The sequence below is a fragment of the Pteropus medius genome, unplaced genomic scaffold, assembly GCF_902729225.1.
Source record: "Pteropus medius unplaced genomic scaffold, Ma_sr-lr_union100, whole genome shotgun sequence".
Taxonomy (NCBI): domain Eukaryota; kingdom Metazoa; phylum Chordata; class Mammalia; order Chiroptera; family Pteropodidae; genus Pteropus; species Pteropus medius.
Window position 1 is genome coordinate 7996026 of NW_024342644.1, and position 138140 is coordinate 8134165.

Genomic DNA, 138140 nt, shown 5'->3' on the forward strand with positions numbered 1-138140 from the left:
ATATCCCACATATAAGTGATATCATGTGATTTTCAACTTTTTCTATCTGGCTTATTTCACTTAGCATGATTATCTTGAGGTCCATCCATATTGTCACAAATGGCAGTATTTCATCTCTTCTTATGGCTGAGTAATATTCCATTGTATATATGTACCACAGCTTCTTTATCCAATCATCTATCATAGGACACTTCAGTTGCTTCCATGTCCTGGCCACTGTGAATAATGCTGCTATGAACATTGGTGTGCAAATATCTTTTTGGATATGAGTTTTCAAGTCTTTGGGGTTAATATTCAGTAGAAGGATTGCTGGATCATATTGTAGATCCATTCTTAGTATTTTGAAATTTTTATATGCAGCATTTGGTTTTAATTTTTAGTTCTACGTATTTTAAATTTATCATTATGATTTGTCTTTGACCTGTGAATTATTTAGAAGTTTATATTTAAATTGCTAGCATCTAGGATTTTCATAGTCATCATGTAAATTGATTTGAATTTTAACTGCCTTGTGGTCAGAAATTGTGCTTCCAGTTCTTTAAAATGTATTGTGACCTGAATTGAGGACTATTAAGTAGTCAAATTCCATTAGGTTCTGTGTGGCATGAAAAGAATGTGCACCTACAACTCTTTTATGGGGTTTTATTTGTGTTCACTAGATTGAGCTTGCCAATTGTCTTATTCAAAATTTATTTATCTTTACTGATATTTTCATCTACTTGATCTATTCATTACTGGGTAAGAGAGCTAAAATCTCCCACTATAATGAGGGATTTATCTATTTCTTTTTGTAGTTGTATCAATTTTTGATTCATATATTTTGAAGCTATATTATTAAGTGCATTCAAATTTAGAATTATAAATATCCTTCTGGTTAATGTGTGTGATATTATATATACATATGCACATATACATACATGTAGTATAAATACACATACACACATACATATATATGCTTGTGGTACCAGCTTCCAAAATAGCCTTTATGAACCCTACCTTCTGGTATTCACACCTTTGTGCAATCCCCTCCCACACTGTGCCAGGGTTGGTCTGTGCGACCAGTAGAATTCAGCAGAAGTAATGGTATATAGTAGAAGTCACTTTTGAAATTACTATAAAAGAATATGATTTTTATCTGGGGTGCCTACTCACTCTCTCTCTCTCTCTCTCTCTCTCTCTCTCTCCATGCCCTGGAGGGAGCCATGTGTTAGCAGCCCTATGCAGAGGCCCATGTGGTGGGAAACTAAAGCCTCTGGTCAACAGTGGGCAAGGAACTGAGACCTGCCAGCAACCTTGAAAGTGAGCTTGGGAGGTGATTCTCCAGCCTTGAGATGACTGCAACATTATGAGACCCTGATGTAGAACCACCCAACTAAGCCACTCCTCAATTCCTAATCTTGTCTTTAATGAAACGGGGAAATAGTACAATTCCAACAACAACCGTGATATATACTCGCCAAACACTTTTGAAGTTAAACAGAAATAATGATGAACCTGAGAGCTTTGGACCTAAGGTATATGTATTTCTGAGAATAGGTGAGAATTCCAAAGAGTATTTGATTAAATCACCAAGATCAAGGGAACATGGGGAAACCATGGGAGAAGCAGAAGGTGTTCTGAAGGAGACATAAATTATTCAATGTAAAGTGGTAGAGGATGGAAGAGGAGGGGCAGATAACTGAAGGAAAGGCCATGATCACAATAATTTGTATTGTCTATAATCTGGTCTGGTAGCTGAGAGAGGGCATTTAAGGTATTTTCTAGAGGTGATTTAAGACATTTTACCGTACACCACACTCACCTCCTGATTACCAAATAGGAACAGTATACGAACCTTTAGGAAAGAGGAAATAGTAGTTATGGGGATGTGAAGACGGCCCAACTTTGCTCCTCACTTCTTCTCCTCATTAATCTCCCCCTGTTGACATCAAAAATAAACCAGCCCCAGGCCCTCTATATTTGTACTAAGGGAAGAAAGAAAAGAAAAAGTAAAGGAATGTAACCAAGCTTCAGATAGAGAATATGTACAAAAGGAATTATCCAAGGAAATGGAGGAAGGGTTCAAAAAACAATATGGGTAAAAGGCCAACAGAACCCAGGCAAAAAATAGTTTAATAGGAATATAAAAACATTACCAAAACAATACTACATGAGAAATGAAAATTGAAAAACCACAATTAAAACCATAGTAAAGGACATAAATGACAGGCTTTTTTAAAGCCCCAGAAAGAGATGGAAAAGGGCAATGATAAAAAATGTATTAGAGAAGCTGATAGATACAGAAGTCAAAAGAGATCTAACAGACCCATAATTGATATTCCTTAAGAATCAAACAGATTTTAAAATGTTTCCCCCAAAATAATAGAAGAAAACTATTCCAAAATAAATATTTGAATCTTCAAGACAAAAAGCCATAATATTACCCCAAAAAACCAAGGTAGAATGCCCCAAATCAAGACATATCTTAATGAAGGAAAACGGGCCAGTCCAGACAGAGAAAAGCAAAAGGTAAACACAAAGCAAAAAGGAAAAAGTTACACACAAGAGAGAAAAATCTGGTGGCCTTCAGATTTTGCCACAAAAATCATCTATTCCAGAAGACAGTAGAACAGAGAATTCTATAAGAAAGTGCAACCTAAGAATTTATATTCAGCAAATTTGCTCTTCATATATAAAGGCAAACAACAGATACTCTCCAGCATGAGAGAACTCAAAACAGCACCTATGAGCTTTTTGAAAAACAAAACAAAACTCTTTGATGATAAAATCCAGTCATCTAAGGGTGGGGAGAATCAAAACAGGATTCAGAAATGAAGGGGCCCTGCTAAAAATGACTGGTGAGTAGACTCTGGTAACAGGCTACCTGGGCTCGAAGTCACATCTACAAGGTTTCATCTCTCTGTAACCTTAGACAAGTCATTTAAGCTCTCTGTACCTGTTTCCTCATTATAAAATGGGGGAAATAGTTGAACTTAAGTCTTAAGATTTTCTGAGGTTTCATTTGGCTCACATATGTAATGCACTTCAGTGTCTGGTACAGAAAAAGAGCTATGAGCTATATATGTGTAAGCTAATACTTCATTTTAGAAATAAAATGAACAACAGTGAGGGCTGAACAACTATTATAGCAACAACTATAAATCAGAATATTGGGTACCTCACAGAATTGCTGGAAAGGTTAAATAGACAACTTTGAAGTCTTCATAGCCAAGAACATCCAAAATACTGCCAGAAGATTAGTGAGGACAGCCTATCGCCACGGCGAAGCACTAGAAGCTGCAGCTTATGACCCCAACAGCCGTGGCACTGGACACTGTTGGCCACCACTAGCACTGCTGCCCCCTGGTGCTCCTGAAAGTTGATCTTGCTGCAATGCACAAGAGAGTGCACCCGATGGGGCCTAGATCGCATGTCCACGCTGAAGGTGTCAGGGAAACTGTGAAGTGAATATCATATCTTTCAACTTTGTCAGGGCAAGTAGGCTCTGTCTCCTACCCAGATTCACGTGGAGAATTTCCCAAGCATAGTAATAGGACTCAGATGCTGGGCAACCTGAAAGAATGACATATCTCTTCTCCAGTAAAATAAAGCAATATAACAGAGAAATTAAGACCATGGACCCTATACACAGCCTAGGTGCTAATGCTCTGCAACTGTGACCAAGTTAATTAAGCTTTAGGAGCCTCAGTTTCATCAGTAAATGGAGATAATAATAGTACTACTCTCATAGTGCTGTTGTGAGGATTACATGAGTTACTTCATGAAACGAGTTAATTCAAGTGCTCGCTAAAGGTTAGATAGTAAAGTTATTCTTTTTACATTCCACTCCTTTACCGCTTTCTTCACCTACTTATAATCCCCAAAGTGCTCTCACCTAACAAAATTAAATTATCCTATGCAAACAAAAATAGACTCACCTCTTCTTTAAAGTCTCAAAACTTAAACACTTACTACATCCAGCTTTAAGTCCAGATATCTGAGAGATATCTGTTTTTCTTTTGTTCTATCACAGCTCTTACTGATAGGCTGTAAAATGTAGACTAATATTTAAAGTTAATATGCCCTATATATAACTGTGAGGGGAGGGGAGAAGAAAGAAGAGGAAAATTAGAGTACACTGCATATCCATGATGTAGCAGAGAAAAAAAACACATGTTGCTAAAATTGTTCTTATTTCTGCAATGTTGTATAAATACCATATTTGGTATTTATGATTTATTCTACCATCACCTTTTTCACGTTTGCTTGGCTTTCCACTAGCATCTCAGCTGGTTGGGACATTTTACTTAATTTCTGCAGGATCTGAGCCTTTTGTGATCAGGTTTCTGTCAAGTTACTGTAGTATTCCACTTACTCTTTTCTTTGGCAGTGTCTGTGGAAGTGGAAGAAGCAGTGCAGAGGTTCCCTTGAGTCTCATCCAAATTCCTTCTCACCTTCACTGTGAACCATGTTACCAGCTGAGTTCTCCGGAAGCAGATTCTGAGATGGAGTGTGGGGTGCAAGGTGTTTATAAGGACCATCACCTGTGGTGGAAGGGAGCAGAAGCAGAATTGAGCAGAAGAACTGAACTGTGTGCAAGCCTGGCAAGGCCTCAGCCAGCCTGGTGGAAACCTCTGGAGGGAGCATTGCCCCTACTGGTGTCCTGTATCCCTCAAATCACTGGCTATCCCAGGAAGGGGGTGGCTGGGGGCTGGCAACTCTCTGCAGTTGAGAAGGACCTAATAGCTGGAGGCAGGCAGTCTGCTGATCAAACTTCCCTTAGCTGAGTGGCAAGTCTTTCCTTCAGTGGGATCTGGATGGCTCATCTCCGCGTTTTCCACAAGCAGCAATCACATTTCCCATTAAGAGCTAGGCACAATCACCCCATTTACATAGTAAACTTCCCTTTCTTTGTTCACTCAGTGGCATATGGAAACCTCACCTTCCAATCTATAGAATCAGAGATGTGTCCCCTGGTTGAAGCATTCTTCTCCTGGGAGTGAAGCAAAGCACAGAACTTTGAAGATGGGCAATGAAAATTTTGCAAGTGGGTCACTGAGTATGATGGTCAGAGGTGCCTCTTCCACCCCCTTTGTCATTTGGAGCATACAGCTCAAAAGACAATACTGTAGTTTTAGGAAAACAGATTGATGTATTTATGATATAGATGTGCTCCTAAAAAAGAACCGTATGTAAGTCGAATTGTGGCAAATTAAATTGTATTTTAAATGCATTTGGGGAGCTCATAATATAAAGAAAATTGTTCTGAAAAAAGAAAATTATTTTTATTAATCAAATAGTCACTTTTTCACCCTCTAACTTACTTTTCCCACAGCTCTCCTCCTCCAGCAAAATTAATATGTTTTATTCATTAACTGGGTTGACATTGAGTTTTAAAAGTAATACACACCTGTACTGTTAAACACAATTTAATATCCCATGTTTCCCAGAAATAATTGTTTCTTATTTCTAATAAGATAACCAGGGTTTATGAAATTATCCCAACAAGGGGCAATAGAAATGTGAACATATAACCTTTCTGTTAATGAATGAGAAAAGTTAAACAATGTCCCTATGAGAGGGCCCCAAGCACTTAGTCTCATTAAGAAAAATTCACAATAGCCTAAAGAGTTAAGTGGAGATGTATGTATGACTACTATTCAGTACCGTGGAATATGGAATGTTTTAAAGTTTCTAGGAGTAAAGTGAATAAGTGTTTTTAAATCACTGTGATTGGATTTTAATTTGATTGTACTGTGGTTCTTAACAGACTCTTTAAATTCCTCTTAATTTTACCAAGACCTTGAAACTTTTGCTTTTGCAACATTCTATAGTATTGTTCATGAATTCAACATTTTCTGTGTCTCGGACAAAGGGGTTATAAAACACTGCCCTTTCCCCGAGGAGCTCACAGCCTCATAGGCATATAGAAAAGTAAATCAAAAATGATAGTGGTGCCCTAACAGAGCTATTCACAAGATTGCCTGAAAGAGAGCCACCAAAAGAGACAGGAAAAGTAGTACATGGACCTGTCATTCAAGCCAAGATGTCAGGCATTGTAGGAATTAGCTGAGAACAAGCTTTTATTGCTCCTTCTTGATCTTCCAGTTGTAAAATCAAGCTGAACGGTCCTTCGCCTTGCCCTGTGGGAAGATACTTAGCCTTCTTTCACCCCTACCACATGCACTGCCCTTCTCATTCTGCCTGCCGCTCCCCTGAGAGACTCATATCTTAATTTTGGTTAGATCAACTTCAATATTTACATTACCGTTACCATGTAAATGCTATTCTAGTTGAGCCATGTGGCATGTCATGACAGCTTTTCCTTTTTTTCTTTTTACTTATCTTTTTCTCTTCACTTGTTGGATTTTCAGCCACAAATTCTCTGTTTAAGGCTCTAAATCACCACTCCAAATTTTTGATATATCAAGTTTTGCAATTGCTTTTATCTTCTTTATCTGTCCTAGAGTCCTGTGACCTGCTCCGAATCCAGATTGGTTTCCCTCCACGCTGGACTGCAGCCTCAGCCTGGACTGCAGCTGGCCGCAGGCTGGGGTTTCCATTCTCTCTCCTGCTGAGGGTTACCTTTTCTCCCTCCTGGGTTTACTATCCTGTTTTCTTCTCTCTTAATTTACTCTCTTATGTTGGGAGGCACATCTCCTGATACCTCGAGAAAGTAAAATTTCTGAGACCTCTCATGTTTGGAGATGGAGTGGAGAGAGAAAAAGTAGATTACAAAGGAGCATGAGGACACTTGGGGGTGAAATGGATGAATTCATAATCTTAATCGTAATTGTATACATATGGCAAAACGTATCAAAATGTGTGCAGTACATCGTATGTCAATTTTATCTCAAGCTGCAAGGAAAAAAGATGTACGTATAAAATTTAAAAGTTTATTAACTTATATTGTTAGCAAGTCTGTGGGGAAATGGTACAACCTCTATAGAGAGGAATTTGACAATATCTAGTGAAATTACAAATGTATTTAACCTTTGGCCCAGCAATTTCACGTCTAAGAATCTGTATCAAACATGCATCAGCAGAAATACCAAATGATGTCTGCATAAAACTCTTTATTGATGCACTATTTGTAATAGCAAAAGACTGGAATCAATCTAAATGTCCATCAGCAGAATATTGATAAATGATGGTATAGCTATATAATGAAGCACTACTCAGTTAAAAAGAAATACAGAAGGTCTCAGTATAGTGCTACGGAGTGATCTTCAGGATGTATTAAGTGAAGATATCAAATTATGAAACATTAAGGATATTTGCACTTTTTGTTCTTGACAATGGTCTATATCTTGATCTGGGTTCTAGCTACATGGGGTGTATAAAAATGTAAAACTTCATTGAGCTATATATTTAAGGTCAGGGCACATTACCATATGTATGCTGAATCTCAATTTAAAATTAAAAACAAAAAGATGGGAGCAGATTGAGTAAAGAGTGGGAGAAGAGGAAATGGAAACAGTGAGACTTTTAGCCATGAAGAGGAAGCACTGGAATAGCTGGAATAGAATGTAATGTCAAGGGAGAGTTGTCCTCTCCCTGCTTTCTTCTTTCCTTCCTTTTCATAATGAGGAAAGCTTAAGCGTATGTAAAAGCTGCTGGCTGATAGAAAGACCAGTTGAAAAGTAAGATGGACTCCATATAAGAAAAAAGAAAGTGTAATCAATAGTGTAAGTTCCTTGGAAAATTCACTGGGAAGTGGGGCGGGGGCATGGGAATCAAAATACAAGTAGAGAAGGATCATCCTTTGATAGAAGAGAAACACTTCACCATCCCAACGGGGAAAAGGAGGCTAGAATTAGAGGAGCAGTAGGAAGGTTGAAGGGTTGGCAACATCAGGCAAACTATACTCTGTAAAGGAGCTAGATGAACAGGGCACGCAGGGGGAGTGGAGAGAGGTGGATGTAGAATCCAAAAAGTAGAAAGGGTTTGAAATTGTACTACAGGGAGTAGGAGAGTCAAAGTGAGCTAAATGGAAAATGTCACCTATTAAGGAATGTCAGATATTAAGGGCCTATTTGAAGTTAAGGATCACATGGCTTTCTCCAGCGGGGCTCGAAGGAAGCAGAAAAGCTGGATCCATCCACAGCTGGGTTTTGCCAGATGGGAAGAACGAAGAGATAAGGGGGTTTAGATTATTGGCCACACAGTTCACTAAAATGATGAATCATTCGGTCTAAGGGGGATAAGCAGAGGAGTAAAGGAAGCAGAGGGCTAAATGATTACAAGTAAACAGAAGGCTCGAAGGACTGGAGTTTCATTGAGGTTGGGATGTGGTTGGAACGGGACTGGTTGAAACCTGAGAGTCAGTGTTTCTTAAAGTGTGTTCTAAAGAATATTACCAGATAAATGGCTCATGCACTAATAATGCATCATTAAGATTCTGAGGCATTTTGCAACACAGAAACCTGTACTGTGTTTAATCAAGCACTCCCTGAATCCTTAAATTACCAAGCCTTTTTCAGTGTAACTTCTATTAACATTCTTCTAAACTAGTGTTCTTCCAAACATCCTTCAGCAACTCTTCTTTGTATGTCACACGCTGAAACTCTTACATTAATGGGGTGAAATGAATAATTATCACAGCATGTGATCATTATTTTTATCTCTGCTTTAATGTATTTCAATGTGAAAAGATTATTTTCCTATTAAAAGTATGTATAAGAGTACGACATATTTTTAAAAGGTTAAAGGGGATTTGGCTCATGAGGATAATACTGTTAGGTTTACTTTATTCTGCTATGAAGGTAAATAAAAGACAACACTATTGTGTTGGATAATTAGAGTCTGGATTTAACCACTAAGGTTATTATCTTCATCTGCATTAATAAGCCTCACTTTGACCATTGAACAGCCTTCTGTTAAAGCTAATTACATCTCAGTTGTAGAAAAGACATTGAATATAATAAAGGTCCTGATGTAATCACATCAAACATGTATTTCTATTCTTTAAACCTCATAATAAGATTTCTACCGTATATACTAAAAGGAATAAAGAATAGCCATTAAATGTTGATAAACAGAAAAAGTCTCCATTTCCTTTTACTCATTTCTCAGACATTTAAGAACAATAAAAAAGTAGGTATCTAGTGTAAACTGACTGCATGTTTTCATTGCCCAATCCTGAAGGAGGATTATACTTGCCTACTTCCTTGACGTTAGTTTTGGCCAATGAAGGTGAATGGAAGTGACAAGAGTTACAAGTAGAAGCTATAAAAACCAGTGTGTGGTTCACCATGACCTGTTTCCTTCTGCCACAAGACTAGCAATGTTCTGGATAGAGGCCACTCTGTCAGCCTGATTCCCTAGATAAAGGTGACGCAGAGCAGAGCTTCAGGACACGTGGCATGAGCAAGAAATATCGAGAGTAGGGGATTATTTGTTACCACAGCATAACCCAATTTATGCTGACTAATATAGAAATCACTTTTCCCTCTATTCGTTTCCTCAAACTGGCAACTGTTATGAACAGAAATAAAAGTAATCACCAGAAGCATAAAACTTCTTCTATGGAATGTTTGAAACATTGGTGGCAAATTGGCTTCATCTCTCATGCCAGCTCTAATGGACTCATAACAACAGTTTGAATCAACACTGTGGTGAAGGAATTTGAAGCCATGTCCTCGCCCAGAAGAAAAGAATGCTGTATTTATTAGCATGTCTTCCAGAAGACAGAGGTGTAATAAACCGTCTATCCCTGGCCTGTAAGGCACAAACTATGCTCACTATCATTTCTGTTTTTTCTCATTTGAGCAGGAGGCATTGCTTTTTTAATGAACCCAGAAATAAACAGAAGATAGTTCAGTAAACTATTTAGATCAATAAATAATTTCATTTTATTTGCTGATGAAAGGAAAAAACAAAATGTTTCTATCAGAGTTGATCACAGAATTCCTCTTCAGGCAGAGACTGTCTTTTTAGAAACATCTTAAATGAAATTTTTAGTTAGACAGGAAAATAGTCAAACCGGTTTGCATCAGAAATTTACAGTAATTGTTGGAGTTGTCTCTGAATGAACTAGGAAGAAGCAGGGAGAGGACCAAGAAGAGGGTCAAAGGGTCCAGCAACATGACAGGAGGCCGGGGAAAGAGGTGACCCCAAGAAGTTCCCCAGAGGACAGAATGGCTGAGGGATTTTGAAAACAGATTGTTAAATACTCAGTTGCAAATGTTTTACTTTTCTGTCCTTCAGTGTAACATCACTAGCCCCTCCAACACACACACACACACACACACACACACACACACACACACACACACACACTCCATTGCCCAAATTTTCAGTAAAGTCTGCAGCACATACACAGCCCTGAATTGCAGCACTCTGTGACTGATGGTTTGTAAGGAGTCCAGTAAGTAGATACTATATGCAAAATAAACAGGGTATGTAGGAGGCAGAACCCAGAGTGGAGACCATGAAAGCAGTAGCAGCAGAGCCTAGCAGCAGAAGAATCACGGGCTCCTTCCTTATGCCTCACCAGCAAGAATTCTCAGAGTTATTGGGAACATATCTGGCCTATCTCTAAAAAATGAAGATTTGAGACACTTTTTGCTAAATCATAAAGGACCAGATGAGCTCAGCAAGCTGGGAAAGTTAGAAATATTTAATGGCTGACATCTGGCCCACACGACTAATGATGGCGAGTGAGTGTCTCCGGCTTATACTGTCAATGAGTGGTATATAAGTCAGGAGCGGTTAAAAAGAAATGTCTCACTGCAGCAACCCTAAAAAAAGCAATCCCCACAACAGTCCAGGCTGCTCTGTCCTTGGCCTAATGCTCATTATCCTCTCACAGCGATAATGAGTTTGCTGCTTCGTGGGCTTTAAAGGTAAGGGGAGAGATGAGCTTGTTTTAATGCCTGCTGACTCATAAGACACAGGGGCCCTGGCCTGCCTCTGATGCGATGTGTGCATTTGAGTCAGGAACGATTCCCATTTCCTCTCCAGCAAAGAAAGGTTGCTAAGAAAGGCCAGCTAAGCATCCAGAGATGGAAACCTAAGAACTTTGTCTCTGTCATCAGGGAGGGGGTGGGAAGAAGGAAGGAGAAGGTACATTGCCTCATAGCCCTCGCCTTTTAGCTCATCTTGCAAGCAGGCTATTGCTACAAAGCATTGGAGCTGCTGCTGATCCCTATTAGGGATGAATTACTCTAAGCATAACTAGTGTTTGTAAAAGGCTGCCACGTTAGGCATTAACTGGACGCAAAAGTGAATCAACAGCCTTCTACTTCTTCAATCCAGAAGGGAGTATAAATGATGAAATATAGTATAAGGTTAAATGAAATACAGGCCAAATGGGCTAAAGTGACATGATACAGGTATTCAGAAGAAAAACTTGCATTAGCTATTTCTTGGGAGATCAAAGAGAGTAGAAGCCTGCATCTGAAGGCTAGAAAGAATTTCCAGGGACAGAAAATCTATAAATGATATTTCCAGCTAAGGGAACTGTAGGAGCATTGATAACTTAGTATTTTTTCAGAGCCTGAAAGTGTAGTTTCGAAACTGACGATGAAGAGGTTTTATATTTTTTTGTTGTTGCTGTTGCTTTTTAAATTTTAATTTTATGCTCTGGAATTTCTACTTTATTCTAAACACAGTGGGGAAAGCAAGGCAGATTTAGCAAGGTAATCTGTGTTCTAGAAATGTATCTGCAATTTACAGACTCGATCACTAATTAACACCATTGTTGCATGTCTAGCACTCTGCCAGGCACCATAGGACCAAGGGGAAGACCACAGTTCTTACTCTAAGAGGCTAAAATCAATTAAAGGGATAATGCACAGATCTCAAATCAGAAAGAAAGCTGGGGGAAAGCTTTGATAATGGGCTAGAGGAATTCAGAAAAAGAAAGTCAATCAGAAGAGACTTAATGGAGGAAATGAGCTGGGGCTGAGCCATGAACAGAGTTTAGGGCTAATTGAAGAAAGACGGGAGAATTACGTTCTGGGATTGCACATGAGGAAGGTAAGGCAAAAGCAGCATTAACGAAGGCTGGTTAGGGCTGTGGGTTTGAGGTCCTAAGGATACTCGCCAGAGGCAGAAACCAGAAGGTATGAACCAAGGCCCTAACCTCATGAGTTTTGCAGACAGGATAACACACCCACAATAGGTATCAAAGCTATTTCCTTTCCCCAAACCACTGTAAAGACCAAGGCTACGTAAGAGGACTCTTTGTATTCACTCTTTCCAATACCAACCAAACCAAGAGATGCAACCAGGAAACTGCAAACTGCAATCTGATGCCAAAACGCACTTTGTTTCTTTGGGAAAAAGCACAAGTTCATCAGCCTGCAAAGTCCTCAAACGTTCTTGAAGCTGATGTCTGGGAAATTCTAGGTCAGTGCCTGGGCTCTAGGAGGGACCAGAGAAGAAATGTCCGTATAGAATAGGGGCACGAAGTCAAAAATCAGCATGCATCAGGCAAATCCTGCACTTATGCAAAAATAAAAACAAAAATAAAACCAACAAAAAACAAAAACATCAGAATTAGTAGCACTGACAAAAAATAATCTCCTATGTATAAGGTGGTGTGATATCTGGGAAAGTCCCAGAGTTGAATCCTGCCATATGACCTAATTGTTTTGAGCTTCAATTTTCTCATCTGTAATATGAAGATAACAGCACTTGCCTCACAGTTCTAGCATGAAGATGGAATGAGATAATATATGCAAAGCACCTCATATGATAACTGGCATTGACTAAGCCTTGGGTAAACACTGGTTCCTCTTCTTTTCCTCCTATTAGTCTCATATTATAAAGCCAGATCAAGAGGGTTGGTGTGATTTTTGAGAAACTAACCAAAAGAATATGATGCTAAGGAGGCTTGAAGCCTCTGACCACATTAAAGGTCTCCCGGGCTTTGGCAACATCCTACTTCTGACATGGCTCTAAGATTTGCATCTGTACTAGATGTCACAGCTTGATCGATGGTGCCTTTATGTAACACTTAGCATCAAATGTTAAGATAGGATCTATAATAGGATGCTAGAGTGAGGCCAGCACAGAAGCCCTGAAACACTGACTCCTGTCTCCAGCTCAGGCAGGAAAGGAACCAAGAAGTAACTGAGGGTACTGAAACGGTTTCCAAGGGTTTAGCTCACATAGAAGGAACAGGGGCAGAGAAGGCAAAAGAGACACTCCTAAGATTAGTAAAGTCCTCAACGTAGAGCTTGGCTTGGCTGCCAAAAATCCAGAACGAGTTAATAATTCAACTTGATAGGCAGCCAGACTTAAGGTAGCTCATTTCAAGTGTGGATGTTATACAGCCCAGAAGACAAAGACACATAAAACAGTAACAGGTAAAATGTGAGTCGAGCTACTTAGCAAGTCAGACTGAGAATCTATCGATTGCCAAGTCTCAGATTCTTACAAGATACTTTTCCTCTGTCCCCTCTTTTCATTCCCATTGCCCTTGCCCTAACTCCGGCACATATTACCTCCTGCCAGCTCAGGGACACCTTACTTTTCTAAATATACAATTCTCATCGAGTTCTTCATGGCTCATCAAATAAAATCTCGATTTCCTAACCTGACTTTCAAAGCCCTCCATAATATGACCCCTGTGTTAAACAGCCTGTTCTCTTTCAGGACCCTTATGCTTCAGCCAAAACAAAAAAGATACATTTAAACCTCGGTATTTTTCCATTTCAATGTCTTTGCCTGAGGTCTTGTTTCCCAGTGATTCTCACATACCCTTTGTACATGTTTCCCAGGACTGCCATAACAAATTAGCACAACTTGGGTGGCTTAAAACAACAGGGATTTATCCTTTCACAGTCCTGGAACCCACAAGTCCAAAATCCAGGTATTAGCAGTGTTGGTTTTTTTAGGAGGCTCTCAAGGAGAATTTGTTCCACCCCTCTCTCTTAGCTTCTGATGCCTGCAAATAATCCTTGTCATTCCTTGGTTTAGGTCTGCGAATCTCTGCCTGCGTCTTCACATGCCTTTTTCTCTCTGTGCTTCTGTATCTCAAGTCTCCCTCTGCCTTTCTCTTAGAAGGACACCTCTCATTGGATTTAGGGCCCACCATAAACCCAAAATGATCTCATCTCGAGAGCCTTACCTTAATTACATCTACAAAGACCCTTTTTCCAAATAAGGTCACATGCACAGGTTCTAGGTAGATAAGCCTTTGGAGGAAGCTATAATTCAACCTCCTACATTCTTCAAGACTTTGCTGTACTGCTGCCTCCTCTGTGAAGTATGCCTGATGTCTATCCACCGAAAGTAATCTTTCCCACCTATAAACTACCAAGACGTTTAGCGGAATTCTACTTGGTGTTACTGTGTGTTTGTATACAGGACTTATATTTGAGTGAATTACCTAACTTCCACTGGCGTCGGTTTTCTCATCTTTGAAACTGAGATGATAATTACATCTATTTATAGCATTGTTTTGATAAAAATCAGTTTTAAGGGACTTAAAACAGTGCCTGGACATAGTAAGTCATTAGCGAGTGATATTATTATCATTCTTTATTATTGTTGTTGTTACTACTTTCCCTGCTATTTTGCAAGTTTCTTATTGACAGGCATCTCTGAATCCTCTGTGATATCTAAGGAGTATCTGAACAATCATGGATGAGTGAGCATGTGAGGGAGAAAATGACATGAATTTTCTTGAAATAAAATAGTCAACACAGAGACATGTTGAGAAGTGTTGTAAAGAGAGTGAGCCCTCTATCCAACTCTCTCAGTGAAGTGCACAGGTTTTCCCCAAAGATAGAGAATGTCTTCTTAGTCATTCCTGATATTTCTTTAAAAAAAAAAAAAAATTCTCCCAGCAGTTAATCTCTTTGACTCACAAGAAGCACAACTTGGAGATTTGCCACTCTGTAGTCCTTCTGAGTAGGTATAGCATATCCAAAGGAGAATTCATTTTCATAAAGAACATCATTTGTGGATTTGTCATCATGTTAATTATATCCCATTATTCTCTTTGTACCTCTTAGCACCAACTTGACTCTGAAATAGAAAGGAAAAAAGGGGTAGAGGAGAGGGCTGACTCCTGGTTTAAGGGAAGAGTGACTCAGTGGCCCTGGGGAGCCTCTCTCAGGAACTGGGTAGGTGTGCTGACTCACCCTGGCCTCCGCCCAAAAGTTGCTCCCTCAAGGGCCTCTCAGGAATCATAGAAGATTTTAGTGGTACTTCTGGTTCTTCTCTATACATGCCATAATCTCCCCTTATAGGATCCCATGGGATATTTTATAAAGTTGTCTTCTAAAGGGCCACATCTCTTGATGGATAGTTCTATCCTTTGTTTTAGAATACTCTGAAATTTTCTAAAAAGATTTTCACTGTTAGAAATGAGAGCTGGTAGTCATTCCCACTTGGCTGCAGATAATATTCCTAGCAAACCTGCCTCCACTAACAGGACTCTCACTATGTGCCAGGCTCTGTATTAAGTGCTCTACTGATTATCTTATGTGACTCTTATCACAGCTGTAGGAGAGATCTATAATTAGTTCCATTTCACAAGGGAGAGAGTTAAGGCTTACAGATATGAAATTGCTTGCCTAAAATCACAATCCTTTTGCACGATTAAGCAAATATTCAAACTGAAATCCAACTCCCACACTCAGGCTCGTAACCACTGTACCACTGCCTCCTATATGCATCCACACAGTGGGAAAAGCAGATCTTTTCTCTCCACACTACAAAAATGAGGTGCACTTGATATCGAAGTAGTGAATAAAAATAATAGTCTTCTTCCTACATTTCCCAGGTTAGAAATATTGAGGCAGACCCTTCACAGATGGGTAAACTGCTAGTTTACGTAATTTTGCATAATAAATACAAAGGTGTTTCAAGTCTCCAGAGACTGTTCATCAGAATTAAATTTTTAAATGTAAATTCTTGGGGAGGAACAATGGTGTTGGAGAGTCATTCCCAATTTAACTCTACACAGCATGCAAGTGCAGGCATGTACAAAGATTCATATTTTAGCAAGGCGTGTACTAAGTGGAGTTCAGTGAGGAGACAGAAGCTGAAATTCTTATATGTACTTTCACAAGCAAATATTATAAGCTTTAATCTGCTGTGTGTGGCAGGGCACAGGTATCTGTCACGGGGATCAGACTTCCCAGGGTGTTCAGTTTGGATGATAGCAAAGCAACTCTCTCCTGCACAGAATCGGTGCTGATTGATTTGGTTCTGTTTCCATGTAACAATGCCAAAACTATGCTCATAAATAATGCTTCCTATTTGTAATATGCTTTAAAAATAATGTATTCTTTATTATAGAAACTCTCTGATGGTAGATGTCCATACAGGAAGAAAATAATAGAGATTTAGTCAAAAAGACAAAGAACTTGTGAAATTTTCACTCTTGTCTTTAATTTTACATGAAATTGAGCCATTTTCCCAGGAAAATTAAAATACAGCAAGTCTTCTTTACATCCAGCATACAGTACCACTTGAGAAGGAAAGAGGTAACATTATCGGGGAGGCACTGTGATGCCATGACCATTCAAGATTTCCAACAGACTGGGATTGTTGAGCCAAGGCTATGGCAACTAAGAAGGTTATTTTCAACATGGCTTCTGTGCCTCCTCGATTAAGCCATTACATGGGCTCCTTCCCAGAGGCTGACGTTTATGCTCCATAACCACTGAAAAGGAGAAGGATGAGTTATTGTGGGTTATTTTTATTTCAAACGATTACTGAAAGGACAAGAATTCATCAAATTTTTATCTAGACGAAACCTTCAAGCAAATCCACCTCCATATTCTTGCATGTGAAATCCCCGTCAGGAAACTGACAGCTCAATGTAGAGATTAATCACAATGAATGTCCATGTCTCCTAAGAGAAGGAGAAGGCTGAATCTAGAAAAATTGCCATCAGATTTAAAAATATCCTCTCCTAATGTGGCCTCAAGAAACCTAATCACATTTACGCATATTCTTGTTTTTCAGCTTTTTCCTAGGCAACAAAATTGACCCCCACATAAAGTACCAATCAAGGTAGTATAAATGTGGATTACTCCACGAGCACTTTTGACTGGTTTAGCCACCATAATTTGAATATCCTTGTATAATTATGTCCAAATATATTTGCTTTGATTGGTACAGTGATTAATCCTATTTATTTGTGGAAGAAGCCCCTCATCTTCTGCCACAGAGAAATAGTCACTTTTTATTTTAACATCTAAGGGATGCATGGACTACTTTGTACTCTGGCTCTAAAAGTTGTTTGCTCCCTAAACCAGAAGATATTCCCTTCAGGAAGGGTAGAGAGCGCCCCCTAGTGAAATAATATTTCACAACATTGTTCAACTCGGAAGCTCCATATCAGCTTTTCTTGCCAGAGAATTTCTGGCCCCAATATTGGGATGATTGCATTTTAGAGGCTGAGGCCCACTGCCTAGGGCTTACGAGTTTTTCAAGGGCCAATGATGTTTGAAAGCTGAAAAAAATCTACTGGCTCCAAAATATTTTTTAATTCCCAAACTGAAATTAGTAATTTGATCAAATGTCTACAAAATTTGACATACCAACTAGTCATAAGCAATCCAACTCTTAGTTATATATAAATTATATTTAATGTGGGCTGAGGTTAATTTTAATATTTTCTATGATGAGAGCCAGAGCCTCTTAAAATAGGAGTAAGGGTCTATTTTCCATAGAGCTGACCTCTCTTAAAAACTGTCCATGACCATTGACATGGTCCATCTACATCTTGACATTGCTTTATTAAAGACATTAAAAACAACACTTTATATGTACAAAGTACTTGGTAAAAGTTTACATGTACTCCCATCCAATTCATTTCATCTTTACAATAATAAATTAAGAAAGAATGAATGAATTTTTTTTGGCCAAAGTACAAAGTATTACAAATTCTGAAGGAAAAAAAATCAGAATCAAAACAGGTTAACGAGCACAGTTAAAATAAAAACAAACTTCTAATTTGAAATGGCTTATGTATACTTTGATGGGGGACAACACGTGGCATGTGGCTCCAGAGTCAGATACTCTGATTAGGAGCTGCGTGACCTGGGACAAGTTACTTAACTTCTTTGTGCCGCAGTATTCTCAAGCGTAAAATGGGGATAAAAGGATATTTACCTCACAAGGTTGTGTGATGTTTAAATGAGTTCATACATACGAAACACTCAGAATAATGCTTGGCACATAGTAAGAGTTCAATGAATGCTAGCAATTAATTATTATTCAATCAAACCATATCAATCTTCGATTTTCAGAAATAGAACAATTGAAGATTTTAGATAAATTAACTCTCATCAGTTCAACTGAAAACATCTGCAAAAACAGTCATTCGTCTTTTTTTTTGAAACTTTTTACTTGGAAAATTTCAAACTCAGAAAATTTACAAAAATCAAAATAGTACAAGGAATGCTTGCGGATCCTTTACCCAAATTTGCTTATTGTTAACATATTATCCATTTGCTTTATCACTTGCACCACAAATCACTGCAAATCCATATCTCCACTTTTTATTCATAATTTATGATATATTTCTTTTCTATTTCTGAGTAACAAATTATCACAAATTTGGTGCTTAAAAACAACACCTATTTAGAAGCTCATAGTTGTATATATCAGAAGTTTGGGCACAGCTGACTGAGTTCTCTGCTCAGGATTTACAAGGCTGAAATGAAGATATTAGCCAGGCTAAGCTTCTTTCTGAGACTTCTTTCTTGGAGATCGGTTTCTTTGCTGGTTGTCAAATGTGGGCCACTCTCAGCTCCTGCAGGCCACCCACTTTCCTTGAAACATGGCTCCATCTGCCTCCAAAGCCAGAAATGCAAAATTTCCCTCATGGTCAATCCTTCTCAAGTTTTGAATCTTCCTCCTAAGTGCCCAGTTCCTTTTAAGGGCTCACCTGATTAGGCCTGGCTCACCCAGGATAATCTATCTCTCTTTCTTAATGTCAACTGATTTGGAACCTTAATTTCTGCAAAATCCCTTTACAGCAGCACCTAGATTCGTGTATGAATAACTAGGAGAAGGTGTATATGCATCAGGGGGCAGGAATTTGGGGGACCATCTCAGAATTCCACCTACCACATATGATGAGATACTTCATTAGTCTATGTCTTAGCTTTCTAGGAATGCCATAGCAAAATGCCACAGACTAAATGGCTTAAACAATAGAAATTTATTTTCTCACAGTTCTGGAGGCTAGAAGTCCAAGTTCCTTTTCCTCTGTGTATACCCATCCATGGTCTTTTGCTTTCTCTCTCTCTCTCTTTCTCTAATAAGGACACCAGTCATATTGGATTAGGGCTTCAGTGTATAAATTTGGGGAGGTGCACATAATTCAGTCTATAACAGTCTAATAACAAAACTAAGAGCTAATATTTGAGCTAGTAGGTAGGTACAATGCTAAACATTTTTTGTAGGCTATCTCATTAACATAAATCATTAAATTATATAACATTATAAAAATAATATAAAATTCCAGCTTTATCAAAATATTTCCTATTCTTGATTAGAAATTCTATAAGATTTTTATTGTGATCTCATTCTTAGAGTAATCGGTCTCCACTATCACATGCTTCCCATTCCCCATTCTGAGGACAGTTTCATTCTCTAATCAAGTTTAATCGATCATCTATGAGCTTGGTACAGAGACACGAAGATAAGTCATCAAAATTCCTGCTCTCAGACAATATAGGCTAGTAGAAAAGGTATATTTTATGTGTGTTTTCATGTACATCTTGAAATACCTTACATTAAAATATCAATTATCTTTAAAGAACCATTCCGCACTTTTAAGTTCTTATGAAAGCTGAGACTCTGAAAATTAAAACAGTGATTTCAAAAACAAAGACATTCCTGTGAATATTTGGTTTTCTTGAGCTGCCTCAACCCTAACTGTACAGCAACACATTCTTTTCTATGTGGCTTTACACTAAAGTCTCTGTGATTGGAGAAAAATCACCCTAATTTGAAGGTGAGAAGTAATCATAGCATAAAAGTACTACATCTGATTAGGTGCCTCCCATTCCACTCGCTCTGCTCAAAAGTAAAAGAAAAAGAAAAGAAGAAAGTAAGAGAAAAATCCTTCATTTTCTCACTGTCCAACCCATCCACTTTTCACGCTACGAACACCGAGATCTCTTCTCCAGGAGGCAAGGACAGCATCTGAGGGTAGAGAAGGAAATCTCCAGATATGCAAGCGGAGTTTCTTCTCAGCTGTGGGCAGAGTGCAGTGATGGCACCCGGGAGAGGAGCCTCTTCATCTCCAGCCACCCCACCCCCCACCACTCCCATTCCTCCTTCTCTTCCTAGTGACCTGTTCTGCAACCCCCTCCCTGGCTCATTAATTCACCCGCGGGCGGTCTGCAGGAACTTGGACTGGGAGGAAGCTGAGTTGGCCCCCCCATCCACGCGGGGCCTTTCACCTCACCCCAGACCCCCGGGCCCCGCCTCGCCGCGGCGGCCTCAGGGCTGATAAATGGCCCGAGCGCCTCCGACGCCTAGTCGGACTCTGCTGCAGTTCGGCTCGCCGGGGCGCTTTTCCCACCCCTCATCCATTCCCCCATCCCCCAAGACTGAGACCTCCGGCGCATGGAGGAAGAAGAGACATACCTGGAGCTCTACCTGGACCAGTGCGCCGCCCAGGTGAGCTGGGAGGTTGTCGCACTGTCCCCGAGTCAGGGCTTGCGTCCCTGCTTTATTGCTGAGCGCCAAGTCGTGCGCTGCAAGGGCTTTGCCTTTATCTCATAAAACTCCTAGCGACCCTAAGAAGTGAGCTTGTTTACCCCCATCTTTCGGTTGAAAAGTAGAAGCTGAGAGAGAGACAAAATAATTTGCCCAAGGTTGCCAACCAGAACTCCAACCTGGCTAGTGTGAATTCAAAACGCGAATTGGAGGCACCTGTGGCTTCTTTCAGTCTGTGATTCTTAAGTTTCGAGTTGTTTTGTTTAATTTTAAAAAAATTTTAGAGGCAGGTATTTTAGAAAAGAGGACGGAGTCTTCAAAAAAGAAAAGCGAAAGAGCGATTTAAGGGGGGGGTGGAGGCGGGGTTAAATAGTAGTAACGCGGAGGTAGAAATAGTGAAGTCCTGCAACGTTTAACATCGTAGAGCCCACACAACTAAGGTCTGGGGGAAGATGAGTTATGGTTCTACAAAAACCGTTTAACAAAAACCTTCAGATTTAAGGTCCAGGATGCAGTGAATGCACTAGAAGTACATCCTCTGAGGTGTGTTCCTACAGGTAAACTAGAAAGGAGGCTGTCAAGGTTCCATTGCCACAAAACATCCATCTTCAATATCTTGTTGCCATAGCATTAAATTCCTTGTTGAAGTTTAGTTTCATTGTGTGAGAGCTTTGCCCTCTGCTAATGCCAAAATGGGATTAAGGAGGAGAAGACAATGACTGTTGCAGATTTTGGTGCTTTACTGTAAATTGGCTGAGGAGGGTCTTTCCAGCTAGGACAGGAGAGGCCAAGGAAACAATGGAGAGGAATCAGGGCTATTGTCCTCACCTTACTTTTATTAGGATCAATCTGTGGGTGGAGGTAAGGGAAGATGGGAGCTAATTACATAATTCAAAATGAAATAAGGTCAAAAATCTTATTTAAAGAGTATGACTGCATTCTTCTCAGTGTTTTCTTTGAACATTTAGTCATCCCTGCCATCTGCTGGACTTGTAGTACAAGAGCAATTTAATACGACCTAGCCAGACATTTTATTTAAGATAGCTTTGTAACAGAGAAGTTACAAAGATACTAAGAGGCATTTGTGACTATTCAGTTGTCAGAATAAGATCTTCTAAGGGATGAAGTTATCCTACAAGCAGTGCTCCAAATTTAGAATCTGAGTACAACTGAGTGAAGCAGGTGGTAATACGTGTACCAAGGTAATCGATTTTTTCTGTAAGAAAGACCATGAATTTTACATCAGCTGCTTTCCTCAGTTACACACCTCATTCCCTCAGTTGATGGTAATGGAAGTTGAGCAGCCTTCCCTGGGCTGGAAATACAATACATTGATTTAAACCATTCTTGTCATTTAAATTTCAATAACTTTTCCTATTGTAAATTCACGAAACTAGCACATTTTCTTATCTCTTCTTTGATGGAAAGAATAACAATTTGAGTCCTTAGTGGAGTCTTGATTAGTGCTCCAGCTGTATCTTAAACTGCCTTTGCTTACTGTTCTTTTATTTAAAATGTGAATTTAAAGCTCTAAAAACTTTAAATCAGTTTATAATCAATTTAAGGAGTACAGTAAACCTGTCCTCTTCAAAGTAACACAGTTTAGATCATGATTGCTCAATTGCATCTGTTACAAAATTGGATTTACAGTGGCAACTGAGTACAGATCTAACTTGTCGGACAAACATTTTGTGAAAAATCCTTTCTCTGCATGTTAAAATATACTTTCCTGTTTCTGTTAAGTGTGCTGTAACATGTAACACTATACGAGAATTTCAGTGATACTTAGTGGACATCAGCTGTCTTGAATTGCCTCTCATCCTGAACACATTGCCTGTTGGCCATGGTAGTATCGCTTTGATATAAAATGCTGTTGTGTTTGTTGTGTTTTGTTTCTTTGTTTTGGAAATGGCCCAGGATGACATCACCCCACCTGAGATGCCCCTGCTCAGCCCAGTTGTACCTGATGATGTGTACATATCTAATTCATCCAAACCAGAGACTGCGTTTAATTCACATCTTGAAGTAGTCAAAGAAACATCTGGTGATTTCTCATCTGTGGATCTTAGCTTCCTACCAGACGAACTTACCCAAGAAAGTAAAGACCTGACTGTCAGAAGCAAGCATGAAATTGAAGAAAATTGTAAAACTCAAAATCAGCAAAGTAAGCTGCTGTTATCCAGCCAACAAGATGTTAGCCTACGTTTAAACAGTAGCTCTTCATCAAATTCCCATTCACATCTTTACCCTGGTGATGCTAACTCAGTCCAGCCCTCTCCTGAAAAACCAAACTCCTTGCCTCTGGCATCCATAACTCCCATGACACCAATGACCCCTGTTTCAGAATGTTCTGGAATCATGCCTCAACTACAGTGAGTTGTTCTTTTGGTTTTTGTTTGTCTTCAATGGATGATGCTTCTGGGTACACATTTCATATTCCTGAATGTGATGACAGCTAATTTCAGGATAATAGTGTAGGGAAGAGAATTTCAGATTTTACTTTTGTTTATCAGTTCTTAACAGATTGTGGCGTTAGACAGTTTGGTTATCTGTAAAAGGAAGCACTAATTCTTGATCTCTTAAGTAGAGTTTAAGAGTATATACATTCTTGAAAGATTGTATTGTTTATACTAAAGCACTGGAGTTGCTTCAAATTGTGGCTGGAGTTGGATAAAACCAAAGAATATAAAGATGTAAAATTGAATTTGATTTGCAAATTGATTTGGAATTATGCTATTTTAAGGCATAGTTTTCTTTTCCTTTCTTTCTTTTTTTTTAAATTATTTAAGGCATAGTTTTGAAAAAGATTTAGAACTTAATTTTAGTCAGCTTTTCCTAAAATTTCATGACCACCTATTTTAGTACTTCACTTTGGGATTTTTATATTTTATTAGGGACCATGTTTTATGTATTTCACATTTAGAATAATTATCACCCTAGGAAGTCACATATACAACCTAGGAAATGAGGAAGTTAGTGTTTTAATTCTTTACCTTTTATATCTGGTGTAATTTTCTGAGTTGACTTATGTCTTTAGAAATATAGTTTCCACTGCAAACCTGGCCTGTAAATTGGATCTAAAGAAAATAGCTTTGCATGCAAAAAATGCGGAATATAATCCAAAGGTAAGATTTCTCAGTATTTCAACAATTAGCTTCTATTTCAATTAACTTTCCTTCATATGATCATGATATTGATTCATTCCTTTTTTTTATTTTTAAAAAAGAAGCAATATGTGAAAAGCATTTGGCAACTCAAAAGGTTAATTGCCCCATTCTCTGTTTTGAAGTTCTAAAAAATAATCTCATTCTCTATGTTGAATAAAGCAGTGATTGAGCAGTTCCTAAAAGTTAAGACCCTTCTCTTTTCATTCAAAAATTTTTTTCAGTATGACTTTTCAGCCTGACTATGGGGATGCTCACTTTCTTAAAATGCCATTATATTTCTGGAAATAATTTTTTCTAAATGTCCCACCTAGCCAGCACTTGTGTATTTTTCCAGTTACAAGTTCTCTTTTTTGAGAAAGCTAAATCATTTAAAGTGTGAAGTTCAAGCTTCTGCTTACTAATGTAAGATTCATGGATTTTTTTTTTTTCCTGTCAAAGTTTAATAAAATCTTTCTTGTGTCCTGCCAAAGCCAGGCATCCCATTTCAGTGGCCTATTTACCTCGGAAGTGGATTTGTTAATTCAATCAACAGTCAGTGATTTGGCAGGCCCTGCAGTTAGGACTACAAAGATGAGTAAGACCTAGTCTCTACTGGGAGAAAGTTCCCTGTCTTGGGTGGTGGAGGATTTATGGAGTTAGATGCAAAAGACCATATTAGTAGGAACCCAGAGGATCTTGCCAATATCAACTATTTATGGATTAAGTATTTATTTTTGCTGTTGTGGTAGTGTTGTTGCTGACGTCTAAATTCAAATGTTACCCGAATGTTAGGCAAATACAACATAGCTTTCCTTTTTATATTTCGTATAGCAGTCTATGATGATGGAAACAATGAGATTCTCTGGCTGCTGCAATGATTGACCACAGTACAGAGCAATCGGTATTTTAAGCGTATTTTATTCTGCACCATCCTCAGCTCTTCCTTCATTTTATTTCAGTGCATGTGACCTGTCTGAACTTGGACTTGACAGCCAAGGAAATCCTGTCTTGGCACTTAAGCTGCCGAGAGAGTTTGACAAAATGAATACCGCATGAGAGAACCTTTTAGTAAACACCTGGCAATCAGTAGTAGGACTTGATCAACTCTAGTTCTGAGTCAGGGTCCTTTCACTATCTGCCAGCACTTCAAATCTGAAATTGTTAGTCCCACCTTTGTCCTGTTGAGTAGCTCTGACACATAGAGCTTATAGTCTTGAATAGTGTTTCCTTCCCAGCTTAAGGGCTGGTGGTGCACTAATTGGGGATAATAATGGACTTACCTGAGTCCTGTCATGAGGATAAATTAGATAAAACCCACAAAGCTCTTAGAATAGGGCCTGAAACATAAGAGGCACTCAAATTTTAGCTTTACTGTTGTTGTTCTTACCTGTCTTTTCTAAGTACATTGTAGAATCACAACCATTTTTGTTAGTTAATCTTAATGTGAGAACAGACCCAGACATTTTTTAGTTTTCCCATCAAATCTCAGTTTATTCAAGTCTGTTTTCATGTTCAGCTCAGCTTTTCAAATGGAATAGTGTTAACTCTAGCAGAGGCTAATTGTCCTTTTGGTTTCTATGTATAGAGGTTTGCTGCTGTCATAATGAGGATCCGAGAGCCCAGGACAACAGCCCTCATATTTAGTTCTGGGAAAATGGTCTGCACAGGAGCCAAAAGGTATGAAGAACGACCCTTACCCCCCCAACCCCTACCAGACAAAGAATTAAGTATACAAAACAGGGAAGGGGATAGCATTAATGTTCTAAAACACATAGTAGATGCAAAATACTTTGCTGAAGAGTTAAAGTCACGAAGTGCCAATTTTGGATTAAAAACATTTGGCCTCATACTACTGAATTATATCCCACTTTACAGCCCTCCCCCCCTACCTCCTGTTAAACCAAAGGGGCTTCACTAGGCTGTTACCACTTATTTTTAAGGTGCATTAAAAAGAAAATAAGAAGCACTAGTGATAAAGCCTGTTATAAACCCTGGGAAGGAGTTCTTGTGTATTTCCCTCATTGCTGATAAATGGATAGAACTTTTTTAAGGAGGGAAATTAGATATTTCTTGGCCATTAGCTTGAGCATTAGCTCAGAAAGCATCTCTTAAAAGGCTCCTCTTTCCTGGATCTCATGCAGCGGAAGCCCTGTGCTGTACTGATGTAGATCCTTTCAGCATAAAACTAGTGGAGGAGCTGCTCTTCTAAGTGTTAAAAATGAGTAGCAAATTGTTCTTCTGAAAGGCTGTGCCAATTTTCCCTTGTTCTAGAGAGGTATTGAGTGTCCGTTTTCTCCAATGAACATTAGGTGTTAATATTTTTTGTACTTGTCAAATTGATTTGGCAAAAAGGTTATCTTGTTTTCACATTTCTTTGATTTACTAGTGAGACTAATTTTTCATAAGCATATAAACTGCCTGTTGTGTCTTTTGCCCAATAGTCTATGAAGATGTTTCTTTTTTGGTATTTAAGTATTTTCATTATTTTATACTGTAAATACTTTTTCCCAGATTAATGTTAATGGTTTTTTATCACGTGGAGGTTTTTTTACACAATTTAAATTTTTTTGTGTATAGTCACTCTATTCGATTTTTTAAAAAAATAGTTTCAGTGTTAGGTTTCATGCTTAGGATGGCATTCCTCATGCACAACATTATGTAAATATAGACCTCCATATATTTTTCTAGCCTTTTTCAGGTCTGCTTTGATTCCTCTAGAGCTTTCTCTAGATGATGGAAATGTTCTATATCTATTTTGTCCAATAGCACCTAGTCACATATAGCTTTTGAACAGTTAAAATATAGCTAATACAATAAAGGAATTGAATTTTTTAATTTAATTTTAATTAATATGAATTTAAATAGCCATGTGTGGCCAGTGGCCACCATATTGGGCAGAACCAGTCTTAGAATTTTATTTAAATGTGAAATAATTTTTTTAAAATGTCCAGTCAGTGCTCCAATACATTTGTTGAATCCATTCTTACTGAAATTTCTCCCCACTTGATTTTACAAGTTAAGTTTTTTACATTTGTGTAAGTTTTGGGGCCTCTCTTCTGTTGATTCACATGTGTATCCCTTGACTTAGAAATCTCCATCATTATGTCGTTATTGAACAACTCTGCGAGATATCTTCAAGGACATTCATTTCAGCGTTGTTTAAAACGAGAGCAACGAATTAATAATCTAGTAATAGAGTTTTGATTAGATCATAAAATTGTATTTAGCCATTCAAATACATACATGTATATTGAGTTGGAAGGATGGTCATATCGTGTTAAGTTGGAGAGGGAGCAGGCAACTAAATGGTAAGTTTATTATCCAACGTTTACTTTAAAATATGCTCATATTACACACACACTGATGAGTATCTTTCCCTCTCTGAATTCATTTGGTTCCTAACCAAAAGATAGTGAAAGCTTGGGTAGTGAGTTCAGGGAATGAGATACTGTTACCCAAATCTATCTGGTTCTTGAGTTTCGAATAGAGAGTTGTGAACGTTTGGTTAGTGTAAGATACCAGAATTATCTCCACAAATTTATCCAAACCTGTTCTCTTTAGTTGTTAAAACCAGACTTTACAGAGTGAGAAACACCTGTGTTTGTGTAGGAAAAGTTCAGAAGGGTCAAATTTATCAGTGTTTTTTACCACTGGTGATGACATTTCAAGGTTCTTAATTTATTTTCTAATGTTTGTACAAGAACATGTATCTAGACTTCTAACTGCAGTTGTTTGGGAATTTCTATGTGATGTTCGCAGCTAACCTCCCAAGAACCTACAAGGCTATGCAAACTCTTGAAATTTAACCTTATAAACATATGGGAGATATAATGTGTCAATTAAGCTAATATAGTTTTTTAAAATGAAAGCAGTTTATTTCTCTGCTAACTTGGGGACATGGCCTTGCTAGGGACATTTCAGGAATTAGAAGTGGGTGGGAAGAATCCAAGTGAAGTGAGGTGAAGTGTGTGAAGCAATTAATATAGTTATGAGGGGCCAGTGCTGAGAAGGATCCAGACAGGCAAGAGAATGGAATACTTCCTTTGGTCCAGCAAACAAGTTCCATCTGGCTTTTCTTTCAGGTGCTTCTGATTGTCAGCTTCACCCACCAGGTGTTGCCCCTGTTTGGCAACCCCTACTCCTTAGTGTTTTGTTTGGGCAGTCACCATTGAAGAGTACCTAATGAAAAATAAAGCCTCAAATCTCAGGAGTTCACATAGGGTTGGAGTAGAACAAACACTTAGAGGAACACAGTCACAAAGTTAGATGAATTTATTTCTTTGTCATATTGGGTATGAGTTGAATGACAATTGTGTAAGAAAGCCTGAGCAAAATTGAGCAGGTTTTGAGGTATTCATGTTTTTTAACATAAATTTGTCCCATAAAGGCCCAAGTCCTGACATCATGTCTGTGCTATTCGATTGGCTCATAACTTCAATATGCAATGTGTCCTTATTTTTTGTTGCCATTGTTCCCATCTAAATGGCACATACCTATAGACCAGATGGATGGTTCTAAAACTTTAGTGAGCATCACAATCACTGGAGGGTTTGTTAAAACACAGATTGCTGGGCCTCATCTTCAGAGTGTCTGCTTATCTGAGGTGGAGGCTGATCTCTGCATTTCTAACGTTCTCAGGTGGTGATGCTGCTGCTGTCTGAGGACACACTTTAATAACCAGTGGAGTAGTTAATTTTATCTAATAGCACTTAAAACAAGTAAAAGAAAAAGGTGTTTTATATGCAGTAGATGATAAATTAAGACAAAAATCTGTTTATGATCCAGTTCAACAACTGTTCATTGTACCATACCTTTTTACTAGGAGCTAGAGACAAAAGTAGGGGAGGTAGGTCCTCCTCCAAGTCTACTGGTTGGTAGTATATATTGAAAGATAAACATGGTACAAATGGTAGAAATACAGTCAAACATGTGAATACAGCCCAACTCATATGGAGGGCATGGTGATTAGACATCTTTAAACACATTTGCCCCTCCCCAGCGAAGAGCAGTCTCGACTCGCAGCGAGAAAGTACGCTCGTGTGGTGCAGAAGCTTGGGTTCCCTGCCAGATTCCTCGATTTTAAAATTCAGAACATGGTTGGAAGCTGTGATGTGAGATTTTCCATCAGGCTGGAAGGTTTGGTGCTAACCCATCAGCAGTTTAGTAGGTATGGTTGTTATATAACTTTGAGTTTACCGAGATGTTAAAGTTGTATGTATTATGGGCTGCTTAGATAATGTATCTTTTAGAGAAAGTGTAATTTTTTGGTAAAGGCACAATAGCTGATGGGGTTAAGATGCTACACCTAAGTCCTCATTGGTTACTATATATGTCCAATCTTTTGAAATGGTGGTTCTCAAAATTATAGTATATAGTAATCACTTGGACAGTTTATTAAAACACATTCTTGCCTGGGCTGCAAGATTTTGCTTGAATTTGCAGTTCTAACATGCTCATAGATGATGCCAATGCTGCTGGCCAGTGGCCCACACATTGAGACCCACTGATGTATAGATTTCTTAAAACAGCACACCTGACTTGGAGGTGATAGCCACGAAGGGAAGAAAAGGGATGTGCAATGGAGTAAGCAAGTCGGAAGGGGCTAACAGCTAGTGAGGGAAGAAAGGGTTGGGAGAAGATGAAAAAAAGAATGGCCATAGCACATTCTATGAAGGCAATCTTATCTAGTTTTTGTCCTCTTTGAAGATTTTCTTTAGTGTACTCATATTCCTAGGCAAGTATCTCTAGCCTGCCTGGCTTCTTCAAATGTAGCTTCCCTTATCGATAGCAAATGTTCCCCCTCCCACAGCTGCATTGGTGCTTTCCCCATCCATCTCAGGCCCTGGAGAACAGTGATGGAGGTTGACCGATCAACACCAAATCCCACCACTGCTTGGGCCATATTCTTGGGCCAAGGCACTTGAACTGCCTTAGAACCCACAGATGTTCTTAAATTCTCTTGATCTAGCTTGAACTTAAGTCCTTTCACTCCAACATTTTCCTTCTCTTTGCCTTTGAGTACTCATTCTGTTTAATAAAGGAGATAGGGATCATATAATTGTGCTTTCTCTAACATCTGTTAACTTTCCTTTGAGATGTGATCTGAACAGAAGTTAACAATTGCTTTGTTTCTTCCTTTAAAAAAATTTTAGTTCATTCTGAGATTTATTTTTATGATATTCTTCAGGCAATGTTTATTTTTCCCTTGGTTGTATTTTCTTTTCCTCTGCATCAATTTTTTTCAGCATTTGCTTCTTGAATGCCCATGATGTACTCACTGAGTTCGCTGGGAAGCCCCTCATGCAAGACATATTGCTTCTTTAAGTATCTTTTTCTTTCTGCAGTTTGGGTTACTTTGTAGATACATAGTAAAACCTTCATTTTTAAGAGTCTCTCAGCAAATGAGCCAGCTTATTTATCTTCCAGATTCTCAACCATGGGCCTTAGTCTCTTCCTCTGAACCAACTTTTCCTGAACATATGAAAGATCTCTGCTTGAATTAGAAGGTACATGATTATATTAGACTTGTATTCCTCTTTCTGGCCATTTAGGACTCTAAGAGGTGTGTGATCCCTCCCAAGTTTCATTTTTTTCCACCAACATTGCAGATCAGATTTAAATCTAGAGTAAGAGTGCCCTTTGTGACTACTTCTACCTTCTGAAAGATAAAATTGCCAGTAGGGCGAAAAGAGAATTCATCAGATGCACTGCTTTTAGCCACTTGGAGTGGGCCCATCACTCTTCTATCTTCCTTCTGAGCCAGCTTTATGATTTTATCCATCTTTTAATTTGGCAAGGAAGCTTGCTTTGTATTCACACAACTATCTCATTCTTGTCTCATTCTTGCTTCCCCCAAATGCTCTCCATCCAGCCTCCATCCTTAAGTTATGGATTACAACTCCAGTGTGAGTATTCATGACATTGGGGCACTAAAACTCCTCTTTTTCAGCAGGTTTTATCTTTAAAATGAGGCCTCTCTGTAATTGCCTGTAGCCTTGTAGGGAGCAATGGCACACATCAATTATAATTATCAGATCAAATTTGCCTTATGTTAAAACTCAAGGTCATTTGATTTCCCAGGTTCTACAAATTTGTGTTTATTAGCATCTAATAATATAAATATCAGCATCAGACAATACAAATATCATCCTTGATACCGAGTACGTTCTCTGTCAATCTTCCTATGCTTTAATTTTTTTCACTTTTCTCTGAGCATTTTTCTCTTTTCCCTTCAATTTAAAGTCAAAGATATCCTGATAATAAATATTTCTTAAAAGAGTAAAATCTAGGTGGCTACTGTGTAACAAATACTGCACTGACAGTGACAATCAGTAGAGCCATGGTCCCTTGCCCTAATGGCATTCACTGTCTGAAAGAGAAGGCACACAAGCTAAAGATAATAATGAAACATGGTGACAGTGAAGGTGAACACCCTTTGAAGTGCTCTAGTACCATCAAGTGGGATACTTAACATCATTGAGGAGGTGTGGAGATCAATAAGACTTCTTAAAGGACGTGCCATTCAAGCTGAGACTTGAACAATGAGTCAATTTAGGGTTGGCCAAGAGATCGGCAGCTGTTTGTTAATCTCAATCCTCATAAAGTGTTCTCCATCCCTAACCAAAACCTCTTTCTCTTTTCTGCCTGAACCTTCTTTTGAAATGAGGCAGAGGATAAATGAAGTAAATTATTAATCAAGAGACTATTATGCTCGCACCTTAAAATCATGGTTCTGAAAGCCAAATGCAGTTCATCATTATTTACATACTTTTGTTTTCTTTTTTCCTTCGTAGAGTCCTAAGATTCAGAGGGAAAATCAAATGGGAACATTTTTTCTGTACCCCAGCCTTCACTTTCTTGGCTCAAGCCTCATAGTTCCTAAGGGATTTTCCAATGCTCTAGGTGGTCTCATTGTCTCCCCGATGTTGGGAAGTGGTTTTCTGCAATGGAGCGATGTTGCAAGAGGACAAGTCCACTCATTGCAACCTCCATATATTTCAGAAGGGTGGCCACTGTGATGCCTCTCTGGTGCCAACAAGAGGTTTTACATCTGCTGTTATATGGGTCTTATCATTGCAGAATGGAATGGAGTTTCGCATGTCATCTGGATTCACCCTTTAAATGCAAAGATTCACTTGTATTATAGTGTTCTATTTCTTGGTTTTCTTTTTCTTATATCTGTTCTCCATTAGCCATTGTTCTGAGAATAGTTTTATCAGCTTCCTCTTACTTCTCGACTTGTGTTTTGTAGGTTTCTCGAGCCTTTCTAAGTGCTCTCTCTTCTCTATGCTATAGTATGGAGAAGCAGTTCTTAGCCCTATCCTTTGCTCCATGGAGAAGCCAGCTTACATGTAGTTGTAAATAGGAATGAGTTAGTATGTATGAGAACAAATCCTGAATTTTTAAAACTTGAGATAGTTTGGTTTTCTTTCTTTATAGAGTACCTGTCCAAAGACAAACAATGGTCTAGACATTTTTTTAGGTTTTATCTGCTAAAAATGTTAACTTTAGCAGTTTATAAATGCCTACAAAATATGCTCACTATTGGGGGAACTTGGAAAATTTAGAAAACGTGTTTATGTATTGGCAGACTTTTTTTGGAAAGATAGAGAACACTTAACCAACAAGATCTTAATACATTAAACCTGATGCCCTAAGTTACTTTAATTTCTAACAGTTTAAGATGACTTACACTTGAAAAAAATATTATGACCAAAAATTAATTCTGTTCTTGACTGCTACAGGAAATTACCTAGGACACTCAAGACTAATTTTATCGAGATGGCCGAAGTGTTTTTGGCAAAATAGCTTTTTAAAACTGCTTTAATATGCAACTCAAATATGGAAAAGTAGTTGAATAGTGCCATTTTTAACTTTTTTCTGTTGTATTTTAACAGTTACGAACCTGAACTGTTTCCTGGCCTTATTTATAGAATGGTAAAACCACGAATTGTTTTGCTTATCTTTGTATCTGGAAAAGTTGTGTTGACAGGTAAGTTCTAAAATTATTTTCTGACTTTCATAAAATTCATTAGCTATGTATGTGCTTTGCTTTTCCTTTTAAATAGCTTATGAAGCAATTCTTGCTATTACAGAATTCACAAAAAATAGGAATATATCATTGGTTCCAAAACCAAAACAATGTATTTTTTTCATGTTTTTATGTCATTTTGATAGGTATATTAATCTTTACATCCTGCTTTTTAATTAACCATTAGAACATGTAGTTTAACTCACTGTTGCAAACTCTTCGTGAAAGCTTTTAACAGCTGCACAATGTTCTAACAGAGGGATCAGCAAATCTTTTTCTGTAAAGGGCCAAATACTAAATATTTCAGGCTTTGCAGACCATTGAGTCTCTGTCACCACAACTGAACTCTCCCATTGTAGTGCCTAAGTAGCTACAGGCATTACATAAAGAAAAAGCCTCTGGTAAGCGAATTTAATGTAATTCCTATAACTTACATTTGTCACGTACTATTCTTTTTAATTTTTCCCCAGCCATTTAAAACATAAAAATTAGTCTTAGCTCACAAACTATGCCTCAACAGGCAGCAAACTAGAGTTAGCCAGCAGGCCTAAGTTTCCTGACCTCTGTTCTAACATGTTATTGTATCAAACTTATTCTCCTATTGTCAGGTGTTTAAATGTTCCTTCTTTGCTGCTTATAAATGGCACAAACAATTGGCTATTTTTATGTGTAGAGAATTACTTTATTTTTGTGGATAGAACTTTTGTTTAAGGATATGGCTATTTTTAAGAATTCTAAGATTCTAAGTACCAATTACTTAGGAATTGTTTAGGAAGGGATATATAGTACTGTTCTCCTATAGGAGATTTTTTAAGTTCTTGAGGCAAATGATTGAGACACTTTTTTCCCATACCATTCTACTGAAGTTTGATATTTTTGTCTGACTTTTTACTCTGCCAGAATTAATGCCAAGTTTATATGGCATGAGCCAAATTGATCTCTGTGCCCCGTCCCTAAAGGGCTAGCAAGCCATCTGAATACTACGTATTTTTTTCCTCTTTATTAATTTATGATGACTCCTTTTGACTTTTATTTTTATATATGAGTCTGTTCACCTTTGCTCCAGATGTGTACTATAATAATTCTACTGTATTTATACTACGCTATAAATGTGCTTTAATTCTAGTAGACTCTATATCTGATAGAGCTGGTTCTCTCTCATTGCTTCTCTTTTTGTGTTTCTTACCTCCTCTTGAATATTCTTCCAAGTAAACTTTAGAATTTTATAAAATCTTGCCTCATCTAAAAAAAAATTGAGATTTTTGCATTATCTGAATTAATTTCAAAAAAATCGATAGTTATCACTCAACATCCAGCAATGTGGAATGTCTGTTCTTAAGTCTTTATAATTCTCAGTACAGTTTTGTAGTGTGCTTTTCTGTAAGAAATAAAAAATGTGTCTTTGAAGTGGAAGAAGACTTTGGAATTCAAGAACTTTTTGAATACAGCAAAGCTACAATTCCTCAGATGCCACCAATTTAGAATCTGAAATAATTAAGACCTAGTGGCTGACAAAGTTTATCTCTGTATGTCCTAAATGATGGGGGGAAAGCCTGCCAAGTAAATTGAATAGTATAGATATTGGAGGTCAATATATGCCCTACTTAAGGGAACAAACTTTTCAAGAACTTTGGAAGGATACTTTCATATATGTGCTATGTGTCATTATGAATCGGTTTTATTTAAAGTGAAAATGGCCAGATGTAGGTTAAGTTCCAATTATAGGTACACACAAAAAGTTTCTTTAAATATCCTTAATTCATCCCAACTTTCCCGCTTGCCTCAAATTAAAAGGAAAAAATACTGTCATGAACACATTTGCTAGAAGTTACACATCACAAAAACAAAGGATTGTCAACCTTCAATACTGAAGACCATCCAATACACTTGCCTTAAAATTTGTTAATGTGTTTAGCATATAGAATAGGCAAAGCCAAATTTCTTCATTCTTGCAAGACATAGATTATTACTTCTGTGGAGAAGGAAATGAGATATATTAATTGAAATCCAAATTTCTGCTTAGATTATGAAATAAAAGCCAGTCTGTCTTACTACTGAAATATAGATACTTATCTATTAGGATTTTTCCAGTTTATGTTGCATTGTCTTAAAGTACTTTACCTAGAAACACATGTTTTAGGTTAAGTTTGCTCTAAACTTAGAGACAAATGGCCCTTATTTCTTAACTTTAGGTACCAAGACCCTTTTCACCTACAAAGGGATTAAAAACTCAAGGCCCTAATTTTGGGTGTATAACTGGGAAAAGGGACTTTTTTTTAGCCCTGCCTCTAGAACCTCAGCTAAGGATGGTCATGTAGACTGTAGAGTGTCCAGTGGAGTCCTAGAGGCTCACATAGTCTAGTCCAACATGGCAAGACCAAGCACTCTGCAGAGCCATTTGAAAGCAAGGTCCCAGTAAGGGTAAATGATTTTTGCCTAGAAAATGTTGGAGTACTGAAATTGCAAATGCATTTTGAATATGACTGTAGGTGATAATGAATCCAAGTTCTTCCCTAGGTAGGAACTGTAGAAATATTAGAAATAAGTGGCAATTGGCAATTATTGTATCATGTGCCTTTTGCTGAGTCTTTGAAAATAATGTGTCCATGTAAAATTTAAAATTGTTTTACTCTCCTGAGGTGCAAAGCTGTAGCTACCATGTCCAGGGCTACATCTGAATGTTCTATGGTTAAGTGAGCTGAAGACAAACAGGCCCTGCTATTCTACTTTGTCATTGTTCCTGACAGCAAAAAGCAATGAGACCCGGGCTAAGCTTAACACTTTTTCCAGGTCAATGCTGCTTTTCTATGGCTGGTGTGACATCCAGGACCCATGTTTTTTCTCAAACCACTATGAAAGTAACAGTATAGCAGGGTCTGCCAGAATAATATACAATGGACAGCAAAATATGTCAACTTTGACTTTGAAGATCAGAGATAATAACAGTTAACATGTTGGGCATTCTTGTGCCAGGCACTGTGCTAAGGGTTTTTATATAGGATCTAGTTAACTCTGTGAGGTTGTACTTAATATGTTTCCTCACCTGTAAAATAAGGACAATGGAGAGATTAAATAACCTTAACAATGTCAAACAGCTGTATGTGCTGCAGCACAGGTGGGAACTTAAGCAGCCTGGCTCCAGAGTCCGCCACCTTCATGTCCTTGCCCTGCCCCCCAGCTCTCTAGATGTCTGAAAACTCCTGTGTGGTCTTTTGTGCACCATCTCCCTAATCTTTTCAGTTGAAGAAATGATAAATACTCTTAGCAGTGAGAGGCAGCAGATGCGTGGCTAAGAGAATGGACTGTGGAGGCCAACTGTCCAGTTTGAAACCAGGCTTTACCACTTACTGGCTATATGAACTTGGGTGAGTTTAAGTTCCCCACCTTAACTTCCATATATACAAAATGCAGTTGGCCATAGATGCTATCTGCTAAGTGTTGTGAGGAAACACAAACAGTGCCTGGAATAAAGTAAGCGTGGTGTAAACATTAGCTATTATTATCATCATCTTGGTGAAAGTCCACTCTCCTTGCTTTTTCCCTAGCATTGAAAAAGACTGGAATTTTACTGTGATGATGCCTTGCCTGATGACAGGAATACGACTCCAAAGAGACTTTAGTAAAATGCTTCACATTTACTTTTTTTTCTCCAGCATAATAGACAGAGAAGCTGGGTCTTTGTTACTGAGGGTCACTCTCAATCAGCTAGATGTTAGTGGTCCTCGGCAATGAGTAGGTCAGAGAACATAAAAACGGCAGGACTGATTTATTAGTGAGTGGGCCAGAGAGAGACAGACTATCCCTGTCAATCGCTACTGGTAATTGTCCACTAATAGCAATTTAGTATATTATGTAAAATGCATACCTTGAGAGGTTTAATGCCTTTTTTTTCAATTTGTAAGATTTTCACTTGTGTGCACACACACATGATATTACTTGGGAAATTAAGATGTGTAGTTATGACTTGGTATAAGAATATAATTAGAAAATCCAAGTAGTATTGGAAATTGATATTTGGACTGGCTAAAGGATAGGGATAAGCTTACAAACCTTACTGACAGATGATAGATATTTCATAAACTTTGGGTGACTTCCAGGCACACATACTGTTTTAGCTGCTGAGTATATAGAAGTGAATATAACACACTCCCCATCTGGCAGTAATTATACTGGCTCTTACAGAACCAAATGACGAGATGTGTGTACTTGGACCAACCATCCCAACATCCCTAACCTGAAGTATATTCTTGTATTGCGATAAAAACAGCTTAGAATTTGTAAAATGTAAAGGTTTACAAAGGACTTCTTACAAACCTTTACTCAACCCTTTATAACAACCCTCTGAGAAAGGTGATTGTCCTTATTTTATAGGTAAGAAAACTAAAATTCGTAAGTTAAACAATTTGCCTGTGATTTCAAAACTAGTTAGTGGTAGAGCTGGCATTTGAGCTCATATCATTTGACCTCAAAGCCAGTTCTTTCTCCAGTGCACCAGCCATAGAATTTCCACCAGGCTTAGGAATAGTATTTATCCCCATCCAGACCATTAAAACATGAAGGAGAGGACTGGTAAGTCTTGCTTAAAAGGCAAGTGTCATCTAATTGAAGTCTGGTGTTACAAATTGGGATGTTTGATTATTGATTATTAATGAGCATGGATCCAATTTAGGTTCCCTTAAAGGTTTTTTGTTGTTTATATTTTAAAATTTATTTTTCAATTATAGTTGACATACAATATTACATTAGTTTCTAGTGTAGAACATAGTGATTAGACATTTGTATACCTTACAAAGTGATCACCGTGATAAATCTAGTACCCATCTGGCATTATACATAGTAGTTATTACAATATTATTGACTATATTCCCTATGTTGTACTTCACATCCCAGTGACTATTTTTATAACTGGCACTTTGTACTTCTTAATCTCTTTCACCTTTTTTGCCCATCCTTTAACCCCCTCTGATCTGGCAACCATTAATTTGTTCTTTATATATATGAGTTTGTTTCTGTTCATTTATATTGTTTTTTTTAGATTCCACTTATAAGTGAAATCATGTGGTATTTACTTTTCTGTCTGACTTAGCGTGATACCCTCTAGGTCCATCCGTGTTGTTAGAAATGGCAAGATTTCATTCTTTTTATGGCTGAGTAATATTTAATTCTACATGTATATCACATCTTTATCTGTTCATCTGTTGATGGACACTTAGGTTGCTTCCATATCTTTGCTATTATAAATAATGCTGCAATGAACGTAGGGATGCATATATCTTTTTGGATTAGCGTTTTGGATTTCTTCAGATAAATACCCAGAGTGAAATTGCTAGGTCATACAGTAGTTTGTTTATTTGTTTGTTTGTTTTTGGAACCTCCATACTGTTTTCCATAATGGCTGCACCAATTTACAATCCCACCAACAGTACACTAGGGTTCCCTTTTCTCCACACCTTTGCCAACAGTTGTTTGTTGATTTGATAATAGCCATTCTGACAGGTGTGAGGTGATATCTCATTGTGGTTTTGACTTGAATTTCCCTTATGGTTAGTAACGTTGATCATCTTTTCATGTGTCTGTTGGCCATGTATCTGTCCAGTTTTTCCAGTATCATTTATTGAAGAGATTGTCTTTACCTCATTGTGTAGTCTTGCCTTCTTCATTGTAGATTAATTGACCGTATAGGCATGAGTTTATTTCTGGGCTCTCTGTTCTGTTCCATTAATCTATGTGTCTGTTTTTACACAGTCCATGCTGTTTTAATTACTATAGTCTTGTAGTATAATTTGATATCAGGTAGTGTGATACTGCCAACTTTGTTCTTCTTAATATTACTTTGGCTATTTAGGGTCTTTTGTGGTTCCACATAAGCTTTAAGATTATTTGTTCTAGTTCTGCGAAAAATGCCATTGGTATTTTGTTAGGGATTGCATCCAATCTGTCAATTGCTTTGGGTTCCCTTAACATTTTGATGCCAATATTTCCATGAGGAAACATTTGACTAAATTGACTAAGTCCCCTCATTTTAACACCCAGCTACAGATCCTGACACTGTTGGTTTGAAGACTTTAGATGTAAAGAAAGGAACACTGGCTACATGAGGTCTTCTCCCATTGCTGCTACTCATGATTCAGGGGAACTGTAACTTCTTGGGCCTTAGTTTTCCCACATGTAAAGAAATTGTACTAGATAATCTCCCTAAAGCCCTTTGTGTCTAGAATTTTCCTATGATTTAAAATAATCACTCTCAATGCCCTGTCCCTCCTGGGCAATGGGTGTTTTCTACTCCCCAGGGGATGCCAGCATGTTATATTCCTTGGGCTTGAATACAGTACTTTTAGGTATGATTTTTTTTTTAAAGTGCTGTGATAAAACTGAAGTACATAGTTACCTAAAATGCTGGACTTCGATCCTCTATTACTCAATGAAATGTAAAAAGAATGTTGGCTTTAGGTCTTTTTGGGGGGTAGGGAGGGGGAATGTGTTTGCTGTGCGTATTGCACTGTCTCCTAACAAGAAGGCTGTTCCATTCAAATGTATTCAGCAATCATAAAAGTCCATCAAACTAGAGGCATTGAGTTTTCATTGCACTGGTGTTTTACTTCCTGCCTCAACTCATTGGTTTCTACAAAACCATTCTCTTTAAAAACTAAAATTTAAGTGCCATAACTAAAATCTGCTGAGACTTAAGGGGTTTCTCCTATCCCAAATGTACTGAGTGTCTTTTATTTGTGCCATTAACACCCCCTCCATTTCACCCCACATCTTTGAGGGTGGAGACTCACAGATGGTAAACTCCTTGGCAATGAGTAAGTAACTTTTTGCCCTTATCTCTCGAGACTTTGAATCTCATAAAGACTTCATCTTTGATTCTTTAAAAACATTTTTAATTTATCGAAGTAGGATTCACATAACATAAACATCTTAAAGTGATTAATTCACAAACATTGGTACATTTAAAATGTTCTACAACCACCACCTCAGTCTAGTTCCAAAAGATTTTCATTATTCCAAAATAAAATCCTGTATGATTAAGCAGTTTCTCCCCATTCCTCCCTCTTGCTAGCCCCTGGCAACTATCAGTCTGCATTCTGTCTCTCTGGATTTATCTGTTTTGGTCACTTCATATAAATGGAATCATACAATATGTGACCTTTTGTATCTGGCTGCTTTCACTTAGTTTTTGAGTTTCATCTGCATTGTAGCCTATATCCGTACTTAATTCTTTTTTATGGCTGAATAATATTCCATTGTATGTATATATCACAGTTTGTTTATCCACTCATCTGTTGATGTACACTCAGGTTGTTTCCTTTTTTGGCTATTATGAATGATGTTGAATGAACATGTGTCTACCTGTGTGTTATTTGAGTACCTGTTTTCAATCTTCAGGGATATATACCCAGGAGTGGAATTACCAGGTCATGTTGTAAATAGTATTTTAACTTTTTTGAGGAACTGCCAAACTGTTTTCTATAGTGGCTGACCATTTTATATTCCCATCAGCAATGTATAAGGGTTCCAATTTCTCCATATCCTTATCAACATTTGCTATTTTCCATTTTTTAAATTATAGCTTATCTTCAGTTCTTAATCATTTCTACCAGCTTCTCAAATCTGGTGATACTCCTTTTGGTAATCCTTGTGATTAGTCCTGTAGTTAAACCAGATAGCCGCTTCTCTGAGGTTATTTCTTCTCTCTTTCTGAGCCTTCCTCTGAACTTTATAGTTCTCAAAGAAGTCTTTATCAGCTTAACCTATTTGCCATTCCTCTTCATGCTAACAGTTGTATTCTTTTCATTAAACTCCTTGCTTCTTTCCCACAATAAAATCAGATAATAATTTCCTAATTAGCTGATAGCTCCATATGAACATAAGTAATACCAGGCTATAACTCTTAGCACAATGTGCCTACATAGCTTTGAAGGTGGAAGTAGTTAGAGGTGGTTGGTGGTGGTGAGACATGATATCTCTCAAGGGCAGAGACTATGTCTAATTCATGTTTTTAACCCTTTAACTCCTAGAGCGGTTTATTATAAGTAAAGGTCTCTTGAAAGTTAAGACTCTTAAGGGGGACAGTGGTACAGTTTTCCCTCTAATAATCCCTTCTCATAAACTGAAATTTAAAACTTTAGTTCCAGTTTCTCTGTTAACATTAGGGAATCAAGATGTTAACTACAGATGAGTGGATCAAAGGAAGTTCTTCTCGTTGGTAGCTAAGTGCCCACAAGTGCTGATGAAGGTCATGTTCTGGGGTCATGTTTGTTGCATGCTTAAAGATAATATTCCATATTTCATACTGAGCCCTTTGTAGCTAAAAATGATCTGATACGCCCACATCGTAGTACTAGAAAACTCTGCTCTAGGGTGTGTGTGTGTGTATGGAAATGTGGATGTAGTCACCATATTCTTTTCTTTACCAAGAATAAATGTTACTTCTCAGGTACACCTGAAGAGATGTCACATTAAAAGTAATTAGAGATGACAGCGAAATTTGTCTTAAAGAAATTTTGGTTATGTTTTTATATTAAAGATTTTATAAACTTGGATTTCTTTACAGGTGCCAAAGAACGTTCTGAGATCTACGAAGCATTTGAAAACATCTATCCTATTCTAAAGGGTTTTAAAAAAGCCTGAGATCATTCATCATCTCATAGTATATTGGTTTCTGCATGTGCATAAGCACAACACAGAAACAGCTAGATTTTTCTACCTTTAATTGTAGATAGTCCATGCACATTTTGACTTATGAAAGGATGATTCTATGTGAGTGACCATGCCTAAGAAATGAAGAAAACTTCTGATTCAAAATGACTCATGTTATTTTTAAAACTGAACAAATGAAGTTATTTCAAAACTTGAGAGATTTAGGGCCTTGCTAGAGAGATTTTGTACCATCATTAAAATTTAATGCTCTGTTCTTGTTAAAGATGTAGTGCATGATGTGTTTTCTCAAAATACATAGCAATATATAGAAATTTGAAATAACTGCACAAAATAGATACTATCTATAATATCTAGCAGGATAGATATTAATGTGTCTATTTTTTGCCTTTTAAAATACTGAGTAGATGATCCTGGCCATTAGGTATAAGCACTGTGAAGGATCCTGTCAGAATACAAATGAAATATGAAAGTCTGAAAACTTTAGAAAAATTAAATATCCTTTTGTTTGAAATGATCAGAGAAAATTATTTCTCTCACTTAAAAATGAATCTTAAACATTCAGGAAACATTCAGGTTTAGTATAAGCTCTATTTTGAAACAGCATAGGGATTTTTTGCTTTTTGTGTGCTTTTATAATTCTAAGGGATGGAGAAATGAGTTTAGATTCAAGACCTAATTAGTTTGTAGACTCATCAGCATTTGATGGAGATGTGGAAGTTAACAGGGAGATGAGGTTAACATGACTCATGGCCCCAAGTGGCCAGTGATTTTGTCTTTCATCAAGGTGAGGAAACAGATTTTTGAGGAGGGAGAATTCACTTTCCTACACTTTGAGCTTGTGGTGGCCATGGTAAGTCACTTGATGCTTAGCAGGCAGTTATGAATCTTTGGGTATCGAACAGGGGAAAGAAGTCCCTGCTAGAAAGAATTTAGGGCAGTCATCCATGGACAGTTTATGGAAATAATCCTTGAGAATCACTGCTCTATATAATTTGATCTGTAAGCCCACTTTTCTTTTTTCTTTCTGTGGTTTAGAGGCATATTCAAACACAAATTACTCTGATATAATATTCCGACCCACCCAATTTACACCCCCTGCATCCTGCAAAGAAACTGGGAGTAATCCTATCTAGGTTAAATTCTACCTAGTTCAAATTTTTAGAGCGTGAACCATAGTAAGGGGAGGAATGTTGGCCATGACTTTAAAGTTCTCTTTTCAGAAAGATACTACATTGATTTCCATGTTCAGTAATACGGTCGTTTCCACTTGTTAGCTATTATCAGTAAAGTATATCAGATTACTATTCAACGTATTTGCTTAATAATTCTCATGACGTTGGTTAAGTAGGTAGTGCAATTATGTCTTCTTTTAACAGATGAAAACACAGGCACAGAGAGGTTAGGCATTTGCCCCAAATCACACAGCTATTAACTTGGTGAGCCAAAATTAAACCTCATTCCAAGACCCAGCCCCCTCACTCAACCTTATTTGATGTAGTTCTAGCCAAATTTTAAAGCATCCATAGCCAAATTCTCTTATTTTGTTCCCAGTCCGTTTTCCCAGAATCCTTGGGGCATCGTATTACTATTTCTTGCGCAAGGTTGAGGCGTTAACTTGTAGCCTTGGCATGATCCAGCGGATGATGACATTTGTTTGGCTGACTCCCCGCTCTAACATAAGTCTCCCTGCTTTGCGCCCTGCTGCCCCTCAGGTGACAGGAAAAGCAGTAGTGCAGCCAGCACGCCGCCGGCGAAGCTAGTCCGGCTCCCGCCCTCCCAGCACAGCCTCAGTCCCCTCCTCTTCGCCCAGGATGCATCTGGTTGAAAACAAAATCCCACGTGACTGGCTCAGCTCTTAGACTATCATGGCGTCTCCCAGTGGGAAGGGAGCCCGGGCGCCTGAGGCTCCTGGCTGCGGGCCCCGGCCACTCGCCCGGGACCTGGTCGACTCGGTTGACGACGCGGAGGGGTTGTACGTGGCGGTCGAGCGGTGTCCGCTGTGCAACACCACCCGCCGGCGGCTGACCTGTGCCAAGTGTGTCCAGAACGGCGATTTCGTCTACTTCGACGGCCGCGACCGTGAGAGGTACGGCGGCTGCCACGGCCCTATTGTTTCTTCCCCTGGTGTCTCCTCTGGCTTGGCGGCTGGAGGCTGGAGCCTAAGGCCTGGGTCCGAACCCGGGAACCCCGCGAGAGAAGGGAGAGAGAGGATAGCTGCCTTGCTCCCAGGGGTCCTAGGGGACAGGATCGGGGGTGGGGCCAGATGAGAGAAGGTTGCTGTTTCCCCTTAACTCACCAGAGAGGAGTTTGACCCCACCGTGCTCCTGAGTACTAGGGAAAACGGATAGATGGTTACTCGAGAAGTCTTCCCCTGTTGCTGCTATAGAGTTGGATTTTTGGCACTTTGCTGCACTCTCATTCAAAGCTCGCTTTAACCTTTTTCTTCGAAAGCACGTTCTTTCTCTAGAGGAGAGACCAGAGGAGAATCAAATAACTGGTTAAGAGGGTTTCTGGTACTGGAAGCTTGTGTCACACAGATGGATCTTGTTAGCAGACAGGCTTACTCTAATGTGTAAATTAAGACTAGCTCGTTGTTCCGCGATTGTTTTGCACGCTAAGGAGTTTGGGGATGTATTTTGGCTTTGTTTTAAATCCAGAAAGCTATAAGTTCAGAGAATTGAATTCAGGAACGTGTTTTGGCCATGTTTTGAAATCAAAGCAGAGCTGCAAGTCTTTGGTTAAGATAATTGAAAAATTAGTATTATCAGCTGAAGGGTCTCTCCCAACTTTTGTTTCAGTAACTTAGTGTCAGTGATAGTATGATAGCTGACTTTTTGAGTGTAAGTTTAGGTATTAATTCATTTACAACAGTCCAATAAGTTATCCCCAACTTATTGCTTAGGAAACTGCATAGTAAGTGCCTTGCCTTGATTCACATAGATAATAAGTGTAGGGACCAGAATTAAAATCCAGGAAGTCTGAATTTATATACCATGCAGTTAACCGCTGGATCGTGCAACCTCTGTATTTGGAATTTTTTGAGTTCCTAGTAGTCTTCTGATCAGAACAGCTAGTTTCTTTCTCTTTTGAGATTTGCAAAATCTAGTCTTTTTAGTTTATTGTTGTCTCATTGATACACTTGATGACTTTAGAAACTGCTAATAGCTTTAAAAATGAAACCAGTTTTATTGTAAAAATACTAGTTATGAGATTGAAATGACTAATTGATGGAGTTCTTCAAAGGTTCAGTTCTGGATCCTCTTCTCGCTATATACATTTTCCTACATACATACTCATGATTTAAATACCATATATGCTTAAGACTGCCAGACTAGTATCTCCTACCCACCTCTCTGGAATCTAGAAAACAGCTGCCTGCTCAACATCTATATTTAAATTTTTAATAAGTATCTCCATCTTGACAAACTAAGCTTACTATTTTCCATCACAAATATGTTCTTCCCATGTTCATGCCAACCCAGTAAATGGTAATCTTATTCTTCTTTGGTACAGGCCAAAAAACTTCTAGTCTTCCTTCACTCAAAAACTTTGAGTCTTCCTTGACTCCTCTTAATGTCACCCTGTCTAATCCCATCAACAAATTTTATCCATTCTTCAAAAGCTATCATAAATCTGTCTTTCTTACCACTTTGTGGGCTGATCCACCAAAGGATTATTGCTTCTTGAGTCTCTGCTTCCACCTTTGCTCCTTTAAAGTGTTATTTCCATATTGTAAACAGACTAACACCGCTCTTCCATTCCTCTGTTGAAATTATTCAGGGATTTCCTGTTTTGCCCAAAAGTAAAAAAGCCAAAATCCTCAACCAAAGTTCTATGTTGCCTTTTCTTCCTTTGACCTCCTATTATTTTCCCTTTACCTACTCTGTTATACTACCCTGGCCTCCTTGCTAGTCCTCAAACATAGCAAGAACACTTCTGCCTCATGGCCATTGTAGTCTTATTTAGACTTCACAGAACTCTTTTCTCCCAGAAATCTTCAGGGCTGCCTCCTTTGTTTCCTTTAGGCCTCCACTTATACATTAGAGAAATTCTTTTTGGTTAAATATGACTTATATATTAATATATGTAATTAATATATGTAACTATCGTCCACCCCAATGATGTAAGTTCTATGAGGGCAAGCCTTTATCAGTTTTGTATTCTGCTGTATCATCACATAGTAGAAGCTTAATTTATTGAATGGTTGAATGAATATACCCCTCTTTCCCAAATTTAGTCTGATCCTAACCATTTCATTTTTATCCAACGTGATCCATTTGTTACGAAAGCCAGAAGCCCAGGAGTTATCATAGACTTTTTCTTTTTTCCTTATTGCATGAATCCAAATCGTTGGCAAGTCTTATTAGATCTGCTCCAAAATAGATCTTGAACCCATCTACTTCTAGTCCAGACCGCCATCATTTCTCTTCTGGCCACTTACTGGTTTCCTTTTTTTTTGTTGTTTTATTCCTACAGTTCCTCCCCACCCCCCTTCATTGTCCACACAGTGGCCACTGTAGAAATGTAAATTAGATAATGTCATTGTTTTTCTTAAACCTTTGAATGGCTTTCCACTGAGCTTAAAATAAAATTTAAAAACTTAATTAGAAAATAAAAGATAAATAAATTCAAGCTCTTTACCATGGCATATAAAGCCCCCTGTATTTGGCTACTGCTTACCTTCTAACTTTGGGTGTAAGGTTCAGTTAAAAATGTAGAGTTTGGATTCTTGCTGCATTGAATTGAATTCAAGTACCACCACTCGCTATGTGATTTTGGACAAGTTACTTAAGCTCACCTGTGCTTGTTTATTTCATTTTGAAAATGAAGGGTATCTAACTTTGTAGGTTTCTGGTAGTGATTACATAAGAGGATATATTAAAGTACTTAGCGTGATGTCTAACGTATATTAAGCACTCAAAAAATAAACTCATGCCATGCTCCCTCATATTCACTGCTTCATAGTCAGGGGCCTTCTCTCAAATCTGCAAACACATGAAACTTTCTACCCCTGGGGTTTTTCCCTTGCTGTTTATCTGCCTGGAACACTTTTCCTCCTGATTGGCATCTTGTCTTCCACGTCTTAACTTAAATGTCCCTTCCTTATCCAGGCCTTCCCTGACCTTCATTAAGGTAAGTTCCCACTTCCATATCTCCCCCTATTATTTTTTATTGCAATACTCAATTCCTCACGGTACTGAACATGATGTGTAATGTTATTATTTGAGGAGGATACTCACATCCAGAATGCAGTTCCATGAAGGCCTGAATTCTGTGTTTGTTAAATCAGATCGCCAGTGCTTAGTGCAGCGGCAATGGATAGCACATAGTAGGCATATTATTGAAGCAGTGGTAAAGGCAGTAGAACATGGCTAAATCTGAGCATTAAAGTGAATTTTCAGAAGAGAGATGTGTACTAGTGGATTTCTTTTTCTGACCAAGAAAAATAAAGAGCAAATACCAGAACCACTCAGAATTGAGAAATAAAAAATTTAGAGTTCAGGGACAGCAGGACTGCCACAGTGGTTTGCTCAGCCAGCTTCATTTCACTTTCCATCTTTCTCTTTTCTGAACTGTGTATTTCCTAAGAAGAGGATTTTGTTTTCTTTTGTTCCCAGAACAATTCTCAGTATCTACTAGGATGAAATAATTGAAACCCAGGACCACTGTCCAAACAGCCAGATCATTTTTAATGAGCTCTCATTGGGTGCAGTTATCTGCATAAAATATTCTGGCAAGTTACAGAAGAGAGAATCTCTGCTTAAAGATTGATTTTAAGATAGTCTGCTTTCTTCAGTATTTATGAAAAATTTTGTATTCTCTGTTTTGCTTTCAGACTCTTTTACTTTATGAAAAGCCCCTCGCTAACTGTGGGAAAACACTTAGAAATAAAATATGGATGGAGCTTTATACAACACAGTTAAAAAACCCTCGTTTAACTTCTGGGTTTTTTGTTTTTTGTTTTTTGTTTTTAGTAAACTGGACAAATTAGCTGTGCCAACATAGATTTGAATGTGATAATGTGTATCAAAGTTCTTGTAAATGTGTTTTTTCAGGTTTTCTTAATAGACTAGCTGAGTATACAGATTTTAGTGGGTTAGCAGTTCAAGGAAAACTAGATATTAAAGATTAACTCTCACAGTGATTAGTTCCTTTGACTTCTAAGAAGAGAACATGTGCTCTTTATAATTTTGTGGACAGTATTAGTTTGGCACATAGGTTGGTTGAAAAATATCTAAACTCATTACTTTTTTGTTGTTGTTCAGTGGGGAAGATTTCCTTATACCTTGTATCCTCACCAACACTATTCTTTCCTCATCTCTCACCTTGGCCCCACTTTCTTCTCTGCTTTTTTCATCCGCCTTTAACTTGTGTGCTTCTTTAAGAGATGAAGAGGACTGAGAGCAGTACTCCCAACACACTCTTCTTTGGATCTTGTACTGGTCAACATTTTTAAATTATAGGTCTTTTAACAGGAATATAATTTTCCAGATTATACATTTATCTGACACCAAAAATAGCACCGTTACCCAAAAGATAACTGACAAGTTGAAGTCAAAACTGGAAAGAAATCAGTTATAGGTTTATGATAGGTGTGGGAGTAGAACGGGGGACCTAATCTGAGAATACCCAGAGACTGTAGCACCAAGACAATCTGCCTGCTGGTTTAGGAACATATTTCTGAAAATATGTTCAGAAAATATTTTATTTTTTTTTCTATTAGAGGTGACATTCAATATTTTTTATATTAATTTCAGGTGTACAGCATAGTAGTCAGACATTTATATAATTTACAAAATAATACCCCACCCCCTGTAAGTCTAGTACCCACCTGGCACCATAGATAGTTATTACAATATTATTGACTATATCATGACTATTTTGTAACTACCAATTTATACTTCTTAATCTCTTCATCCTTTTTACCCAGTCTCCCAACCCCCCTCCCATCTAGCAACCATCAGTTTGTTCTCTGTATCTGAGTTTGTTTCTGTTGGGTTTATTTTGTTCTTTAGATTCCACATATAAGTGAAATCGTATAGTATTTGTCTTTTTTGGACTTATTTTACTTAATATCCATTAGGTCCATCCATGTTGGTAAATGGTAAGATTTCATTCTTTTTTTTTTTTTATGGCTGCTTCCATATCTTGGCTATTGTAAATAATGCTACAATGAACATAGGGATGTATATATCTTTTTGAACTAGTGTTTTTGTTTTCTTCAGATAAATACCTAGATGTGGAATTGCAGGGTAATAAGGTAGTTCTCGTTAATATTTTGAGGAACCTCCATACTGTTTTCCATAGTGGCTGCACCAATTTACAGTCCCAGTAACAGTGCACAAGGGTTAAGAACTAGTTATTTTAAAGTATGGATTAAAAAGACACATTTTATGAGCATATGGATATTGCTTTTTTAAGGACTTTTCAAGAATGAAGCAACATTACCCTCACTGCTAAGTTTTACGAATATATGATTACACTTATATCCAAACAGAAATATGGATGCTAAACAAATTGAGGTGGGATAAAGGATGAACAAGAAATTTAGATGTTACTGAATATTTCAAGGGGAAGACACAGCCAACGTCCAAAAAAGTACCCTTCAGTTATTTCTGTTTTCTCTCTAGTATCTTTTTGGTTTTTGGTAACTGTAGCCTATAAAACTCTGTTTTCTTGAGAATTCACTTCTGGACCCACATTTGAGTACACCACTCAGCAGAACAAAAGCTGTACATGTAGCTGGACTCCCCATCTTTGAACAAGGGTTTACCAACTTTTCTGCTACTGGGTTGTGTCCTTCAGGAAGGGTTTCAACTCCCATCCTATGCAGCTTGTTAATTGTATTTACACCAACACATGTGGATCTGCTAAGAAAATAAAACTTTCGTTCTCAGTCAGTATCTCTGGCAACTCTCATCATTATAACTTTTAGATTTGTAAAAGGCTTTCACATTTATTATCTCATTTATTCCCTGCCATAAACCCATGCATTATTAACCTGTTTTGAAAATGAGGGAACAGGAGTTGTACCTTACCCACTCTTCTGGGTTATGCTAATTCTTAAATTCACTTACAGATCTAAACTGTATTTTTATATATATAGTTCAGTTTAATGTATTAGTAAGATTAAGTGTTAAATCACTCATTGCAATGAAGAAAAGAGAAACTAGAGTATATTATGTGCTAAGGGCCTGTACCTGATGCTTGCATGTTTATTTTATTTAATCCTGGTGACCAAGTAGTATAAGCATTATTCCCATTTTACAAGTGAAGAAACTAAACAATACTTTGTTTCTATTTTCTGTTAATAACAACCTTCATTCCTACCAGTGGAAAATGTTTTTACTACATTTTTCTCATATCTTAAATATTCTAATGTAAGATAAAAGAACCATCCTGATAAGGACTGTTCCATCTTGCTTTTATCCATAAACATGCCCTTATATGCCTACAGAATTTAAGGAAGAAAAATTCGATGGCTAGTAATTCTTACTGTGTTAGTATCCTAATTCAAGAAATATTTTATTCTTTAACCATCTTTACCTGAATAAAGGAGATTGCTGTGCTCTCCTTCCCCAGGCACATCTGTGCTTTCTCTTACCTGAAAAGCCTCACTGCCTTATTTCTAGAGCCAGATGTAGTCATTAACTCTTCCACCTCAACCTGGGCCCGGATCAGATATGGGCAAAGTTCCCCACCACTGACCTAAAAACTGTTGTACTCATTTCTCTCCCATCGATTTCAGGAACCCAAAGAATGTAATCTGTCTCAAGAACTTTAGATACTTTCAGGGGATTAGGTACACATTTTTATAGTGGATGTGATCCTCAAAGGGGAGCATGAGAAATTTGAATTGATTGAATGGTCTTTCTTTTTTTCTGGTTATAAAAGTATAGATGGATTACTGTAGAATATTGTACAGGAATACATAAGGAAACATATTTTACCCGTATTTTTGCAGTTCTGTTAATATTTTGTTCTGTTTCCTCCCAGCCTTGTCTCTGTTCATGTATATGTGCTTGTTGATATCTTTTTCATTTGGAATCGTACCATATGTGTATGTAGTTTATTCTGCTTTTTGAAAAACCCAAATCTCATAAACACGTACTCATATCTTTGTCTGTAAAAACATTTTAACATCCTTTGTGGCAATATACTGTCATTTAATCAATCATTCTCCTATTAGGCATTTAGGTTGTTTCCAGCTTTTGCTATTATGAGTGATTTTGTGATTGGCACCTTCAAACAAATCTATCTTCTCATTTCTAGTCTATTTCCTTAGGATAGATTCCTTGAACTGCAATAACTGGTTCAAAGGGTTTGAATATTTTTTAAGACCCTCAGTTACTTATTTGAAAGATTATGTATTTTTTCTTTTTTCATAATACATTTCAGACTTCTATATTGCCATAACCCTAGGCACAAACATATACCCCTAGGATGAGGGAACGGACTGGGCAGGTGGGTGGAGGGATTAGTTTTTTCTGAAAGGTACTGTGCTTGGGAGATAGTAAGTGCTCAGTAAGTTGTAGGTATTATGTTAATTATCACCTAGTGCAGAATTAATGTAGACCCCTAATAGAGCACATGCCCTGGTGCTGTTTTTCTGGTATTATGAGACATATTTATGTGAATGGCCTGACCTGTGGATAGGTCTGTGTCGTCACCCATGACTGGCAGTGGCCAAGGAACAGTGCAGAGTGGTGAAGTTCACTGACAACTCATTAGCAACACATACCTATCTCTGTTTTCCCACTTCGTGTGTTGAAATGCTTTGGTGCAGGACAAATTCTTTTTTTACCTGTGAAAGAGCAGAATTTCCTCTGCCTGTAATGCCTTCCTTCCCTTAACAGCACCAACTCTAACTCATCCCGAGTCTCAGCCCAGACAGGCATGACTTCAGGAAGGTTCCCTCTGAATCCTGGTCTCTTGTACCACCCCTCTGTGTGACCAACCATCCCTCTCCTAGTTCCCATCAGCCTCTATTACTATTAGGGAGACTGTTTCAAAGTCATTTAAGGGAGTATTTTTTTTCATGGGAACAAAATTAGTTGCAAAAGTGTGGATGACTTTAGGAAACAACAGTCAATTTAAGGGAATGCTTTTTTAGGGGAAAAAACAAATCTTGTAAAAATTGAGGAATTTGGTAAATAATATAGAAGGCATTTTTAAATTGGGAGAGCAAATATAAGCAATTGTGTTATGAAAGCCGTGGTATGTGGTACAGGTTCACTGGCGTATTCCTGTCAGAAAACAAGACAAAAACTAGAGTCATTAAAACATTGATAACTGTAGCTGCGTACAAGTCAGGAAATTCTTAATAGGACAGAAACATAGTAATAATTTCAAGATGTATGAAAGAAAAATGGCTAATTTCCCTAATAAGTGACCCTTAAAAACTAGAAAAATGGACAAAGGATGAAGGCAGGGGAATAACAAAAGAAAATTAAGCACCCAATAAGATAGAAAAAGGCGTTCAACATTTCTAATAGTAAAATAAAGAAAGGCAAATCAATGAATTATGAACTGTCTTTGGGAGAATGGCTTGGGAGGCAGGTTAGCAGAGACTAAAAAGAAGTGTGCACTGTTTGTGGAGATTATGAGAAAACTGGTTCTGTTATAGTTTTGGGGGTTGGAAATTATATGAAATGATTCAGAGGAAGTTTAAAGATAACTGCCAGAATTTTGCATGTAAATATTTGACCCAGCAACTTATTTAATTTATAGAAGTTTCTCATCTTAAAAGCTTATAAAGATTTGTACACTAGGATATTCATTTATAACATTACTGATAATAATGAAAATTTGGAAGCAGTGGCAGTGTTCTGTAGGAATTTATATGAATAAATTTTATGATGTGTGTTCAATGAAATTCTGTGTACCTGTTAAAGAATGAGATAGATTTATATGTTCTGACATGGGAAAAGTTACAAGATACTTTATATGGTAAACCCAACTTGAAAGACAGTACATAAAAAAAGGATTCCTTTTCCCTTCCTCTGTTTTTTAAAAGATGAAATATGTATCATTAAGTGTGGTTTAAATATGGTGACTGTCTATTAATCTTTCTACTTGTTAGAAACTGTATTGAGAAAGCACAGACTTGTGGGATGAATTTTTGCTTACTTCCATGAGTGGCGGGATGGAGAATGCAGAGAATGGATGAGTGTGCTGATGAGCAGTTGAAATGCTGACCTGGCCACATTCCTTGATATCATCTGCTAGCTTAGCTTTAACGTCACATATTTTTAATTTCCTTCATGAAGGATAACATGACCCATGAAGTGTTTGATACAGAAGAATATATCTTGCATTTATTATTCCTGCTGTCATCTGTGTATTGATGCTTTATATTTTGTTTGTTTGCTTTGTTTTTTTTTAACAAAGCCCAAGAGAATCAACCAGCTCTATATAAAGCTGGGTAGAGTTGTTTGTCATCCCAATTTGTTTTAGTGCAAAGTGCAGTGGCATTTTTACAACAGATCTGAAAGGAGAATTTTTATAGCCTCTAAAAATCTAAAAGCAAGATTTTATCCCCCATGTCTGTCCTTTGTATGGTTTGATGAGCCTTGTCATTTTGTTGTTTCCTTCAGGTTATGGGAACATGAATCACCACATTGCTTTAGTGAGAAATAACACGTCAGCTTTTCATTTTTGATACAAGGAAGTGGAAACATATAGCAAATAACTCATATGTCCAAGAGTACACAGAGCAGAAGAATGTATCATTAGATTTCTTAATATTGTTGAAGATCCTTTGTTATAAGTTGCAGGCACATAGAAAAAGCCTGATAAGTTAATTGATATGTTCTGCAGCCTTATCAGAATCAAATTAGAAGACAATAACAGTAAGTTACCTAGAAGAGCTCATGTTTCTGGAAATTAAACAATACACTTCTAAACTTATGAATCAAAGAAGAAATCTTATGGAAAATTAGAAATTTCAAACTAAATGATAATGAAAATACACCATTTCAAAAACTTTAGGTTTAGCTAAAGCAATACTTAGGGGAAAATTTATAACTTTATATGGTTAAATATTGAAAAGAGGCATAAAATAGATGATTTGAGTTTCCACCTTAAACAGAAAAAAAAGGGGGAGGCGGGGGAGAGGGCAAACTAAACGCCAGCTAACAGGAAGAAAATAATTATAAGGGTAGAAGACTGACAAAGAGAAAACGAACTACAATATGATATCCCTTCCTTTTGGTAACTTTTACTAAGTAACTCGTTAATCTGTAATGACTAGCAATAAAATCAGTAAGAAAAAAATGTACTTTAAAAATGATAGGGAATCAGTTTATAGATGAGAGAAGGATTAAATGAAGCATAACAATTAAAATTACCGTTATAACGGAAGCCTCAGTTTCTTTGAATTCAAATTCACTTTAGTGCTGTGATGTGCCTGTTTTGGAAAATAATTTAACCTGGGAGAGGGGAAAACCTATAAATATATTTTATAAACCCATGAAAGAATTTTAAAGCTGAGAATTTGAACTTAGTTTTAAAATAAGCAAGTGGTAAGCAGCCTTGTGCATTCCATTGAGAAGATATGTACAGTAGTTATTTTGAAGACGATGACATTTCCAGATGAGTCTGCAGAAAAGATTGGCTCTCTGAATTTGCATAATCTCATTGAACTGAAAAAAATGAACATAAATAAAACACCGATTTTTTTTCTTACAGGTTTATAGACAAGAAGGAACGGTTAAGTCAACTTAAGAGCAAGCAAGAAGAATTTCAAAAACAGTGAGTTTTCTTTCGGCTTTTATTTGTGGTGGTTATTTAGTCACCATGTGGTTTAATTTAGTGTTGTGGTATGCAGATACATGGATTGCTAATTTACTAAATTTAGGATATAATCTCCAAGAGTGGAAGAGCAGTGCATCTTGGAGAAACAAAATAGAGTTATGAAGTTTCTAGAAAACAGTGGGATTCGACCCAGTGTCTGATACACAGTAGGTACTCAGTGACTGGGTGGGTGAATCGAACCCCTGGCCCTGATAATCGATATATAGTAAATGGGTCCAGCACAGTAGGCATATTAGACAAGTGAGTGATAGTGGCCTCTGTAGGCCGTTACTGTTTCCATTTACCTTCTTCTCTGTCGGTGTTTTGCAAAGTGTGATCTGCATCTCATCTCTATCAGAATATCAGAATGCATTCACTGAAGTAATGGTTAAAAACGTGGATTCTTGAAATCCATCCTCAGGTATTCTGATTCAGTAGGGCTGAGGGAGGCCTGGGAGTATGAGTTATTAACAAGCACCCCTGATGCATCTTACCCTCTGGATTTGAGAATTGTCCAATAGAACACTCTATCCCAAACTGACCTAGTCACTGTTCTCTAGACACACCCCAAGTCAGATAACACATTGATAAGCAGATTAAATCTTCTGAGATGCCCTGCATTAGAGAAACCTGCTTGGATTCATTTAACTCGGTTGTTTCTCTAATTTATGTGATCACAGAAACTTGTTTTTTAATTATTATTTTTTATTTTTATGGTGACACTGGTAAACAAAATCCATAAAGTTGCAGCTGTACATTTTAACAGTAAAGCATATATGTATTTACGTTATGTGTTCACCTCACAGAAACTTCTATAACACTTCATTCCATGGAACAAATTTTTATAGATATTGGCTTGTGCCATTTCTTTGGGAGATGATCATAGGATTTTCAATCATAAATTCTCTTAATTATCATTATTAATTATGACTGATGGAAAATTTCAGTTATGACAGAGGACAGAGGCTCTGGTTATTTAAGTTTATTGTTAATGTTTATAGAAAAGCTCTGGGCTGTGTTAGAAATGCAAAAGGAAAAGTGAGAAAAAATTGCAGAGAACAGGGAATTTGGAAAACACTTTTAAATGCTTAAGTCCCACTTTGGTGTTTCTAGCCATTTGTAAGACCTTATTTTAAAAAGTTCTTTATTTTACATTTTAGAGCTTCACAAAATTTTATTAAGAGCTTATTCTCATATCTCTTCTCCATACAGAGTGTTAAAAGCTATGGAAGGAAAACGGATAACAGATCAGTTGGTAAGCTGTAAGAACTATTTAAATAATATTCTTTATACTTAAGATTACATGTTTTTAAGTTGATAGAGTGTAAAAAACCGTAGTGCATTAAAATTTATTTTTGATCATTTTTGGCAATCTTCTCTTCGAATATATTTGTAATGTGGGGGTCTCAAATAGTTCGTCTAGATACCGAAAACAGGGTATTGGCAATTAATTGTGTAGACAACGTATGAAGTCTGGTACTGACATAGAAATATAAGAACAATTGACTTTTTAAGGAAACTTACTATAAAAACATATTCTAAATGGACTGATGATTAAATGCGAAAAGTAAACTCATAAAAATATGAAAAGAAAATATGGGAGAGTGTTTATGTAACCTGGGAGTGAGAGGACCTTTATAAGCAAAACGAACATAAATAAATACATATGAAAAATAAATACATATGAAAATAAGGAGTTTGATAACATTTTTATTCTCTTGGTGGGAATATACATTGACATATTTGGGGAACAATTTGGTGGTGGTTTGTTGTTTTCTTTTTGATGCACATATGGTATGTCTGGCAGTTTTTCTTAAGGAAATGCACATGAATGCAGAGATTTATGTATAAAGAAGCGGATTGTTTGCAGCACTAGTAGTGAAGTTATTATATAATCTAAATGCTAATTGATCAGGATGAGTTAAATAATTATGATACTGTGTAGCTGTTAAAAAGAATGTCAGTCTACATGTATTGATAAAGAGTGCAGTCCAAGGTATATTTTTTAATGAAAAATCAAAAAGTAGGCTAGAGTGAAGTATAGTTCCATTCGTGTGAATATCTGTTTTAATTATACATATACTCTAAAGAATCTGAAAAGATGGATGCCAGACCTTAATTGAGAATACTCTTGAGGAATTGGGAGGAGTCATGCTAACAATCGCTTTCTTTTTTCTCTTCTGCGATGTGTAATTTTTTTGACAATAATAAGCATCACTTATAATTTTTAAAAAATAAAGAATATTTGTGACAAGCGAATTCTGTTCATGCTCTGAATATTGTGGAAACAAAATATGTTGTATGGGAAAAGATCATAAAAGGTTATTACAAAGAATCTTAAACCCATTTTTCTATCAAAAACTTCAGTGTTGATTCTTAAAGACTAATACCTCTTAAAAGTGAAGATATATCATTGCCAGTTTATTCCTGAATCCACCATTCCCCATGAATCTATTTTCAAATGTCTCCTCACTCCATTGGAGAGGCTAGCATTTTGCTCTCCAGAACATCCCTGTAATCTACTGTGTGTCTTGTACTATCAGACTACTTAGATGTTAAACACTGAAAACATTTGAGTGTTGTTTAATTAACCTCACTTACAGATAAACTAGATAACCATACTTTTTAACTATTAGGTCACATTTGTACTGATCCTTTTATTCACCTTGGGGGAGGCTGTACCCAAATCCTGGTAATGTAAATTTCATGTTTCATAAAATTGTCTGAGGCTTTTCAAGAAATCTTACATGAGTTATATACTTTTTTACAAACTTCTGTTTTATTCCAGTTTTAACCCATTTCCCGATTGCCCTGAGAATACTCGCCAGTGTCACTTGCTGCTACAGCGTTTATCCCAAAATAACTCGAAGATCACAGTCCTAACTTTACCCCCAATGTTTGCCACAAAATATCTTGCTGTTGTTATTATTTTCACATCACTCTAGTATATGGATAGTCTTTGGAAACAAATGACATCATTCTCTTTATAGTATTCTGTGTTTAGTAGTGGTATTTCCACTTACAAAACATAGTAATTCTCAATCACTGAGAATGTCAAATCTTAGAAAACATAGCATTCCTATGTGTGATATTAACATCGTTCTGGAACAGTTACTAGCCGAAGGTTCATTCGATGAATTTGACTTAAGTATACATTTCTTAAGTCAAATACATTAGGATTAGAGACAAGTTCTCTTTAGAAATAACTCCAAGAACAGTTTTTATATTTTATTTTCACAGATTTGCTTCAGCCTCAAAGTGTATTTATGTAAAATTAAATTAACGCTGGCAGCGAGCTGCACTTTTTTTCCTAAACAGAAAATGGGTTAATTATTTCAGAAGTAATATTCGTTTATTATATTGGTGAGATAATACAGTGATGTTAATGGTCTCTTCCGTAACTAGCACTAAGAGTTTAGAGCAATGCATCAATAGGATTTTCTGTGATGATGCAAATGTTCTGTATCTACACAGACCAGTATGGTAGGCATTCGTCATAAATGGTGTTGAGCATTTGACGTGTGGGTAGTGTGAGTAAGGAACTGAATTTTTTTATTTTACGTAATTTTAGTTGACTTTTAAATAGCCACCTGTTACCACTAGCAATATTTTAGACAGAGCATATTAAGAGAATATCCTTCAACATTTTTCTCTGTGCTCCTCCTTAACACTATACAAAAGAACTATATGAATTTCTCTTTCACTCTTAATTTCCTAGCAGGTTCTGTTTCGAACAAGAATAACATTGTCTCTTTTTTTTTGTAATCCACCATAGTTACAAAAGCTATAAGTATAACTATGTTGGTCTTTTCTTCATTATGCTTTCTAAGATATACCTGAAAGTAGGTAGCGATACCAGGTAGATAATCATATTAATTTAAGAGACCAGTTTCTGATATTTATTACATACTTTTTAAGAGATGGAAAATAATGTCCTGCAAGATGAGGATTGAACAACTGAAACAAACTATATGTAAAGGAAACGAAGAAATGAAGAAAAGTAAGTAATTTGACCCCCTCCCTCAAGCCTAATAAAGAGCTCATGTGGAATTTCATGGGATTAATGAGAGAGAGAGAGAGAGAGAGAGAGAGAGAGAGAAAGAAAGAAAGCGAGAGAGAAAGCGAGAGAGAAAGCGAGAGAGAAAGTGTGGGGGCGGAGCGGGGGGATAGCAACCTGGATACGTTTATTGCTTACCATACTGTTTGCCTCTCATGAAACATTTGTGTAAGGAATTTTTATGTAAAGATTTTAAAATAATGTACTATCTTTCTCACTTTAAAAAGTTAAGGAACGTATGTTTCCCATTTGCCTTAGCTCATAGGAAGCTCAGAATCTAACTTGGTACTCATTTATAATAATTATTGTATAATAATTATTCATACCAGAAGCATATACTGGCTTCTTCTTCCATAGTGTGTCTTATACATATTTTAATCTGTATTAATCTTATATTTTTACAGTTCATACTTTATCATGGGTGATAAAGTATTTAAGAGAGTCCTCTTAGAAATCCTGCATCCTTAGAAATATTCCATGTATTTCTGAAGTTCGGTGTTTAAAGTTTAGAATGAGTCACCATCACACCTTGGGAATCCCTTTCTTCTCTACTCATTGCTTTCAGAAGCAAATATTTTATAGTGCTTTGTAATGGTATTAAAGCTTCCTTTGAAAATGTTTGTCCTCATAAAGTGCTCATGTGGAGTTTCACAGGATTAATAAGCCAGAGAAACAGGGCAACATGATAAAAAACTACAGACAATCAATTATCCACCAAGTTTCACATGTGTTTTACAAAGCCTTTGGTTCAACAGCAGTATAGGGACTTGTTACTTAACATTAGTTCACCTTTCTCCATCCTCCCACGATGTTCACACCAGGGGTTTGCCACCACGCATCTGAGAACCGCCTATAATCGCTGAATTTACTGAGCATGTGCATTTCTCTGATGAGCAGGTTTAAAACTCTAATCAGCTCTAATAGGTTCCTAACCCTAAATACAAAAGCAACAATCACAGAAAATAAAAGATATGGTTCTAAAGCAGTGGACCTATAATAGTGGTTTCCATTCTTAGCAGAGCGACCTGGTGACCTTTTTAAAATTTAGAGACTCTTGGGACCCACCCTGGATTTAGGAAATTAAAATCTCATGCATGGGGACAGGATCAGTGATTCTTAAACTGTCTTTAGTAAAAGACCAGTTTTTTTCTCTTTGATTTCCAATCTGTTATAAATCAATACCAATACTTTTGTGAAATACAGTAAAATTAATTATTAGAAAAAATAATTACACACTTGAATATTATAGCAATGTCCAATTGCCATGTCAAAGAAAAGAGTTTCTAAACTTACTCTTTATTTCTGTACTTCTCTTGTCTGACTGGTAAAAGTTTGCAAACCGGCCCAGGCCCATAGGCCACACTTTGAGTAGCACTACTCTAGGTGGTTCTGGTGACCTGCCAGGGTTGGGAATCACTACTCTTGAAAACATAAATGCAGTCTAGTTACCACCCACATAACCTTTTGCAAACAATGAGAAGGGGGTTAATGGATTCCAGAAGCTATGCATGCACTCAAGTCTATGGACTAAGCTTGCTACACAATGAATACTCTTTAAAACTTGGTTATTGAAATATCAAATATATTCAACTATATGTAGAAAAGGACATAAATTATAAACTGTAGAACCTGATTAATATTTCTCCATGGCATTAAGATGTCATGATAATTCAGCTCTGATAGGGAAGTTGGATTGTATGAAATTTTAGGATTGAGTTGATCTGCGCCGCAAAGTTATATATCCAAATAAGCAGGAGTAGATTACAGAAATAGCATCAAAATGTTTTGATGTTTAGGGGGAGATGGCATGGAGAGAAGGACAAACTAAACTCTTGAGTGCTGAGTCTTGCACTAGTGCCGGTTGGATGACTGATGATTTCCTGCCATCTATCAGGGGTCATGATATTAAATTGGAAACTGCCTTTTAGAAGTCTGACCACCATGGGACTCAGGGCCATGGCTAGACAGATTCATTTGAGCACTTATAAAGAGCTCAGTAGAGATCATGAAAATGAAGAACTTGGTGGAAAGCGTTTGATAGAACTGGAGACTAAACCTTTAGGACATTCATATTGAGCAGGAATGGTAAAGAGATGCATCTAAGGAGAAATACAACTGTAAGAAACTTTATGCCTGCAACAAAATACCTAGGTTTAGTAGTCCTCCATCAAAGAGAGTGGTTTTTGGTCCACAATTATTGAAGGCTCATTTAATTCTAGTCAATTGATGACAAAGCTTCGGTTGTATCTGGTATAAGCAGCTAAGAGCTGTGCCATAGGTGAGGTGCACACACATTACTATGGAGTAATCCCTTCTCTACTCATTGCTTACAGAAGCAAGTATTTTATAGTGATATGTAATGGTGTAAAAGCTTCCTTTGAAAATGTCCTCCTTTTCTGAGGAACAAGAGGTTTGGGGAGCATTTATGGCGGGGGGCCTTGCTGAATGAGTAAAATATGGATAATAGCAAATAGAGAGTATTCCTAGAAAGATGTTGATTTGAACAACAGGATGGGGATGAGAGTTTAAAGAATGATGACTCGTTCGGCATCCATCCATGCATTTACTGAAGTAGTTCTACCTTGTAAAAAGGATTTGAAGTATCTAGCGATTGAGCAAGATTAGAATGAATGGTGAGAACGGAACTGCGGGATGTCTACCAGGTTGGTGGTGGTCTGGAGGCTGAGAAGTTTAGCTAGTATTTGATCAGCAGTGGAGAAGCACTGACCATTGGCTGTAGTTTCTGAAGACTGAGCCAGTGAAAGAGGGTATGAAGTGTGGAGTGGAGTCAAGCTGGCGACAGGCAGAGTTTTGATGAGAGTTAATAAATAGGATTGTGATAGGAGAGATTTTTTAAAGCCCTAGATATATGGAACTGTAGGATGGCTCATGGAACTGACCATCGAGGGATTGAGTTAGGCAGTGGAAAGGTCAAAAATAATCATGAAAGTGTAGGGGTAGGGTGAAATGGGTAAAGGGGATTAGCTGAAGGAAACTGGACTTTGGGTGGTAAACACACAATAGAATATACAGATGTCAAATGATAATGTACACCTGAAAATTATATAATTGTACTAACCAATGTTACCCCAATAAACAATTTAAAAAATAATAATCATGAAGCAGAGAACTTAGCTTGCAATGGAAAAGGAAGCTTGATTTTGAACTTGAGCTTCCTAGCTTGTTCCTAGATGTCTATCTTGAGATTTTACAACTTGTTTTTACTACTCTAGAGCAGTTTCATTATAACCCAACATCCCTAGCAGGTCTTGGGATCCAGAACCTGAAGGGGCTCCATAAAAATGACATAAATCAGACAGGATGGGTGTCTGTCTCCCTTCTTGGTCGTGTGGCCAGGCTTTTGTTATCCTTTTTATGCTTAAAATGCCTTGGGTATAGTAGGTGCTCACCAGATAGGCACTCCCACTCTGCTGGGTGCTGCTGTACTCCACTGTAATTTTTCAGAGCTCTTGATCTATTTCTTTGCTGCATGACCACTTGCTACTCTGGGTTCTCTGAATGTAACCCAAGGCACACACAAACGGTTTTTAAGGAAAATCAACAAATAAGTTTTTCAAACTTGAATTAAATCTTTTCTGCCCAATATGGCTATTCTTCAGCACTTACAGTAAGGAAGGCAGGTACTTTTGTGCTAAACTTAAACTCGATAGTCATCGAGTAACTGATTCATGGTAAGGAAAATTATAAATAGAGATCCAGAGTTCTTGTAGTGGTGGTCTCCTTTGCTTTATGTCTATTATCTACTTGAACTAAGCTCTCAATTTCTACTTAGAGAACATTATCCACTTAATTTTATTGAGGTTTTGCTTTCACTTTAGTTTGCAGGAAGACACTTATGCTAGTGGGGTGGGGTTTTGCAGTACTAGAACTGTTTGTGGAGATAATTGTTGGGTGTGGTTTATTTTAGATTCTGAAGGCCTTCTCAAAACCAAGGAAAAGAATCAGAAGCTTTATACTCGAGCACAACGGCATCAAGAGAAAAAGGAGAAGATTCAGAGGCATAATCGCAAACTTGGTGACCTAGTAGAAAAAAAAACCATTGACTTGAGAAGTCATTATGAGCGTCTGGCAAATCTTCGGAGATCCCGCATATTAGAGCTCACCTCTGTCATTTTTCCAATCGAGGAAGTAAAGACTGGTGTGAGGTACAGTAAGCAAGTCTTTTGACTCTAGGAATAGATCAGGTTCCAAAGATCAAATATTTTTCAAATACCTCGTTTATTGGGCCGCATGCTGGGGCCATTGGTTTTCCTGGTAATGAAACTGAAGTCTTATCTGCTTCAGCAAACAGTACACACTACATGAAGCTGGGGAGGCAGCCAAGGTAAAGGGCGGTAGCCCTTGGCAGAGGAGGGCCCAGGCCTATGTACTCTTGTAGAGCTTCCTGACGAGGGGCTGACTCATTCCTGATCAAGAACCATCTGATGGCTGACGTCAGTGGCAGTCCCAGTCAGGCTGTTTATTAGTTGCGTGCTGTAAGGCAGGTTTCTTGAATCTTGAAGTCTTATGTTCTTGTCTGTTAGACGAGGAAAAGAAATGCCTACTTCACAGAGAAATCATGAGTTAAAATGGAAGAAAACGCCTGGTGCTTGGGGCCTCTTATGGGGTGGTCACGACATGGTGACAGCCTTTTCCTGGTAACTGGCCACTGTTGAGCACTCGATACCATGAGTCTAGTCTTAGGCAATAGTTCACAGATACTCTCGGGAGGCAGTAGGGTGGCAAGACAGTGGTTCCCCACCTGGCTGTTCATCAGAGTCATCCAGGAGCTTTTGAAAAATATGGGTTCAGAGGACACACCTCCAACCTCCCAGCCATCTCATAATACTTTTATGTTTTTAAACGTGCTTGGATGATGCTGATGAGCAGCCAGGGGTAGAAATTGCCAATGAAGAATTTTATTCGCTTCCTCACTGACCACCAGGCTGTTCGAGTTGAGGGTTTTCCTGCCTCTTCCAGTCACCCTCACTTTCCAGCACCTTCCCCTGAACTGGATAGTTGCTAGTTGTGTGTCTATTCTTTGCTACCTCTCCTTCAGTCTGTCCTTTCTTCTGTTGCCAGAGTTGGCTTCCTAAAAGCTTAAAAGTCTGTTATTTCTAGCTTGAAAACCTTCTCTCTGATTCTTACCAAGTAATTTGTCATTAATAATAGTAATAAAAGTAAAAGATATATTCAATATAGAGCAGACTAGAATGTTCAGAAATAAACCTGTAAGGTAGCTTTTTGGATCAATGGGAAGAAGTTGGATGACCTGAAAATTGGTATAAAGACTACTAGCCAGGCCCAAGGGGAGGAAAAAGGTGACAAAACAGAAATATGAGGCCAAATTAAATTCTCATGGGCCAAGATATCAATGTTAAACATGTTGCAGTAAACAGAGACTAAGACACCGTTCCAGGTTTTAGGGCACTGAGGAGACACAACTGCATACGAAGTTGCAGAAGAGGAAAGAAAAATTTTCTCCTTTCTTCTTATGCTATTTAAATTTTTTCTACTAGCATATGTTATTATGTGCTGTTAATTTTTTAAGCTGATAGTTTTAAAGTTATCCCTCTAATAAGATTTCTTGTTCATTCACATATCTCAAACTTATCTTGAGTGGGAGAAGGAAGAAGTAGCAGTATAATTTAGAATTAGCCATAACATCCTTGCCCCCAGTCTTATCTATGGCAGCCAGTGGGAGTTATCTTGCACGTGTGTTGTGGCAGAAGGAAAAGGATTAAGAACCCCTGCCAAGAGAACAGAATCTAAACTTAGTGCAGCACAAAGGCCCTTTCCATTCTACCCATTTCTTACCTACTTTTCCAACACCATCCCTGGCACTTCCTAAAGATCTTCTATGTTAACATGTAATAGATTTATTATTTTCAAATGAATTAGTAATTTAAAATTTTCTCAGGTTTCTAATGTAGTAAATATGGCTATATCTAACCCACATTCACAAAAGCCCTCTGGGATCCTTTTAGAAAGGATTCTTGAGACCAAATCATTTGGGAATCTGATATTCGAGGCCTTTGCTCATGGTGCCACCATCCTCACAATGACATTGGCTTCTGTACCACAGCTCATTTGTTCTTCATCTCTATCTCTGATAGCGATCACTTATCTCTGTACATTCCAAATAAATTTCTGTCCTCGTGCGCATCTTTCCAATGTTCTGCATATCTGGCAATTATATTGCATACTCTGTAAAACCTAGCCTAGTCCTTTGAAATCCATATGCATCTTCTGATTTTTAGAGATCCTGCAGATGTGTCTTCAGAGAGTGACAGTGCCATGACCTCCAGCACCGTGAGCAAGCTTGCTGAAGCCCGGAGGACGACTTACCTCTCGGGGCGATGGGTCTGTGATGATCACAATGGGGACACAAGCATTAGCATTACAGGGCCTTGGATTAGCCTTCCCAACAACGGGGACTACTCTGCCTACTACAATTGGGTGGAAGAGAAGAAAACCACACAGGGGCCTGGTGAGAAGCAAAATAGTCTGACAATTTTTATAAACATATGTTTTTTTTATTTTTATTTTTTTCTCTCATAGATTCTTTATTAATTTTTTTTCTTTTTAACATTTTATTTTTTCCCTCTCCCCTCTGGTAACCACTAGTCCATTGTCCATGTAACATACATATTTTTTAATTCAGGTAAAATTTACATAGCAAAATGAACAATTTAAAAATGAACAGTTCAATGGCATTTAGTACATTCACAGTGTTGTACAACTGTCACCTCTGTCTAGTTCTAAAACACTTCGTCACCCCAGGTGGAAACGCCAGGGCATGAAGCAGTCATTCCCCCTCCTTCCCTCCTCCCAGCCCTTGGCAACTACTAATCTGCTTTCTCTCTCTATAGCTGTGTCTTTTCTGGATATTTCATATAAATGGGTTCATACAATATGTGGCCTTTTGTGTCTGGCTTTTTCACTTAGCATGTTTTCAAAGTTTATCCACATCGTTGGATGTATCAGCATTTTGTTCTTTTTATGACTGAAAACATTCTATCATGTGGATATACCACATATTGTTTCTCTATCTGTTGACGGGCTGAAAACATGTAATTTAGGTATTTCACTCACCTCTTGGTGGTCAGTATTGCTTTATTTATATAAAAAGACCTCACTATTTAAAGAAGTATATGTACCCTGAGTCCCATTTTTATAGTTTTTAACATCTTAAAGAGGCTGTTCTAGCAATCCTAAATGAAGATTGACTACTGCAATAGAAACCTTTTGAAACTCCTGTAGCTTCTCTTTGGTGATGAAGGATTGTTCATTTAGTCATTTAGCAAATATTTAGTGGGTATGTGCTTTCTGTTATGCACAGTGCTGATATTTAGTGGGTATGTGCTTTCTGTTATACACAGTGATACAGAGGTGATGTCACCAAGACAGGTGTCTTTGCCTTTCTGTGGGGCGGATAGGAAGTAAGTTGTGATCCAAAGTACCATACACTGAGTATGCGCTGTGGGCAGAACCAGCAGCGTCCTGGGGCGGGGCTACAAGGAAGGGACCACTTTGCTTTTCCATAAGGTAGTCAGGGGGGTCCTTTCTGAGGAGGTAACATTTAAGTTGGGCATTAATTGTCCTGATAAATAATATATTACCAGGTCCAAGCAGTTCAGACTTTAATTTCATTTATGCAGGACCTGTTTAGGCCCATTTGCTTAGGTTACATTTTACTCAGCAAAAACCATTGACAATGAAATGTTAATGTCTGGCTGTGGACTTTCCGTTAGTGAGGAGTGAAATGTAACCATCAATAATGTAATGGTAAAATTAGAAATCATAAAATTTAGTTTTGTTCATATTTCTGTTGAAATTAAAGTTGTTTTGTGTATGGTTGTTTTTATACTTCAGACATGGAGCATAATAACCCCGCTTACACAATCAGTGCTGCGTTGTGCTATGCGACTCAGCTGGTCAACATTTTGTCTCATATACTCGACGTAAATCTTCCCAAAAAGCTGTGCAACAGGCAAGTAATTGAACATGGTGATGTCTTTTTTGCCGTGGGTCTCTGATGTTCCTATTGTAGTTTTATTTGTTCTGATTAAATCAAAGCAAGAATTTAAGTGATATTAAGACAGAAAAGGTCTGACCATAAGATATTGAGGTTAATTTCATAAGCCTCATTGAGCTAAATTTCAAAAGCCTCAGATGGTGCAAATTTGTGTTATCTTGCAATTGTACATGAAGTGTTTGGGGAGACCACAGAGAATTCTCCCACTTGAAAAAATAATCGAAGGAAAAAACATGGTATTCAGAAGGTATGCTCATGTGCAAGAACTGAGTTATTTGCAATACTTGAATTTTTTTTTTTTTAAACACATGGTTTAAAATTTTTTTAAATGTAAAGGTTTGCAGTCTACCCAATTCTTACTAGGCCTTACCCTCCTCCAGTTATCTTTCATTTTAAGGAAATGCAAATATGTATGGTTACCATCTCCCCCACTCTTAAACACAAAAGGTATCATGTTATACTAAGGTATCTTTCACCTTGCTTTTTAAGTTCTTATTTATTTAACAAATATTTATCAAGTGCCTTCTATCTTCCAGGCACTGTTCTAGGTACTGAGGGGGTACAGTGGTGATGAAAACACAATCTCTATCCTCTTGGTACTTAATGAAGGAACAAATAATAAGCAGTATGTTAAATAGTGACAGGTGCTATGGAGAACATTAAAGTAGAGTGGGATAAAGGGCAAGTGGAGGCAGCGAAAGGGCTTGCTGCGTTTGAGTGGACAGGTGTGTGATCATGTGTGAACCTGAGGGAGGAAGGGAGTGTCATGTGGATTCTGGGGAAAGAGGCTGCGGGGCAGAGAGAAAGGCAAAGCCCTGGCAAGGGTAAGCTGCGAGGAGAGCAGTATTGACCAAGGGCAGCAAGGAAGGTAGAGGTGCAAATCGTATGGGGCTTTGTAGGGCTGTTGTGAGCCTTTAGCTGTCATTCTGACAACGCGGATAGTTGCAGTTTTCCTTTGTACACATGTTCCAGAATCTTACCAGTCTTCTATTTATACTTCAAGGAATAATCATGTACATTCATTGTACAAAGTGTAAAAACACTTCATTAGTTGCAAGTGTTTGTGTAGAATAAATTTCCAGAAGTGGAATTGCTTGGTCAAAGGGTATATGCATTCGTAATTTTTATAGATGCAGTGAAATTGCTCCATGAGGGTAACAGTTCATTCTTAGAAAGTTTCTAAGTACAATTTATTAAGAAGCAAAGACCACAGGGTATGTTTTATACAGAACTGTAGTGTAAAGCATACTCTTCAAAATGAACATTTTAACATAGAATTTCCTCAAAAACAATACAACTTTACAAATTATATGTTTGTTTTACAGTGAATTTTGTGGAGAAAATCTCAGCAGACAGAAATTTACTCGAGCAGTGAAGAAACTGAATGCAAATATTCTTTATCTTTGCTTTTCTCAGGTATGAAAAATGTGCTGTGAACTAATTTTTAATTTCTTACATGGTTGAAATAGTAACTAATTTTTTTGCTTTTTGTAGCATGTAAATTTAGATCAATTACAACCACTGCATACCCTCAGGAATCTAATGTACCTGGTCAGCCCCAACTCTGAACACCTAGGCAGGTAAGAAGGGTGTTTGTTGCTTTTCTCTCTGGTGGTGATGTAACTACTATTTTTTTTTTTTTCAAAAAATTTTTTTAATGGTGATATTATTTAACAAATCCAGTAAGTTTCAACTACACTTTAACAATAACACTGTGTTCACTCCCATAGTTAGATTTCTTTCTGTTACCACATATTTGACCCTTTACCCCATCTACCTCTCCCTCCCCCACCCCCCTACCCTCTGGTAATCACTAGTCTATAGTCCATGTCCATGAGTCTCTGTTTGTTTGTCCTGTCCATTTGTTGCTTTTAGGTTTATATCCCACACATATATATATAAGTGATATCATGTGACTACTTTTAAGTGGAGTTGTTGTATGTGTTGGCAGAGTACAGGGGCCTGTTCCTCAGCTCAGCTCTCCAAAGTGTACAAAAATAATGCAGTCCTATACAGAAGGAAACAATAGCTCGTCATATTTGAGCCATTATGGTCCTTAGTAATCATTTCTCAGAGAAAATTAGTATCAATTTTTAACACCTAAAAAAGATGTTCCAGGAGTTGTCCCAGGAGTTGGGGACTTTTGTGCTGTCCCTGAAGATCAAATGCCATCTCTTTGAATCCACGTCTCTTTCTTCTCTAGCCCTGCCTGGCGTCTGCCTCATTTCTTGTGCATTTTCTTTTGTGCCTGCTCATGCCTTCCCATCATAACAGTTCTTCACAGTTCTCTTTTTGTCATTAAGTCAATCTGGCCACCACTTGTTGGAGATAAAGTCATGAGATGTTTATGAGATTAAGTAGTTTAAAATCCATTAGCTTAAAAATAAGAGTCAGTAACAAAAAAGACCAACCAGGACTGGTCTACGGGGTCTTTTCAGTCTCTCAGCCCACAAAAGCATGACACAGATGAGACTTATCTTCGGTACCGTCCAAGCGCCCCTTCTCTGGTGCTTACATTTTCTCCTTTCTCTTAGCGGTCTGTCCACACAAGACAGACCGCTAAGAGAAAGGAGAATCAAGTCATTTCTGCAGATATGACTTGATTAATGTACTTGCACTTTTTTTGAAAGAGGGCAAAGACAGATAAAAGGTGGGAAAGTTCTCGTGGGACTCCCCCATCATTCCATTTCCTTAGACACTGGAACCAGCTGTTCGGGGGTAGTCCCCTCCAATGACCAGAGTGCCTGGCTTCCTCCACCTTGCAGTGAACTTTCTGTGGTAGTCTCCCTTAACCACTGTCTTGAGTTTCTCCCCACTCCCCTCCCCCCACCTGAAATAGTAGTTAACTTTTCTGGGACATAGACCCCTTTGGAAAAAGCTGTGAACTCTTCCAGGAAACTGCACATACACCCAGAATTTTGTGCCATTTCATAGGGTATTGATGTCCCTCACCTCAAATCCCATTCATTAGTTCAGGAGCCACAGAAACCCATTAGAAATTCACCACAGTTTTAGTGGTTGATTTCTGTGGGTTTGCTTGCCATACTCTCTGTACCTTATTTGTAAACAGTTCAACATTAGTAAATTTATCAATAATAAGAACTAATATTTATTGACGCAGTATTTATTGACATTGGGCCAACTATGTTACGTATCTTACATCTAGGTAGGATTATTATGAAGGGAGGGATAACTGAGTTTTATAGCATGGTCAAGTAACTCCTCCACATGGTCACAGAGCCAGTAAAAGTGGTGGAGCCAGGGTCCCAACACAGATCTGGCTGATTCCAAAGTTGTAGATACTCATGCTTTTAACCAATGCACATTACTTCCTCACATTAACAGATTAAAGAAGAAAAAACATAAAATTAACCTGATAGATGCTAGAAAAACAATGAATAAAATTCAGTTTCCATTAATAATTGAAGGAAACTATTAGCAGATTAAAACGATAATTAATGAAGGACATCTACCGTAAACAAACAGCAAAAACTATATATTAGTGATGGTACTTACATAGATGTTTAATAGACGCTGTCCTCTACAATCAGGAGAAAGCTGGGATGCCGGCCGTCACTAGCTATGTTGACGTGGCTCAGGAGGCACAGACAGATTCAGAACATCTCAACAAGGAAGCAAGGTGTTTTTATACTGGAAAGAATGAAAATAAGCTGCCATTATTGTAAATGGCGTAATTACTGAACTAGGTATCCAAAAAAACTAAGAAGCTATTAGAAATGATAGTCAGTATGGTGACTAGATATAATATATAAAAGCAGTTGCTATTCTGTATGCCAACAACTTAAAAAATATAATAGAGTAAAAGGTCCCTTTTACTGTTGCACAAAAACTATAAATTAGAGGAGTAATCTTTACAAAACATGTAAACCCATATAAATAAAATTATAAAATTTAAAAAAATATGATTCAACATGTAATTCTTGAATGTCTGCCAGACACTGTATGAGGTGTAGGACTGAGTGAAAGAAGGCTTGAGGCAGTGAAGACCCCCTTATGATTTTCTAGGTTGGAAAGGCTCAGTATTATAAAAATGCTCCTCCTCCTGTAAAGGAAACCTGAAAGAATTTCAACAGCTATTTCATGGAACTTTGACAAGCTGATTCTAAAGTTACACTAAAAACAGTCTGCAGGGAAATTTTGAAAAAGGGATGGGCTTAACCCCTTTTAAAACATAGTTAAAGGTAAAACAGGGTGCTGTTAGCATGAAAATAGGTGGAGCAATTAGGGGAAGAGAATAAAGAGTCTAGAAACTCTTGTATATGTGGGAATATAATATATTATAGGGGTGGCATGTTGAATCATAATAGCAGCTCAGCGGTGGTGGGCCAGTTAGGTACTCATATGGGGAAAAAAGTTGGATTCACACCACATTGCATATACAGAAAATTAATTCCAGATGATATAAAAGACCTTAATTAAAAAAAAAATTATGAAATAACTAGGAGGAAGGATAGTGTTTTATAATCATAGGGTGGGAAGGGAATTCCCCAGCAAGCCACAAAACTCAAAAACCATAAAGGAAAGCAGTTTTACATTTTACTATGTAAGAACTAAGTGTCTCTGGTAAAAGATACCATAAACAAACTTAAAAGGCAAGCAGATGATACATTTTTTAACCTCTATAAGAGACAAAGGATTAAAATCTAGATGACTTAAATCTTTCAAATTAATAAGAGAAAAGCAAACAGCCTAACAGAAAAATAGACAACATATTCAGGCAGGTAAGGTAGTTCAGACAAAAGAAATGCAGTCAGTATTCAAATGAAAAAAAATCTTTAACCTCGATCAAGAATAAAGAAATGCAATTCAAAAAAAAGAAATGCAATTTAAAACACGTTTCTATTTTTCATTCATCATTTTGGCAATAAAGGAAAGAATTGCTACTATCTAATGGTGGTGGTGGTTTAAGAAAACAGGCAATCTTGTACTAGAGGTGGATTTCCTTGGAGTATCTGGTTTTCTGTAGGCTTTCCCTTGAGTCAACCCTCCATTTAGATAGAGGGCTCTGTCCTACAGAAGTTCACATACACAGCCAGGCTATCGTCAAATCCAAGTTCCCAGTCTTTGAGCCAGGAGGTCAGAGCTTCAGAAGTCCTCTTTTCACACCTGCCTCAGTCAAGCTTAGAGAGATTGGTAATGGACCTGAGTGCGACTTCCTGTCTCCATCAAGACCAACTAAACCAAGGATTCCATCCAGAATCCAACATAAATTTTTTTTCTTTGAAATAAATTCAAACTTACAGAAAAATTCCAAAAACTAAATAGTACAAAGACAAATATACCCTTTGCCCAGAATTCACCTTTGTTAGTGGTTTACTCCATTTGCCCTATCATTTGTGCACTATCTCCCTCCTTCCCTCTCTCTGTCTCCATAAATACACGCAAAAATATTTTTTTCTGAGCTCTACGAGGATAAGTTACAGACATCATGGTTTTTCACCCCTAAATACTTCAATGTATATTTCCTAAAAATAGGGATATTTTCTTAGTGAACCACATTATAGTTATCAGCATCAGCAAATTAAACATTGACGTAATATTTTAATCTACTGTCCATATGTACATTTTGTCAGTGGACCAGATAATGTCCTTTATAGCATTTCCCCCTTCCAGAACAGGATCCAGTCTAGAGTCAGATGTTGCATTTAATTGCTATATCTCTGACCTTTAAATCTGGAACATTTTTTGCAGCCACTTTGTCTTTTATGACATTAAAATTTTTTCTTTTTTTTAAATAGAACTTTCATTTTGAGGTTGGTTATTTCCTCACAGTGAGATTCAGGTTATGTATTCTAGGCTGGAACACTGCCTGTGTGGGAGTGTCTCCTGGGTCTCACACCTCGAGGCCACAGTGGCCATCTGCCCCTTGTTGGTGATGTTAATTCAGTCACCCAGTCAAGCTGCCTTCTGCCTTCTCCACTGTATAATTCCTGTAGTTTTCTTTCCTCACATTGAATGGGGAGACACTTTGAAACCATGCAGTTGTCTGTCTCCTAATCAGAATTTCCCCGTGGATTTAGTATCTCTTGGTCTTATCTGATCCAGTCTTTTCCACAATGGCACCTACATTAACACATTGTTATCATCCAAAGTCCAGAGGTTACATTAGAGTTCATTCACTCTTGATGTTGTACAGTCTATGGAAAAAGATATTTTGCAAGAGACTTTTAAAAAGCCAAAAATATCATTTTGTTGCCTTAATCAATAAGAATAACTCCCTACAGCATCCTAAGACAATGAGTACTCTGGCTTCAGGGTGCTCAATAAAAAGATATAAATTTCCAGCTAACCTGAAAATTATTTTATAATCTGTATTCCCCAAAGACTTTAAGCAGAAAGACTTAATTCTTTTGCTAGTTGATTCTGTGATGTGTGTGGCACAGGGCATACTGGATAGGTAATAAGTTCAGCTGGAAGTGATGGGAGCGAGGCATTGAGTGGAGAAGAGACCCCTTACAGAGGATGTGCCAGCATCCTCTGTAAGGGGTCTCTTCTGCTCCTGCTGGTTCTCAGCAATGTAAGTTACTCGTTAATAGTCAAATTGTTCTGACTGGCTACTTTAGGAATCATCCACTAGTTTATTTTTCATTTGAAGTCCTTAAATGAGCACCTGCTCCATTCCATGGGATTCTAAGCTGCGAACTGGAGTCCAGGTGACTTACTTCCAGCAGGGGGCTCTGCCTGGAAGGACTTGTCCTTTCCCTTCTCATATCACTCCTGTCTCCTGGGGATATCCTTAAAGAGGGAATCTGGGGACAGTAGCAGTCTTATGCCAAGAAAGACCCCAAGAATAGATAAAACAGCATCAAAGAGGAATAGAAAGCAGGCTGAGCCTCAGAGCTAGCAGGAAGGAACGAAGTAGCGGTGGAGAGCTGACCTGGGCCTGCGAGGGAGCCTGAGGGAGTCAGGAGACTTAATCTGGTGGTAGGTGCTGAGGTCCCCTGGACAGAACAGAATCAGGGAGCCTTGTGTTTAAGAAATGAGGGAGCCCAGCTAAGGACTTAAATTGTGAACATTTTTAGCAGGGAAGCACCACGAAAAGAGAGAGGGACAGCTCTCTGGCAAGATGAGGCAGTAGGGGATAGAGCTGGTTAAGAGGTGGTGGTACGGTGAGGACTTGAGCTGGAAGACACAACGAGGAAGGAAAAGTGGCCTATTTGGTGATATCAGGTAGTGTGAGGGAGGAATCCCCTGCAGGTGTATGTGTTTAGGCTGGCTCAGATATCTGAAAAGATGAGTCTGATGAGAGGTTAGCAACACTCAGTCTGAGAGCTCTGGCTGGCAGAAGGGTGTTTGGAAGTGAAGCTAGGAGAGGAAAATGAAAAAAATGTCTTTGGAGTGGACCTGTTTGCCAATGAAAAGAAAAAGGAAGGGAGAAAAGAAACGAACTGTAAGGAAAACCTTAAGGAAACAGAAAAAGGATTCAGAGCTAAGATACTGGTTGCAGTGGTTACTGGTTTGAGAAAGTTTCAAAGGGAGGAAGGAAGATTGTGGGGAGAACTTCCTCCCAATTCTTATTCCCTTTACCCCTTGCAAAATCAAGTCTTGTGAGCAGGGTGGAGGCCTGGTAAGCTTAGCAGCCCCTGGTTTGAGAGGCTCTTTGAAATGTAAATTGCTCACTGGAGACCAACCCTGTGGTATATCTTCCAATATGATTAATACTTATAAAGCCTTAAAAACACTGCCTAGAACAGAAATGTTAGCTAGTACTGTTTCTGAGTCCCAGCTGGGAAGCAGGGTTGTCTTGGAAGAATGAAGGCTCCTTAACCCTGGAAAAAGTGAGCCAGAGGCTGCAGGTCTGGTGAGGTGCATCGGAGACCAACTCTAGGCTTTTATCATTATAAAAACTAAAGAATTTTGGACCATAGCCTCAAATGGCAGGCTGTACAATTCTAGGGTATTTCTCATTTCTGTTATTTTTGCTAACCTCTGTCATTTTCCTCAAAGTAATTACCAGTGAAACTCTTAAATGAACTAAGGCATTGAACCTTATTGTCTTGAGGGCAACAGCAGAGAGTTAGGGGCTGTTGGAGCAGCATGGTTCCACCGATAGCTGGTTGTAGGAAAACCTGGAGGGGCAGTGGGTGGGGTGACTCTGCCTGCCCGAAGGAAATGCAGCCTGGCACCCCTGAGGCAGGAGCTGATGGGCATTTGAAAGGGGGCAAGGGAGAAGCAGCAGGCCTGTGTGAACTTTGTTTCATAGTGGCACTGAGGAGCTACCGAGGGTGTGAGGCCCGAGAAAGAAAGGTTATTAGATTTAGAGGCGAGGACATTATTAGAGACCTCCGGGAAATAAAAATAGTTTTCTCCTGAAATACAGTTCAGAAATGTGTGCTATTCCAGAGGAATATATTCTAAATAATTATATCTCATTCTATGCTATGAACATGTCCCTGGAAAACTGTGTAATATGAAAACGTGTGTGGGAGGCTGCTGACACCAGTCCCAGGAAGCTTTCCTAACATGCATATGGCCATATTATTTAGCTCTTTTGGGTCTTGAGTTTACTAACTGGAGGCCTCTATAGGCAGAGAACACCTGTACAGTTTTCTTTGTATACCATGTAATGTTCTGATATACCAGTCTATACATCAGGTGACTGTTTTTGTCAGAATCGTCTCATTTGAAAGCATAGTTACTGCAGTCATTTAAAACAGGAAATCATACTTTGGACCAGCATGGATAGTCTGAGTGGGTGGGTCTTTCCATCCACAAATAAAGTAGGAAGAATTGAAGAGAAGTGTGGTGTCGTGATTTTATTCATTACTTGGATGGCAGTTATATAGATAAAGGAACACTCGATTGTAGACCAACAGCGAGTGAGTCCAGTGCAGTCTTAGGACACGGGTACAGTGACAGCTTTGGGTCTCCTACACCCATCAGGTCTTCTGTCACCTGCTGTCACATGTTGTGAGAGAATGGTGGTTGTCTTAAAGACGCCCCTCACTGTCTGCACACAGGTCAGGACCCTTTGAAGTGCGAGCAGACCTCGAGGAGTCCATGGAATTTGTGGGTCCTGGAGTTGCTGGAGAATCCGATGAGAGTGGAGACGAGCACATAAGTGACGACGAAACTGACCTGGGCACAGACTGGGAGAACTTGCCGAGCCCCCGGTTTTGTGACATCCCTTCCCAGCCTGTGGAAGTCTCACAGAGCCAGAGTACCCAGGTGTCCCCGCCCATCGCGAGCAGCAGTGCTGGCGGGATGATCTCCTCCGCCGCAGCCTCGGTGACCTCCTGGTTTAAAGCTTACACTGGACACCGCTAATGAGCATGGACCAAAACATGCCAGATCTGCATCAGGAAAGTAAACTAGTGAACTGTATATTTAGGTAAGATTGTGCCTGGAACAAAAGGAGGTTAAACTGGTTTTTTTAAAGCAGAGAGACAAGCATTTCTATTTGTCAAATGGCCAGTGGTGGTGACCGACATGCCTATGATAATTAATAGAACAGAGAGGTCAAAGGTCATCTACCCAGACTACTGTGGGTGGAAGATGGACCAGTACACATGGGCAGTTCTGTTGAGGCAGAAATTCATTTGGGCTCCCTCTGAGCACAGGCCACAGGACCCACAGACGGGCTGACATGTAGGTCCTTGCGATGGTGAGACTCGTGAACATTTTGCATTTTAGAGGTTGAATCACAAAGAAATGGTTCTTAACAATTAGGACTTGAAATATGAGTTTGATATGTTTGTTTTTATGCCATCATTTTTGTACAGAGAACCAGCAAATGTTTGATATACTTGATTTCTTTATAATTTGGTCATGTTTGGTTTTTAGGTCAAGGATTTTGGTTTTGTGTGGAAGGGGTGGTATTTTTGGTGGGGAGGGGATGGGTAGCTTAAAAATTATTTCATTTGTGCTGCTCTGTCGTAGCTCGTCAGACATTCCTGTTTTCCTTTCTCCCCGCACACCAAAGAAACTTAAGGTCTTTTTGTCTTTAGGACCCACATCCACGAACAGAAGAAATTCTAGCTGCAATAATGTCCTGGAGATTTTTTAACCTATTTTCCTATATTCTGAGAGGAATTAAGTTCATTCTTACCTAGATGACTGAATTCCTACCATCCACACTATGTGCATTTTGAAACTGAACTTAGGTTAAGTCATTAAAGTCATTCACTTATGTAAGCTAAATACCTGCCTGGGCACAGGTTAAAAGCCACTTAATTAAGTGGCCTCTGCTTATTCTTCTGGTGTCCAATTTCTTTTTAAGGGATTTAGTAGGTGGCAGGTTTTTTCCAGGAAAAACTATCCCACTCGTTTGTTTCCTAGAGGTCGTTGCTGCTCTGAGGACACTACCTTCCTCCAGAAACGCAGAGCAGGTCACTGTAGCTGACACTGCACTCTCCTGGGGAGAGAGCTCCCCGGGCAGAACTGTCCCTCACCAAGAGGTCATTTTCAACCGTGTCTTGTCATTCTTAGTGACAATCTTATAAGAAAACCATAGAGAGGCATTATGTACAAACATGTAAGTAGTTTTTTATTTTTAATAACTGCAAAAAAAATTCTATGTAACAACTACAAAAAGAAATCCTATGAAAAATTCCTAACAGGCATTATTACCATATCTTGTTAGTGTGATTAGCATGATAGTACCTCAGATAAGTCATTTAGAGGTTTGCCCCACCCTAGCTTCTTTTCTCATTATAATTATTATAGATACTTTGCCTCCAAATCCGAGGTGCTATATAGCTTTTGCTATTGGTATATTTAATGTTCAGTAGAGTGTCGAGTAGAATTGCAGAAGGGTGTTTATTCCTTTCCAGGAGTCCCAAGTTCCCCTTCTATGAATTTTCCAGTTGGAGAGGAAACAGGCTTTTCTGTTTTAACTGCTCGGTTTCATGATTGCTGTACTTGTGTTGTACCGTCCAGGCCTGTAACTCATAGAGAATGGGTGTGATAGGCTTGAACAAATACCAAATGAACTTAAAATCCCATGAGATAAGAGTTGTCCAGGTACTTCAAACCCTCAAAAAGAAGTGCCTAGTCTCAAGAGTTGGAAGACTGGGATTTGAGGCTTGAGGGTAGAGGCTGACTTCAGCTGAAAGATGCACATGAGTCATGGTTTTTCTCAAGTAAGCCTCTTATGAAACCATGAATGTGAGATAAAGCTAAAGAATAGAATCCAGAGATCACAAGCTCATACCTAGAGTAATTCAACAAACCTTACAAGGATATGGGAAATTTAGGGATTGATAGGGTATATTTTGTTGTTGTTAATATCACCTAGAGGCACTTTACTTAGGGTTAAATGATCAAACCCTTTGGTGGCTATGAACACCAACATACTGGCTTACACTGCTGAGGTATTTTGGTTTTCATTATTTTGCACTGGATCCACCTGTAAATAGTCTTAAATATACATTTCAACCACTGTTTTTTCTACTTTCTTTGCTGCTCATTAAAATCTTTAATTTAGGTGCCAGAACCATATGTAAACAATTTTTTTTTTAATTGAAGCTGGTGTTTGTTTGTTTTTTTTTTTAAACAAAAAGCCATAGAACTTGGTTCTCTTTTCCATATTAAAATGATTTGTTGAAACAAGGTAATATTAATAAAACCCGGAGGCACCAAATAGGCTGCTTAAAATGGCCTGCTAAACACATTTTTGTGATGGAATATGACTAAGAAAAGTTTTGCACATCTGTAAGTTAAGGCGAAAAACAATATGTCAGCACTGGGTATAGCAGACAGGATTCACTTAAGGATTTGTGTATTGATGATTTGGGAAAGAGCATTTGGTGGCATGCTGTTAAAAAGAACTATAGTACCGGAGAATCTCATGGCGTCATGTTGCAGGAACTTCCCATTGCTCTGCAACTTCCAAACCGGTTTGAGTCATACAAATGTTTTCTAAACTTTTATTGTATTATTGCAATAAATCTTTTAACAATATTTTTCTAATATGTATGTCTTTTTGAAACTCTTAATCATTCATTTCTACTTATATATTGAGGGTAGCAAGAATGAGGTCTAACCATGGAGTATTTTATGTAAATTATATGAATTTACATAAATTTTTAAGAGTTTTTTGGCAGGTGAGAGATGCCTGCTGATATTGTTTTTACATTATAGATTAGGTATTATGTGGTATTAACATTAATGGTCCATCTTTAGCAAGCTGGGACACTGGTTGCTTACAGTTACATACTTTCTTTAAAGATGGATTTTTTTGGTAGCCATCACATGATATGTGCCCTATAGGGACTTGGTATCTTGTAACAGCCCCCTGGGGATGGAGAGAGGGACCTCTAAGTGGCTAGTATGGAACCTCCCCAGACTGTCTTCAAGATAAGAAAGAGAAATGTTAGAGGTTAGAGTGATTCTGTCAAGCTGAGAGAACCAAGTATTTTTGGAGGATCCCTCCCCCGCCCCCCTGCTTTTCGTGGTAACTGGTCTCCCAGATGGATAGTCCTGCAGGACAGGGATACCAAGAGTGCCTACTGTGGAAGAGCCAGGCCAACTTGGAGAAATGCCGAGGAACTGTTACTGTGATTATCCTACTTCTTACTGCAGTCGGCAGCCAGCCAGCAGCGAGAGGAAAACAGACAAAGAAGTGGAAGAGTCCCCGTAGAGGGCATGCACTTCCGTTAGTGCCTTTCACCTCTCTAGGTAAGTTAAAAACATGCTCCCATCTAGTGTGCATATGGAGATTCCAGCCCCCAGAGTTACATCATGGTTGATAAGGAATGTTTTGTTGATTTTTGTAGGAAAGAATGAAAGAATCGGTGTGTGTGGGGGGGTGGATCTGATGATTTTGAATGGTCCCCTTTGAAAAGTGAGAAATAGGAGGAGATATTTGACAGACAGCCTAGGTAAGTGTTGAAAAAATTGGCTAGAGTCAGCTGAGTGCAGGAAGCTCAAGTGGTTACGGGTCCTGTGGCTGAGGCAGTAACACCTCTGGATCTGCATCACATTGTTCATTATCTCCTGCTTTGGCTGTGGCTTCTTAGCATTACTGTGTAACTTCAGAAGACACTTGGATTTTGAGGAAAGAGCTTTCCTACCCTTGCCAGCAGCTTATTTCCCTAAACTTAAAAACATCAGGAAGACATTTCTAGAGCACAAGCAAGCGAGTGGCTCTCAATTTGAGCAAGAAAGTACCAAGTGGTTTGAAGTAAGTGGAAGAGACACATCTCTCAATCCAAGGTTGATTAAGGAGCAATAGTAGTAGAGTATATCTTCTGTGTCAGCATTTTAATTGTTATCTCCATAGCAGGAAGGACAGTCCAGCACCCACCCACAGGGGGAAATGTATATATTTTCTTCTGGTTCAGGGGCATTGGTACTGGCTTCAGTTGGGAGTTCTGCTGTCCCCTTGAGGGCCTTTGAGGAAAACCTGCTAAGAGCTGAAGAATTACAGAAGTCTCTGATAACACCCTGCTCGAGACCCTTTAGTGCCTAAATTTCTCCACAGCCTTGCTACTCATGGAGTGATCTTTCGCCCTGCAGCACCAGCATCACTTCATCACCTGGGAGCTTGTTAGAAATGCAGGATCTTGAGAGTGATGTCAGCAGCACAGTGGAGTGGGACGACCCCTTAAAGTTACAAGTAAGACAACTATAAGTCAACAAAGGATCTTCTGCTCAACGCACAAATATGTCCGAGAGATCCATCTACCGAAACATCTGAAGGCGGACACATCAGAACAAGAAGGGGAATGCAGGAGAGAGACAGGGGTCACAGACAGTCTGACACCCACTGTGGACTCAACTGATGTAACAGTGGATAACTCTGGCTGCAGCCCTCACACAGCAGCCTAGAGGGTAGGAGTGGCAGAAGCAACATTCCTGCATGAGTAGCTGGTGTTCATTGCAGCTAAACCCAGTGACAAGGTTGGAGCCACAGTACAGCACTGTGGCGGATGCGGACTAGTGCCACCATCACTAGCAATGAGGCAAAGCGGCCACAGACTCACAAACCCACCTCCTTTCACTGATCCATTAAGATGGAACCCAGTAGAGGCAGCAGAGATGCCCCACATAGCACAATGCAGCTGGCAGCCACTGGACCAGTCTTAAGGATAGACCATATGTTTGGACACAAAACTAGTCTCAGTAAGTTTAAGAAAACTGAAATCATTATACTAAGCATATTTGCAAACCACAGCAGTATGAAATGAAATCAATAAGAAAGATGGAAAAATCACAAATATGTGAAGATTAAACAACATGCTACTAAGCAAGTATTGAGTCAAAGAAAACATAAGATATATAGCGACAAATGAAACTACAACATACCAAAATTTTGGGGGTGCAGCAAAAGTAGTACTAAGAGGAAAGTTTATAGCATTACAGGCCTACCTCAAGAAAATAAAAATTTCAATCTTAACATTACGCTTAAAAGAACTAGAAAAAGGAGAACAAATGAAGCCCAAAGCCAGTAGAAGGGAAAAATAAAAATCAGAGAGGAGATAAATGAAATAGAGAACAACAACAACAACAAAATATAATGAAGAGCAGGTTCTTTGAAAATACAAAGAAAATTGACAAACCTCTAGCTAGACTAAGGAAAAAAGGAGACTCAGATTAAGTCAGAAATGAAAGAAGTTACAGTGGACAACATGAAAATGCAAAGGATTATACAAAAATAAAATGAAAGGCTCTACACCTAAGCTGGACAACCTAGAAGAAATTAAATTCTTAAAGCATACAACCTTCCTAAGACTGAATCTCGAAGCACTGGAAAACCTAAATAGACCAATCACTAGGAAGGAAATTGAAACAGTAATCAAAAACCTCCCAAAATAAAAGTCTAGGACCAGATGGTTTCACAGGTGAATTTTACCAAACATTCATTCAGAGATTTAATACCTATCCTCTTCAACCTTGTCCACAAAGTTGCAAAGAAGGGAATGCTTCCTAACTAATTTTAAGAGGCCAGCATTTCCCTGATACCCAAACCAGCCAATGACATCACACACAAAAAAATTATAGTCCAGTATCTCTGATGAACATAAGATGCAAAAATTCTAATCAAAATATTAGCAAATCAAATACAATAATATATTTAAAAGATCATACACCATGATTAAGTGGGATTTATTCCAGGGATGCAAGGATGATACAGCATCCAAAAATCAACGTGTGACATACCACATTCACAAAATAAGAGATAAAAATCATATAGTCTCAATAGATGTGGGAAAAGCAATTGACAAGATACAGCATCCTCAATAAAATGGGTATAGAAAGTACCTCAACATAATAAAGGCCATACATGACACCCTCCGCTAATATCATACTCAGTGGTGAAAAAGTGAAAGCTGCTTTTCAAGATCAGGAACAAGACAAGGATGCCACTCTTGTCCCCATTATTCAACATAGTACTGGAAGTTCTAGCCAGAGCAATGAGGCAACAAAAAGCAAAGGCACCCAAATTGGGAAGGAAGAGGTAAAATTGTCACTATTTATAGGTAATGTGATTCTCTATATAGAAAACCCTAAAGACTCCACCAAAAAACTAATAGAATAAATGAATAAAGTTGTGGTATACAAAATCAATATGCAAAAATCTGTTACATTTCTGTTCTATATTACTAACAATGAACTATAAGAAAGAGAAATGAAAACAATCCCTTTACAGTCATTAACAAAGAATAAAATACCTAGGAATAAGCTTAACAAAGGAGGTGAAGGATCAGTACAGTGAAAACTAAAAGATTGTTGAAAGAAAGTGAAGACACGGAGAAATGGAAAGATATTCCGTGCACATGGACTGGAAGAATTAACATTGTTAAAATGTCCATATTGTCTAAAGGAATCTACAGATTCAGTGAAATCCTTATCAAAATCCCAATGGCATTTTTCCCAGATATAGAAAAAATTCTAAAATTCACATGGAACCACAAGAGACCCTGAATAGCTAAAGCAGTCCTGAGAAAAAAGAACAAAGCTGGAGGTATCACACTCCCTGACTTCAAACTATACTACAAAACTAAAGTAATCAAAAACAGACCAATAGAATAGAATGGAGAGCCCAGAAATAAACCCACATATATACAGGCAACTACTTTTTGACAAAGGAGCCGAGATTACACAGTGGAGAAAGTCTCTTCAATAAATGGTGTTGGGTGAACTGGACAGCCATATATACAAAAATGAAACTACACTACTATCTTATACCATACACAAAAATTAAAATAGATTAAAGACTTGAATGTAAGACCTGAAACAATAAAATACATAAAAGAAAACATAGGCGCTAAATTTATGGACCTCGGTCTCAGAGGTATTTTTGTGAACTTGATGCCAAAGGCAAGGGAAGCAAAAGCAAAAATAAATGAATGGGGACTACAATCTAAAAAGCTGCTGCGCAGCAAAAGAAACCATCAAAACAAAAAGGCAACAGAATAGAAGATCTTTGCAAATGATACTTCCAATAGGGACTAACATCCAAAATGTATAAAGAACTCATACAATTCAATAACAACAAAAATATCTGATTAAAAAATGGACAGAGGAACTGGGTAGACATTTCTCCAAGGAAGACATACGGATGGCATGTTCACTAATTAGGGAAATTCAAATCAAAACACAATGAGGTTCTATCTCACACCTGTTAGAATGGCTGTTATCAAAAAGACAAGTGTTGGAGAGGATGTGGAGAAAAGGGAACCCTTATATATTGTTGGTGGGATTGTAAGTTAATACAAATCATTATGAAAACAGTATGGAGGTTTCTATAAAAAATAAGAATAGAATATCATGTATCCAGCAGTACTTCTTCTAGGTGCTCCTATGTCCACTGCAGCATTATTTATAATAGCCAAGACATGGATGACTAGATTTAAAAAAGGTAGGGGTGTGTGTGTGTACAACAGACTACTCCTTAGCCATAAAAATGATAAAGTATTGCCATTTGGGACAACATGGATGGGTCTTGAGAATATTATGCTAAGTGGAATAAGTCAGATGGAAAAGGACAAAAACCATGCGATTTCACTCATGTGGAATATAAAACAAAAAGCATACAAACAAACAAACACTCAGATACAGACAACAAAAGTTGTTACCAGAGGGGAAGGAGGTGGGAGGAGGGTGAAGTGGGTAAAAGGGGTCAAATATATATTAATGGAAGAAAACTAGACTCTGGGTGGTGAGCATGCAGTAGATGACACACATGTCGAATTATAAGTTTGTACACCTGAAAATTTACATAATGTTATTAACTGATGTTAATCCCAATAAGTTTAATTTTTTAAAAAGTTTCACTTAAAGAGATGCAGGATCTTGGGAGCATCATCTCAGACTTCCTGAATCAGAATCTTCCTATGTACATGAATATTTTAAAAGCATTGATTTAGAGCGGTGCTGTCCAATGTAAATGATGTAACCCACATGTTATGATTTAAAATTTTCTGGTAGTTTCACTAAAGAAAAAAAAACAAGTAAAATTAATTTTATGTTTTAACTCAAGATATCCAGCAATATTATCTCAACATGCATATAATCAATATGAAAAAATTAAGCTGGGGGGAGATAAGGGAGGGGCTGCAGGAGGGTCCAATTTGTATTCTTGCCCTGGGCCACAAAAATACTGAGAAAGGCTTGCCCCTATATGTACAGCCTTGGAATAAACCCTCCTTGAATATACTCATTTTGGGTGTCCCAGCAGTTTCCTGTTGAGACCCCATGCAATAAAAAGCCTCTTTGGAGCACATACTGAAAGCAAGTCAAGGGGACCGAAGCCAAGGCTACTTAGTCACATAAAAGGAAAAGTTCATGTGAGAGGTCCCGGCGTGGGCGCTGGGGCAGCCAAGTCACTATCTCTGCTTAGGAAGAGAGTGGATCAGGTCTGGGGTGGAATTGTTCATGGCAGGCCACACACCCTGTAGCAGAATCATGCTCAGCTGCCTACATAGAGGCAGGCGGCTTGGTGAGGAAGGCAGAGGAAGGCCCACAGCCCAGTCCTAGGATAGAGAAGGCTGGGTGGGACAGGCCTGGATCCATCCCTACCCTCCTAGCAGACCTCGAACATTCGGTTGTGCAAATGGGGGCATCTAGCCTCATAATGGATAGGGGCTGACACAGCTAAAACGCCACCTTGCTCTACATCTTATTGTTTAGCTACCAATTGATTTTGAATTTTTTTTAAGAACTGCATTGATCTCTTCATACTACTGAATAGACATCTGAAAAGTCTAGTGTGGTTCTCTAAATGGAGGGTGGGGGATACAGAAAGGAGGGAAATTATTTAAATAGCACAGGTTATTCTACCCCAGCTAACTGGGAGGTGGGATCTGCTATTCCCCCAAGTCTCAGCCTCTGCAATTACCACTCAGCAAGAGTACCTCATCTTAGATGACTTATGCATTTCCCAGAAGTGTACGTGGTACATATCATCCTCTACTGGGTGATGGCCACGAAGGATTTCCAAGAGTAATTTCAGCTTAATGTCATTTTCCCCCAATTGCTAACTTAGAACCTAATCCCTACTGTTTTTTAATCCAAAGACAAAAACAACATTTAGTAGAGCCTTCAAATTTTTATAGCCCACCTTAATCCAAAAGATGAGAGACAAAAGAGTGCCAAAATTAATTTGTTCTGAGGTCTGGGTTCTACTCACTGAAGAGTGGATGGGGGCCTTTCAGGAAGAGAAGAACCTCTAACAAAGGGTTGTTGCAGTGTAAGTCTTCCATCTCTGCCCCCACTCCCTTCCCAGCTACCAACTCTAGTGGCTCTGTTCCTCTAAAATAATACTAAGGTCACACAAACTCTAGAATGGGGGTGATGCCTATCTGTGGTTCTGCTTAAACCAGTTAGGTATAAACACACTGGAAATCACCCAAGGGTACATAACCACAGTGTTTACTCTTCCCATGAGGTTGTGCAAACACCAGCTATGGCCACAAATTTAGGAACAGTGTGCATGTCGATAGGACGGATTGCGTATTTCCCACACAGGTACTTTCACCACTGCACAGAGATTGCAACACTTGCTTGTTTGAACCAAAGGAAAAAGAGATAGAAACTATCAGATTCCCCGAGTGTCAGGTGCTGTACACAGCAGAGAATGTATTTAAAGGCAGCGTGGTACCTGACAGCTAGATGACATCAGCTCTTATCGTTGCAGTCTGCGTTGTACAGCAAGAAGGGTTTTGGTGCAGACTGGCTTTATTCTGCTTTTGTTTTTAAAGCAGGCTGTGGGATGAAGGGGAAGACAAACAGCCAGCCAGGCTGCTGAGTGAAGAAGGAATAAAGGCAAAGCCATGGAAAACACCTGGGAATGCCTACATAATAAAAAGTGCCCGAGGCCGGTCCGAAAAGGTCAGCAGGGAGGACCTGACAAGTTCAAGTTAGAAGGGATGGTTGGACAGAGCCCAGCAAGGGAACTCCTAGACCACATATTACCCTCAGCCCCGAGCCTTCTGCAGTCAGAAAGACCAAAGCAACTTGCTGCCAGGGGAGCCACTGATAACGAGACCAGGTCATACCAAATGCACAACTGGCAGACAGGTACCCAGCAAAACTCCTAAGGCTGCCATGGAGCAACCCTAACCAGTGCTCCCATGGGATCAGCTGTGGCCGGAAGAAAGGGTCTTCCTAGGTCCCTTATCCACCCCATCCCCACCCCCATCAGTTTTCAATCCTAGATAAAAAATTACAGTACAGCCCAGAGCAGTAAGAGCCTGCCAACACCTTCACCTTGAGATGGTCACTAGAGAGGCACATTTTATGCAGCGTGTACTACGTATGAAGCACTGAGGGGACACATAAACAATCCGCCCTCTCTGAGCCCAGATTCAAAAAGGAAAGGTAGATATGTGCAGGGTGCCACAGAATGTGCCTCCTGAGCACAGCAGCCATCGATGTGCTAAGGCAGAGTATGTGGTCAATTTTGAATGATCCTTTCACATGGCATTTTTAAACCAAATTCATTTCAACAAGGCCTTTTTAAAATTTTTTAATCTTAGCCCTTTTTCCTTTTCCAATTCATCCTTTCTTTGGATATCGCATCCACTGGGCAGGGGACAAAGCCCAATTGCCCAAGATAGGAGAAGCTCTGTCTGATTCTTCCAGATTTATCTAGTTCTGTTTTTTCTTTCAAATGGTGTGAGGGGTAGGAGATAAAAAAAACTAGCAAGCTTCTCCTATCAGAGCCTCCCTGAGCAAAAAGCCAAAGGAAGCTTTTTCTTATTGGGGGGTGGGGGGGGCGGGGTGGGAGGGAATGGTTGGGATCCTGGTGCCCACACGTTTCCTCTCACAAGTCTAAGATTCTGCAGCAACGCAGGAAGGCAGGTAATGTCTATTGTTGCAGAAAATAAAAAAGTGGGCTGGTTTGCCCAGCTTGGCACTAGGGGGCTCTGAAGCACAGCATCTTTCTCCTACGGGGAAAGCTGCACTTGTCTAGACCAAGAAAGGGGTACCCTATGATGCCACTTGCTAAAATCCTCTACTGTTCACAGAGAGAGTACTGAGAACTGGGGCCTGCCACATAGTTCAAAAGGGAGAACTGCACGCTAAGATGGACTTGGCACTCTTACTGTGTCCTCTAATCTTGGTCAGTTCAGCCCCTCAGAGTCACAGCTTTGTGTCCCAGGTGAAAACCAGATCAGCAATGCCTGACTTGGGAAAACCAACCAAGAGCAATGCCTGACTTGGGAAAACCAACCAACAGCCAATAACAACGATAGCTACCATTTACTGGGCACTGAACCGCACACCAATCTGTGCCGTATGTGCCTATCTCCTTTAACCCTAAATTAGTAATCATAACTCACTAGGAAAGAACACTGAGATCGACAGTTTAGAGCAAACCACGGGAGAAAGACAAGCACTGGAAAAGCATTTCCTTCACAAGTTATATGTAACTTCTTAAGTTATTGTCTAATCACTATGTTGTATACCTAAATAATACTGCATGTCAACTGTATTTGAAATTTTTTTAAAAAAGCATTTCCAACATATCTCAGCAAGGGCAAGTCATTAGGACATTGATATACCTTGAAGGAAAAGCAAGCTGTTAGCCTCTCCTCGGTCCTGTGTCAGTGAGCGTGCGGGGCTCCAGCCTGTCAGAGGTATCATTACCATGGGTCTGAAGTGAGCAGATCTGACAGCATCAAGAAACACTTTTCAGTTTCAGTACCCATTTTTCAGGGAGGAGCAGCTACTGCCTGGAGATGGGCACAAGAAGCTGGGTGGATATCAGTTTGGAAGCTGCTCTGTGGCCACTCACAGCCTCTGCCTCAGGTGAATGTGGGTCCACCTGGCTCCACTGCTGCCCCACTCTGCTTGGCCAACCTGGCCAAAGCCTACTCAGCCTTTACATCTTTGTCCTTCACGATCATCACCGCATAGCCCTCACTCATCTCCTTCCCCATCTGAAATGTCCCCCTCTCCTGAAACATTTACCAGAGCCCAGATCTCATACAGGTAGCAAGGTTTTTTGGTGAGTACTTGATTCCAAACCACCTAGTTTTCTAGGATGCAGTATTTCCCAGCTCCACCAAGCAGTACACGACCACGGGACTGAATATATCCCCAATGACTTCTGAACAATAAACTAATTATTCCAGGACACGTTGTAAGAATGTCCTACATCAGGGGTCCCCAATCCCTGGGCCACAGACCAGTACCAGTCCGTGGCCTGTAAAGAACCAGGCCGCATAGCAGGAAGTGAGCAGCTAGTGAGCAAGCGAAACTTCATCTGTATTTGCAGCCATGCCCCAGCGCTAGCATCACTGCCTCAGCTCCACCTCTGATCATCAGGCAATAGATTCTCAGGAGCACAGGTCCCTGGTGCCAACAAGGTTGGGGACCACTGTCCTAGATAATACCTCTTCCAACGGGATATACAGTGGGTGTTGGGCAGATGACAAACTCAAGCTAAAGGACTGTAAAACTGTAAGCTTATAATGTTAAGATGTTAAGATGCCTCAAAAAGTTTTTAACTCTTACAACTCAATTTACATCATTATTTCAAAAAAGGAGGAAAAACTCTGCAAAACTCAGGTCTCATTTAAGATGCAAGTTTTTATTGAAATTAAAAAAAAAAATGTAACCAGACAGAAATAAAGTAGACAAAAATGTTATAATCTGACTATATAATATTCTCTCATTCTTGGTGGATCACTAAAATATAACAAAGGATTGTTCTCTATGCTAATTTTAAAGTTGTCCAGTTAAACCATTATTTGGTATTTTTTCAACAGGTTAACCTCAACTATTTAGAGTTTCTTCTCAGAAACATTCATATATTATACAGGAAACATTCATAGTTTATTTGGGAAACATTCATATTTTATACAGGATGTACAAATTTGAGACAATAAAAAACACACAACTATAGCCGCAACACTATCCTAGCTGCATTGTGGTGATTATGTTGTTCAGTCAGCTGTCCACTATATACAACTGGATTTTAACTGTGTTATTTACAGAGGGGCCAAAAGCACTCATCTAAGGTAAAGGCGCTCGGGTTTAATGTGCACTTTCACAGCCCTATGAAAACACAACCATTATATACACTGTAAACACCACAGGGCATGAAATCCATCTCCAACCACAAACATCAATCTCACAGAATCAAGCATACAAAGTCTAAGGTAAGGTGCCTGACTTTTCCTTCGTAAGCATACTTTTCATCCAAGAGTGCTGCTATTCTTTTCGTAGGACACTACTCACTTATTGCAAATATGGTGCCAGTGCTCGAAACATTTCTGGAACCCTTTTTTGGGGACTGCCTGCACGGCCTGCAATGAACTCTTCTGAATGTCCTTGATGGAGGCAAGTCTTCATTCTCTGAGAAATGGATTTGATTTCGGAAAACAGACATAATTATTCACAGCCAAGTGAATGAAACTGTGGGCTACCACCCTGGATCAAATGTGAGGCACCACTATAAAATGATGAGACCAATTTTCTTGTACAGCTTGTAAATTAACAGAAGAAAAAAAAAAAAAAAAAAAAAAAGCCTGAGCAATGGCAATCCTGACAGAGTAAGTACAGACTCTCCTAGAGACATGGCTCTGAGGGGCAACACTCACTTGAACGGTATATCTAGGTGGTATTTTGCAGTTTTAAAAATCATTTTGTCGCCTCTCACACAGACTTCAGTATTCCTCTTCAGTTTCGGTCCCTTTTGCTTTCTTATGGATTGCCCGATTAAAGCTGTGGCAAGCAGGGACCCAGTGATTGTCATGAAGCCCCAGTTTACAGCCAGGGAAGCCCTTCTGAGACCGATGGCAGCACATCCAGTATCCTGGCCCATAGGGTAATGCCTGGCAATAGGGTTTGGGGTGCCACCGGCACAGGGACACATCCCCTTTCACATATTTTTTCTTGCACTGCTTGCAAGGATCCTCTCTATAGCGTGGATCTCGAACCCAGCGAGAATCTGCTGGCCTGATGTTATAGTATTCAATGATAAACTTAAAATAGCAGCAGGTACATTTAAGAGCCACTAAACTCTTGGTGGGAAGTAACCTGAAGATTTTCACCATAATGTGGTGGGGTAGGAAAGCCATGTACTGCTGAGGCTCCAAAAGCTGCTGGATTTTAAACCTGGTCTCCAGAAAGTCATGAGACACCTGCTTCTTCCAACTGGATGCCTCGAGCACCGGTGATGTATTTTCCACAGGAGAGGCTGGTGGGACAAATGAATCAGCTGAAACTTTTTTTTCCTCAGCTGCACTGCCACCTTCAGCAGCATCTTCAAGCTGGCTGGCTTTGGAAGACTCTTTTGTTGCACTTTCATTCGACTGGGGACAGTCCGACTGATGCTCACCAGGTGGCAAAAAAAACAACATCCCTGGAAGTGGGTCTTCAGTGGACTTTAAACCAGAAGGCTGGTCTTTCTCTACCTTGGATACAGTGATACTAATGCACACAGATTCTCTTCTTCTCTGATCAGGATTTTGGCTAGTAAGTGGCACAAGCTCTCTATTCACACAATCAACAGCATCTGTGGGCAACTCAATGGCTTGGGGACAGGTATGAGGAGGAACAGGTGACTCAACAAGTTCCTCTGTCATTTCCACATCATATCCATTGCTGTTTTTCACAGCAGTTTGCTGATCTGGCTCTAATGCTGCACTGTCCATGTGGAAACTCACACCTGCTGGCAATGAGGGGCAGCCCCGAGGAGCACCATCCCAGGCCTGGTCTCCCTTCAGAGAACAATGGTCAGCTCTTGAGGAGCCACAGTCCACAGACACAGAACCCGCAAGATTCACCTGAGTGTCGGGTGCCTCCAAGGTGCCTTTGATTGTTTTGCTTTCATCTGCCTGAGTGCCATTTGCAAGCAACACCCGGCCTACATTTCGACGGAAGCTGTTATTCCTCGAGAGGCTCCCAGGCTCACGATGGCTCTGCCGCTTGAGGCACTCAGATTCCAGCCTGGCTACCATGTCAAGGACACGGACTGGCTCACTCTGTGGTTCACCGACCTCAGGATTTCCCCTTTCTGTGGGTTCTTCACAAGCTCCTGGGGAAGAGAAGGGCTCGGAGGCTGGGGGCACACTTCTGGATTGCCCAGAAAACCTCACCATGGCAGGTGAGTTAGTGCAATTTTTTGCACAGCTGGCTAGCAGAGCACTGGCTCTCTGCTCGAGGAAGGCAACCATCTGTACGACCGAGAGAGGTCTCCCAGCATAGACGCCGTCCCCACTGTCACTCACATAATGCACAGAACAGTGCTCAATGCCACACGCAAAAGGCTCAGGCTGGTAGCACCTGCTGTTGTTGACTTCCCTCATCCTTTCTAACTGTATCTTAGCTTTTTTAAGATCCCCTGATTTTTTCCTTCTTTTAGTAGCTCTCCCATCAATATCCCAGGAGCTTTTTATTTTCATAGATCCTATCCTATTGCTACACTGGTGGGCTGCAAAGAATGCAATTTTCTCCTTGGTATTTCCTGGTTTCACCACAGCCCAGATATCAAGCGGCCCTTCCCCTTCTTCGCCCTGGTGGATTGTTGCAGATGGTGCATTCTTCTTGGTTTTAACATTCAAGCTGCTCTCTACAGGACTCTTCCCACTCATACTGCACAGAACATTTGGAGAAAGGATCCCAAAAGGCTTTCGCGATGACGCTTTACCAGGAGAGGTGGAAGGAAAGACACCTGGTTTCATGTAGCTAGCTCTGCATTTTTCATCATTTATAGCCTCTTGGTGGCTCATAGGAGTTCTCAGAGTTTCCGTGCTGATTTCCAGAGGTCGTGCTTTCTTCTGGAGTTTCCAATATGGCTTTAGGTGCATAACAGAGGCTCTACAGAAAAGAAATACATATTTGATTACAACAGCGATTTTGTTTTTAGGCAAGTTTTTTTCTAACTTACACTCAGATGGTTCTAGCAAGTAACGAACATTTTCTAGCAGATCACTAAGTCTTCAACTCTCATTTCAGCGTGCTTTTAATGTACAGATTGAGAATAACAGCAGCAAAATAACCACTTTCTGTGGTGTACAGGCCAGAAAACAAATTGGTGAATTTCAGACTCAGTGAACAGATTAAGAGAACTTCGGAAAACTGACGTTAGTCAACATTCTATTCATAAAATTAGCACTTTAAATGTAAAGAAATTTGAACTTACCGAAAATATCCCAGTAAGAAAGGAAAACAGAAAAGGAACTCGTCCAGAATTCCTAGTAGATTATTTCTAAGTCATCACAACTAATATTTCATTGGTTGCAAAAGTCTATCAAAATTGTTATATTGCTTTCTAAGCTATTTCTATACTGTTGAATATTTAGATGTTTCTAATTTTTCACTTGTTTGCTTATGTGCTTTGCCCACCTAATAGTCTTGATTTTCTAAATCTATTTGTATAAGCTCTGACTAATTTTTCTGCAAATATTGTAAATCAAATCTAGAACCCACAATCTTTATTAATTCTAAAAAACACTTTATAAACTAATTCACTGAAACAGTGCGTTGTTTTCTCCCCTGACCTGGGGTAGAGATGGGAGCCATTTTAAAACTCAGACAAAAAGATGACATGCGGATATCTGTGTCCTAGTCCTTGTCATATCACTAATTAACCAGACCAGGTGATTCTACCTTGGACAAGTCACTTCCCCTCTGAGTCTGAGTTAAAATGTTAACTGAGGGGTTGGAATACTAGATTATCTATCTAATGATATCGTCAATTTATACATCAAAATTGCCCATTCCTACACAGAACATTCTGAGAAAGTGTTTTTGTTGAAATTCCTGGTCTCCTACAAAAAACCCCTACAGTCCGAAACGAACACTTGCAGTCTCAGGTTGGTGGAAGTGAGGCAAGAGCCCCACAGGTCTAAGCACGTGGAGTCTTACTCTCACTCATGGGGACACCAGTCTAAGACATACATATTGGGCAACTCAGCATGTTCCTCTCTCATTCACTCTGTAACATTTACTGAGTATCTGCAATGTGGCAGCTTCTATAGTGACTGCTTTCAGAGATCAGTTTTATCATCAAATATGAAAGTGATTACCCAGAACGAGTTTACCTTTCACTTCAACTTTTAATTCCTAGAGTCCAGTCTCATATAAAAGAAGAAATACACATATGAGTATCTTCTAGCTAGGTAAAGAGAAATCTTGCACTTAAGGCTCGCGAGGTATCTTTTTTTCAAAGGTATCCCTGAAATAGATCAGATTGGTTTGTTTCTGATCTTTAGCAATTTATATCCTAAATCTGTACAGATCTTCCCCTTTTCTGCATTTTAACATTTTTAGTAGTTTCCTATCATTGCATTTTAAAATTTTATCTTACAAAAAGAACCACCCAGAATTCTTCAAGGACAAGATGAAGATATATGAAAAAAACAAATCGATGAATAAAAGAAGGACATCTAATGCTATCTCTGTGTCAACAATTTTCTGGTTTTTCATATCCCTTCGACTTCTCTCTAAATTGAACAACTCAAATAAAAGAAGTTGTTGAAAAATCCAATAAATTCTCACATAATGATCTCATTACAGAATAAATTTAAACTTCAGCAATATGTGTGGCATTCTGCATTGCACAGTATGTTCTCTTCGCCTTCCTCCCCCACACATTATTTTAGGTGCTAAAGTGATAGAGGCATTAAGAAAAACTAGTGTGATTACAGAAGGGTTTTGTTTGCATTTATTACCCTGTAAAGTCAGCTCAAATGACACATTACTAATAGATAAGGTTTTAGCATGATTAAACAGGATATGATCAGAGGACAGAAGTGAGGGAAGTTAAGGTACAACAGGGAAGAAGAAAGTTAATAAGGTCATTTGATGCAATCAGAGTGACTACTGGAGGGTGGGGGGACGATTCTGCGGGCACCCTGAAGGAGGCAGAACATTGAGGCTCACTTCTCAACAGTTTAAAGGCTGCCTAGGATATTAATCTCTCCCCTTCCTTTGCCGGCCTTGAAGGCCCTGAGGCAGAAAATAGAAATGTGCTGGCAAGACTGAGAGTAAGAAACGGCCAAAATATGGGTGCTGGACCACAAGGATATGAGCAGGACAAAAAAATCCATAAAATATAAACTTTATATCTCTAAGAGATTACACCAAATGATGGCGCTTTCCCACCCCCACCTAACTCCCTCAGACACTGCAGAAAGCTCCAGCCAGGTTTCCATGGTTGCCAACCTCTTCACCACAATTGTATTTTTAAAGTTCACCATAATAAAGTCCTGCTCTTTTGCAATTAAATAAAATGCAGGGTTATAGCACCTACTTACACATGAGTGTTCCTCAGATGATCAGAAATGTCCTTGTAAAAATTTAAGATCCCTGAGCCCACTGAATCAGGGTTTCTGGGATTGGGTTAGAATCTGTTTTTAACCTTAGATTTAATTTGGAAAGAACTTTAAAGGTCACGTGTTAGATCTGATGTAAGCATGTCAGCGGATTCTGGACTTGGGCTGGGCTGAGGTAGCTGTGCTACCTCAACAGGGGTGAGGTGGGACGGCCCAACAAAAAGCCGGGCAGACTGTCCATACTGAAGCATTCATTCTAACAGCTGGGTAAAGACAGCCCATTTCTTGTTATTCTCTTTAAAGCAGAAAAAAGTTAATGGCCTCTTTATTGCCAAATGTCCTGTTCAACTCCAATTTCTCAGTTTCTTTAATACTGCTTTCCCAGTTCTCATCTCCTCTTCTCTAGCCCTTAAACATCAGTGTTCCTGAGTCCTTTGTTTTTCTAGACCATCATTACTCTTAAGCCATATATCGAAGTGATCTCTTGTGGTTTTAACACCCACATACTGATGATTTTCCAGTGGTATATTCTCCCAAACTTCATATTCTATTTCCTGCCTAGTAGACATACTTACCTGGATGTCAAAAAGAATCTCAAAAATCAACACAACTAGTTAATGATAACATCAAGTACCTAGTCAACCAAGCTAGAAAGTTCAGTCACTTGAGTTCCTTCTCCCTGACCCCCAAATTCAATCACCAAGTCACTAATACGCTCCATCTTCTTGATCCCTAGCACGACTGCCCTAGTTTAAGCAGCCATCTTATCTTGGCCTCACTGCTGTTAGCTACAGGAAAGCCTACCCTCTTTATCAGTGCAAGGCCAGGTGGGGGAGCCCGCCCTAGTCAGCCTATTAGCTTCACTCCTGCTTTGCCTTACTACTATACTTCATACTTTGGAGCTTGTTCACAGAACCATTACCACAGGGCTAGGTAGATGAAGGCCAATCATATCACTTAAGATACAAATTTTAAGAACCATAAAACTAACACAACAGCTTCAAAATTTTTTCATATTTACTGCCATTTCCTTCTATCCATTTAGTTTAAAAAACTGACTTAACACTCTGGGCTGGATATTACTGGTGTAATTATAAATAAGACATAACTGCTGCCTTTAAGGAGACAGAAACGTATATAAAAATTACAATAGAATGAGATGCGTATTATAAGGATAGTACAGGGTGCTGGAAGAGTTGAGGGGACTGCAAGAGGGGTGTAGAGAAGGAAGGAGTGTATGAAGGGAGGCGAGGGGACCATCAGCACCAAGTTCAGTCTTGAAGATGCAGAAAAGAGGTCAGAGAAGCCCTGATTTTCTAAGCTAAGCCCTGAAGGAAGATAAATGAAGTCTTAAAAGATTCAAAAGTAGATGATGCTTTTGGGAAACTGAGGCAGATGAGAAATAATCAGAGTCCAACCTCAGGCACCATGACTGGAAAGTGACAAGTAAATGGAATAAATAGCAAGAAAGAAGAGGCAGGATTTTAGCTACTAATCATAAATGGAGGTTAAAGGAAAGGAAGGAGTCAAGAATGGATCCTCATCTGGAAGCTTCAGTACTGGCCTGTGAGCCCTTGGGCCTTCTGAGCCGCTCTTCTGCTGCTCGGGCCGCTTCCACGTCTGGAAGTGTTCTGCTGCTTTACTTTCCCTTCTAATGAAGCTATTCCTGTCTGCTGTATTTCAGTGTCTTGCTCAAAAAAGAAAAAGGAAGAAAAAAAATTACGGTTTCAGTACCTTTTAGTGAGATGGTGACAAAGCAGCTGTGCAGATTTGGAGCAGGGGAAGCCGAGGTAAGTTCAGTTTTAAGAAAGGCTGACTGACTGCAAGATAGAGCTATCTAGTAGGCAGACTGACACAGGTCTGGCCAAGAGAATAGGAGGAAAGGGAGAGGAAAGTTGTCAAAGAAACATTTCGATAAGAAAGTTTTCTAAATAGAGATTACAGATGCCTTTTTTCAAAAATTTCACAATGAATATGTTACATATTCATTATAATCAGAAAAAAATGTACATAAAAGGAAGGAACAGTCACTTCTAGACTCTTCAGCAAGGTCAAATAAAGAACTGTTTCCAGTTAACTCATGGAGTCCCTGGTGACTCTGCTGTGAGGAACTACAATGGGTGATCGGGGCACAGCCAGAGCTCATGGAAGTGAGTACAGGAGTGACTGGAAGGTGAGAAACTGAACCTCAGCAACTCTTTCATGGAACTTGGCTGTAAAGTCTTTGTATGTACCTGTCACCTTAAATCCTTTCCAGGAATAAGGTGAAATATAACAATGAATCAATTAAAACTTAACTTTCCTCTAGTAGAGGCCAAAATTCTGCTTTTAAATAATTCAATTATTCCTTTTAGACTGTAACTTCTGATTTCAACTCAAAAAAGCTGGAACTCACTTAAACATAGTGTACAATCCTAAAATGAAGCCATGGAAGAGAATTTAACTTTGCTTAGGAAATAAAGTGCTTGGATAAATGCCAAAATCTAAAGAGTCATACTACTATTACCTGTTGTCTGTGGACGGATAAACTTGATCAATGAGCAATCAAATGACAATATGGGGCTAGAATGGGGAAATACAGGGTTTCTCTTAGTGCTAATAGGCTTAGTGCTAATAGAAGCCTAACATGAAAGGCAGATGCCTGCTTTCTAACTTGTCACTCCTAGTCTAAGGTACTAAACTTCAAAACAGGTTAGAAGAAAAATTAATGATTAAAAAAAAACAGGTTAGACAATAAGGCATTTTCTGTTTCTTTCTGCTTCATTAAAGGTACAGGAATGTTTCCAAAAAGGAGTCATCATTTATTAGCATAATAAGAGCTACTCTTTATTTATAAAAAGTCAGAGGAATAAAAATAGAATAGTCCCTGAAAGATACCTTTAGAGGGGAAAAAAGTACACAGTAAATAAGTTCAGTTTCTTTAAAAATGTAAAAGCTTCCAGAGAACATCTTATTACCGCCTTTTTCACTGGACCACTATAGAAGTGATCAGCAACACAAGCAAGTTACTGCACGTATATGTAATGAAATCCTTGTTTTTGCAAATGAAGTAACAGAGCTAAAATGACTTTTGAAGCCCCACAGCTAGAAGTGGTAGATTTAAGATTAGAATCAGGTAAGTGTCCCCTAGATCTATACTGTCCTTGCTACCAAAAAAAAAAAAAGCAAGCATATAAAATCCTAGGTTCAATTATGACACAAATAAATTTAAATAATTCTGATAGCATCTATTCAAAGAGTTTTCATCTTACAAACTGAATTAATTTTTCCTAAGTGCCACATATAACTTCAATACAAAACTGTGATGAATCATAGCAGATATATCATATTACATAGGAAGCCATGCTAATATAAAAGCATGTAAAAACTGCTTTCATGGCTATTAAAGTGGAAAAGTACCAAGATCAGGAGTGTGTGAATACAGTAGAGGCACTAGAAAAGACATCTCTCCATAAGCCTCTAAACATGGATAGGATGCATCTAACTCTCACAGAGCGCCTTAACAAAACGCCTTAACGAAACAATAAACTCTAAATCAGAAAAGATGGTATTTCTCAAACTGAACTCCCAAATATTGGGAAATGACTTTTTTCAGGAAGAGTTGACTTTTTTTTTTTTTTTTTAAAGGAACATTCTCTAAGGCTATTTCATGAGAACTTTGAAGTTTGCCTCAGGAGGGTTGGATGGTTAGTAGTGCACACTTTAATGGAAAAATCCTTTATTGTCTATTAATAGTGAGTAATAAACACAGAAAATAGTCTTTGGAAACATGCACACATGGTTTTCAAGAACTCACTGCTCACAGCTTTTTCATCATTCTTAGAATTCACAATGGTATTTAAGTACAGCACACACCTACTTTACGGTTATCTGTAATATAGATTCGATATCATGATTAAAGACCAAATAAAGCTAACGTCTAGAAAAATAAAGGTTATGATAAGCTTGATGGGGCAACAAAATATATAAAATATAATATAAAGGAATATTACAAATTAGGAATGGTAGCCATTACTTTGCTCTTCCATTGTGATCACAACAGACGAGACACCTACCACAGTTAAACAGTATTGCAAAATAGTGAATTACTGACATTATGTTAGTTTACATGGGTCCCCCCCTCCCCTCTTTTCTTGGAGTAGGGAGGAAAGGGGAGGGCCTGGAAGAGAAAGAACACTTGTTCAGGCTATTTTGAATTATTAAATAACAGCTGGGGATAGACACAAGTTGAAGTATTTAATTTTTTAAAAATTACCATGTTTGTTATCTAAGGTAATCCAGTGAACGGTAGTTCACAGATCTGTCCTATTGCTCCTGTGACATAAAACAAATACAAAACTCTAGCATATCACAATTTATTGCTACCTAAGCTGATGAGACATCTACAGTTTGGTAGCCCCAACTAGAATAAACATCAAAATCCAAATGAAACCCAATAAAGTATAGTTCCATGAAAATCGTTAATATGTTTGAGATGTATATTGAGCATTACCAAGTAAATTCTGCCTCCACAGATTTTGAGATATTCAGCATTCCTATTAAAAATGCTTATTTTTCCTATCCTAATGTTTCTTACAGAAAACAAAGGAAAACCTCTACCCTTTCATATAGTGAACTGTTACTTCCTTGAATTAGCTGATGCTTTTCTCCTACTTTGAAACAAATCATTTTTCCACATATATTTTATATAAATTTATATATTTTTAAGGCAATAGCAATTTTTGACATCACTTGCACATGCATTACTTTCAAAGAACTGGTCAGAGCTTTAATTTATGCTCTGATAAATTAAAGGATGTAACTTACAATGTAAGTAACTCGGGCATAGGGATGTCACCTCTCCTAGGAAATAAATGGTAAAGATTCTAATACTAGCCATGAACGCAGTTCAAAAATCCATTAGGTGCCAAATAAAGTTTGATGTGAAAAATAAGAGAACAGCTACTAATTCTAGAGTGTAAATGCAGCACTACACTTTTCTTGTCTACCAGCATCACACACCCCCTGAGTTGGGTGCCTCAATCTTGAGCCAAGTACCTAACACAGCCAGCTGGGCACCGGCTGGCACATTAGCACCATTATAGGTAACTGAATTTTAAAATGGCTTATCTCAAAGGAAAAAAAGAGATAAAAAGTCAAAATTGAGTGTAACAAATACTAAGGCACCAGGGAACACAGTTTGCCTGCAGTATCAATGCAGACAAAAGAGCTATCAAGTTAAGACTTTTGTCAGCAATCCTGGGTGGGGGTGGAAGGAAATGAGGAGATTGCTTCAGAAATAGGACTCATGGTATTTACCTGAGAAATACAGCCTAAGTCACAGTCCTGACTGGGTCTAGCTGTTTAGTAATTACCGTCTCTTCTACCACATTCTTCTTGGCTCTGTTGAACCAAGACTGCAGTGGCAGCCCATGCACTAGCTGGTACACTTTAAGAACGACCATTTGTAAACAAATGAGGTTTATGGTCAACAGAAAACTAAAAAAAGTTGCTGCTTCGGGACCTATTTCTAGAGCTGACCACAGCCAATTTAAATATCGGAGTTAAAAATTAGTATTTCCAAGGGGTAAATGTGAGAAATCTAATAGTACAGTAAACCAATCATTAGGCACCGAGAAGACTAAACTGTCAAGTTACTAGACAAAAAAATTACATACAGGGGTTTACGTACTTGTCTTATCTCTCATATAAAACTACTCCTTGAGTACACAGAAGGTCTGTTTTCATCTTTGTACCCCACAGCCATCTCACTCTGCAGAATTCAACTAAATCTGGAATTCCTAAAGACAAATATAAAAAGTATGGTTATAAAGGTATAAAGAACTCTCCATTCAGGGTAAACTTTTGGGCCTTTAGAATGAGTTTTGTATAAATACAGAATCTGAAAGGAAGTCATGGGGCTAAAACAGCCCTTTTAAGTCCTATTCCCTGGAAATTCCTGGACATATATATTTACTTAACACGATTATAATCACCTTGTACATACAATGTTCTACTTTTTTACAAGCATTTTCCATGTTATTACAGACCCATCAACTGTAAACATGTTGCTGCCAGAATTTATTAAATCATTCTTTCCAAACCTGGACATTATAATGTAACATCTTCATGAATTTAAAGGTTACATCCTTAGAAGTTTCCCAGAAGTGGAATTCCTGAGTCACAGTGTGAATATTTTTATGACTGGATATATCTTGCCCAACCCCTCTCCAATGGGGTAGTGCTAATTTATACTGCTACAGCAAGAAAATCATGCCAGTTACGGCAAAGGTTTTGTTGTTTAGAAAGAACGGTTTTTATACCTCGGGAAAGAAAACAATGTTAGACAGAGATAAAAGATACAAAAAGTGAGACTAGCTAGTTTCTACACTAGACTAATAATTGCTTTAACAGCTCTATAATCTTTACTATGTGCTAGGCACTGTTTTAAGCTCACAGTCTCCCCTAACACTTAAGAAGTGCATAATCTGTCTCCAATTGTAGGTGAAGAAACCAAAGCAGAGGGAAACTAAGGAACTTGCCAAGATCACGCAGCGAGCACAGCAAGGAGCCTGGACACACATGTGGTCAGGAGCCAAAGGCCATGCTCTTACCTACCACACCATGCAATAACGAAGGGACAGATGATGGAATGGGATGCTCCTTAGCAAGCTTATTCTCAATATCATAAATGAAGACTCAGAAGTTTAACTGTGGAAGGAAGGAGAATTTGAGCTATGGGTTCACTTTTGGATGCCTTAAATGTTACTTAAAATTAACCTAGTTGTTTATCAAATATTTAACATCCTGCTAAGTGTCAGGCATTGTGTCAGACCCTGTGACTTCAGCATGAACAAAACTGATGGAATATCTGCCCTCTGGCAAACTTTAGAAACATACATTCATCCCCCTTGGCCTTTCATCTGTTTCTAAATCTAAGTTTCCAATGTAGTGAATCAGTTACCTATAGAAGCAAACCGTTAAAAACAATCAAATTTTACTTTTGGCAGAGAAACATCAAAAATTGAATATATAAGCATACCTAGTTTTATTGGACTTAGCTTTATTACGTTTCACAGATGTTGCGTTTTTCCACAAATTGAAGACAAGCCCCCGCCCCCTACCAGCAAAAAGATTACAGTTTGCTTTACTGTGATGCTCTGCTTTATTGCAGTGGTCTGGAACCGAACCCGCAACGTTGCAGCAGTGTGCGTGGACAATCTGAAAGACTTGGACTATGAAGCAGATATTAACAGATTTTGAAGGATTGGAACCAACATTATCTGACAAAGAACAACTTCATCTAACTAATGATAAAAATTTTTAAGTGGAAAAAAAAGGAAAGAAAAAAGAGGGTCTGGGAAAAAAGAAAACTGACAGTCTGGAAGAGGCGCAAGGACAGAGGACATTATCAGAGAATAAGGAGGACTGGACTGACTGCACAGAACACACACAGAGCTTGTAACAGACCTATTTATAAAAATTAGTTTCATTGAGTGAAAAATGCTAGAGAATAGAAGAGAAGGACATTAAAATATAACCACAAGCAAGTGGGAAACTCTAAAATGATAAACAAATCAATAAAGAATAAGACAAATAAAAATAGGAATTAATATTAATATATCTAGACTTCCTAGATCCCACCATCTCTTTCAGGTACTAGACTGTGTGAAGCTATATACAACATTGCAGCATTTCTCCAAAAATGCACTACAGCAGAGAAAAAGTTAAATTACCTTGCTATACTTTTTATTGTCACTCAACTGCTACTTCATCATGAGTATGTAATTTCGCTAGGGCTGCCATACAAAATATCACAGACTGGACTGGCTTGAAAAACAGAGAAGTTATTTCTTATAATTCTGGAGGCTAGAAGTCCAAGATGTAGGTGTCATTAAGTCTGTTTTTTTCTGAGGCCTTGCCTTTCTCCTTAGCTTGCAGACGGCTACCTTCTCGCTCGGTCTTTCCTCTGTTCACGCATGCCCCTTATGTTTATCTTTTGTGTTCAAATTTCCTCTTTTTTTAAGGACACCAAGTTAGATTAGATTAGGGCTCACCCTCCTCTCAAAAATTCAGTCACATTCCAAGGTACTGAGGATTAGGGCTTTGACATGTGAAGGGGGAGGGACCAATGATTCAGCCCGTAACAATGGTGATATATAACAAGAACGCTCAGGTTAAAGTTTGATGTTTTAAGATCACATAAAAGAAAAATAAAGCTATTTTGATTTGATCTCTATATAACCCAAGTTGGCTCAAGAGAACACTTCAAATGATTCAAGAGCTCACTGCTCTAATAATAATAAACAGCTGGACAATCTTCTAACTTTCTGCAAAATATGTCTGGAAGGGTAAAAAAAATTATCATTCCTATTAATTAAAATCTCATTTGAAAGCAAATGGGCCTCTCCTGACATATCTACAAGGTCTGGCATTATCATTTCAGGAGGTTCACAAACTACCTCCCTAAAGTTCATCAGGATCCATGGACTCAGGTTAAAGAACTGACTGACCTAACGGATCATTTATTGTTTAAATTAAAAACTCAGTATCCAAAAATGAAACAAAATACTTGAAAATGGGATTACCTTGAAAAATACAGGATATGTGATAACCATGTTTACATTTAGTTACTTTCCAAAAGACTGGAAGTAGCTAATTATCAACCAAATAATATCAGAAAAAATTTTAATCCTACCAGGCAACACGAAAGATGGGGAGAAAATAAATATTATTTCAGAAAATCTAAACTAAGAAAACTTACTGTAATTCAACACAAAATCTTAGACTAAAAAGAGAAAACAGCAATAGGTAGAAATACTAGCAGGTTTCTTGTTTACTGAAAGAAGATCCATTATTTTCTACATACCAAACTAAAAGCCAACAAAAATAAAGTCATGCTGTTAAATTTTAAAACCTGGCTAGTATTCTACTCTCTCTACTCAAAGGTAGTCTCTGACTTTCCTCAAAAAGCAGCTCTGGATAGTTGGGCAAAAGAAAAACAGAATTCCACTAGTCCACCTAGGGAATTCTGTGGATAATTTCACTAAGATGTAAGCTCCCAAGGACAAGGACCCTTGTCTACCTGGTTTACCACTGTTGCCCTAGTGCCTCACTCAAAAAATGTTTGTTGAATCTGAATGAATGATGTATTCTAGATGAGACAGCCTGAATCTGGAAAACAGGGTAAGAATGTAATAATCTCTATTGCACAAGGACCTCAATTGGGTCACTCTAGCCTTGTGTTGGATCCAACAAGCTATTAGCAGCAAGATGAAGCCCCAGAAAACAAAACTGCTATTCATTAAAGAGATTTATTATATCATTATTTCTAGAGAGTTACCTAAATAACTTGCTGAAGAGCCATCTGGCAAACTGCTGAAAAACTTAAAATTTTATTTCCTGATCTATCACTTTAATTTCCCTTCTATGTCCATTTACACGATCAAAAGTCCAAGTTCATCTGGAAAGCAGACTCAAAATCCCCCAAAGAAAAGTGAAAATCAGGTTTATTCCATTGCAGATGTATCTGAAGATTAAATTCAACCATATTTAATTAGCTTTGAGTCTGCTCACCTCAAGAGCACTGAGCTGGAACAAGATCTGAAGAGAGTACAGGAGAAAGGCAGTAAGAATATATGAGGGGAAAGAAGTTAATTACCTGGTCACTTTAAGATTTACTCAAGAAAAGCTCCCCTATTAACTCTTCCACAGACACTTATTGAGCTTCACTGAGCTGATCAAACTCTAGGCTTTAGAACACTTTCTAGTGCACCTGCTTCAGCTACCTGTTCTAAATGAAATACCATTGAGGTGATTGGGTTTTTTTTCTAAACAAATTCTTTCCAGAAACAAACATACTGTCATATTATAAGTATCAACAGAGGACTATTTAGAAGGTCCTCAAAGATACCAAGTAGGAGCCAGACCTCTATGGATAATACCCAAATGTAAAATGCAAAATTTATTAAATGGGACTTACTGTAAACCAGGAAACTGAACAAAATCAGATTATCTTCCAAGCCTTCCTTCTATAATTTTACAAAAAAAAAAAAAAAAGCACAGTTTTAAAACCAAGGTCTTCTCTAAGTAACACCAAAGCAAACTGTACTAAGGAGACATATTTTTAGACTTTATTGCTCCTCATTCCAAATCAAGCCTAGAACTGATTTTTTGAAAATTAAGTATATAAGCTCATTTAAAAAATAGCTTACCAAAAAAAAAAGAAAGAAAGAAACTCTGAGAGGTGAACGCACAGTGTAAATATATATTTATGCCTTACTGTTAAAGTGTACAGCTGAAACTTATTGGATTTAGTTAACCAGTATCACCATAAAAAATTATTTTTTTTTAAAAAAGTACATAAGCAGGTTAAGACTTTAAAAAAGAAATTTGTAATAGTAAGTAGGAAAGCTACATAGTAATTATAATGCATATTTGTCCCTAATTATTATTTCTAGCTGGGTAATAGCTATCAGTAAGCCCTTGAAGACAACTTTCTAACTAGATGAACTATATGACTAAAGTCATTCTGCAGTAATCTGCTATCCAAGATAGCATATTGCACATCTTAACACCAAACCATGTACTATATTTTAATTACTGCTACAAAGTCAAAGAGAAAAAATACTAATTCAAAATAAAATACTATCTTAAAAAGCCATTAAATGACCTAATTTCCTGATAGGTTTTGATTCAAAATAAATGAAAGGAACAAAAGAAATAGGTATTACCATTTTCCAATGGTTAGTGAATTAATAGATCTCGGTATTGGTAATCAGTAGCTGCTAACACCACAAAACTGAAACAACCAGATATTACATTCTCCTGGTGGGGAAAAAAGACACTTAACAAACAAAAAATCAATCCTAATTTGGTCAATCCAGCTACCAATTTACAAGAAACACAACAGACAGATGAACTCCTAAGGGATACAAAATGGCAAAATCTAGACTGGGGAGAAACTATAGAACAAATTATGACTGGTTTCTTCAAGCAAATTCGGGGAGCGGGGGTAGGGAGGGAGAGAGAGGAGCCTATACATATTGTAAAAATATTTGTGTATATATATATGTATGTATTTTTTTAGTCCTCGTCTCTTAGATATACATCCTAAAATCTTTTAAATTACGCCATGTCTGAGATTTCCTTCAAAGCAATATGGTAAAGAAGAAATGGCCATGAAACTTGTAATGGCTAAGTGGAAGTTTATCACTCTACCATTTCTGTATTTTTATGCATAACTAAATTTTCCCATAATTACTAGTTTTTTAAAAAGAGAAATATAAATAAATGGAAACATCTGGAAAACGCTGGATGAATGAGCCTAGAAATGTCCATTATGCACACACATAGTGTGGAGCTGCATACCATGTGATTTGGAGTGAGGAAACGGAATTCAGTGGTTCCCTAGGCAGGGCAACTCTGCAGGGCTCATGGTTAAATTCCTCCCTACTAAGCCACAGGCTGTCTGATGCATCACTCCTTCCTGGTTCAGATACCGGGCACCAACCAATGTAAGTTCTTGCCCTACTCCACACCCATTACTGAAAACTGGACAGGAAATAAATCAGAAAGCAACAAGAAAGATAAGAAATGAAAAGGAGACAAACATACAGGCAGTCAAATAAAAAAGAATCTATTTCTTAAATACATGGCTTTCAATCTCTCATTAAAAACATGGCTTTCAATTCTTCATATTGTAACATAAACAAACAGTACAATAAATACCTGAATCTGCCTTGTATATGAGCACTTAACTTTCACAACTTTAAAGATGACTACAAACTAAATACATAGAAAATTTTGCTAAAGCTATTTCACTGTAAATCCTTTTATAACAAGTCATTCCCCCCCACACACATTCGCCCATGGGGAATATTATTAATAACAATGTAGCCACTGGTATTTACTGAGCATTTAAACTGTACATTAAAGAGCTTCATTATGTATGCTATGCATATGTACTAATTAATTTCGCCTTCAGGACAACCCCATGAGATACAATTATTATTATTATTCTCATTTCACAAATGTGGAAAGTGACCAATTAAAGTATAATGAATATTTTAATAAATGACATAAATTTTAATGAATATAATTTCATAATATAAATCATAAATATATTTACTGAATATATTTATATAACATATTTACTGAATATATTATATATGTGAACATGAATATATATTTAATGACATAATAAATGAATAATATTTTAATTTAAAGATTGGGTGTACAGTGGCAGTTCATCTTAGGAAACTAAGTGCTGGGTCATTTTTTAAATGTGCTTTCAGTATTTTAAATAAAGCCCTGCTTGTGTGTGTACACACATTTACGTAATGATTAACTGTCAGAAGAGTCAAATGATTTGCCTAAAAGTCACAAAATCAGCTGTACAAAGGTTCCTAATTACAAGCACAGAATATTTATAATTGTATTTTCTAAAACCTCAAATCCCAGTGCTTCCCCATTCTTTTAAAAGATAAAGTACGTTGCAAACCAAAGTCACTTCAAGTTCATTTTAGTGGAAATGTTTCTCTTTGCCCAGGAAATGATTAAAGACCCAAAGATAACAACATGCACAGATCCAAGCTGAACAAAAAGCATTACATACTATCGGCTCCTGAAGGGCAGAGTCCTTGTCTGATATTTTAGATTCTTCCACAGGATCAGGCATTGAACACTTTAGAAAAGTAAATGCCAGAAACTATTCTACAACAGCAACCTAGTTAGTCTCCTACATCTTCATCAACCTGGCCTTCAAATAAAGAGCAGGAAATGCTAAGGGGTTCCTTTGCATGAAAAACACCTGGCCTTCACTGTCACACAGTCTCTAATGGATCTACCTAATGTGCTGCGTGGGAAACCCAGCTTGACAGGCAACCTAGCCCCCACTCTAGAGACCACTGCATAAGCTCAGTTCCCCAAATTCCACCCTACCTCCCACAAGGAAAAGTCTGTTCTACTACTTGACTTCCTCATTCTCAGCAAAGCCTCAAAAATCAACATCAAAGCTAACTTAGCACAGTGGTTCTCAACCTTTTTTTGGACCCTAGACTCTTTTCAGAATCTGAGAAATGGGCTGAGCAATCTGCCCCCAGAAAAATGCCAGAGTATACACGTAAACAACTTTGCATAGAATTTGAGGGAAACTTCTGGGATCCTGATTAAGAGCTGCCTTAGTTCCTCCTTCTATTCTTCTCTTCACCTTCACGGTGGCCATGTGACCTTTCTTCTCTACCTGTAAAGCATCTTTATCATTCTTTACCCACCTGAACTAACTGAAACTGCTCCCCCAACTGGGCCCCTCCCTGCCCAGGTCTCACCCTCTGCCTCATCCCCACCCATCAATATTGCAGAACAGATACTACATGCCTCTTCTGAATTCCCAGAACCGTGCCTCTCTTTGAACACTTACCATGGTCTATCTTGTCCTCATCTGCCCTACTATACTGTAAATTCCTGAAAGGTATGAGTAATCTTACCCTTTCTGTATCTCTCACAGAGCATGCAGCACAATACCTTGTACACGGCAAGTGTTCATTAGAGTGAAATCAATGTCAAACCTAAGAACTTAAAAGAAACCAGCCAATCAGCAAGGACCTTCTACGTGGAACTGATGAGTATCTGACTAATCAATACTTGGACAGCCCAGGAAGCTGATGCACTTAAGCAACTGCACCCATCAGCTCCTGATCTTGCACCTTGCTCTCAGAGACAGGAGGTAGAAGAAGAGAAGACACAGGAAACACTCTAGGTCATGGTCACCTTTAATCTTGGTTACTTTTCTGCAAAGCAAAAAGTAGTCTGACAGCACTATAGTTACCTAAATTACTCCTAAGCAATATCAGATTTAAAAGAAAATCCTACTTACCAGCCATGTGCAAACAAACACTTCCACAATAAAGTTACTTAGCTGAATACTGCCAGTTTAACTAAAAACAATGTTCATGTTGGTTAATAACCTCCAGGACAGACACTCTAGATGTGCAGGCATACAGCTAGGGGTTAGACACCCTCCCCCTCATTTTCAAAGCCTCAAACCACATCCTTTAAATACTAAAATACACAGACATTAAGTCCCAACAAGAAACACTAAAGTCTCCCCATGATGCTTCACTATATTAAACACAGCTGTCTAGGGTCATGTTTACAAAGACCAAAAAAAAAAAAAAAATCAGCACTAACAAAATTTCTGATAAACAGACTCCTACACACCCAAAGTAGAAAAGAAGAGGACACTAAGAAGTTTAAAAATACGTCCAACTTTAGGGCTATAAAAACATAAACTATGTCCTATTATCATATTTTGGTTATTCTTATAAACCAAATTTTATTTATACGTATAAATATTTTGAAGTCACAGTGATTTATTATTTCAACAGAAAAATCCTAACTTCCCTTGTTCTAAATTAATTATAAAGTATGCAGAGTTCACACCCAGAACTCTGAGGTACTTCAATTATTAACAAACTAAACCACAAAGGAGAACCTGATAATGAATACCAAATTTCAGTGTCGGGTTAACAGATAGCAAAACTACGCATGCCAAACATGGTTAAGAGTTAGAAATGATACAAAACTCCCTCACCCAAAATTTCTATTAATAAGCCTACTCCTCTCTTTCCTACTGATAAACTTATAGAAAATAAGACTATTAGTACAAATAAAGTAACAGTAATCATAATGTACAAACTGCTGAAATTTTGTGACTCGTGGGTCCTACTCTTCCTTTCTGTTCTCCTGGGCAAGGTGGCCTTGCAGCTAACAAACCATAGCACACTGGAGAAAGAAAACAAACACACGCATCTTTCCCAACCATAACAGCACAGAGCTGTAAAGGAATGTTTTGTATCTACAAAGTACTTTCACAAACATCTCACTGGCTCTCTTTCTGTTCCTAAGCTCATTTGCATCTTGGGACCTTTGTACCAACTGCTCCTTCTTTCTCCCCAGTTTCTGCATGCCTATCCCCCTGTGGTCCTCCTGTCACCACAAACCTCATACCCCATCAATGTTTTTGTACCTGAGTCTATAACCACTGTGCTGAAAAGGAGATAAACGCTCAGAAACCTAAACTTGCTCAAGATCACAGAAGTGATGTAGCCATTACTTCAAAGGTTAACTTTTCCTGACATGCTAAAATTTAAAACAAACCACCTTTTAAGTCATAAAAGATTTAAATAAAGAGGTACATTAAGTTCTCTCTATGAAAACATTCTGTAAAATATTTTACTTCAAGAACTGACACTCAGTCCCATCTTGTATTAAACACTTCCCTCCCAGTTTTAGAAACAAATTAAGACAATCTAAGAAAGAACTTTGTATCCAAAAAGCCCTCTACAGTGATTAACGAAATAACTAAACATTACCCAGAGGCAAACCAGAAGCTAACTTGTATTACCTGGGTTCTTATGGAGAGGTGATAGTGTCAGATCTAGTACACAGGTAAGTAAAACCCTTTAAACCAGTTCATCCAGTGTTTTACATAACAACACCCTCAAAGAGAGCAACGTTTACTATAATTCTTATTTCTACTAGTAGTGGAATGCATAGGTAAGAAACACTAAAGTCTCCCCATGATGCTTCACTATATTAAACACAGCTGTCTAGGGTCATGTTTACAATGCATAGGTAAGAAAAATATTAGACATCCAAGGATAATCAAATTGGATGTTCTCCAGCTCCTAAATTTATGCTCCTAAAAATAATTCAGTTCCTAAAAATAATTATTTAATACCCATAGATATGCTTTAATGTTCTTGAAACCCTGGTTTAACAAAGGCAAAATGAAAGCCAAACAATGTTAACAAAGGTTTCAGCAGTAGTTCCAATGAATAGTATTTTTAAAACATGACATACACAAAAGAATCTGCAAAGTTAATGTCGGCATTTATATTGCATGTATTACTTTAGTCTTTATTCAAACTAACATCAAAATAATATTGAAAAATTTTATATATTATGTATTTATTACCTCTGTATAGTTGTAAAAGAGGAAAGTAGCAACAGGGTTTACTAGTTTTGTTCATACATATTTAACTACATTATAATATAACATAAAAACTTTACAATTCTATCTATATTGAAGGGCCTCAATAAATTTCTCCCTTTGGATGGGTTCATATATTGCTCAAATTTACAAAATACTGCTCCAGACCAGAAATTACTCAGTGGAGGAGAGGATGAGAACAGCACAGGAAAAACTATTAATATATTTATGAAGTTTATTTCTCAGAAATTTGATTGAAACTACAAAGGTACAGATCTCTAGGCTCACCCACCTGCAACACTAGCATTGCACTCAAATTGCAATCTTGGTGCCTAAAGGGATCACTGAGGATTTTCACCAATCCTTAACCTTGGTGAATTTTCTTCCATTTCACATCACAAGTATAAAATAATTTCTAGTATCTAATGTGAACATTCAAACAATCATTTCTTCTATTCAGATCTCACAGTTTGAGAGTAAGTCGTCAAAGAGATCTTTCATTTATTGAGCATCTATTATGTAACAGGCACTCTTCTAGAAACTGGAGATTCATCAGTGGACAAAATACAAATATCCTCATTCTCCCTGAACTTACATTCTAGTTGGGAGATAGACTAATAAAGCACACAATACATAAAAGGTCTCTATGGAGAAAAAAAGGAAGCAGAGAGTATATGTGTCATATGCAAATGATGTATCATTAAACAAAAAAAATTCTAATAAAACCATTTGGAAAGAATATGAGTGCCCATTTACATGACAAATCCAGAAATGGGATGAGAACATCAGGATAATGCACAGAAACAAAAAGGCACAAAAAGCAAGGTCCTTCTGGAACTGAATCAGATCCTGGTATGTACTCAAACCATTCCTGAAATACCCTAAGTAGATCTGAAACAAATTTTAGAAAGACATTGATGGAGATGCCAATAAAACTTAAAAGAGAGGTTGAGACAATACAGGGAAAGTAGGAACACCCAGAAATCAAGTTTTAAACTGGTAAATTCTTGAGGTCACTCACTATTAGCAATAAGTGTACAGTATTTCCTAAGTCTTCAATACTATAGATAAATTTGGATGGAAAGAGAAAAGTGACATTGAGGCTATCTGATGCTCGAAATTTCCCACATGACTACAGGAAACACAAAAATTAAAACTACAGGTAAATGCCTTCCACAAGCTCTCATTTGGAAAGATGAGGAAGTAGTTAGAAGAACAAAAAACAGGCAAGTCAAACAGGGGCAAAAAATTATATTGGATTGAAAACGTTAAAAACAAAGGCTAGCCATAAGGTAAAGAAAAACAGCTCTGAAATTAACATTTTTCCTAGCATGGAACTAAGAGTAGAGGAAATGGAAAGACTCGAGAGGTTAAGAGGAAATCCCCTTATATACTAGGCACATTTTATCAGAAAAATCAAATAACATTAAAATTTTTTTTGGTCTTAAAAAAGAACTTAATCCAAAAAATGCCTTTTAAAAAAGTTTGGTTTCCTGAACAGGACCTCCCTTCTGTTGGAATTATAAATCTTGAGAATCATAAAGTGATCATGAGACGACCACCTAGCCACTTCATATATTAATGCAGAACCAGAAATCCATTTTTATCACTGCACTCAGTTAACGAGGCTCCCAAGGCTAACTCATACTATAAAGCAGTGTGTCAATTTATAAAGTTATAATGGGGATTAAAATTCTAATTTCAGAAATTTGAACACCTGAATCTTCCATTCATTCATATTACCCTCTCTCCTGGTATCAAAATTATTAAACCAGGTTTGGGTTATGCAAGAAAAAAAGAGCAAAGAAAAAAGAGTCATCTAAGGAAGAATTCAATCAGGCTATAATGAATCTTGAAATATAGTTTTTGATCCACAACTGATTATATCCTCCCTTAAAAACCAAAATACTCAATACAGGAAAATTCAGCCTCTCCCCCGACCCCCCTCTCCTAAAAGCAGAAAATGGATTGAAATGTGTTTTTAAGCTCCTCCTAAAGGCCTAATCAACTTCAGTTTATTACAAACTTTGTTCAGCTTCCTAAGTGTTCACATTCTTCTGAGTCTTAATTTTCTTGACTGTTCTAAATCTCTCTAGTACTCATTTACTATTTTATGTTCCTTCTAAAGTTGTCTGATCTCATCCATTACTACCCGGATCTCTCTAATTTTCTGAGTCATCTTATTCTCAAAGGTGAGTAGTACACTCGCTTTGAAGAAAACAGCCTACTTACCCATTCATTCTTGCAACAAATGTTTAGTCCATGGAATTAATTTTAATCATTAGTAAGGTTTAAGAATGGTATAATAGAGGAAAAAATCAAAATATGCATAAATTTTAGAAATAAACCTTTTTTTTAAAAAAAATAAACCACTTTTTAAAAAGACATTTTGCACACATCTCCATCAGAGCAAATTCTCTACTCCAGCTTCCAGGAACTAAGTACAATAAGTTCTGCCATATGGGACTGAGTGATATACTGGGGAATAATTTGAGTAAAATGTGAATTTTGTGTTTGCTTATGTATTATTTCTTCTCTGAAAAACACTGGGTATATATACAAAATTGCGCCTAGCTGATCTCAGCCACACAGGAACATACAAAACAACACATATGCTCATATCTCATACATCTTTTTAGAAACTTTTTAAAAACACATGGCAAGCTCTTTTCTTGGAAATATTTAAATATCCTGTAGCAACTCCTGTGAGTTCACTAGGATATCAAAAGGCTGCTCAAACAGTTTGCGAAATGGCACCCTAAGTCCCCCATGCCTCAGCCTAATGCTCAAAATATAATAACCTACATGCTCCATCAACTGGCCAGCCCAAACCTCTCTCCGGGACTCCAGGTTTGTATACTGTGACAATGAATGAAGGAAATCTCATTTAAAATGCTCATTAAAATGGAGTGGGAAGTCCTGAAGGGGGGCACTCTCATGCACTACCACTCAGGACACTTTGCAGACTCCAACAGGAAGCACACCCTTCCTGACATTTCTCCACAGGAAGATACTTACTTTACTACACCAGCAGGAAGTGTAGGGAGATTTTCTACTTGCCTAGCAACAGACCCAGCCACTGAGAAACCGTAATGAATCAGCCAGTGGAAAACCACTATGCTTCAATTCTTGGTTTCCTCCAATGGACATTTTGTTTATTAACAGCTCCTCCTAACTCCTTCCTTTTTCTCTATAAAGTAATATACCTCTCCTTTGTTATCTCCAGGACTTGCCTATGGTTTGCCATAGCTTGAGTGTCCCAAATTTAAATTCCTTTGCCATTCCCGAATAAACTCATTTTTGCTGGTAAAATAACTGGCTATTTTATTTTTAAGGTTGACAATACCAACTATTCAAAATCTCCACTTGCATTTCTAATAAACACTCAAACACAACATGTCTAAAATCAAAATTCTGATTCCCTGTGTATATGCTAGCACCACCGTCCCAAAATCTTCTTCATTTTAGTAAACAGCAACCCTATTTTTCCAATCGCTAAAGCCAAAAAAATATTGAGTCATCCATGATCCTTTTTTCTCTCACAAACCACATCAGCAAATCCCACTGGCTCTACCTTCGAAATATATTCAGAATCCAACTATCATTCACCACCATCACTGCTAGTACCTGTTCTAAAGCCACCATTGCTTCTTGCCTGCATTAGTCTCTTACTAGTCTCTCAATGCCACTCTTGATCCCCATATAGTCTATTTTCGAACTCAGCAGGCAGAATGATCCTATAAGGAAAAAGGTAAGTCCATCATATTATTCTCTGTGACACACTCCTCACTGGTTTCCCTCTAAATGGCCCCCCCACTATTTGATTTTCTACTTGTCTCCTGTGCTTACTCTGCTCCAATGAGACTGATTTCCCTGTTTCCCTCCAACACACAAAGCACAACCTCATCTCAGAGCTTTATACTTGCAGCTGTTACCCTTTGCTTCTTCCCCCAGATATTTACCTGTGTCACTCTTTCCTCCACATTTCTGTTCAAATGTTATCTTCTCCGAGAGGCACTCCTTCCTGACATGTGTCCATGTTGGTGCATCTTCCTCTACTAGAACATAGCTCTAGAAGACTTAGTTTCATTCACTTCTGTATCTACCGAAACCCAAACAGTATGTTTTAGACATTCAATACTTGTTGAATAAAAATTATACCAGATGTTTCAGAAGGCCTCTAATATTCCGATTAATATCAAAATGTCCCCAGAGTTTGTATTATTGGGAGTTTTTCTATCTTACATCTCAAACTCCCAAGTTTTCCTGATAATAATTAAACTTATGCTTTTTTGGGGTCATCATTTCATAAAGAAAATTATTTAGCTAATCCAAATGAATTATATTTTGATTTTCCTAACTCTTTAATTCTATTAATAAACAAAAAATTAGACAATCCTCTATATTTTCTTAGCCAACTAAAAATTAAGTTTTATTTTTGACATCTTCCAAAAATCAGGGTACATGTTTCAGGCAGAAAACTCCCAAATCTTGATCTATTTCTCTCCCAATTAAACCTCTTCCCAGATCTTAGCTTTACAAACAACTGTTAAGAAAAATCTCTAAAATTTAGGTTTCAAACAACCTTTTCTCATAGCAAGATCTAAGACAAAGCACTTTAAAATGTAACCACAATGAATTTAAACCAAAGATTATCTGTGGTCCCCATTCACACAATCTGGCCCAAAAGTAAAAATCACTTTTTACCTTGCCCTCATTTAATTCTCTAGTCCCCAGACCTCTACCAGTTGTTTTCAGGTGGATTTGGGAACCTGAGGTGGGAGAGGGGGAGTTAATGAGCCTTAAAAGGAAGCAACTTGATTATTCTCAGGCAGAAAGTAAAGAACATCTAGATTTGTTTTAGAGTCTTTGTAATGTCATGAAACCTCAACTCAGGGAATTTCATTTCCTCTACAAACGATTTCCTGTATCTTGTGCATGCTGGGGATGTTGAGACACACCTTGAGCAGGCCAGCTGTCTAATCTACAAAATGATATTTAGATTGTCTTAGTTCCTTCTGAAAAGCTATGGACCAGCATTCTGACCCACTTCAAGCATGACTTGGCTCTTTGTTACTATGGTGATGAGCAACCTATGAAGAGAGATAATTTGCTACTTCACTGAAAATTCAAAGCATTCTATAGCTTTGTTTTTTTATCAGGAATGAGGTAGGAGGAGCAGAACTAATTATGAAGTATATTTATAAACATGTAAATGAGTGTGTTTCTTGAATCTAATAGCAAGATTTTAAATGGTTTAGCTTATAGGAAAAAAACGAAGAGAATGAAGACTAAAGAAAATAAACACGTTGGACCACATTCTAACACGTACAGCTCTTACACCAGCACTGTACTTGGCACTACAGATTTTCCAAAACAGAGGTTCTCAGATTAATTTTCAAATTTTGTATATGGGTAACCAACAAACTGGATGGAGGGAGAGAAATCCACTAAGATAATCAGGAATCAACTAAGGCCAATACTAGTGCAAGCCCGATGCTCCTGAAACATTGTTTAAAGGAAAGATTCCATATCTCAAAAATCCTTAAAATAATATTCAGTATCTACATGTAATTTTTTAAAAAGTCTTAGCAAACTAGAGATAGAGAAAACCTGTACCTTAATAAAAGGAATGTACCAGAAACTTACAGAAAATAGCAAAGCATACACAATAGTAAAATATTAAAAACATTCCCAAATTAGAGCCAGGAATAAAACGAAGATGCCAGCTATTATATTACAAAAAGATGAAAATATTCAAAGGGAAGAAACAAAAATCAGTCATTATTTGCAAACTACATGTTATCTGAGGCTTTCAAATTAAACAATTAAATTAAAAATTATTTGGTCTAATAGTAAAGTCAAAACTTATCAGATAAAAGATCAAAATTAAAGATAACACAAAAAAACATTAAACAGAATTATCACATGACCCAGCAATTCTACTCCTGGTATACAGATCTGGAAACAGGTACTCAAACAAATATTTGTACACAAAAATTTATAGCAGCACTATTTTAAAAAGCCAAAAGGTAAAAACAACCCAGATGTCCATCAGTGCACAAATGGATAAATTGTGGTATATATATCTATATATATATAATGGGTTATTATTTAGTCATAAAAAGGAAATATTGATATTTGCTACAAAATGAATGAACCTTGAAAACACTATGCTAAGTGAAAGAATCCAGACACAAAAGGTCACATACTATTATGATTCCATCAGTAGGAATAGACAAACCTATAAAGACAAAGTGGATTAGTGGTTGTCTAGGGACAGGACAGAGACAGGACAGGCAGAAAGATAGAGAGTAACTGCTGATGGGTATGGAGTTTCTTTTTAGGAATGATAAAAATGTTCTAGAATTACAGGTGATGAGTGCACAACTTTGTGACTATACTAAACACCAGTAAACTGTACACTTTTAAAAAGTGAATTTTATGGTATATGGTTTAGATCTAAATAAAAAAGTAAATGGGAGAGAATAGTCAATATGAATTGCAGCGGGAACAACATAATTCCCATAACATACATTAAAACTATAGTAATCAAAACAGTAAAGCAGCAGAGAAGAAACAGATAGTTCAACCAAACAGCATCCTAAATGATAAAGGCAGAGCAAGTTAAGTGGGGAAAGCAGGATGTTTGAATAAATTGAGAAATCTGAATATTTGAGTGAAATGGTAAATGCCTACTTCATTATAAACAGAAACTTAAAAAGTGCCAGATTAAGTAAAACATAAAATCCAATACTGTCAAATATTAAAGAATGATTTATAAATCTTAGTGGGAAGTAACTCCCCTTCCTCAACAAAGGACAAAATACTGGTATATCTGACAAAACAAAATTTAAACCTGTTTGAAAAAAGCACAACATAGAGTTAAAAACAAGCAAAAGATAGGGAGAATAATAATCTGCAATATACACAAAGCATTAATTTCCATGATATTAAATAGTTCACCCAAACCACTGGAGGGGGAGGGAGAAAAGCGGACAATACTATTGTGTAAAACAAAACTGAAGGCTATAATGCAGTTTGCAAATACACAGAAAGATACACTAAGCCAAGCAAATTGGATATTTGCAGAGAAGAGTTAGGAGCGTATATTTTTTTGCATCTATGTTCAGTGCTGTTTGAATTTCTGACCACAGTATATATGGTAATTGCATAAAATCAAAAACAATTTTAGAAGGAAAAAAGTCCTGGAGACAAAATTTTAAATTGCTGAGGGCTATCTGAAAGATTTTTAAAAGGGAAGTAGCATGACTGGGTTAGTATTTTTGACAGATCCCTGGAGCATCTTTACAGAGAATGGATGTGAAAGGCACCAGTTGGAAAATTATTGATTCAATTCTCCAATAAACAAATGCTGAACACCTACAGGGGCCGAGCTAAACAATGGAACCAGTTAGAAATGTTGCAAGCTGTCTGTGCAAAAGTTCATGTATACCTACTTTTGGCAAGGGAAATAAGGGAGAGAGACAAATATCTTTTTTTTTTTTTTTTTTTAAGGGAAGGGGATAGGAGGTAACATATGTTAAAGCCCTTGCCACTTTAAGGCATCTGTGGATAACAATATTTTGATATTACTTATATTACAAGAGGATCGGGTATTCCTGATAGGTATAACCCATTTTTCTGACAACACATTGAATAGAAAAAGCAAAAAGCCCGTATCAGCCTTGCTCTTACACACTGATGTTTTATTTTCAAGATTCTTTGATTTTGGAAAGTCCATGTCCTAAAAGTCTTTAGATAAATAAACTTCAAAGCCACCTTGGTCATTTTCTATGCCCATTTTTTTTATTCTTTGGTTTTATCAAAAGATGAATAATAATAAGAGAACCCAGTATTAACGGTTAACTCAAAGGAAAAACATTTTAGTGAATCATATTAAAGATATTTTAAATTATGATTTAATCCGCACTGGTTTCTTTTTACAGTTCACACATTCCCATTTTATCACAGCCATCTGTTGTTTCAACAGTAAGCCAGTTTTAACAAAAATTTTAATAAAGGCCATGACAGTACATAAAAAACTTTTTAAGTTTCTCACCTAAAAACTTTTTTTAGGTGTCCCCTAAGTGAAAGGAGGCAGAAAAAAGAACCTGCTGTTAAGTTTGGCAAAAAACTCACCCTACCATATAGGCTAGGGCATTTCAAAAATGGGAGAAGTATGGCAGCAGCTGTTTGGATTATATCCCTACGATCTAGGGCTCAGAACAAGAACTCTTGAGAGGTTCCAGGACAAGCAGGCAATCACCATCACCTTGACAGTCAACTGCCAGAGTGAGCTTTCTTAAATCTACCACAACACTATCATAATTCCCCCTGCACCATGCCAGCAAGGCCCCTGATTTATAGGTTTCCTATTTCAAACGCATGATGTGGGCAATGCCAAGGCAAATGCAGGGCAGGTTCTGGGGAGAGATTACGGCAAGCACGACAGCCACAGGATTGAGCTACCTCAAGACAGTCCCAATTTTATAGTATTTTGTTTTCATGTGTGGTGATTTGATAGTTGTACTCTTGATTTTTGTATGAATTTTATACAAATAAAGTTCAAAACCCAGAAAAAAATCTTTTCAGACTCTACGGAACGTTGCTCCTAAGCATATGATGATATGGAAATAACCTGGCCTAAGTCCCCTACACACACACACACACACGAAGCATTTCTTCCCAGTCAGATCACCAAAAATCACAAAGGATTAAACAAACAAACAAACAAAGCCTTCTACTTAAAACAAGAAAGACAGTGTGAGAAGAGGCTAGAAAGAGGAGCAACAAGCAGTAGCCGCCATAAGCTCTTTTTGTAGAAATATTTAAATTTCACAATTGGATATTCCTGTACACTGGATCTTTAGAAATAATTACCATAGTCACAACTTTGAACAAGAAGGTTCACTTGGTCATCTAATCTATTTCACATGTAATATCAAATAGAACTTGATCAGATATCTATTCCTTTTAGCCACAGCTGTTAGTCTTGAACTACAAATCTTTTAAAAAATATATGTAAATATATGAATTCCTCTATAGAGGAATCCAGGAGTTTTTTAAGTGCCTGAGAGGCCCACATCCCCCTTCTGAGAGATGACAGGCAGTTTCTTCTACTTAAGTTGTCACCCTGGAATCCCATTTCCTTTCTACTCCAGCCTTAACTAAATGGTAACCATCAATAGTCAAAGGAGAACTTGGTGGACTACGATGTGGCCTGTTGTGAAATTAAGAGTAATGAAAATCTAAACAACCCAATCGTATCAAATCTAATGGGGGGTGGGGAGGTTCTGAATTTGAGCAGAAGAGGTAAAGGGTAGAGACAAAGTTACAAGATTAGAAGACTCACTACATGAGGAAGGCTGCTTCAGAGTGGAAGAAGTGAACAGGTCACCAGATTCTGCCACTGATGGGCAACTAGAATTGCTACAGAATCTGGAACAAGTAGGTATATTGTTCCAATTGTCCTCAAAACCAAACTATGTGATCTAAAACTGTTTTATGTTGTTTCCTCATGTCCCCACACATTCATATAAAAAACTACAACAGGTCATCTGGTTCAACACCTACTTATACAAGGTTACTTCTTCCTTACGGAAATGAAGAATATTCTAGAATCAGTAGAATTTTTTCCTAACTGCATTCTATAAGACTTGCAAACCAACAGGGGATTGGCTAAGCCTATTTAGAATTCCCTTAAATTGCTGAAGCTATTTACCTATTTTTTCCAAGAATTATATCTTAGACTTCTGAGTAAGGATTATGGACTTTAAATACATAGCTATTGGGCTGATCCTTCCCCAAACACCAACAGATTTTTTTTTAAAGATATAAGCCCACAGAGACCAAAAAAAAGAAAAAAGAAAAAAGATTACAGCCACAAATTTTTGAAAGCTGGAAAATAAGAGGTAAAGAACTTGACTCAAAGACCCAAGAAAACTGAACCTATGATAAGCATCAGAGAACAGTCCTCCAAAAGGTTCAGCAGGGATAAAATGGGAGCAATTAATAGAAAATCTTAATTCATTTTCCTGCCTCAATGAGAGAGGAGATCTGAAATGCAATTCCCAGATCTCTTCTCTCACTGAGGCAGGAAAATGCCCTCCCCTCACCCTTGTGAAAGGCTGAAGGTAATCTGAGAAGGGTTAAAACACGGGGTTAACTGGACTAGGGATCATCAGGTAAGGCGAAGGTAATTTAACATGGTTCCCGGTCCATGGTACATTAGTAAATAAATGTTTAACATCTTGTGGGGGGAGGGAGGGAAACTGACAGGGTCAGTTATTTGTAGTATTTGCTGATTCTTGGATACAAATACTCTTTCCTCGGCTGCTACCAAATGATGTCAGTGAACGCAGAGTTCAGAAAAGATGCACAATAGCCTATTATTACATAGTATTTCCACCATATAAACAGACGTAAATAATCTCAGGTGCATCCATAACAACAAAATGTAATAAAAGAATTAGGAAACGGTGAGTTATTAGTATTTATTAACCTTGATTTTAATACTTTTAATTGTTCGTATAATCTTTAATAATTACTGTATTTAGTTAGCAACTGGCTCACAAAGTTACTGAACATTTAACAATTGGTTCTCCTGTGCTAGTACAAGCCAACTGACCCCAGCCTCCTCTATCAACGCTCTTCCCAAAAGATTTCACTTCCAAGCAGAAGAGATTAGAAGAGACTTCTCTAGGGAATCTAACCAGTGATTAGCCTAAGAGGCAAAAACATAAAGATACTGACAAATTCCAAAACTAAATTTGTCCAATCAGATCACTCTATGTGAAGTTGACAACTGGTAAGCCTTACTTGTATATTCAGAACTTCAGATAAGCTTTTTAGGATCCTGCTCTTAAAATATTAGCAAATAACCAAGATTAGACACCTCTAGCATAAAACACAGAGATGGAAACAGAAAAAAGCAAGTTGGAGGAAAGAGAAAATAGGGTTAGCCTCATCGGCATGTGACCTGAGCAGTCATAAAGCACCCTGCACTTAGAAGAGCTCCGTGTTAGGTTTAATGCTCTGCTGTGATTGTCTTGAAATTCTTTAATAAATGTTGAACAATGTTGTAGTTGGCCCTGTGAATCATGTAGCTAGTCCTGATAGAGACTACACAGGCAGAAAAAAACTCTAGAGAAAAACACACCATTAATATTTTCAGAAACATAAATTACAAACATGAAGCCAGAACAATTTGCTACAAGAAAAAAAAGACTAAAAAAGTCATGAATTGAGAATGAGCATACTTTCTTGGTAATTAAAAATGTAACAGTAGAAATGAAAGAACAGAGTAGATTAGAACATTGGCAGGTCAGTTCAAGAAGTCCAATATCTGAAAACTTGAAGTACAAGAGAAAATTAAGGGGGAAAAAAAAAGGAGAGAAGAAAGTCATCAACAAAATAGTTCCCAGACTGAGAGGGGTCATCAAGTACTCAGTACAATGGCTGGAACCAAACTCACATTAATGAACCTTATTGTGCAGTGTCAAAGACTGAGAAACAAAGAATTGATCACCTAAAGGATCAGTAAGCTAATGGCTTTGGGCTTCAAGAGCAATGAAGTAAACAGAGAGGAAACTAGAAAACAATGAAGCTATGACTTTAAAATTTCAAAGGAAAAATTTCAAGACAGAATTCTATATCCAGTCAAACAATCAATTAAGAGTAAGAACAGACTTCAAATTTCCAGATATATAATAAGTCATGGGAATGTAATGTACAGCATTGGGAATATAGTCAATAATATTATGATAATGGTATACGGTGTCAGATGGTTGCCGGACTTATGGTGATCACTTCTTTAGGTATATAAATGTTGAATAACTAAGGTATATACTTGAAACTAATATAATAGTATATGTCAGCTACATTTTAATAAAAATCTTTAAAAAAAAAAGAGTAATGACAGAAAAGAACATTTTCAGCAATTCAAGATTTAAAAGTTTAACTCCCATGAACTTTCTCAGGCACCTACTAGAGAATATGTTTTGCCAAAATAAGAGCATAAAGCAAGGAACAGGACCATATGAGATCTAGAAAACAAGAAATCCAACACAAAGAAGCAAAGAATATCTGCCCCCCCTCCGCCCCACCCGTCCAGATGCTGGTGAAGGGCAATCCCAAGACACATTTATAAAAACAACGGGCAATCAGTCCCGATGGGGGCACATCTTCAGGAAAATGAGAAGTTAATAGAATACATGAAGTGTCAGAACTTTCTGAAAGAAAATTTGAACACGCGGCAATTTGAACTATACAGCAAGTCCTCAGTTAACACCACAGATAGGTTCTTGGAAACTGTAGATTTAAGCTAAACAATGTCTAAAGAAACCAATTTTACTATAGGCGAATTGATATAAACAAGAATAAAGTGCCTACAGCATACTTCTGGTCATAAAAACATTAATCAAATTGTTAAATAAAGATCTAAAACATTTATAATATTAAATATTAAAATAAATGAGCTATACATACAGTTTAAAAAAATTAATACTCAGCCATAAGAAGAGATGAAATACTGCCATTTGCAACAACATGAATGGAACTCGAGACAATCGTACTCAGTGAAATAACCCAGACAGAAAAAGTTGAAAATCACATGATATCACTTATATGTGGGATATAAACCTAAAAGCAACAAATGAGCAGGACAAATAATCAGAGACTCATGGACATGGACTATAGACTAGTGGTTACCAGAGGGTAGGGGGTGAGGGGAGCAGGGAGGTAGATGGGGTAAAGGGGTTCAATTATGTGGTGACAGAAAGAAATTTAACTATGAGAGGTAAACACACAGTGTAAATATATATATGTGCCTTACTGTTAAAATGTACAACTGAAACTTACCAGATTTCGTTAACCAATGTCACCATAAAAAAATAAATTAAAAAAAGTAAAACCATCAAAAAAAAATAATAATAAAATAAAAAGATTAAAAAAAAACAAGCAAGGGTCATGGGTGGCTGGCTGGAGCCTATCCCGGAAACTCAAGGTACAAAGTGAGACCCCACACTAAACAGGACACCCTTCCATTGTAGGGCCACTCACACACACACTATACCCACACTCACTCAGATGGGGACGATTCAGACACACCAGTTCACCTCACATGCACATCTGTGGATGTGGGAGGAAACCAGAGTCCCAAGAGAAAACTCACGCAGAAAGGGGAAAACGTGCAAACTCCACATGGGCAGTGGCCCCGGCCAGGAACTGATTTTTCTCATCAACATTATAATGAAATGTTGAACAAAATGAAGTTATCCAAGGACATGCTGTATTAGTGGAAAGTTAATACAAAAGTAAACAACAACAAAGGAAAATATAAATTTCAGGAAAACCCAAAAGCTGTATAGAAGTAAAAGTGTTCACAGATTACTACATGGTAATAGCACTTTTAGTCTTAACCATGTGAACAATGAATACCAATCTAAGCAAAATTATGAACACCTATACTAGGATAGGAGAACCAAAAAAGTATGTGGGAATGTGGGAAAAAACCTAAATCCTCACTTGCCATAATGGGAAATCAAGAGATAATGCCTGAAGCTACAAAATCAAGAAATAAGAATACGAGAACGCTGTTAAGAATGAGTGTTCAGAACTTACTAGCCAAAAATATGATGCCTTAGCATACTTGATATTTTCAGCTAAAGAAATTTGAGAAATGTCAAGTGCAGATAGGACTCTGACTGCCCTTCTTCCTGAAGCAGGTCCTAAAAGAGAAGGGGCATCCTTATCTCTGAAGACAGAGAAACATCCTTATCTCTGAAGACAAAGAGAAAAATCCAAAGTAAATGACCTAAATTTCCCCAGTTTACTACCCCTTGCTCATCACATTCTTTTGTCATCAGTTTTACATGACTTCACTCTTCATCAAATCTAGCATAAAAATACTCGATTTTAACCACTTCCTCAGGTCTTCATCTCCTTATGAGGTTTCCTACGTCACATAAAACTTACATTAAATAAATCTGCAAGCTTTTCTTTGGTTAATCTGTCTTGTCAGTCCAATTTACAGGGCCCCCACTGGAGAATGTAAGGAAGCAGTAGGAAAAATAATTTTTCCTCCCCTACAAGAACACAGAGATAAATGCAAAAAGAATCAGCTATAAGAAATCAAAGCTCTATTGCCATGCCACCCTGAATGTGCTCGAATTTGTCTGATCTCAGAAGCTAAGCAGGGTCAGGCCTGGTTAGTACTTGGATGGGAGACCACCTAGGAAGACCAGGTGCTGTAGGCGTTAAAAAAAAAAAAAGAAAGAAATCAAAGCCTTTGCATCTAGGGAGGGAGAGTGGGGGATGAAGTGGGAGAACTGTTGCCTTTTAAAACAAGTCTCAGAGAGCTACTGAATCTTTAAACTATGCACATTCAACACTTTGATTAAAAAAAAAAATACATGGCAAAAACTAGCAGAAAAGTTCAGAACATTTTAGTTCGTGCCTCGTTGTTCAGATTACAAGTTTTCTCTTAATAAATTTTTCTTTCATTTGCTGTATTTTCCCATTTTTCTACAACAAAAATTTATTACTTGTATAAAACTTAATACTCATCTTACTACTGTCTGATATTCAAAATCATCTGTAACTCCAACTATTTAGGAACGTTCCTATATCATATGATACCCATCTGATCCAGCTCAGGAAAAGGCAGCAGCCTGCCTTCCAGGAGTTATCTCAGCAGTTTACATCAAATTACTCTGTATCTCACACTAGGTTTCCCTCAGCAAGCCTACATTCTTTCAAAACACTATAAAGAGACTGTGGACAAAAAAAGGGTTCTACAAAAAGTAACATCACAGGGTGATCTGATCATAAAATTCCTAAGTGGACAGGTCACAGTGGGTAGTTACATCCCAGGATATGACTTCTTTAGTAAAAGGTTTATCTTTGCTTAAGCAAGCCCTGTGGGTTGTTTCCATGCATCTCGGTTAACACACCTTTGAAACACCTTTTTCAAAGTAACCACCCTCAAGACAGCACATAATTCCTTAATTCTAAACACGTAAAAGAAGCTGCAAACTCTCAGTTGAAATCTTGCTTCCAGGACTATGGTCAGTTAGGCTCAAATAAATTAGTACAAAAATTCTCTACAGGTTTGCACATTTCTTACCTCAACAAGACTTTCCATTTAATCCTGTGAGAAATTCAAATAATAAACAAACTCTAAAATGTGCCTGTAAGGGGGCAACAGCTTCAATTTCTTTCATATCTTTATTATTCCCAACACTAAATTAAAGACTCAATATATATAAACTGTAATATGAAGTATATTACCATAATTGGATACAGTTTGTTCTTATTCTTTCTTTATATAGCTGTCACCTGGCTCTTATCTAGCTAGAAAAGTAGTTATAGTCAGAGTTAACAAAATACAGTTCAGATAAGTAAATGCTGTCACATCCTTTGTTCACTTCCAGACTAGATGATGATGATGATGATGATGATGATGATGATGATGATGATGATGATGATGATGGTGGTGGTGGTGGGTGGGTGGTGGTGGTGGTGGTGGTGGTGATCACAGAACGTTTAAGGAGGAGGTTGCTTAGCACAGAGAACTGAGCCAATCTGCAGACAAATGTAGTCCGGCCAAGGCAACTACACATGTTTTCACTTATTCCCTTAAGAGTGATTTGATTTGTTTGGATTTGGTATAAAATCATTTCTGGATTTAAGGAAAACTAAACAAGGTTTTACAGCTTGTTATGTTGGTAGGCAGGCAGCCATGAAGAAACCTTAATCTTAAAAAAAGATTGCTTTTACACTTAAAATCGAGGTGGGACAGACATACCTGAGGTCATGGTATACATTTCTCACCTTTATTCTGCCTAATATGGTCAAAGATAATCTTGTCTTCATTATTAGTTAGTAAACCCCAGCATGGTAATTTTGTCTGTATGATCATGAGCACTTTCTTTCTCTTTCTCTTCTCCCTTCCCTTCTTCCCTCCCTCTCTCCAGTAAAAGATACCCTTGGCATAAAATACTACTTAAGTTTCTCTCAAACTGGCAACTAAAGCAAGCTGCTACAAGAAATCTCTTTTTTCTCAAAGTCAAATTAAATTCTGCCAATGTACACAGAGAACATACTTCCAGATTAGTGGTTGTTAACCAACCTAATCTTAACGAACTCAAACTTCATGTTCACACTAGAGTGCTTTAGGTAAACAATACTAATCTCTTCCCGATTCTAGATAGCTTGCAAACTTCAGGGAAGTTCATCTGGTTTCTTGCTACCTCTATCCATCCCCATCTCACCCTCCCCAAAAAAGCAGCTTGAGTTTTTTGTTTTGTTTTGTTTTTTGAAACAGCTTGCTTTTTCCATCCTGAGCTTTCCCAAACTATTTCAGGGTTCTGACAATTCTGCCAGTGACTAAGTCTCCTCCTGGGAATAGCTGCCTCATTATCACTACTAAAAACAGTCACTCCTACTACTAACTGATAAGGATCTGGAAACTCATTGTAACTTTGGGAATGCAAATCCCACCCTACCCAAAGATAAATGCATTACAAGTGGAATAACAGACTCACCTCAGGATAGAACTCCAGAAGCCTTTGTGTTCCAATTAAGCTGTTGAGTTTTGTGTATACTCCTACTTTTACTAATATGAAGAATTTGTTACTATTTCCTTCCTCATACCCGATTAATACATAAATTATTAAGAGCTACACAAGCAAAAAAAAAAAAGAAAAAAGGCTAAAAAACAAAACACACACAAAAACTCAACGGCAAATGTCCTATGGTTTTTAAGGTAGCTCAGCCTTCCAACTGATCTTGTTTCAGAAATATTTTGTGCAGTATGTGTGTTGTGTGGGTAACTTTAGTTCTTGGCAAGCTAGTCTTCCTACTTGGAAAATCAACAGCAGATAACGTCAAATAAGAGGTCTTTTCCTATATCCCTCAAATAAAACTACTTAGAAACTTAATTCTTACAAAAACAATATGCAAAACAGATGATCATAAATTTATTTCTATCATCACCATTTTGCTTCTACTGAGCCTGCTCAGTATTAGTGGAAAGTCATTCTGGAAACCTAAATGAGAGCTAGAGACGACGCCTCAATCCATACACAGCTCCCCACAAAATAAAGTTCTTTCACATCATCTACATTCGACCTGGGCCATTTTGTAGTCACTGCGCAGAACATGCAGCTCAAGGGTATTTAACCCTTTTTGTACCATGAAGTCCTTTATGCGAAGACTATAGAGTCTCAGAATATCTTAAAACAAAAAGACTCAAACACAAAGGAAACTAATTACATTAAAATAGTTACCAAATATTTTTTAAAACTCGTGTAATATTAAATACACTTATTTTTAATACTATGTAAAATAAAAAGTCTAATGACGTCTATTAACTACCATTAATTTCCAAATTGTGACCAACATATATATTTCCAAGATATCTGCAACAACTGTTGTGATATAAAAATATCTGTGATTTCAACTGATGACAAAGTCACAGGGACTGCAAATTTGCTTATTTTGAAGCAAATTGTAAATTCCGCTTAGAGATAAGTGAAAGCAAATACCTAACATTTTTCTCATTCAAGTTCATGGATCCCTGAAGCTTTTAAAGCATTATCACTTTAGAGCATTTCAAGAGGCATTTGAGATCACTGGATTCAACTTCTTCATTTTAAACATAAGAGAACTAAGGAGGAATTGATGGCACTGCTTGCCTGAAGTATCTCGATCACAAATCACTGGGTTCCTCTATTTACAGTAAACCACTATTTCTCCTGAATACCTGAACCTCACATCTAGCAGTATTTAACACTTCAAGCTTGCACCTCAGTTTCATCATCTGTAAAATAAAGATAATAACCCAATTATGGAAGAACCTTAATGTGAAAAATCAAATTTAATAATCCATGTTATGGTATTACAGCAGCACCTTTAAAGGTAAGGCTATGAGCACTGAATTTCATGAGAAATTAAAATTATTCTGGTTCTTTAGTATACTTTAATCATTATCATATTCTAATTTATTAAACACATTAAATATTTTATGCTATCAAGTAGATCTCCCAAAGGACAAATTGACCCTAGAAATAAGGCACTTCACAAGGAAAATGATACATTTACAATAAAAAGTACTGGCTTTGGAGTCAGACTATTAAAACTATGTGCCTGTAATTCTAGGCAAAATGCTTGTTTTCTCTGATCCTCCGTTTCTGAATCAATGAAATAGGAATAAATGCTAACTACCACATGAGATTGCCATGAAGGTCATTAAGTGTTAGTCCTCTTCTCTTAAACAGGTCAGTGAGGAATCTATCATTTAAAGATAACCTCCTAAAGCAATAAGGAACCTTTTCTGATTTCTGCATTATAAATATTTACTTTCTCTTCCTCCATCACTTGATATAGTTATTTAAAGTTGAGTAAAGTAGAGCACAAATAATATCCTTCCTTCGTGGTCTGTACAGAATCTCTCAGCAATCTAAAACAGAGCCATTCAAATAGCCAGCAAGTTATATAGTAAAAGATTTGAAACGCTTTGTTTAAAAAAATTACAGTAAAGATAGTATTACTACTGTGCACTGAAAAAGGAAAGGAATCAAAACCAAAGGCCATTCTCAAATTTCTAAACCAGACAAAAGGAAACAAACATTTGGAAGACAAGAGTCACACAAAATGATTTAAGGGTAAGTATTCAAACGTGCGTGTGAAAAAAAATGCCAACGAAGTCACTCAACTTATTCCCACGTGCTTTGTTTTGCTTGCCTCCACGAGAACTCAGTGGTCAACTGCAGACAAGTCAAAGTTACGGTGACAAATATGCAAGCATTTTAGTTGACTAGAAACAATATATAGAAAATACAGTAGAACAGGTAGCCCAGGGAACACAAAAGGCTAGTAGTACAAAGCAAATTTGTTAAATACTGGGGGCGGAAAAAGAACCATTATCTATCACACCCTCCTGTTGCACCCTTTATTTGTAGTCATAACTGCAAGCTGTTTTAAAGACAATGACAATGTTATTAAGGGTACCTTCATGCTGTGCCAAAGCACATACACACTGCATTTCAGAACAATCAGTCTTACTTTCATGAGAGCAAAGGTTGCAGCCAAATGAAATGGGTGGATACCATGTTAAACAATCTTGGAATTAGCTAATAGGATATAGGAAAAAATGATCCTAATGCAGATGCTAAGTTCTCTTCCTCCTTAACACAATAAAAACTTTTACTACTTGAAAAGCGATAGTCAAAAAAGGTTCCATTTACTAAGACCTAAATATGGTCTGTTTTTAAACACAAAAATGCTTATTATTTCCTTGTATAATCTGTAAACTTGAAATATATGTCCTGGATACGAGATTTGACATAATTTTCAAAAGGATCCTGTGTAGAAAGAAAACCTTTAAATACAGGCACTACAACTCTACAGAAAAACCAAGTGTTTTCACAAATATTTAATAAAGGCGGACACTAAATGAAGGCAACAAGCCTCCTCATAAAGACTGATGCTTGGCTTGCTGTGGATATTCTGCTTTATTCCTCAAGAAACGAATTATTCTCCCATATGGTTTTCCTGACCCCATGTTCCCTAATCTTAATGAAGTCCGAAACATTAAGCAATTATGTTTCAAATATAGTGATAACAATTCAATTTCATGGCTTATTCTCAAGCAGAGAATAAACTGTTTTGTAAATGGCTGGGGAAAGAGAAGAACTATGGATTACATACATGCACACATATTTATAAAGGCCTTTCAGTTGGAATGCAGTTTATTTGATAAAACACTGAGCTACTCTACTACTACATCACACAGGGTTAAAAATGTGTCATTTTATCTGTCAATATTTTATTCCATGTATGCCAATATTTTATTTAATGTATTCACTCTAAACTAATATATTAGTTAATGCTTTGTTGACTGGCTTCAGGGCAAAAATAAGGAATGAAAAAGAGTTTAATAATAAAATATGATTTTGTAATATCAATGTAGACTTATACATAGATATAGTACTTAGTAAATAGAGAAAAATGAGAGATAAAATTCAGGAAACCCACAATTGAACCAATTCAGTGAAAATTTTCATAAAACAATTTCAATAGCTCGCTTTTAAGACTCATATTTTTGAAACTTTTTTTCAAGTGCAATTCTAATGCATTAATTAGAACTTATATTTCATGTCAATGCCAGTGCAAGAAAATCTACAGCTCAAATTAAACTGAGAGGGAGTGTCTTCTCAGACTGGCTGTTTTCAATAGAACCCCAAAGGGTTTTTAAACTCTTGGGCAGTTAGTTCCTCAGTAGGTTCAGCCCTACTGCCCTACTTTGTTCTAAGAATAGGAACTGTTTATTATGATTTCTAACAAAAGTCGCAAAGTGAATACCCGATTTTTAATATTAAAAAAAAAATACTTTGAAAAATCAACCAGTCCCATATAGAGCCCTAAACCTAGAAAGATAATTACAATAAAAATGGGTTGACCACCTAAATTACTTGCTATTTACAGTGACGTGAGGCAAAATCATTTACCATTATTTAAGACTAAGGCCATACTTGTAAACTTATTGGGCAGATCAGATGATGAGGCAAGAAGTTTAGCACTTGCCCAAAGCACTGCAAAAAGCAAAACAGCTCAAAATGGCATTCCCAAAAAACTGTCCAAAGCAAATATTTTCTACTGGCTCCTATTTTCCTCTTATCTCTAAAAGATGGCCTATGTTATCCTTTTCTTTTTTGGGGTTTTTTTTTTTTCTGTTTTGTTTTGTTTCGTTTTGGGGGGGGATGGTATATGGTTATGCATAAAGAAAATAATGTATAAAGCCGTAAACTTTTTCTGAATTACATACTGATGTAGGCAATTATTTTTAAAACAAATTAACAAAATAAAAATATAAACAAGACAATTCAATTCATTAAATGTATTTGGAACCTACTTAAAGGTCAAAAGGAAAAAGTTTAATTAGACTGAACAAAGAACACTAATAAATGATTCATTTCAATCAAACCCACGCCTCACCCTCTTTGAAGTGTAGGAACTGCTGTTCTCTTGAAATCTGTGGAAGCTGCAGTTTGAGGTATTGTTATGTTGCTTTTGCTTTGCAATTAACTGTTACAGATTACAGAAAAAAATCATACAAAAACATAAAATTATTCAGGTTCGCGATAAAATTAAGTGATGGGTAAGTACGAGGAGAATGAAATACAGAATTTATTTAAAAAATTCAATCCCGAAAATATTACGTCTGACTAGTACCCCAATTTATATATTCTGAAAGATGTTTTCATGGATGAGAATGACAGTGACGGTGTTAATGAGATGGGCTGGTGTTTCAAATATTAGAGAAAACCTCCTATTCCCAACATAAAAAGTACAGCACTTAATGCTGGCAGGTTTTTTTTTTTTTAAGTTTTCAATGATAGAATGAGGTTACCATAGTAAAAGCTAAAATCACAAGCATAAACAAAGACCTAGAGCCAATTTCATTAGAAATGAGACATATACTAAGTCATATTAAACAATTTCATCACTTTAGCAGTAGACATGTCACTGTAACTAAGTAATAAATCCATATTCTATTCTTTCCCTTGTGTATCCTTTACAAGGTATCAGATTGCTTGATTTATTTTCTGATGGAAAATCCTAATGTTTAATACATTCAAGCACATACACATTTTTAATAAACATCTGTTACTGAAACCTTCTTAAACCTACATTATTACTTAAAATGTTATATAAGGTGGTATATCCCTCCATGATTTAACTTAATTCTAAGAATTTTCCTCCATGAATCTGTCTCAAGTCTAGCAATGTACCATCATCTGGTTAAAGCACTAGTTTATGACAATTCTCATACTGAAATTACTTTATAACATCAATCAAATAAAATACATAAAACTGACTCCTACTCAGGTACTTTATCAACAAAATCACTCCTTATCGAAGTGCCAATTCTCTCTCCTCAAAAGATTAAGAAGTTTTATAGTGACAAAGTCTACATTATTCTTGAAAGAAAGTCATGGCAGTTGAATTTAATATACATCAAAGTCCTCATTTCTTATGCCACCCTAATTCCAAATCTAGGATTACAGGAATGGGTAACATAATCTATAGCAGGAAAAGCCCACAAAATTCTCTTTACTGGTGGAAATAATCAGAAAATAGGCTCTTCCAATACCTATATGGCCCAGAAAGTGGCATGAAATGTTTGTTTATGACTAGGAAACATAAAAGTATAGAAACCTGGTATTTGCTCCTTAGTTCATTCTTTAAAATCAAAGGAGAAATAAGTAATAAATAACTCTCCAAGTAAGAGCAAAATTAAAATACTCAGCTACAAAGCCCAATTTTGTAACAGATTTATAGGTTGCTAGAGGCTGGGAGGGGTGGGGAGAAAGTAGAATGACTGCTAATAAGTATAGGGATTATTTTTGGTACCTTCATGATAGCAAGTGGAACTCGCATAACTTGAATCAAATGTTCTAAAATTGATTTTGGTGATGGTTACACAACTCTATGAATAACACTGAACTATACACTTTAGATGGGTTAATGTGTGGTATATGAAATTATATTTCAATAAAGCTGTTACTTAAAAAATAATAGTAATGTTTACAAAGCATTGTGAAGAAGTACCGGGTATTAAGGAAATATAGAAAAAGAACCCTAACCTAATCTGGGGAATCAGAGAAGTGAAGACCTGGATATATAATAAGCATTTAAAAGCATAAAAGAGCATGGCATGTCTGAATAACTACTAGTAGCTAAGACAATTCAAGAATGGCTGGAGTAGAGTGACAAGGTAGAAGAGATAATAACATGCTTTTATTTATTGAATCTTTACCTAGGTGCCAAACCTCCAAACCCTTAAATATATTATTATATTTAATTCTAAACCCTTGAGAAAGGTTACTGCTTACTCCAAACTCTTAAATATATTATTATATTTAATTCTAATAACTCTGGGGTATATGTGGTTATTATCCCCATCTTATAGATAAGGAAACTGAGGTATAGTGAGGGAAAGCAACCTGCCCAAGGTCATAACAAGTGGCACTATCATGACTTGAACTAAAGTATTGTGGCCCCAGTGTCTCACAATCTTTAACACCATTACCTACCTTTTCCTGGAAATTGCCTATCAATTACATCACAGTTTTTTTTTAATATTCAATCCTAAACAGTAACCACATACATTATACATTTATACACAAGTTTCTTTAGTTGAGCAAATAAAGTATTTAACTTGGGTTTAGAGACCATGTTTTATAACACTTATACATAACTTTTAAACCTTGGAATCACACTCAGCAACACAGGTTAAACACTTATTAGTGTTCTGAAAATTGAGACTTCCTGAAAGACATTTCCTGTCTCATACTTGGGGGAGGGGGAGTTACTCATTATATTATTAAAATTATTACTATTTGTGTGTATGTATCCTAAACTCATATAATAGAATGTGCTTAGAACTTACTAGTATTTGTGTAAAAAAGTGGATCGAGCTTAGGTTTCTAGCATGAACATCTGCATGGACGATAGTGCCTTTTACTGAATCTGGGAAAAGATGGTTGGGAGAAAAATTCTGAGTTCATTTTTAGACAAATGGAGCTGGAGGAACTATGAGATATCCAAGTCAAGATGACTAAAAGGTGGTTTGATCTGTGGACCTGGTCCTCAGAAGAACTGGACTAAGGAGTTAAACTTGGAAGTCTGGGCACCCAGCATGGTATCTCAAGCCATAATAGACTAAATGTCTAAAGAGAAAGCATAGATAGAGAAAAGGTCTTTAAAACATTGGTTTTCAAATTTCAGCAAAGATCACACTCACCTGGAGGGCTTGTTAAAACACAGATGGCTAGGTCCCATTCCCAATTTCTGATTTAGTAGGTCTAGGTGGGGCCTGAGGATTTTCATTTCTAACAAGCTCCCAGGTGATGTTGATGGTCCTAGACAGGGGACCCACAATTGGCAAAGCAATGGCATAAGGGCAAAGTCCCACAAAACTCTGTTAAAGCAGAGGATAAGGAACTTAAAAAAGAGACCAGGAGGAGCCCAGAGTAAGAGAGGAGAAATACTACTCCAATTAAACTATTTTTACCAACGTCACCAGCAACCTCCTAACTGATAATCCAGTGGAAACTTATGACTTCTTAAAAACTCACTAAATTCTACTTGCAACAAATATTTATTCGACACCTACCATATGCCATGCACATCTGTCCCCTGCAACCTGACCCTATCTTCTACTTTGGCCTCTATTACTTACTTGCTCCTGCTTCTTTTTTGAACACTTTTATCTCTGTTCTCCTCTTCCACCCACTCGAAACATTTCAAGGTTCCCCAAGATTCTGATCTTCACCATGTAAGCTCTCATAGGGCAATTTCACCTAATCTCCTAAGTCGGAGTACCATCTAACGACCAATAATTCCCCTGTACCTCATCACTAGCATTGACTTTGCCACTGGGCTTCAGATTCTATTTCCTACTGCCAACTCCAAGCAGACATTAACACGTTAAGCTGCTTTCCATATTTTCTCTTCAAAAAGTACAACCAACGAGGCCCAAGCCAGAAATCTGTGAATCTTCCTAGAGCAACTGTTCTCAACCTTAGCTGCATATTAGAACCTCCTAGAGAGCTTGAAAAAAAAAAGAACAACACCTCACCCACAGGTCTAATAATAACATGGCAAAAATAATTTTGTTCTGTCTTTAACACACATACATGCAAAATGATTAACAAAAATGATATGAGCACTTAATAAAAAGGAACTATCTTTATAACCATTTCAAATTTCAGCTCTTCTGAGGTCTTTTCTGAAGTTTCTGATTAATCAACAATTGTTTAAAAACTATTTCACTAATAAAAAGAAATGAAAACTGAAAATTGTTTATAAGTCCCCTATAAGGTAAACTTACAAAACTTAGGTTCAAATTCCTGTCCCCACTTTTTCCAAATATCCTTTGGTTTAAATCCTTAAAGTTCATTTATAAAGGCATTAGTAAAAGTTGTTAAATCAATACATAATAGGAATAACATACTTCTAGTGAAATCTGGCCCATGAATAAGAAAATGCAAACCAGTAAGTGAAGTCTATTGTTCACAGAGCCATTCACAGAGACAATGATGAACCATAAATGGGGGGAAAAAAAGACACCAGTATTTTCAAACAAACTAATAGGAAAAACCCATTACACAGCGCTACTTAAAAGTGTTTGCAAATGAGACATTCAACTCTGCAGAGATATCAAAGCACCTTTGCACATCTCCTCTTTGGTGCTATTTTGTGTTTTGAGTGTTTTCAAAAGAGAATGACGAAGATTTAAAACAGCCGCTATCTTCCAAAGAATAATGCTTTATTTGTGGCCCTTGCCCAATGATGTTAGCAAACCTGTCTACTTTTCCTGAAAAGAAGTGCAAAGATCAGCAAATGGTGAGTCAGTAAGTGAGTTCATTTAAGGCTGTAGATTTCTGCCATTTTCACCCAAGATGCCAGTTTCTTATAGCTTTAGCACAGCAGAATAGCTCATAAATAGTCTGGAATATGTTGGAAAAATAAAAGGAATTAAAGACTGGAATAAAGAGTAAGGGTTAGTTTTATTCCATTATTGTGTGTTTGCCTTTACCTAAACAATTAGTAGCATATTTGTGTTACAAATGAATTACAATTAAGTTATACATCTTAAAATTAAAATGTATACTCAAATACCACTAGAGTATGTAAACACACTAAAAAAAAAATGCTTTTCAAAAAAATTGACTGGTAAATGAAGAGGGGTTTACAGTTGTTAGCTGAAAAGGAACCAATGGAAATAACCTTTATTTACATTTCCGGTACAGTTATAAAAGTATGTGGATGGCGGGAAACGGAAGAAGTCTGCGCCCCTCCTTTTAAAAAACTCTGTATGTATATATGAAGTAACGATATTTCCAAATGCAGGGAAACGCAGATATTGATTAGAGTTATGAAAGCCTAATATGTAGGTGCAGGAAAGAGTGGGGAAAGAAGAAATTTAAAGGTTTTTTCCAGTTCTATTTTTCAAGGTTAGGGGAAGTCTCTAATTTTTACACTTTATAAATTAACGAAATATGTATATAATCTACAAATTACCTAGTTCCAATATATATGATATCTGAGTCCTTCTGACAGCCCATCCCCTAAGATTTCACAGAGCCTGAATCTCTCCAATGATAGGGAAGTCATTCCACCAACAAAGGCTGTTCAACTTTAGAAAGCTGTGCCTAAGGACTACTTGCATGCTTTTCAAATTTTAAAACCTAAATGCAAAAGAAGGATACTTATTTAATACCATCACAGTATTAGACCCTGGTATAGTCAGGGTCCCAAGTTCATGGGTGAGTATGAGGTGTATCTCAAGTGTTTTTCAGCAGACTGCCAAGCCAGGTGACATAACCAAGAACCTTTCTCAAGAGTCTAACTGGATTCCCAGTAGGGAAAGAAACCATGAGAGCTGTGACAGCAACCATGCAAAAACTTGCTCGTTCGATTCACTTATAAATATATTTACTATTATAAATGGATCTTCAAACCTATTGCTGAAATTTAAGAAGCAGAGAATTTTTTCGCTTTTGTTGTTCTCCTTTGTCATTTCCAAAGAGTGAAATTCTATTATATCAGAACGATCCAGGCCATCGTGGGTACCTTCTACTCCAAGCAATGAATATACAACATCTTTGACTATTTCTTATACTCCACTCTGCTCCAATATTTGTTTTCAGACTTTATTCCAGAATGGGAACATGGAACTCCCTTGCTTAAATTAAGGAACAGTAGAAGCAAACACTGATGGCAAGATTTACTTGCTTCAGAATTTCTTCACAAGCTGACAGCTCTTAGCTTCTTTACTACTTCTATTATTCACCAGAAAAAGAAAACAAATTGTGTTCAAATCACAGGCAAGTCCCTTATACTTTGTCGTATTTGCCCAAAGTAGTTAGACTGGATTTAGAAAGAAACTTACCAACAAAGAAAAAAACATTTCTTAGGCTTTAATCAATTCTTTTCTAAACCCAAGAAACACCATAAAATGTGTTTCCTACATCTAATAAGTAACCATTTAGCACTACTTTCTAATTATAAAGCCTATTCTAGCCATAGTGGTCAGACCCACTGCTAGCTATGAGAAAATAACGACTAAAGTGAATTTTCTTGAGAAGACCCCTCTATCTCTATACACTTAAGTCTTCACTTAACATCCTCTATGGGTTCATATTTTATAATGAAACCAATTTACCATAGGCTAATATAAACAAGAGTTAAGTTCCTATGGAATCTCATCATGATGCTGAACAAAATGACATATTTGAAGACCTGTACTTATTCCTAAATACTATGGAATCACTTGATGTAAAGTAAAGGCATTTTAATTTGTATCCTAACTAGCCTAACATCATACAAACATCCTACACCACCAAGCAAAAGCAAACTAACAGAAATTCATCACCCCAGATCCAATTTCTGATTCTAGCTGATAAACAGAAAAATTCCCAACAAAAGTCATCTCCATTTGATATCCTGCTATTCAGTCCTAGAGGCTTGGTTGGAATACTCATCAGTAAACTGTTGTGAGGCCTCATGAAAGAAACCGTCATTTAAGGAACTAGAAATTGCTCCTTTACTTTCATTCTTATTAGACTTTCTGCTTGCAACTTTGCAACCAGCTTGCCCTTCCTTGCTGCTGGAGCTTCATCTACATCTTTTAGTCAGTCTGTTGCTGGTCCCAAGCTCCCCATGTCCCCCTCGGCTGCTCAGTCTTCTTAGTAATCCAATCACTGTTCTTCCTGTACTCCTAGAACTGATCTAATGCCTATCTTTTGAATTGTACTATCTTCCAGACAGTGACCAGAGCAGGGGACAAGAAATGTGACAATGGGTACATGTGATATGGCTCATCTATTTTAACTAGCTGTTTCATATCCTGTCCAGCCCAAGTGGCTCGGATTGTATGTACACCCTGGCTCACTCTGAGAGACCTGCCCTTGACCCAACCTAACTCTTTGGACTGGGTATGGATTCCCTTGGCCACCCACTTTACACCTAAAATTTACAACTGAAGATAGAAAAGTACCATTAACAGATTTCGAGAACTTCCTCCACTCATGTGGGAGAGGA

At 37.7% G+C, this 138140-nt stretch overlaps 3 protein-coding genes and 1 pseudogene across 26 annotated transcripts in view; 3 read left to right on the forward strand and 1 right to left on the reverse strand.

The window, feature by feature from the left end:
* Positions 1-20406: 20406 nt before the first annotated feature.
* On the forward strand, positions 20407-43012 carry TBPL2 (TATA-box binding protein like 2). Of its 2 annotated transcripts, XM_039866534.1 has the most exons (7): positions 20407-20586; positions 22543-22997; positions 23663-23750; positions 25357-25448; positions 28771-28938; positions 32669-32763; positions 41360-41604. In XM_039866534.1, exons 1-7 carry the CDS (start codon positions 20533-20535, stop codon positions 41434-41436), a joined length of 1029 nt encoding a protein of 342 aa, XP_039722468.1. In that variant the 5' UTR covers positions 20407-20532; the 3' UTR covers positions 41437-41604. The 2 variants fall into 2 exon arrangements, with proteins under 2 accessions (XP_039722468.1, XP_039722469.1); XM_039866535.1 differs by lacking the exon at positions 28771-28938 and having other exon boundaries at positions 41360-43012.
* Positions 43013-43294: 282 nt separating this feature from the next.
* ATG14 (autophagy related 14) lies at positions 43295-78287 on the forward strand. Its single transcript, XM_039866533.1, has 10 exons — positions 43295-43552; positions 54157-54219; positions 55474-55516; positions 58180-58261; positions 62247-62484; positions 64579-64808; positions 66194-66311; positions 67682-67772; positions 67851-67936; positions 75338-78287. The coding sequence occupies exons 1-10, from the start codon at positions 43332-43334 to the stop codon at positions 75642-75644; spliced, it is 1479 nt and encodes a 492-aa protein (XP_039722467.1). The 5' UTR covers positions 43295-43331; the 3' UTR covers positions 75645-78287.
* Positions 78288-88338: 10051 nt separating this feature from the next.
* FBXO34 (F-box protein 34) overlaps positions 88339-138140 on the reverse strand; it is a 70607-nt gene continuing 20805 nt past the window's right edge. For 10 of the 23 annotated variants that reach the window (XM_039866559.1, XM_039866541.1, XM_039866544.1 and 7 more), the window contains one exon: positions 88339-91592. In XM_039866559.1, coding sequence (XP_039722493.1) covers positions 89438-91582 — 2145 coding nt within the window. In that variant the 5' untranslated portion in view covers positions 91583-91592 and the 3' untranslated portion in view covers positions 88339-89437. Of the gene's footprint in view, positions 91593-99722; positions 99832-104012; positions 104036-113986; positions 114127-138140 lie in introns of those variants that run through there. The other 13 variants (XM_039866546.1, XM_039866552.1, XM_039866557.1 and 10 more) reach the window with 4 other exon arrangements.
* Positions 124164-124282, forward strand: LOC120605667 (uncharacterized; annotated as a pseudogene).

Bases quoted from the DNA above. Each gene is read 5' to 3' on its own strand.
- TBPL2 (XM_039866534.1), top strand. From the start codon at position 20,533: ATGGAGGAAGAAGAGACATACCTGGAGCTCTACCTGGACCAGTGCGCC. The intron at 20,587-22,542 runs GTGAGCTGGGAG...GAAATGGCCCAG, and splicing joins TGGACCAGTGCGCCGCCCAG to GATGACATCACCCCACCTGA. The intron at 23,751-25,356 runs GTAAGATTTCTC...TTCTATGTATAG, and splicing joins ATGCGGAATATAATCCAAAG to AGGTTTGCTGCTGTCATAAT.
- ATG14 (XM_039866533.1), top strand. From the start codon at position 43,332: ATGGCGTCTCCCAGTGGGAAGGGAGCCCGGGCGCCTGAGGCTCCTGGC. The intron at 55,517-58,179 runs GTAAGCTGTAAG...ATACTTTTTAAG, and splicing joins AACGGATAACAGATCAGTTG to AGATGGAAAATAATGTCCTG. The intron at 67,937-75,337 runs GTAAGAAGGGTG...GTCTGCACACAG, and splicing joins AACTCTGAACACCTAGGCAG to GTCAGGACCCTTTGAAGTGC.